The sequence below is a fragment of the Pecten maximus genome, chromosome 12 (assembly GCF_902652985.1).
Source record: "Pecten maximus chromosome 12, xPecMax1.1, whole genome shotgun sequence".
NCBI lineage: Eukaryota > Metazoa > Mollusca > Bivalvia > Pectinida > Pectinidae > Pecten > Pecten maximus.
This window is the reverse complement of record NC_047026.1, coordinates 5,123,511-5,239,150: the sequence shown is the minus strand read 5'-3', so window position 1 is coordinate 5,239,150 and position 115,640 is coordinate 5,123,511. Positions and strand designations below refer to the sequence as shown.

General features: G+C 35.5%; 7 protein-coding genes across 8 annotated transcripts in view; 4 read left to right on the top strand and 3 right to left on the bottom strand.

Annotated features, from left to right (window-relative positions):
• The first annotated feature begins 4,048 nt into the window (after positions 1-4,048).
• On the top strand, positions 4,049-7,466 carry LOC117339917 (solute carrier family 2, facilitated glucose transporter member 8-like). The gene has a single exon (XM_033901628.1). The coding sequence runs from the start codon at positions 4,049-4,051 to the stop codon at positions 5,420-5,422; it is 1,374 nt and encodes a 457-aa protein (XP_033757519.1). The 3' UTR covers positions 5,423-7,466.
• A 6,342-nt stretch (positions 7,467-13,808) lies between these two features.
• On the bottom strand, positions 13,809-17,554 carry LOC117339916. The gene is made up of 5 exons (XM_033901627.1): positions 17,360-17,554; positions 15,936-15,998; positions 15,110-15,153; positions 14,772-14,792; positions 13,809-13,881 (listed from the first exon to the last, which is right to left on the bottom strand). Exons 1-5 carry the CDS (start codon positions 17,483-17,485, stop codon positions 13,830-13,832), a joined length of 306 nt encoding a protein of 101 aa, XP_033757518.1. The 5' UTR covers positions 17,486-17,554; the 3' UTR covers positions 13,809-13,829.
• Positions 17,555-17,946: 392 nt separating this feature from the next.
• Positions 17,947-59,258, top strand: LOC117339915 (coiled-coil domain-containing protein 186-like). 2 transcript variants are annotated; one of them, XM_033901625.1, is made up of 19 exons: positions 17,947-18,101; positions 26,995-28,894; positions 33,035-33,167; positions 33,935-34,063; positions 36,299-36,511; positions 36,882-37,001; positions 37,392-37,496; positions 38,031-38,129; positions 38,932-39,161; positions 39,817-39,997; positions 40,647-40,721; positions 40,856-40,940; positions 41,192-41,271; positions 41,592-41,789; positions 42,647-42,804; positions 44,051-44,120; positions 46,454-46,480; positions 48,873-49,022; positions 51,042-59,258. In XM_033901625.1, exons 2-19 carry the CDS (start codon positions 27,006-27,008, stop codon positions 51,138-51,140), a joined length of 4,041 nt encoding a protein of 1,346 aa, XP_033757516.1. In that variant the 5' UTR covers positions 17,947-18,101; positions 26,995-27,005; the 3' UTR covers positions 51,141-59,258. The 2 variants fall into 2 exon arrangements, with proteins under 2 accessions (XP_033757516.1, XP_033757517.1); XM_033901626.1 differs by lacking the exon at positions 46,454-46,480.
• On the bottom strand, positions 18,184-26,219 carry LOC117339737. The gene is made up of 3 exons (XM_033901451.1): positions 26,013-26,219; positions 18,823-25,463; positions 18,184-18,273 (listed from the first exon to the last, which is right to left on the bottom strand). The coding sequence occupies exon 2, from the start codon at positions 25,302-25,304 to the stop codon at positions 19,185-19,187; it is 6,120 nt and encodes a 2,039-aa protein (XP_033757342.1). The 5' UTR covers positions 25,305-25,463; positions 26,013-26,219; the 3' UTR covers positions 18,184-18,273; positions 18,823-19,184.
• Positions 59,259-62,629: 3,371 nt separating the features above from the next.
• On the top strand, positions 62,630-68,604 carry LOC117339736 (DEAD-box ATP-dependent RNA helicase 42-like). The gene is made up of 7 exons (XM_033901450.1): positions 62,630-62,755; positions 62,981-64,258; positions 64,349-64,517; positions 66,899-66,909; positions 67,644-67,772; positions 68,138-68,276; positions 68,555-68,604. Exons 1-7 carry the CDS (start codon positions 62,630-62,632, stop codon positions 68,602-68,604), a joined length of 1,902 nt encoding a protein of 633 aa, XP_033757341.1.
• A 6,508-nt stretch (positions 68,605-75,112) lies between these two features.
• Positions 75,113-79,956, bottom strand: LOC117339735 (ficolin-1-like). Its single transcript, XM_033901449.1, has 4 exons — positions 79,825-79,956; positions 78,721-78,817; positions 75,946-76,110; positions 75,113-75,366 (listed from the first exon to the last, which is right to left on the bottom strand). The coding sequence occupies exons 1-4, from the start codon at positions 79,954-79,956 to the stop codon at positions 75,113-75,115; spliced, it is 648 nt and encodes a 215-aa protein (XP_033757340.1).
• A 34,074-nt stretch (positions 79,957-114,030) lies between these two features.
• Positions 114,031-115,640, top strand: part of LOC117339730 (ficolin-2-like) — a 7,371-nt gene continuing 5,761 nt past the window's right edge. Inside the window, exon 1 of the mRNA XM_033901445.1 lies at positions 114,031-114,147. Coding sequence (XP_033757336.1) covers positions 114,031-114,147 — 117 coding nt within the window. The remainder of the gene's footprint in view (positions 114,148-115,640) is intronic.

Here is a 115,640-nt window from a genome sequence, read left to right as displayed (position 1 = left end):
TATCAGTCTTTCATTTGACTGATATACATCATTCAATGCTGGGCGCCAAGATCCCGCTTGGATCTCTTATTCACTTAAAAATATTGATGTATATCTTCAGTCAACTTTGTGAATGTGTATTGTAGCCAACAGCTGGAGGTTCCGTCAGCTCGTAACACACATACGTGGTACACCATTATTGTGCGAATATCCTAAGGAATATCATTGTCATAAAAAAAAACCACTTTGCGTAATTTAGAACCTGTTATATAGAGGTAATTTTCTTATTGAAACTTACTGCACTAATGACCGTAGAAATGTGATTTAATGCAACGGTTAGCAAATTGGGGATTGTCGACTAAAATATTGCACAAGTCTCTCGGTAGAAAAAATAGGAAATTAATCAGATCTAGTCGTCCTCGATACTGCTGGGGCATAAATTTTGTGTACAGTATATTTCAAGGTCTTCCTCGATTGCCTTGACCTTTCAATGTTTAAAATCGAATTCCATTGTCTGCTTTAAAAAAAGAACAGAAACACTTACACACATAATTTATATATAATGTCACATAAATCTATGATTCGCTCTCTCCCCCAACCGCCAACGGGAGCCATTATTTCTTTCTTTCGTGTATCCCGTTTGCACTGGCATTTAATTTCTAGAAAAACACAAATTAGCCTGCTATTTAAGCTGTGGGTCAAAAGTACCCAAACGGTCCAGGATACTAATTTCAAGTTGGTCAGACGTTTAGAATTTTTTTTTTTTTTATATTAGACATAAAACGTGCACTTTCACGTGATGAGGAAGACACAAAATCAGTACGCTACTGAGCGATGGATCAAAATGACCAAAACGGTCCTGAATACTCTGCTTTTGCAAGTGAAAATCGGCCACCTCCAAGCTAGGGCTAGGTGTCAACCTAATAAACCTAAACCATGCATATACTGTACACGTATAACAAACAACGAGAATCATGACCAGTGCTTAACTCTCAGAGCCGATACATCTTTGTTGAAAGATTTATGGTTAACACCACAACTGATCTGATAAGACAATTATTTGAGAAAACTACGGTGTTCCGTTAGGGCCAATTGCAAAGTTCCAATATCGCTCCTTCGACCTAAACGCGAAGGAGCGAAAACACGATGGCGAAGGAGCGAATACACGATGGCGAAGGAGCAAAGGAGCGAAAATACGATGGCGAAGGAGCGAAAACACGATGGCGAAGGAGCGAAGTTCGCTCCTTCGCCATCGTGTTTTCGCTCCTTTGCTCCTTCGCCATCGTGTTTTCGCTCCTTCGCCATCGTGTTTTCGCTCCTTCGCGTTTGGAGGTATACGTAGTTTCGAAAAGTGTCCGTTTTTTCCATTCCCTGATTTATGTTCAGTGGTTTCAGAAATTAGAAAAATGTCTCTAGTACACTATATATTGATATACGACATTATTTTAATGAATTAAGTTGCACAAAATTCACCTACAAGAACTACCAATTCATGTGCATACATGTATATTTGAATGTACACAACTTTAAGGTTCAAAATTAATTTTGTGCTCGACTCTTTGATTCTGAATGAGAATAGTATTGCAAAGAACAGGAACAAAATGTAATCGTTCATCACAATGAAATACATATACATTTGTAGCTTTCAAACATTCAGAAATATTACTTTTCTATCTATGATTTGATCCTTAATTAAATATGTTAATCTACTTCCATGTATAGTAATAACGACCATATATTATATTTAGAAACGCTGACTTAATCACGTGACGGCACCAGAGATTTGGAAAACAATCATTTCAGAATAACACCACCTATATAAGTATATATATCCCCTGCAACTATAACGAATTATTGATTATGTAGTGTAAGGTACCTTCCAGCAGCTATGCCATGCTCCGGCATCCCAAAACCTGTCCACTCCCTTCGATTTCCTTCTTTTGATATGAAGATTTAATAGTGTTTATAAATGAAGCCTTAAATACCTTATCAGGCAACCAAATCGTTAGAGTTTTACATAAAAAAAACCCCCAAAAAAAAACCGCAAACACTAAATTTTAAATATTGTTGTTTTATCATATAGACTCTACAATTTTCATAAATGGTTAATCAACACTTTCAATTCAGTTAGCTTTAGTCCTATTTTTCTGTCGACTTTCAGTACAGTTTCCCCTAGACAAAAAAAGGTGTTTTCCAAAGATTTCAGTGGTACATGTATTTTCCCAAATGGAAAACAGCAATAAGATAACTATATTTTAAACTGAAAGTTAAATAAAGTGTGGGCGGAGAGAAGTTTTCATAAATAGTTCGGTTCATTGAGCCAATTTTTCAACTTTAAGATGGATAAGATACATATATACATAAAATAGGATCAGTCGAAATACTATAAGACGTGGAACATACTATTGAATAGATTGTATATTAACCTTAATAGCGGTGACAATTTCACTTAAACTCCAATGTTCCCGTTTCTTGAGACCAAGATTCTTTAAACGTCTCTTCAAGGTAGGGTAGCTGCAAAATCATTTGGAATACTTATTCACATAAACATAAAATAAAATAGATAAATAAATTACTCTCCATCGAACTTCCGAACATCTTGAATAGGTCGAATCACAGACTGAGATGGACGGCATGGTCGAATACAATACATGTATGTTACGTTTGAATTCCATTGGTTGAATTACGTTACACATATTTCCAGAGATTTTACGCTTGATTTAAACATATTTATATGCAAATATACAAATCGGTCAGGTACTCTCCCGTAAAGCATAAATGATGTACTATATATAGATCACTTACGCGAATTTCGAGGATGGGAAAATGCATGTATATTGCACAACCTTTCTCAGTATATCGAAGTCCGTGGTAATAAAAAAAAGTGTAAAATCTTGTCTGAAATGATTTGCTCATGCGAAAATGAGGGTTCCAAAGCAGGCGGTCATTTTTCACAGGATGCACGTGGGGTAAATCGCAATTTTACTGTAGGTGTACCACCACGGACCTAAAAATTAGTATACACATACAATGATACTATATGGATTCAAATTTATAATGATATACATGTATATAGAGTACTTTCCTAGACATACTGAGCACATGTATAGACACATTATATTCAGCATGCTCAAGGTTTACAGAAACACGTGAAAATATATGTCATTTTGCCAAAAGATGTTTCTTTCAGAGGCGGACATTACGTTTCTTCTCGGAGCCATGCCCCAACAATTTGATTCGTCACAAACAAGCCACGATGCTTCACCCAAAACACGGGAATCCAACATGATTGTATTTTTTAAATTTAAGTACCCATCTTTCCATTGACTGGTGTTTTGTTGAAAAATGTTTTGCGGAACTATTTTTCGGCATAGCCGTATAATTTTCTTTTGGCCCGGATATGACGCGACAGGTGGCGTTAGTTGTCAAATTGAAGTTTGTGATTGGTCAATGTAGCGGTAAATGCAAAATGCAGATATGCAGTTTAAGACGAAACAAAATTAAGATTGAATGCAAGCTGAATAAGTGGATGTATCTATTTAAATGACACATTAATAGAATTATATTCCTGATTCAAATGCAGTCTTTTTATCACCAAAAATGATTCAAACTGATATAATTGTGTAATCCGTGCTGAGACACATTATTTCGTTAATGTATTTCACCAGCAGTTTTATATTCATAACCACCAGCATTAAAACTATGCAATTTATCTTTTTTTTAAAGATATTTCTTGTTAATATATATATATTTTTTTTGAAATAAATCACGATAATGGGTACAGTACAGTACACGAACGCCTATTTTCAAGGCATATTCCAACGCCGTATTTTCCATGTATAGCTTGAAAACTGTTGAAAATATGGTTTAATCGAAGGGATGTTCGGTAAAGATTATTTTCATCCAAAAAAGACTGGATGTTTAATGCACCACTTTGAAAAAAATCAACAAAAACATCATATTCTAATTATTTGCATAGAAATATTTCCGGATGATTAATGGTGCGCGACCCATTTTGTTATTACCTTTTTCAAGCGTCTGAGTGATGCCTACGTGTATCTAGTAAAAAATGGAGTCCCTGGAAAGTGGTTCGCCACGATTGACAAACTCGAAATTTGAAAGTTCTCCGACACGCCTGTATTTGGCAGTTGCATGTGCTTGTTTATGTACACTTTCCTTTGGCTTTACTATTGGGTACAGTTCTCCAGCCATCCCAGACCTTGAGAAGGCAGGTTTACTAGATGGGAAATCGCAAGCCTGGTTCGGTTCTCTGTTGACAGTTGGTGCAATATTTGGAGGTCCATTTGCGGGGTATTGCATTGAGAGATTTGGACGGAAGTTCACAATAACCCTTTCCTCGATTATTTTCGCAACTGGTGGCATGATTATTGCAAATGCTAATTATGTATCATCCTTGTATATCGGCCGTTTCCTAGTAGGGTGGGCCAGTGGACAGACAACTGTGTGTGTCCCTGTTTATATTGCAGAGATCGCCACCAAGTCACTTCGAGGCTTCTTAGGTTCGTGCGTTCAGCTTTCCGTCACCATAGGAATACTGATGGCGTACATGGGTGGCATGACACTTGGATGGAGCAGATTAGCAGTCGTTGGATCTGTACCTGCACTTGCGACAATAATTGCCATGTATTTCCTGCCCGAAACACCGAGATGGCTTCTGATGAAAAATCGTCGACAGGCTGCATTGAGTGCATTGAGTAACATCAGGGGACCACATGCTGCTGTCGAAGAGGAGTGTCGTGATATTGAAGAAGGACTAGACAATCAAGAATCATTTTCTTTCGCAGAATTTCAGAAGCCAGAACTATTGCGTCCACTCTGCATTTCCCTTGCCATAATGGCATTCCAACAATTCAGTGGTATCAACGCTGTAATGTTTTATACTGTGTCAATATTCAACAGCGCTGGCTTCAAGAAGAGTGCAGAAGCCACTGTAATAATTGGTGCTGTTCAAGTCGTTGCCACAGCAGTGGCCTGCGTCCTGATGGACAGAGCTGGACGTCGTAAACTTCTCATTATTGCTGGGTCAGTCATGGTTTTTGCCTGTGGCTTATTTGGCCTATACTTCATGATAAATTCTCAAAACGTGAGTTGGCTTGCAATAACAAGTCTAGTGATATACATTATTGGATTTTCACTGGGTTGGGGACCCATACCAATGTTAGTGATGTCTGAAATATTCCCGGCCAGAGCTCGTGGTACCGCAAGTGGGCTTGCAGCCTTCACCAGTTGGTTCACTGCCTTCATTATCACAAAGGAATTCGCTTTCCTAAACGACGTTTTCGGACAAGCAGGAACGTTCTGGTTGTTTGGTGCCTGTTGCTTGTTTGCTGTGATGTTTGTGAATAAACATCTGCCAGAAACTAAAGGAAAGTCCTTAGAAGACATTGAGCTGTACTTCCTTGGGCGAAGTATGATGCATTAACTTTGCTAAGACTCACAAGATTTCATTAAGTAATGTTTAAAGATAAATAATACTTATAGAAGCCACACTAGTCAAAATTTAAATGAAATGATAAAGAAATCCAGACAATTTTTGACTAATTTCAACTTTAGTTACTCTTTCAACATGATTTGGGGAAAAAAAAACATGTATCAAAACATTTCTACAAATATTTGACCAATTAACAATTATTGCATAGTTCTCAGTCTGGTTTCCGATCTCGACACTCCTGTCAGAATTAGGCTCTTTATAATTATAAATATGATAATTATTATATAGATACCTGGATTAAAGGGGTAGACAACAGAGAAATCTTCATAGATTTGAAAAAGAACATTTGACCACAAAGTACTTCTTCCCAAACTAAAACTCTTAATATCTATGTCAAGTCTGCAATAGTATACATCTTATTTGAGATAGATTCCAGTCTATTAGATAACATGATATCCCCTCCAGAAATTATAAAAACTGGCTTGGGTACCACATGTACATGGATATATTTTGTATGTCCTGATATCTGCTGCATGTATAGGAATATACATCACAGTTGATGTGTACAATTTATTGTATTATATATATATTGATTACCATTTTATTTCTCTTAAGATCGATCACAAATCCACAATGTGCATTTTACATTTTTTTAGCGTACCATCATCAGTTGGTGGGCTTTTATATTTAATCGTTCTTTATGCGTCTATGGTTCGTCATCTATCTGTCTGTAAATAAAACTTGCTATCGCTCTTTCTTAAGAGATATGGAGTGATTTTTCTCAAACTTCAAATGTAGGTTCCTCTTGGTCCCTAGTTGTGCCAATTTTATTTGAAGTTTGATCCAGAAAACAAAATGGCTGCTAACCAGCCATCTTTGATCTAGACAATTGAAAGTTTGTTATCTTTATTTCTTGAGAAGTATACTGGAATAATTTTTTGCAAACTTCACAGGTAGATTTCCCATGGTCCATTTGGTTCCAAAGGTCAAGGACAAAGTTGATCTCTGACTATGACCCACCCTGGTTCTTAGTAGGGGAGGTATTTAGGATTTGAAAATTAAACAAATCAAATCATGCAAAAGGGTTTTATCCCAGTATTTTCATTTCCATTAGACCAGCAAATATGGAGGTGAATGTGTATAATAATAATCATATATATATATATATATACAGTATATGTATCATTGGCCATGTGTAGTAATAACCAGTAGAAAAAAGCTAATAGTCAAATTTTCGAGGCAATCTGTCCCTTTTTCAAGACAAGTAAATTACAAATGTTCGCATATAGACATAGAACATGGAACAGTTACACAAGTTCAGTAGATAAACAACAAATATCATATATATATATATTGTCTTATTCTGTCATGAGATCAGTGTTCACAAAAAGTTCAATATCTCTTAGATTTCATATGATGGTTTCCCTTGGACCTTAGTTTTACCCATTTGATTTTGAGTCCGATCTTATAAGCAAAATGGCTGACTGTTGAAATTTATATTGCTTCATTATTTCTAATTCCCAGAAAATTGTCCTCTGATATATCTCTTAGATTTTATGTGTATGTTCTCCTTGTTATAAAATCATTAAAATAGAGAAAAGATCATAAATAGAACAAGTGAAGATAAATCAATGGTGAGCGCCAAGATCCCTCTTGTATCTCTGGTTAATTTCAACATCTTTGTTATTGTTTATGAGTTCAAAAAAAATTCCAAAATACCTGGGTAGTCTTTGTTACTTCAATAAATATGGAGTTGAACTGTTGATATGTTGAGACTGGAATTTTGAGGATAAAAACAAAAGTTTAAACCAAGTTTTGAAATGTGATTGTCGGAAATCTTTTATCATTAATGAGTGACATTGAATCTCACTTGAAAAGTTGAAATATGCAAGAAGTCAAGACTGGACACCAAAAGCTTGCAATAAATTAAGGAGTCAATTTGTTTAAATTTAACACTTTATCACTAGCCCTCCACCTCTGGGTTGCGAGTTCGAAACCTATGTGGGGCAATTGCCAGGTACTGACCGTAGGCCGGTGGATTTCTGGCTTTCCTCCACCTCCAAAATATGGCACGTCCTTAAGTGACCCTGGCTGTTAATAGGACGTTAAACTAATTAACCAAACCAAAGTTTAAATTTACAATCTGTTATTCCTGTCTTCCACCAGCTGTAAGCAAGGCTTAATTACCTAGATATGAATCGATTTTGGTCACATGTGGGTGAACATTTTACTTCCTTATAAGGAAGTCAGAAAACTACACTAACGATGAATTCAAACTGCTGGAAAAACTAAATATTCACAGGGGTCTGTTATTTCTGTAAAATTACATTTGCGAAATCCTAATGGGAAAGATTTTCATGTTGTTCTTTTGAGTTGAAATATATTCACTGTGCTGTTGACATTTTGAGATAGTGCTGATTGTACCCAGAGACTTATATAATATAGTTATTTTATGGAACCATGTTCTTTATGATATACATACATTTCGGGAGATCTGAATATTGCCATATGAAGCTTTACTTCACATTGTCTTGTGTATATATTTATGTCGCAGATTTTTTTAAAAAGATATTTTTGCTGAAATGTTAATTCTTGTTCTATGAACTCCACATCATTGCAATCTCTCAATTTGGTGGTGTGTGTATGACTGCGAGGGAAAAAATCTTTATACAAAAGATCTTATATTATTCCACTCATTGCAATTTATATTATTCCACTCATTGCAATTTATATTATTCCACTCATTGCAATTTACCATATAATTTATATTTTCCTCTGTATAAAGGACACCTGTCTATAAAGGAAACTTTTTATCTGTCCTTTATAGACAGGTTTGACTATGATTTCTGATCCCCATATGTCTTTTGTAACTTTTTTGGCTGTCCAGCTTCTTATATTGATTATTTTTGGTTTAGTCCAGACATTTGATCAGTATGTAAAATCATATATGCTAATATATAACTTATTACATTCAGAGAATATTGATTGGACAAAGGGCGATAACTCTGATAAAAATCAATACAACAAGGAAGTTTTACAAATCTATACTATGTATATGTATTACACAAATTTGTTATCCACCAAATCTTCAAAAAATATGGGTGCAAACTGGTGGACAAGTTGCAGTCAAAAAACTGTAAAGGGGTTACGAAACAATGCTATGGCATAATATACTTATTTTTGTTGGTGTGTTCATAGAGATTTGGTTACATTTTGTACAATCACGACAGATGTAGGGTTTGTAGGGTTTGAATTCTATTGACTTTGGTACATGTACAATGTAGAGGTAAACATATCCGTATTGATGTCAATGGTTGTCTTTAGAAGTATTTAGAGATATTGAAGTCTTTCTTTACTTCATATATTCAGCAACAGTTTCATATCATAAAATGTTAATGCTTGCTTAACATGAATATGTACAGTCTTTAGAAGTATACAAAAGGTATATAAATTCTAGTGTTAGTAATGTTTTTAGCTGACCATATGAGGATGTGACTATTCAAATCGACCTATGTCCCTGGTCCATCCATAAACAATCATTGTTATCACTATTTCTTGAGGAGTATTGAAGGGATATATTTCTCAAACTTCAAATGTATAAATATAAACTTTATCTTTTTTTACAGCAATTGCGAAACAAGTTATATCTTATGTTAATCACGCTTGTTGCCCAGATTGAAGCGTACCAAGGGGCCTTACTGTAGGAGGAAACCAGACCAGTACCCAGGGGAAACCCACATGGTTGGGAAGGTGACCCCATACCTTTTCACGTGCATTCTGGGTATTGAACCCTGGACACCTAGGTGAAAGGCAAGTGTGTTGATACCACTGTGCCACCCATGTACTTCACATGTAGGTTCCCACTTGGCCCTAGTTGTGCCCTTGTCATTTTGAGACCAATGTAAATTATGCTTTACTTTGTATTTAAGTTTTTACTATATGATAAAGATTCCATCTGCTGAGCAGCTTGGTCTTGTTGCTGCAGATCACCATTTCCTGAATGGTACTGGAGGGATATTTCTCATAATTGACACATAGGTTTCCCTTTGTGTCTTGTTATGCCCATTTTACCTCAAGTCTGATTGGGAAAACAAAATGGCCTATAGACCACCATCTTGGATTTTGACAGATGTAGTTTGTTAAAGCTATTTTTTAAGTAGGCTACTTGAGGGATTTTTTAAACTTCACTTGTAGGTTTCTCTGGGTCCTTTTTTTGTGCCCATTAATTTTTTGGGTCAGATTGCAAAAACAAAATGGCCAACAGGCGGCCATCTTTGATTTGACAGTTAAAATTTGTTACCGATACATTTTACTTGGATCTTTCTTATACACTGTATTTCCTATGTATAGGTTCCCCATGTTATCTAATGATTAATAGGAAGAATTGAAAGAAGAACATGCTGGCATTATAAGCTCACATTGGTCCTTCGGACCAGGTGAGCTAAAGTCTTTGTTTAAATCATTCCATGTCCTTAAAACTTGATACATTATGTATACATGTTTTGGATATTATTAAGGACATTGATTGTTACCTTGTTAAATTTTGTTATTAAATTATAATTATGATCTAGAATATTCATTTTCATCATATGAAGCAAAGGAGAGAAATACTGTTTTTTTGTTGTACAGATGTGGAGTCGAACCCCATTTATCCATCATCTCTGATCGTAGTTAAAAGCATTTCCTAGCAAGACTTTGTTTCAGAGGATGAATCGTCATTTTAACATTTATTTGTCTCTGTAAAAAAAATTTATAATCCAATCTCTGTTAGTACAGTAGCAGTATCATCCAGGCTACATTATGTCCGAGAGGTTCTCACTATCAGCGTAAACCATGACCAGCAGATACTCTTAGGACTATGCTCCACTATACATTTCCAAAGACTTTTGATTATTTATTATTATTTAAATGTTCCAAATTTACTTTAAATGCGTAAAGCTATGATATTCACAAATAAAGATATCAAGATTTATTCTGATAAAAATCTGCTCTTACATGGCTTTGTTTACTGTCTGTATCACGTGTAAACATCAAGAAATTTTGTTTAAAGTCACATTTTGGATATCATAGTAACATGAGCACTGTATATTAAATATGAATATAATTGTAACAAGTCACAGACGTGCAATTATAACTAAATAATTAAAATTGTGGTTACCTTGGAGTTATACAAGTAAATAGTATTTAATAACGAACACAGGTATATCACACAGGTGTTACTAAAGACAGGCGTGAAAACACTATCAGAGTGTAATTTACATATATGCTAATATAGCAAATAATACATATATGCTAATATAGCAAATTGTAAAAATTGACAGATATATACACTAACATAGTGTGTATCAAAAATTGACAAAATCCTTGTTACATGTATCAGATATCAACAGAGCCATGTCACAGCTGAATTTTAACCCTATTGCATATTGAGGTGTATTTATTGAAATAATTCTGGTATTAAAAATGTTTTAAAAAAATTGTTGGCAATGTTACAAGATGTGAAAATTTGTGAACTCTTGGTATCAAGTTTCTTCAGGTTTTGTCTGGTAAACACTGATTTTTGTTGTTGTAACTTATAATTTTTCCAAGCAAATTTTTACAAGACATAGTAATACTAGTCCTCCATACCAACATCTGTCTTTTCATAGCAAACCTCTTAACTACATACATACATTAACAAGTCTCGCAATATAGTTCATTTCATTCATACAAATTACTAATGCAAATTACAAAGTATATTACATGTAGAAACCTTAAACACATTTCATCCAGACTGATTTGTAGATATTTAGATGTTTTCTAAAACAGAAATGTCATTTTAAGCTCACCTGCCCGAAGGGCAAGTGAGCTTATGCCGTGGTGCGGCGTCCGTCCGTCTGTCAGGCGTCAACTTTTCATTTAAACAACTTCTTCTCAATAACCAAGAGGCCAAGGGACTTGATATTGGACCTGTAGCATGCTGGGGTGAAGGGCTACCAAATTTGTTCAAAATAAATGACCTTGACCTCCATTCAAGGTCACATGGGTCAAATAGGCTATAATCTTCAAACAACTTCTTCTCCATAACCAAGAGGTCCAGGGACTTGATATTGGGCCTGTAGCATGCTGGGTAGAAGGACTACTAAGTTGTTCAAATGAATGACCCTGACCTTCATTCAAGGTCACACGGGTCAAATAGGCTATAATCGTCAAACAACTTCTTCTCAATAACCAAGAGGCCCAGGGACTTGATATTGGGCCTGTAGCATGCTGGATGAAGGGCTACCAAGTTTGTTCAAATAAATGATCTCGACCTTCATTCAAGGTCATTTGGGTCAAATAGGCTAAAATCAAACAACTTCTCAATAACCAAGAGGTCCAGGGACTTGATATTGGGCCTGTAGCATGCTGGGATGAAGGGCTATCAAGTTTGTTCAAATGAATGACATTGACCTTCATTCAAGGTCACATGGCTCAAAATGGCTAAAATCTTTAAACAACTTCTTACCAATTACCAAGAGGCCAAGGGACTTAATATTAGGCATGTAGCTTGCCTTGGTGGAGGGCTACAAAGTTTGTTCAAATGAATGACCTTGACCTTCATTCAAGGTCACATGGGTCAAATAGGCTAAAATCTGCAAACGACTTCTCAATAACCAAGAAGCCCACAGACTTAATATTAGGCCTGTAGCATGCTAGGGCAAAGGGCTACCGAGTTTATTCAAATGAATGACCTTGACCTTCATTCAAGGTCACATGTGTCAAATAGGCTAATATAGGCTTAAATATTCAAACAACTTCTTCTCAATAACCAAGAAGCCCACAGACTTAATGTTAGGCCTGTAGCATGCTTAGGTGAAGGGCTACCAAGTTTATTCAAATGAATGATCTTGACCTTCATTCAAGGTCACATCGGTCAAATAGGCTAAAATCTTCTAACGACTTCTCAATAACTAAGAAGCCCAGGGACTTAATATTAGGCCTGTAGCATGTGTGGTGAAGGGCTACCAAGTTTTTTCAAATGAATGACCTTGACCTACATTCAAGGTCAAATAGGCTGAATTCTTTAAACAATGATTTCTTGTTAGCAAAGAGACCAGATATTAGGCCAGTTGTGTACTGGAATGAAGAAGTAGAATATATATTCACAGGAGGAAACTTAGCCTCACTGATATTTGAATTAAGTGGTTATCAGCATAGTATCTGCAGAAATAACCTAAATCCACTTCAAAGTTGCTGTAGTGTCAGGTGAGCGATACAGGCCCATTGGGCCTCTTGTTTACATAGTATAAGATCCAGACAGGAAGAAAAACCAACTTTTTAATTAATTGAAAAGGAAAGGGGATTATTATAGGTAAAGCCGAGAAAAAACAAGTGTACACGGAGGGCACAGACAGACAAAGTTAAGAAGGATAGACAGACACAGAGACAGACAGACACAGAGACAGACAAGTCTAATGACACCGAAACTTGATTAGTTCTATAAACATTCCTTTTTAACATTTCTTGTTTTCGTATGTATTGTTTGGATGCCAATATATTTGTTTTATACTTACTGTTTATGGTGTTATGGCATCAACTACACATGTACATGGCTTGTTTATGTTTGTAATCTTTTGGTGTCCTTAATTTAAACTGCTTTACTCGTAATATATTAATTTAACCAACAGAAATGACATATATGAATACTTCTTGATTTTATGGAAGTATTTCTCAGGGCTGTTCCAGAAAAAATGACCTCCCCCCCCCCCCCCCCCCCACCAAGAAGGCACTTTTTTTTTACCACCACCACCTACATATTCTGAATTATTGCTTGGAATGGCCACCTACAGAATTTAAATTGTTTGGAACAGCCCTCATTCATTGTCACAATGATTTAATTATGTAATGTTCAGTTGGGTTTTCTCTGTAACAGCCCTCATTCATTGTCACAATAATTTATGTAGGTACTGTTGGGTTTTATGCAAAATAAAAGGTAAAATTTTTATTGAATGTTTTATTATTTTTTCATTATGAAATACTATAACAAACACATTTCTACAAGAGAAATTAAGACATACATTGTAAAATAAATTAACAATAAATAACTTTAAATATCATTAAAGGAAAAAAAATCCCTTCTTTGACAACAATTCAGATTTAAGATATTATCTTGTCTTAATATGATCACACCATAAATAAAATGAGGGACAGGCGACAAATCAATCCGGGTTTGAAAAAGACAATGTTGTTAAATCTGAAAATCCATTGTATTTTCATCACAACAAATTTCTTTGGAGAATGACAAGAAACTCGGTAAATATGGTCGACTTGTCATGCACACATTTGCATTGTTTGGTTCTGTCCACGGTATTAGTGAGACATTTTTCAGTAATTCATTAACACGAGGGTCTTTTTATCAGCTCAGGTGATTCCTGCATCAACGTTGTATAGTCTTGAGGATATCCTGAATGTCATCAATTGTACTCATGCTGAAACACAAGGATGACACTTTGAAAGAATGAATATGGTATATATATATATACATGTATAAAATTTGTCAAGTAGTAATAATGACAGTACAGACAGTTATCAAATTTTTTAGACAATCTGTCCCTTTATCAAGGCACAAGTAAATTCAAAATGATCACATATAGACATAGAACATGGAACAGTTACACAAATGTAGTAGCTAGGTAAACAGCGAAAAATATTGTTATGTTTCTGAAAACGATCCCCTCGGTCGATAATTAATTTGTAGAGGGCCTATTTTAATTAATGAGAAATCATCTTTTATATATATATATATATATAATAATTAGAGTCATTATCAATATATTCAATTTAATTGTTTACTTCAGTAAGAGAATGCAGGGCTTTTCCTCACTGATTTGGGAAGGAGTATTTTTGTCTCATTTTGGTAAGAAAATTGATGAATTGGGAAAGATTTTTTCAGGAGTAAACTGCAAATTTTGGGAATTTGGCTAAATATGAAATAATTTCAATAGGGAATGGGGCCTATTCAAGGCCCCAAAAAAGCCCTCAGAAAAAGCCCTAGAATGTCAAAAAACCCTTTTCTTTCAAATGTATTCCTTCATTTTCAAGACTGAATTAACTCGTACAGAAACAGAGATTTATATTCTAGATACAAACCTTGAAACTAATGATCTAGCTTTCATGCCTCTTACCACAAGCCAACAAAATCACCTTTGATTTGGTAAACAACTGTTATAATATATTGGTGTAAGGGCATTCACCTCTTTGGCAGGAATTACGGTATCATTTCATTTACGTAATTGATGAACACTTGGATATATATTCTTTACTTAAAGGACATTGTACATAATTTTATGTAGGTCATGATATAGACACTTGTACCTACCTTCGAACCATGGCTGCTTGTCTGAAACATGAATAAAACAATAATATAATACAGTTTATATACTTTTCGCCAAAAAACCCCTAAAACTCACAGTTGTAGAACGGAGTCTTACCTAGTATAGAAATAAAAGTAGAGAACTAAAACATACAAATATAAAAAAGAGTCTTATCTAGTATAATAATAATAAAAGTAGAGAACTATCATGATATTTTTTCCTAACATCTGACTGACAGAAATGACATCGACACAAAGCTTATATTAACTGACTTCATACTAGTATGCTGAACTGAATTTAATGGCCTTTTCTTGTGCAAATCTGAGTTTAGAGATCGACTTACTGGAATTCAAGCTGATTTTTGATGTTCATCATTTTCTTCAATGACTGTAAATACAAATAAACATTAATCTATAAATCAATATCAATAGTGATGCCTACTAATGATGCTATTACCCTGTTTTACCATATATGTGGGAAACATTACCATTATGAAGTTATATTTTGAACACTTCCTTACTGGCTTAAATTGTGCAAACTATTCTCGGGTCAATAAAACTATTATTAGTCCCTACTGGAGAAATGGGAGAGGAGAGAGGTCTATAGTTTTCCTCTCAGTACATCTTGGCATGTATAAAATACGTAACACCAATGATTTTCATTCCTTCAGGGACTTTAGTGAAACTTCACACAAATACAAAGAACAATAATATCTCAATCAAGTTCAAGTTTCAAGGTTGTCAAGTTCAAGTTTCAAGGTCGTGTGGTCAAGGTCATCATTGCTATTTAAAAAAAAAAATCCCTTTCAGTACTCTAGTGACTTCATTCCTTCAGGTATTTTAATCAAACTACCCACAATTACAATGGACAAAAATATATTAAATAAGATGGAGTTTTAAGGTTGTTGGGTCAAGGTCCAGGTCAATGTTCCGGTACATCTATATGACACAGAAAAGCTGAGAGGTTTCCTATAAATCTAAGTAACAAGAGAAATTGATCTTAAACAGTTTTGTTCTGAAAGTAATGATTAATCATGTAATTTAGAAACATTATTTTGCAGCAGTTTTCATCCAATTACATAATCTGACCTCTAAACTATAACAAGAGTTAAAATATCAACAGTAAATTTAATAATTTAGCGATGGAAGTGTCTTCAGAATAAAACTTACCTCTGATGAATTTTGAATGATGTTTTCTTGGTAGGTAAAATTCTTTTCAGCCTGTGCTAAAAGCTGAAAGGAAATTGAGGATGAGAAAATGTAAATCATGTATAAATCAACAAATTGTTTAACACACAAGGGATGATTTGACAGAATTTAAAGTGCAAAGAGCACTGAGTTAGGAAGCATCACAAGTGAAAGATTCTATTGATATCTACAAATGTATTACAGGTAAACATGTTCATACCCGACACCTGCTAGATCACATAAGACAATTAACTTTCATATGCAAACCATCATATCATAGAGTTACAATATCTTAAAGGTAGTCATCATGATCACTGGCCTAATAAAATATGGGGAAGATATGAAATTTCACACATAATATATGATTTTGCCTCCAGATGTTCATTCCTTCGAATTATATTCTTTCATTGCAATTGACTTTATTGGACAATCTATATACAGTGTATATATTGTCCACATTGACCAAGAAAATACTTTCTTATATAAAAAGCTCTGTTTAAAGACTATTTAAGTAATTGACACAATGATAGTTTGATTTCATTCATTAAGCCCTTGGCTATATTGAGATAATAAATAACCATTAATCAATTATAAGTTCATACATTTTGAAAAAGAATAAGAGGCATTAGAAATTTAAAGCTATACATGACAGGGTTTACATGTAGCGTACAACAAAGTGGACTTTCACCCATCTGTTCCAGAATGAATCAAGTTGGAGAAAACGCCAACTTTCATATAATACGCAAATATGCATATCATACGTACGCTAGTTGGAGTATGAATTGATCACTAAAAATAGCCAAAGTCGCTAAACAATCAATTTTGCAATACATTATTAAGACAATGATATTTTACTAACAGCTGTTTACTGAAAGTGTTGCCTGCTAAGAAACTTAATTGTCTCACTGTGCCATATTCTTTTTCTCTGTTTGTGGCAGACTCTGATAATTTAATGTTTTCTTTTAAGCATCATAAACTTTCACTCTGCGCATTATATGATTGCTACATGAAATTTAATCAGGGATATAGACTTAATGTTCCATCTAATCAGAAAATTGTTATTTGCTTTTGCCACCATTAAGCAGGTCACATGGACCTTTTGATTTTAAAAGCTTATCAACTAGGTCTGTGTTACTGTTAATGTTAAACGATGTGAACAGAATTAGCATTCGATATATTCACTTTTAAATGGCTTTTTTTAAATTGATATCTTTGCTTTTGGATCCTTAAAGCAATAAACATCTTAAAACCATTCAGGTCCTTTCATGTTCATTCATGACATTAGGGGGGCCTTTGCTTTTCCTAGGAACGGGTCACGAAATTACAGAAAAAATATTTATTTCGTGAATCCGTCAAAACGGGAGACGCTTTACAGCACATGAAGCAGTAGTTAACGGACAACATACCTCGCTGGATTTCGACGACCTGACCACATATCTGGTCAAAGACCCAAGATCTCCAATGTTCTGTGCGACCTTCTCATTAAGTCGCGTTTTCGTCTCAGCATTCCATTGGATCGAATTAGAACTCATTCTCCCCTACCTCCTCTCACTCCATCAAACGATTATAGGAAGTGAGCGTGTAATTGATTCAGACTATATGTAGACTGCACTAAAGGAACCGAAACACGGATACAGCAATACGGATACGTTGTTTATATTAAGTAGCATTAAGTCATAATAAAAAGCTGTCATGATGAAAGACTATACTAGTATTTTTGAAGATTATTTTTTAATAGTTCATTTTGATCAGTCAATTGATGGACACTTGACGCGATTTTTACCATGTCATGGTAAATTTGACGTTAAAACACATCGTGCTTTTATACATTATGTTGCATTTTCTTTTATGACAAATTGGTTTGAAATAAATAAAAATATAAAGTACGTAAGTAGCAATTTTAATTCTTTGGGGCAGGCCTCCTTAATATGTTGACCAGCAAGCGCTCAAGTGCCAAGATCAAAACATGATCATGTGACCAACATGTATTTATCGCCATTTTGTATTGTGTTGGCAGTGTTTCCGCTGATTGACAACAAATGACAGGCGTTGCGTTTTCCCTGTTTGGAATATACATCTCTCGTATCTTCACCACCATCAACGCAAAGTCCTGCAATTTCCGTGAAACCGGATATTTATGATTTGTTGGTAAGGTAATGAATTGCCTGAGGAAATCGAATAGTCAGGCGTGTTGTCATTCTGTCATTTAAAAGCCTCAAGCCAAGGGGGCCTGTACTTGCACGAGATCAGGGCGATAACAAAATACCCGAGACAGCTGCTTTAAGTGCGTAGTAATTTATTCCATAGTAGTAGTAAAGGACTGTAACAAACAGAAATAAAGCTGTTTTAGAATAATGAATAGACTTACAAAGCATCTTGACTGATATTTCACAATACAGCTCAACTTGAAATGTACTTGAACAAACTTGAAATGTACTTGAACAAACTTGAAATGTACTTGAAAAGTACTTAACTACAAGTAGATCGACTATCAATGTGACTTGATCATTAATGACAATGTGCCTTTGTATTCATCACATATTCTATACTATAAACTGATTAATTCCAAACCAAACCTAATTTACTTCATCTGAATATTATTCGAGACGAAAACATACAATTCTCATACATTGGTAAAGCTTACACAGTACTCCATATCATATCACTTCCATATGACTAGGTCAACTCGACCCAAAATCTACACAAATTATGACAGGAAATATATGGGCGAAATGACTCCACCACATGGCATTGTTTATCGCGACAAATGCCAGGGCTTATTATGACTGATTTCTGACAGTAACATTACAACATTCTCTATTGCAGCATATTGCAACATGTTCATAATAACAATACCTATAAAACTTACATTATGGTCTCCCAAACTTCCGAAAACTTTCCCAATCGCTCGCCGCACAGCTTATCACATCATGGTTTAGTTTACTATCACTTTTTCTCACCTTCTTCACTAAAGAGTTCTCGGTGGCGCGAAAATACCAAAAACGCATTTTACAGTCAAAGGGAAACAACTCTTATAACAGGTTAACTAAAATTGAGTTTTCTTAACAAATGTAACAGCACACTCCCCGTCTGGTATACAACTACCACTCTCTTACATATTGATCAACAAAAAAATCACAGAGTTCTAGTATACGAATACCACTCATGTTGACAAATTACACAACAGTTCTCACTATTAAAGTTTTGCCATCTAATTAGACAATAAAGTGTCTACTCCAATCCTTTGGGCACAAGAACTACCACCTCAGTGACAGGTCGGAGGTAAAATTTATCTCTCCCAACACGCACTTCCACCTTGCGGACACGACCATCTTCACTAGGAATGGCTTTACTAATGACAGCCATTGGCCACTCGTTACGATGTAGCGTTTTGTCTCGGACGAGGACAACGTCCCCTTCAGTAACATTTTTGCTTTCGCTCTGCCACTTCCGTCTTGCCTGTAGAGATGAAAGAAATTCATTCTTCCACCTTTTCCAGAAGCAGTTCGCGAGTTGTTGAACGCACCTCCACTGACTTTTGTAAAGATCCATCGGAGAGAATTCCTCAATACAGAAGGACTCCACTGTATGATTCGTCTTCAATGTCAACAAGGTTGATGGTGTCAGTGGCATAGGAGACTCCGGGTCCGATGGAACACCTGTAAGGGGCCTCGCGTTTATAATGGAACAAACCTCTGCCATGAATGTAGAGAGGACTTCATGTGTAAGGTTTTTGTGCGGAACATCCAAAAGGAGTGAATCAAGAATTCTCCGCGAAATGCCAATCAGACGCTCCCAGACCCCACCCATGTGGGATGAATGAGGCGGGTTGAACCTCCAAGAGATGCCTTTCTGTGCTAAGAAGGCTTTAAGATTGGGTTCTTCGATATCAATAATGTTTGCACCAATATCTTTTGCTGCTCCAACAAAGTTGGTTCCACAATCCGATCGAATGAGTTTGATCTCTCCTCTTAATGAAATGAAACGACGAAGTGCGTTTATGAAACTGGATGATGTCATTTCTTGAATCACCTCTATATGAATAGCACGGATGACTAAACATGTAAAAATCACAGCCCATCTCTTCGAATGAGCCTGCCCACCACGCGTTTTCCTACTGAGGACAGTCCATGGTCCGAAAACGTCTATTCCAATGAAACTGAATGGGGGAGCTGGATCCAACCGATCGCATGGAAGATCGGCCATCTTAGGAAAGTGTTGCTTTCCTCGTAATTTCAAACACCGGACACACTTACGAAGATACGAGTTTATCATGCGTCGACATCCAACGATCCAAAACCCAGCGTTTCGTATTGCTCCTTCAGTCAGAAGGCGGCCTTGGTGTCTGACTTTGTCGTGATAGTGACGAATTAATAATGTTGCTACATGATGACGTCTAGGGATCAAAACAGGATTTTTCTCCATTTTGCTGAGGTCAGCATTGTTCAAGCGTCCTCCAACCCTAACAATACCATCATTGTCAATGAAAGGATTCAAACTCCGGATACTACTGTCCTTCTGGAGCTCCTTGCCATTCAGTAAACAATTTATTTCCCTACTGAATGCCTCTCTCTGTATTTCTATTATAATGAGTCTCTCGACGGAAGCTCTCAAATCCTGTGCAATCGGCTTCTCTCCCAGTGTAGATCTCATGCTGCATTTCTGAACTGATAGTCTCTGGGCAAAACTCTTCAGGAACATGATAGCATGTACCAAATTTTCCCAATGCGAAAATTTCTCAAAACGTTTGGTGCCAAGATCATACTCATGGTGTCCACGAACTGAGAGTTTTAAACAATGCACTTCATCTTCAGGACGAATTTCTGAGTCCTTTTCAGGGTATTGGAGCTGAAATGTTTCATCAGAGGTCAATTCGCAGGTATGAATACATTCTGGGCCTCGAATCCAATCACTACAATCTAGCAGATGAGATGAGACTGGTCGTGTTCCTAAGTCTGCCGGGTTGTCATTGGTTGACACGTAACTCCACTGTTTAGGTAGAGTCGTCCTCAGAATCCTGTTGACACGATTCTCAACATAAACATAGAAACGCCTGACGCGGTTATTGATGTACCCTAACACGACTTTACTATCGGTATAGAACTTCATCTGCTCCACAGGAAAGCACAAATGTTCCGACACAGTCTCTGAAAGCTCTACCGCAATGACTGCTGCGCATAATTCTAGCCTAGGTATCGTGTGACCGTGCTTAGGTGATACTTTGGATTTTCCAATAATGAATCCAACATGTGTATCTCCATTTATGTCTGTTGCTTTCATATATGCCACTGCGCAAATTGCCTTCTCTGAAGCATCCGAAAATATGTGGACTTCCTGTTCTGAAGTGCTAGACAGGGAAATTGGGAGGTATGTTCGAGAAATTGACAAGTCCTCCAAATCCTTCAATGATTGACACCATTTAACCCAACCTTCTTTGTATTTTATGTCCAATGGTTCATCCCAGTCTGTCTGTTCTGTTATCATATCCCTCATTAAGATCCTTCCATGAACCACTACTGGCGAGATGAAACCCAGAGGATCGTAAATGCTGTTGAGTGTGGATAAAACTCCTCTCCTGGTGTACTTCCTGTTAGCTACCTCTTCCGGTATAATGAACTTAAAGTTATCAGAGTTCAAATCCCATGTCAACCCTAAGCTCCTTTGTAGGGGTAAGCCTTGTTGACATATGTCCAAGTTTTTTAGATCCCCAGCTAAATCTTCCTTTGGAAATGCACTCATGACATCCATACTATTTGATGCTATCTTATGTAGGCGCAAGTTTCCTCCGAAAGCCAATGCATTCTGTGTACGTTGCATCACATCTATAGCAGTTTCAACATTTGAAAACGAAGCCAGACCGTCATCGACATAAAAGTCCTTATGTACAAACGCTGTCACATCCTCACCGTAGATCTCCTCAACCGCTTCCGCACTTTTGTGGAGGCCATATGTAGCTATCGCGGGAGACGGACTATTTCCAAAGACATGTACACACATGCGATATTCTACAAGTTCTAGGTCGGGATTGTTGTCTTTAAACCAGAAGAATCGCAGGAAGTTACGATGTTCTTCTTCTACCCTAAACTGATAAAACATCTGTTGAATATCTGCTGTCACACCAATAGGTTCTCGTCTAAACCTCATGAGAACTCCTAATAAGTTGTTGGTGAGATCTGGCCCGGACATCAAAACGTTGTTCAATGATAGACCGTTGTATTTTGCTGATGAATCAAATACAACACGTATTTGGTCTCTTTTCTTTGGGTGGTACACCCCAAAGATAGGCAGATACCAACCTTCCTCATCTGAAGTCATAAGGGGAGCTAACTCTGCGTGGTTGTTGTCAAACATTCGTTTCATAAATGTTACGAAATGTTCCATTTTTGCAGGATCCCTCCTTAAGCTAGCTGACAAGTTGCGCGCCCTGTTCAATGCCATGTTCCTATTGTTTGGCAATCTGGGCCTCATTGTGCGAAACGGAAGTGGAGCACTCCAATTACCGTTGTGTTCTTTCCTGAAATCTTTGTCCATAGTTTCCAGGAATTGTTTGTCGTCCACCGACAATCCCACCTTGTTGTCGTGCTTTGTTATCTTAAACACGTCATCACTGTTTTTGTTTTCCTTAAGTTCAAAGCGGTTTTCACAGGGTGAAAACACAGAATGTCTTCCATCTTTAAGCACATATGTTTTCTTAACATTGAAAACATCTGATCCAGATCTATGAACTTGGCCCAGGCAAGTCTCGCCAACGACAACCCAGCCAAGATGCAATCTATGTGCGTATGGTGATCCTCTGCAACCAGTCTTCTGTTCTAGAACGTGGTGGGCTTCAGGTAGATCTCTCCCTAAAAGTAATAGTATTTGAGATTTGTCATCGAGCTCTGGGATTTTCGATGCAATTTCCTGAAGGTGTGAATGATTTCTGGCAGCATTTGGTGTTGGTATTTCTTCTCTGACATCTGGAATTTCACTACACTCTGTTAGGCTGGGTAGCTCAATAGATGATTTGCCCTCAAGGTCTTGGATAATGAATCCTGCAGTTTCCGTCCTACGGCCTGATGTTTCAATCACTCCTGCACAGGACGACAAGGAATAGCGTACCTCGCTATAATTCTCATCGTGAAACATAGAGAAGAATTCTGGTTTGGCAAGAGATCTGTTACTTTGATCATCGATCAAGGCATACATTTGGAAAGTTCTCTCTGGAGAATCCTTTGGGTGAACTTTGACTAGTACTACTTTAGCACAGGATTTCCCAGATGAGTTGACCTCACCACAAACTCTGGAGCATGCCGTCTTAATATCCTCAACTCGTTGACCGTATGTACTGCTGGTCTCTGTATTTTCTTTTCTCTCCCCGCCATGAACGTGTAAGGCTGTCGGATGACTGTTGCTGTCACAAACACTACATGTTACATTCACTCCACACATTTTGGCAATATGGTCTGATTTCTCACAGCATTTGAAACATAAACCCTTGTCTCTGATAAACCTTTTCCTCACATTCAATGGTTTTGATTTAAAGGTACGACAATAATTTAGTGAATGCCCCTCAGTGTTGTGAAATGGACACGTAGGTTTATTCTTGCCCTTCGCATGAACATCTTTAACGGTTTCAACTTCTGTTTTATAGGACTTGACCTTTGATGGTCTGGTACTATTGACATTGTTCTTGTTTGTGCTGTCTCTGGTGACAGATGTGTCATCATACATGAAGCTTGGATTATTAAGCATAGAACTCATCTCGTTCACAAAGTCACAAAATACTGAGAATGGTGGATAGTTGACACCATATGCCTTCATGTATTTCGTTGCTTTCTGAGTCCATTTTCCTTGGAGGTGATAAGGAAGCTTTTGTACAATTGGGTTGACCCCAGTCGATGAGTTGAAGTAGCTAAGGAGTTCAGTGTACTTCTCATTTTCCATGGCCGATGAAACTTCCATAAGTGTATCATGAAGTACATAAAGTTTTGCACAATCTTTGTTAGTTATCTTTGGCAGTGCAGTTATTTTCTTTTTTAACGTCGACTCTATCAATGCTGGAGAACCATAACGCTCCTCTAGTCTCTCCCAAGTTCTCTGTAATCCTCTCTCTGGATTGCTTATATTGGACGACCTAATGCTGATTGCGTGTTTTGATGATTCTGGACCTAACCACTTAACTAATAGATCTAATTCCTCTGTGGGGGAAACACCAAGTTCTTTAACAACATTTAAGAATCCAGCTTTCCAGGGGAGAAAATTTTCTGGAGAGTCATTAAAAGATGTGAGTCTTGAAAACAACAAGTCCTTTCTCAGCATAAATCTTGAAATTTCTGTTGTTATAGTTGCAGGAACAAAGTTTTCTACCATGGGGTTTAAAGCTCTATGAGACGACCGATAACCCAAATCTGTAGATGGTTGTTGTTGACCCTCGACTGCTGACTCTGTGGGCAATTGAGGACTAATAAATCTAGTTGGTTGTCGAGACATGTTATTCAAATGTGTATTTGGCTGGTCATGAGTTATGGGACTGTTTGACTCATAAGTTGTTGAATGTTCATTTATATACTGTTGAACACGTTCCCTAGGATTCACATCTGACGGAACAACATTTTTCCTTTCCAGACCCGACGTCTGTCCGTCGTCGTCCCACCCATCAACTGTCTCCAATGCTTCCAGCTCGGCTTCTGCCTCTGCACACATCTTTTGATCCTGCAACAGTTGTAGATCAGCCTCAATTTCTTGGCATTTTCTTTCTGCCTGTGCTACTGATAGGGCTTCTTGTTCCTTTAAAATAGCCTGCTGCTTGAGAAGCAAAGCCCTTTTCTCAGTAAATGCAACCCCTGCTCTAGCAGCTTCAGCCTTTGCTTTTGCTTTAATAAATGAGTTTGTACTTGAGCCCTGTGACCTTGCTGATGTCCTTGAACCTCGTGACCTTCTTGATGTTGACCTAGTTTCATCAATGTCCATTTGTGTCCTTTTTGTCTCAATTCCCTGCAGAAATTTACTGACAAGATCATCATTGAGTTTGTCATCAACATCATGTCGTTGTAAAAGTTCTTCGCCCTTCTTTGACCTTGCGCCGCCAAGGAAGGAAACATACTCACGAGATACTAAGCGATAACTTGCGTATGCTAAGCATATTGAAGAGTGAGCTTTCTTTAAGAGTTCTGCGTTACCCTCACATTTTGATCCTAGTTCCAATTCATTTTGGACTGCGACCCATGCTGTGTGTAATTTATCTTGAAATGTTCTGACTCTTTCTGAGAACAATTCTGCAGCCTTTTCAGTCATGGTTATGAGTCGTCGTTCACTAGTAGCCGACTGATGTTGAGCAAAGTCAGTTTCTTTTCCTGAATTGCTGGCCATGACATCTGTGTTCCATTTACTCGAGAGAGTTCCGGACAGCAAAAGGGGAGGTAATTGGTAATTCCTTTACTGTACTTGCACGAGATCAGGGCGATAACAAAATACCCGAGACAGCTGCTTTAAGTGCGTAGTAATTTATTCCATAGTAGTAGTAAAGGACTGTAACAAACAGAAATAAAGCTGTTTTAGAATAATGAATAGACTTACAAAGCATCTTGACTGATATTTCACAATACAGCTCAACTTGAAATGTACTTGAACAAACTTGAAATGTACTTGAACAAACTTGAAATGTACTTGAAAAGTACTTAACTACAAGTAGATCGACTATCAATGTGACTTGATCATTAATGACAATGTGCCTTTGTATTCATCACATATTCTATACTATAAACTGATTAATTCCAAACCAAACCTAATTTACTTCATCTGAATATTATTCGAGACGAAAACATACAATTCTCATACATTGGTAAAGCTTACACAGTACTCCATATCATATCACTTCCATATGACTAGGTCAACTCGACCCAAAATCTACACAAATTATGACAGGAAATATATGGGCGAAATGACTCCACCACATGGCATTGTTTATCGCGACAAATGCCAGGGCTTATTATGACTGATTTCTGACAGTAACATTACAACATTCTCTATTGCAGCATATTGCAACATGTTCATAATAACAATACCTATAAAACTTACATTATGGTCTCCCAAACTTCCGAAAACTTTCCCAATCGCTCGCCGCACAGCTTATCACATCATGGTTTAGTTTACTATCACTTTTTCTCACCTTCTTCACTAAAGAGTTCTCGGTGGCGCGAAAATACCAAAAACGCATTTTACAGTCAAAGGGAAACAACTCTTATAACAGGTTAACTAAAATTGAGTTTTCTTAACAAATGTAACAGCACAGGGCCCCTCATGTGTATATGACATGGTCTTGATCATTGCTGCTGTTATATATTGAAATGAAAAATCAAGAGTAAGGCCTCTTACCTGAGCGAACGAGATTTTATCGTTTGCTTATAAACTTGACTAAAAAGCTGGATGAAAGTAGTTTCGGCATAAAAAATTGTGTTAAATATAATTTGCTGTAAAATGTTTTAACAACACACTGACATATAAGTATATGTATAAAATGGGGATCCTTAAATGTTACTATGGCTTGTGTGTAATTAAAAGAAATGACAGAAATTCATATAACTATATTCAATGCTTGTCCACAACTGCTTTTCTATGAAGAGTGACACAAGGCCTAAAAATAGTACATGCGTTTCTACTATACTATATATACATGCCAGAAAAAACAGAGTAGGTATACATGTATATATATACTGTATATAGCATAAAGGTGGGAAAATCTTTTGATTTTTCAGATAGTTTTTTTCATAGGTTATATAGGCGAAGAATCTTGACTTTAGTAGCTATATAGTCCTTTCGTGAAAATTGCACAAAAATATAGGATATTAAATTAAAACAGACCTAGTGTTAGTGAAAACACAGGTATTTTTAGGCCTAAATTCGATTTCTTTTCTTTTCAAAATTCCATAACTACATTGTTTAAAATAAGAATATTCTGCCATGACACAGTTCCTAAACTATCCATTCATAGATCATTAGGCCATTGGTTATTTTTGCAGGAAATTAAAATGTTTTGATTTAAAATTTTCTTGTTTGTCAGGTTCACTGATCATGTCCGGCGTTGACAAGGAGAATGAAGATGTAACAGAAAACCCACACCCTGAAGATGAAGCAGAAGTTTACCTTCCAGAGGGAGCTGAAGGTGAAGATGGTGCAGAAGGACAGGACAGGAATGAGGCTGAGAGTGAGGATAGCATAGAGGAGGGTACAGAGGCTGAGCTGGAGGCAGAGGATGAGGCAGGAGCTCATCAGGTTGTTGCCGAGTCAGTGGCTGACAATCAAGATGAGAAGAGCCAAACTGAAACAGGGGAGGAAGCAGATTCTGACTCTGAAACAGAGGATTTTGTTATGCCAACAGCTGAAGGGGCATCCCTTGTAGAAGGACAGCAAAATAGGAACTATGAAGAAAGGGGAGATAATCGTAATGAAGGAGTAGACCCAAGCTATTCTACTGGGGGAGATGATAATGTGGAATCTATAGCAAACAATGAACAATCCCCATTGGCATGTGATTTAGCTGAGGCGGATGTTGGTGTGATAAAGGTTAAAGGTAACCTTGGAGACAGAGAAATGGAAACAGAATCGGACAGACATCTGGTTGAAAATGATTTGTCCTGCAGAACAAGGGGAGATAATTATGCAGAGGAAAATATCCCTATGGTTGAATCAGCTAGAGATTTGGTTGAGGCAGATTCTGATGTGGTAAGTGAGTCTGTCGAAGCAGATTCCGATATGGTCAGTGGAAATCAGGCCATAACTGACCAGGACTTGCCAGAGAGCAGTCTAGAGAGGTCAAGTCTCCCAGCAGGGGCATGCAAGGAAGCAAATAATGAAGAGGTAGAGGAAGCGGTCAGTGTACAGGGAGATGTGACTAAAGGTGCCAGTAATGTTCTTTTGGAGGATGAATTGGGTAGTGTCCATGACAAACAATTACTCAATGTTAAAAAGAAGCTTGAGCGTGGTGAAAGCGGAGAGTCTTGGGAGCCAGAATGTGATCAAGACTCCGATGAAGTGCGCGGGTCTACAGAACCATCTGATTCTCATAGTCAGCCAAATGATTGTGAAAGTGTGAGCCAAGGAACTAGTAATATAAATCAGGGACCATCAAATAATTGTGTGATATCTAAATCTCTTGTGACTGTGGATAGTATAGAATCGGATGGGACTGTAGAAACTTCAAATCACCAATCTGTGTCTGTGTGTCCACAAAATCAATATTCTAGTCAAAATGAAATCGGGTCAACAAGTTTCAACAGCACTGTGTCAAACTTTTCTGAGACTCCTGGCAATGGAGACTGTACAGCTAGTCAGGGATTAGAAAATGGTAGTACCCAATGCTCTACAAATAGGGGAAGTAACTCTGTGTCTGAAGGTACTGTAGATACAGACACCGATAATTCCATATGTATTATAGCTGACATCAATGAAAAACATTCCGGTAAGGATTCTCAGGCCTTGAACAGTGATAAAGACTCAAATACAGACTCAGCTTGTAGAATTGTTGACAAACATGAGGAGGATGACTCGAACAATAAAGTCAAGGGAGATAATTCAAATACATGTGGTAAGGATGCTAATTCGAACCTTAGTCCAAATAAAAACAAACAGTTTAATAAAGCGCCACAACAAAACTGTGATATAGTTCAACCACATTTGCATGGCCAGCTAGGTTCAGTAGATGATGATCTTTTAGATGAGCTGGAATCAGAATTGACCAATCAGAATCCAGAAGGGTCGACCGTTAGAGACCCAGATTTGACATTAACTGTAGACAGTGAAAGTGGAGATGCCACCCCAACGGGTCGAAGAAGTCCGGTGCCTCCTAACGGTTTTGTCCATATGGACGTCCACTCGAAGCTGGTACAGAAGTTACAGGCCTTACAGCTAGAAATAAAGCGATCGAAAGCAGACCTACAGAAAGAACAACAGGAAAGCTACAGGTAAAACCATAGCCAATACAATAGATCTAGATCATGTACATGTCATGGGGCAGTATATATAGGTATATATATAGGTATGTTGCTTGGGTATTATAAAACAATTGGATTTAGGTAAATAACCCCTCCCATCTCCTACCCCACTGCTTTAACTACAAATAATTATATAAGAACACACAATATCCTATTCTAATGATTTATTGTCATTATATTGCTAAAACAAATCAATTTGCTACAGCTGCAGCGAGTTTATAGGAGTAGATATATATATATACTATATATAGCTAGCTTATAGGAGTAGATATGTACTATATATAGCTAGCTCAAACCGAATTGCTCTGCCAGTCTGCTCTGCTCTGAGTTTGTGTATTACTGCATACATTATATATTACTACAAATTTAAAGAAGAAAGTGAAAAGATTTTGATATATTTTGTATTTGAGCCTCAATATTTTGATATAAAGTTACCTGTGCTTTCTGATTTTAGAAGCTTTAATCATATTATTTCAGGTAATTATATATAAGCTCAATTCATGAAAAAAAAAAACAATTTTTTGGCAATCTGGACTGAAAATTATAAAAAATAACCCAAATGCACATCAAGCCATGCAGAGATTGTTCTCCACTATTATGGGCATGGTGCGTATCAAATGTAAATTAAACAAGCCAACGTTAACGGACCAGCCCAGTGTAAGATCTACTGGCCCTTCATAAAACTAAATGGCCGTGGGCCTAATTCAAAAGTTTGCGGTTATATTTTTGCTCCTGTGGGTTGTACATGTGCACAAATGTTTAGCCATTTCAGAGAAATTTTATAAAATTAAAACAAATTGGATCTTGCTTAGTGCATCAAACATGTATAGATTGTCCTAAACCAATCAGTGTAATATGAAAAAAAAGTTAAACGAGTGGAATCAAAAACAAATGCACATGTAGGTACAATGGAGAATGGATGTTTTCTCGAGGATCAAAACCTGTACGTGTGCAGAATGAACATTTTGTTACTTAATCAATTCTCCACTGGAGTGAACCTGGCCGATCTGTAATTTTCACCCTTTCTGCTTCATTGACATTCAGGCATACATGTTGGATTATATATATACTGGCCAGAAAATATCCAGAAAATATTGAATCCATATTTTTAGAGTACAGCTATATATGTATTTGAAAAAACTCTGGTCTACAATGAAATGATTAAACACTGGTATTGATTAATGGTACTCAGGCCCAGGGTTAGCATGTATATAAATACTTATACACAACAGGATATTTAATGAAACATGGGTCCTTTTCACATTAAACAGGGTTCATCTGTTTAGTTTAATTTGATCTAAGTTTCTGAATATAACTACATGTATATATGACCCTTTTTACTTTCTATGCATCATCAAAAGCTAAGGCTATAGGCCTTGGGATGTTAATATCTTCAACACAAAGTATACATGTAACATTGTATAAATTAATTGATTAAATAAAGTATATTATTAAACTACGTGATTAAGGCTGAAAACATTAAGATTACATATAATACAAAATACATGTAATTACAGTATATATAGATAGACAATCTAAATGAGAGTTATTTATATTTTGAACAAGATTATTAAAAATTTCAATATGACTCTTATTGAAACAAAAAATCAAACCTTTTGTGAGTTTTGTAGATATTTAAAAAACAAGTCAAATGAACATGATCATGAGTGTACATTTTTTGTGAGAGTAGATTTTTATATAACACAATGTACATTTCACTATCAAGGCATGGCATCATGTAACTTTGCATGACATATATAGCATATATATACGTATGATCATATATATGGCATTGCAATGGTGATGACGAATCGAAGTAAATATAACATCATGGCTTGTTTACAGGTTTATTGTGTAAATGCGTTGTCATCTTTATTGTACAGCAATATTACGCTACAGATTAATTGCCTCTAGATATATATAATACATGTATACATGTATATATATATAATTAAACAACGTTTACCATCTTTATTGTATGGCAATATTACACTACAGATTAATTGCCTCTAGATATATATAATACATGTATACATGCATATATATATAATTAAACAACATTTACCATCTTTATTGTGTGGCAATATTACACTATGGCTGGCCTCCACTGTTATAACATGGATAGTTTAGACAAAATGTAGATCCATGTCTTACATATATATGCATGTGTGTATAAGTATATAACATGCTGGTATGTATATAAACCTGTAAATTAAACCAGATTGGCTGGACATGTCAATACCATGCTGTCTCCAGCTGTGCCGGAGTTAGTCCTTACAAATACTCTACCTACAAATGGGCATTGATTTCTGTTGGCTTACTCAAGTCGAAAAACCTATGTGAATTATTGATGGACGAGGGCACTTCTCGTTCTGCTAAAATGTAAATAGATAAAAATTGACTTCTAGATATATATAAGCTTAGAGAATGTATAATTGTCTGGAACAACAAAAGCTGCCACTGCAGTTTATTAATTTATTCATTTATTTTTACCATTTGTACGTATATATACACCATCTAAGGTGTTTTCTAATTAATCATAATGGGCCCTCTGCGAATTAATTATCGGCCGAGGGGATCGTTTTCACAACATAACAATATTTATTGTTGTTTATACGAATACCCACTATAGTTGTGTAATTATAACTGTTCCATGTTCTATATATGTGATTGTATATATGTAATTTACCTGTGTCTTGATCATGATCATGATAAAGGGACAGATTGCCTCGGAAATTTGACAATTTACTTGTCTGTACTAGTACGTACTGTCGTTATTACTACTTGTGTGACATTGTTTTAACAATCATTATCATCATCTTAGTTTGGGTATCAACTCTTTGTGGCCCTATATTTGTAATGTCATAGATTTCCTTCACCTTATATATGGTTAAAGGTGATGTGGCTTATTTTAACTCTCACCTTTTTTACTTCAAAGTCAAAATTTTGCAACAGTCTTATAGGAATACCAGTAAATAGGAGTTAGCAAAATAGTGTCCGTAATTATAACTAACTCATTAATACAATTTCATATCTTGGTTATTAAGCTTATATAATTACCAAGTTTTAAAGAAATCTTTCGGAAAAAAATGTAGGAAAAAATCAAACAATGAAAAAAAATTGGAAAAAAATTTTGCAAAAATAGTTGATGGATGAAATTAATATATTCCTTTCAGGGAATGTACAGCTACGTATATCATGATTATAATATAATGCATAAATAAAGGAGGAGATCTCCAGACAACAATATCAAATAGCAAAATATAAAGGGCAAACACTTTGGCAAAAATAGTCAAATGAAAATTCCTTTCAGGGGATACCATATAAAATACTGTGATACTCCTGTCAGGTTTGACGGGCATAAATTTATAAAAACCAACACATGTACTATACTGCATGTGTACACATCTATTAGATGTGTACATATGCAGTATAGTACATGTGTTGGTTTGCATTGCAAGGATAACATATACAGATAGCTTAAGGCATTTTCAGATGCTAAATTAAATCATATGTTATATATATATATCCTGCAGGGTATATTCTGAATATCATGGTATAGCTATATAGCTATAGCTTAATGAAAGTAAACAAATATGTAAGTGTAGATCTTTAACCCTTATATATACAAGGTTACCATGCTAAATTTTTATCAAAAAAACATTTTCAGAAGCGATGTCTCCAAATTATCTTCTTGTGATCATTTAGCAGTTCATTGGAATCGTACATTCTAGCATATTGTGCATTACATGTACATATGCATGAACCTGGTACAACCAAAGTTTGAAAATACTTGAATTGCTAACTTTTCATGATCAACAGAGTTCAATTTAAAGAACAGAATGATTGTGGTTGTATTATAGTTATCAGAGGGGAAAACTTCAAATGTTTCTTTTTATGGATGGAAGAGCCATGCGAAGAATTGAAACTACAAAAATTGTTGTGTTTTATAGCTGTAAGAGCCATGCGGAGGATTGAAACTACAAAAATTGTTGTGTTTTATAGATAGAAGAGCCATGCGGAGATTGAAACTACAAAAATTGTTGTGTTTTATAGATAGAAGAGCCATGCGGAGGATAAAAAAAATACAAAAATTGTTATGTTTTATAGATGGAAGAGCCATGCGGAGGATTGCGAGGACCAGATGGGAACAGCTATAAAAGAGAGGGACTCCTACCTCCGTGAACTCAAAACTGCTAAGGAACACAATGCTGATGAACTTTATATCCCTCAGATCAAAGAGGTGAGAGGGCTGTGTAATAGACCAGGGTTTTATTCTGACTGGTTTAAATTTGGAATGGGGCATTTTTTTTTCTCATTTTGGGATGCAAATTGCTTAATTGAGAAAGATATTTTTTTTTTTGAGTAAACTGCAATTTTGGGATTTTGACTTCAATTTGAAATAATTTCAATTGAGAATTAATGGGGCTCATTAACAAACCTAAAAAGACATCAGAAAAAAACCCTGTAGACCAAATGTCACATGGATGTAATTACATGGTCCTGTCATTGATCAAAGGTCACTCGCAAGGAGATGACAATGGCATGTTATAGAACAAATTCACAAGATGAGAAAGTTTTGTAATGTCATATATATATAGGCTAAAGGTCACAAGGGATTGAAAAAGTCATGTCATAGACCAAAGGTCACCAATTCAAGAGATGAGAAATTAAATAAATGTGAAAGTTCAAAAGTCATGAGGTTAGAAAATTGTAGATCATATATTGATATATATGCCAAAGGCCATTGTAGGTAATTTTCCTAGCTATACAATATAGCACTACCAGCTATTCAGGGTACATTTTAAATGTGAGACCAGAGACATCACTACTAGTGTTGTAACATAAGAAAATATTTGATGACTTAAACTTGTAGAATATTTTAATTCCTGTGTGATTCTTTGGTATATGTTATGTTAGGTAAAATCAAAATATCTGAATGAATATCAAATTTTTATGATTTTCTGTACAGAGTTCAGTTTCTGTATTGTGTGTCATATCTTTCTTTAGCTGGAGTTTACAATAGCACAACAGCAGAACGATGTACGTGGTCTGAGAGACAAACTTGCTAGTCACGATGCAGCAGCCAAGAAGTGTATAGCTGGTCTTCAGACGGAGATGAAGCACCGAGTGGACCAGGTAATTAATCATGATAAAGATGGCTTCAACATGTCATAAACTAGTGGACCAGGTAATGAATCATGATAAAGATGGCTTCAACACGTCATAAACTAGTGGACCAGGTAATGAATCATGATAAAGATAGCTTCAACATGTCATAAACTAGTGGACCAGGTAATGAATCATGATAAAGATGGCTTCAACACGTCATAAACTAGTGGACCAGGTAATGAATCATGATAAAGATGGCTTCAACACGTCATAAACTAGTGGACCAGGTAATGAATCATGATAAAGATGGCTTCAACACGTCATAAACTAGTGGACCAGGTAATGAATCATGATAAAGATGGCTTCAACACGTCATAAACTAGTGGACCAGGTAATAAATCATGATAAAGATGGCTTCAACACGTCATAAACTAGTGGACCAGGTAATGAATCATGATAAAGATGGCTTCAACACGTCATAAACTAGTGGACCAGGTAATGAATCATGATAAAGATGGCTTCAACACGTCATAAACTAGTGGACCAGGTAATGAATCATGATAAAGATAGCTTCAACACATCATAAACTAGTGGACCAGGTAATGAATCATGATAAAGATGGCTTTAACATGTCATAAACTAGTGGACCAGGTAATGAATCATGATAAAGATAGCTTCAACACGTCATAAACTAGTGGACCAGGCAATGAATCATGATAAAGATGGCTTCAACATGTCATAAACTAGTGGACCAGGTAATGAATCATGATAAAGATGGCTTCAACATGTCATAAACTAGTGGACCAGGTAATGAATCATGATAAAGATGGCTTCAACATGTCATAAACTAGTGGACCAGGCAATGAATCATGATAAAGATGGCTTCAACACGTCATAAACTAGTGGACCAGGTAATGAATCATGATAAAGATGGCTTCAACAAGTCATAGACGAGTGGACCAGGTAATGAATCATGATAAAGATGGCTTCAACACGTCATAAACTAGTGAACAAGGTAATTAATCATGATAAAGATGGCTTCAACATGTCATAAACTAGTGGACCAGGTAATTAATCATGATAAAGATAGCTTCAACACGTCATAAACTAGTGGACCAGGTAATGAATCATGATAAAGATGGCTTCAACACGTCATAAACTAGTGGACCAGGTAATGAATCATGATAAAGATGGCTTCAACATGTCATAAACTAGTGGACCAGGTAATGAATCATGATAAAGATGGCTTCAACACGTCATAAACTAGTTGACCAGGTAATGAATCATGATAAAGATAGCTTCAACATGTCATAAACTAGTGGACCAGGTAATGAATCATGATAAAGATGGCTTCAACATGTCATAAACTAGTGGACCAGGTAATGAATCATGATAAAGATGGCTTCAACATGTCATAAACTAGTGGACCAGGTAATGAATCATGATAAAGATGGCTTCAACATGTCATAAACTAGTGGACCAGGTTATGAATCATGATAAAGATGGCTTCAACATGTCATAAACTAGTGGACCAGGTAATGAATCATGATAAAGATAGCTTCAACATGTCATAAACTAGTGGACCAGGTAATGAATCATGATAAAGATGGCTTCAACATGTCATAAACTAGTGGACCAGGTAATGAATCATGATAAAGATGGCTGCAACATGTCATAAACTAGTGGACCAGGTAATGAATCATGATAAAGATGGCTTCAACACGTCATAAACTAGTGGACCAGGTAATTAATCATGATAAAGATGGCTTCAACAAGTCATAGACGAGTGGACCAGGTAATGAATCATGATAAAGATGGCTTCAACAAGTCATAGACGAGTGGACCAGGTAATGATAAAAATAGCTTCAACACGTCATAATGCTTTACACGCTTCTGTTTCACAGCTCAATAGTGATAGGATACCAATATTTTGTAAAAAAGTTTTTTCCTGGAATCAAACTTCATTACCATGTATAATATTGGATTATTGATTTTTCCCTAATTGTTAGCATGATATGTAAAAGTTTTGAAATGAAATGTGGTTACATTTTGCATTTAACTCAAAACATATTTCCATCTAAATGAGTCGGGCTATATTTGTCACAAACAATGAACTTTTCACCCTTGTGATTCCAGGTGACAAAGTGTGATAGGCTATATTTGTCACAAGCAATTAACTTTTCACCCTTGTGATTCCAGGTGACTAAGTCAGACAGGCTATATTTGTCACAAACAATGAACTTTTCACCCTTGTGATTCCAGGTGACTAAGATGTATGAAGAGGCAAACAGAGACAAGGCCGACATGGTAGTTAAGTATGCCCAGGCGGAGAAAAACTTCATGGGGGCCCACAAGGCCGTAGAGAGACTAGAGGTCAAGGTCAGAGAGATTACGCGGGAGAGGGATGGTCTCAACAACAAAGTCAAAGAAGCGAAAACGGAGAGAAAACGTCTGCAGACCGAGATTGATGGCAAAGTGCGATTCTCTCAATACTACTTAATATAAATGCTATACTCCCAACAGTATATACATTGTTTGTCACAAAAATCCCCAAAATTACACCCATGGGATAGAAATATATAAACACCAACAAATGAAAAAATTAAGGATGTTAAAAAAAATGGTAAAACAGAACTCTGTCAATCCCACCAAAATCATTACATTGAATAATCTGTGATAAGTTAATTCAGGAAAATTCATTATTTTGATCAATTTGTGTAGCACTGTTAAAACATTTATTTTGAAAATAGGTATATTTAATTTATTAATAAGTAAAAATTTGAAGAGGAAAAATAATCTGTAGCATGAAGTGTCACTCATAATATTAATATCGTCCATATTTTAGACATCCGAGGTGCACAGTATGACAAAGGAGTTGGAGAAAGAGAAAGAAATGTTGGTGTCAGCAGACGTCCGGATTAAGTGGGCCCAGAATAAACTGAAGGCAGAGCTTGAAGCCCACAAGGTCAGTTTTTGTATGTGGGGGACTGATGTGGTTATCCAGGATGAGTTCATGACATGTTTTAAGCGTTTATTTCAAGGAAATTAAAGTTGATTTTGACTTTTTTTCATAGGAGTTGCTCCCCCTTTTCTGATTTCGCATTTCGTCCAAAATATTTCTACTTTTATCAACGAAATGTTGCACAAATTATATAAATAACCTAGTTGGTTTATGTGTTTTTGGTATCATTATATAACTGCAACGAAGTTTGGAGAGAATTCTGGAACCAGCTTGTATGTCTTTCCTATCTCTCTCTGGGTGAGGGTTAGATGTGGATGGAGGTTTTGTGTATTAGTTAGCCTGTGGCTTTCGGTTCTATTGAATAAGAGAACTGACTTGATTGTGTTTCTTCAGGACACCAAGGTTGTGCTGGACAAAACTCACCAGAAACTAAAGGAAGCCAAGGAGGAAACTGAACAAATCCGCCGAAACTGTCAGGAGATTGTCAAAACATATCAGGTATGTTTTCTCAAACTATATTTATGATCTAGAGGTACATTTTAACTTAAAATTGTGATGAATATTTCCCTTACAAAGTTACAGCATACTGTATCCTGTATTACAGGTTGATGAACATTTCCTGTACACAGTTACAGCATACTGTATCCTATAAAACAAGTTGAACATTTCCTGTTCATAGTTACAGCATACTGTATCCTATATAACAAGTTGATGAACATTTCCCGTTCATAGTTACAGCATACTGTATCCTATAAAACAAGTTGATGAACATTTCCTGTTCATAGTTACAGCATACTGTATCCTATATAACAAGTTGATGAACATTTCCTGTACACAGTTACAGCATACTGTTTCCTATAAAACAAGTTGATGAACATTTCCCGTTCATAGTTACAGCATACTGTTTCCTATAAAACAAGTTGATGAACATTTCCCGTTCATAGTTACAGCATACTGTATTCTATAAAATAAGTTGATGAACATTTCCCGTTCATAGTTACAGCATACTATATTCTGTGTAACTACTTACAGGAATCTGAGGAGATCAAGTCCAATAATCTGGACAACAAACTGAAGATTAAGGAGAGTGAGTTATTACACCAACAGCAGCAGAAATCAAGCCAAGAGGAGGTAACTAGAGAATTTTGGAAGGAATGGCAGTTGATATGTTCAAAAATAAATGTGGTGATATTTTATATTGATGAAACACCATAATAAAAGCATAAACATAGACTGTGGATGATAATGAAACTTCCAAGCAATGAGAGTATTGAAACCAGGACTTTAACCACTTAAATGTACACATTTTTTGAGCTGTGGAATAACATTAATATTGTGTTTTCTTTTGTTCATTTGTCATCGATGGAAGCCGCAAGTGACAGTGAACTCATAAAATCAGTTCACAATGACAAGAATTTGATGCTATTTTGTGTGCATCATTTTAAAAACTGATTGGATTTTAAAAGTTACTTAGCATTTATAGCTTTTTTAAAAATCAAATATACTAAACCTAGTATGCTGTCTTAGCCCATATTCTCAATTTAACTCCACGTCATATTGCAAATTTACTAGCCCTAGATTTAGATCTAGATTTTAATTCACATGCATAGATTGGAATAAAACAATAGATTATTTTATAAATTTAGTGTAAATATATAACATGTGTTGCTTGTAATTGTATAGGATAAAGCACACTTGAAAAGTACGAGGGTATGTTTTGGATCAGACTACAAATAGCCTATGTACGATAACTTGTAAATCCTGCAATTGAGCTTGTCATTTTCGCCGTCATCTTAAATTCGCCCTATCATCAAAGGGCGAAAATTAAACGGGGGCGAAAATTACCAGGTATACAGTATATATTGGATTTTGCTTGATATTCAGAATCATTTGGCATAATGCCCTGGTGTAAGTTTTTAATTCTCTTATCAAGGCATACCAAGCCGCATGCCAGGAGATCGAACAGTTGAAGCGGAAACAGTCTGAGCTTATAGCAGAGCTTGGGACATTCCACGACAAAAGTACCCGTATGGAGACTGAGCTCCATCAGAACGAGGATACTATGAACAAGTACACAGCCATGCTACAGAGACAGAAGAAGGAAAACAAAGAACTGCAAACACGGATAGAACAGCTGGTACCACTACAGAGTGACTTAAAGAGGTATGGTACATTTCTGTATAAAATAGGACATATTGTGTTACAACACAGGTAAGCTGCGCTCATAGTGACTTAAAGGAGTATGGTACATTTCCTCACAGAATAGGGCATGTTTGATTACAACACAGATAAGCTGGGACATTTTTAGGTCAAAATAGAAATCTGGGTTTGCATTTCACAAAATTGAAACTTCTATGAAATGAAAAAGTTGAATATGCTGCTGTTTTTAAATCTTCCTTTACTGCCTATGAAAAGCATTGTAAAACGATATATGTTTTAAGATAATCTGATCAAATGACAATTTTTGATGAGGTTTCAGGATGTCAAGTGGCAGCGGGGTCATTTATGTCTTAAAATTTTACATACATTTTCTAATTTATGTTTATATTACCAAGACAGATGTGTGATATCACATGTAAATTCCTTGTCTTTGTTTGGTTGAGTTTGAAAACAGGGTTCTGATGTTTAATTCCTTGATTTGACTTCTAGAAAAATGTTGATTTAGACCTGCAAACAAGGGTTACTAATTAAAATGAATGTGGAAAAATATATCGTAAAATAAGAAATTAAAACAAGCACTGCAATAAATGAAAAATAGTTTGTATATTAAATTGATATTCTAACATTTTATTTTAAATTATGACTTGATTTTCTCCAGGGCCCAGACCACAATAAAGTCCTTAGATGCTGAGATTGCTGAACTGAAAATCAGTAACAAAGATCTGAAGATTGAAAGTGAGGCTTGCTACAAACGGGAGACGGAGAAACTTGAACTTACTGAGAAACTTAGTGCCAAAAATGCTGAATTACAATCGGAGAACACTCTACTTCAGAATAAGGTAAACGATGGGTCGCTAGTTTGAGTCCCAGTATGGGCATTTCGGTCTAGTGATAAGACACAGAGCTACAGAAGCAAAGATTGCTACTTTGAGTCCCAGGGCTATGGGACCGAAGGGTCGTTACTTTGAATCCCTGTACAGGCACTGTGGTCTGTTGGTAGGGAACAGGGCTACAGGACCTTGAGTCTCTACCTTGAGTCCCAACATGGGCGCTGTGCTGTGTACTTGAACAATTTACTTCAATTTGTTGGTTCTAGTCGACTTAACTGTATAGAGTATGTGATAGTCTTAGAAATATCAGGTGTAGGCTGTTACACAGAATGACAGTTCAATGTCAATACAAGCTGATGTTTACCTGAAATTCATCATTAAACCAATTTGATTTGGTATCTATAATTCAATCTTAAAAAGTTGTAAATTAATTTTGAGAGACTTCTATAAGCATACTGTTAGCTTGGGCATTTAAACAAGGGGAAAATTTATGCGAAATAGGCAAAGGCAATTTTGCCGCAATAAGTTCCCCCACATTATTTTTTGATGTATGAAGTATTTATGGAGCAGGTTGAAAAATTTGCAGAAATAGTCCCAAACCCCTGTGGACATATCCACATTTAAAGTATTGTATGATTATTATATTGTTTTATTACAGTGTCTTAATCTGTCAAGTGAAGTACAAAGTCTGAGAGTGGAAGTTCAGTCTCTCGAGTCAAAGGTCAAGGAATTGGTAAGCATGTTGTAATTCAGGAAATAAAATTATGGAACGTTATCAAGCATTTAAGGGCTATTCCATTAAAACGTCTACCTGACCCTTAACTATTAACAGTCTTTTATCTACTACTAAATTTTATTTATCTCTAGACAACTGACCTGGAGGAAGAGCGACGCCTTAGGCAAGTGGAGGTAACTCATCTTACAACAAGCCTCGCAGAAAAGACAAAAGCTGGTGAGCTATAAATAGACTATCTTATCTGTGATAAATATTTCCGCAACATGTTCACATTGTGAAATTTCTAGATTTGATGAGACAAACGTAAAATGATTTAAAGTGGTAGATGCCAATGTTACACCTTGGTAAGTTTCGTTGTGTAATGAAGAGTGAATTCTAGGTTTGGTTTCATATTAACAGATTCTAGGTACCATGGTGATGTCAAAGTTTTTTTAAAGTGTCTCATGATGCAGACTTTTCTTTTACAGCCGATGAAATGTCGCAGAGGATTGAAGATGAAAAAGACGAAATCAAAACTTTAAAGAGGAAACATACTAATAATGTGAAGGTATGATATCTGGGACATTTTGAAAAAAAAAATTCCTCAACTTTTAAAATAATATTTAACTAGAATCAAATAATACAAAATTAGAAGACAGATCATTGTTTATTCTTTTACCAATGATAGATATGCTACAGTATTGTACAAAGTATAAATGAATTTAAGGGTGTAAGACAGTTTATGTTGTGTTAACTTCAGAAAGATTTAGTGTTGGTTTGTAACAGACTTGTCGATTGGCTGAAGATGAATTATAACTAGAGTCATGATTGGCTATATGACAATTGAGGGTACTGATTGTATGTATGTGGCGTGTTATTTTTGTTCAGGACCTGACTCGGCAGCTTCAACAGGCTAAGAAGCGGTTGGAGGCAGTAGAGATGAATGGAGAACGAGATACAACCAGTATGGGGTCACGGACTAGTTCTAATGGCTCCCTCAACACCATGGCAGACACCCAGAACGGGGCCATGACACCTAATATACAGGGAGTCCCAGCTGTGCGACACTACAGCCCTCAGGAACAGGTACCCAGAACAGACTGAGTGACATGTTTGACTGAGTGACGTGTTGGACTGAGTGACGTGTTCGACTGTGTGACGTGTTCGACTGAGTGACATATTCACTTTAAAACAGAGCCACATAATTATACTCCCTACATGTTTAAAAGAATCCCAACCTTAAAAATTCTTAAAAGAAATTATTTTTTTGTCTGTTGATGCCTCATCACTGACAGTATATAAGGTCATCTCACAGAAATGCAAACAATGATAATTACAGTATAGAAATATATCTAATTTACACCAAACACTGAAAAAGATTATAACATCATCTAAATAATAAAAGCTTGTCAGACCAAACGTTACCTAAAAAATATAGAGACAGAGCATTATAGAACGTCTTTGGGATGCAATTAATTCCACTTTTAAGTTAAAAGACACTATTAACTTTAGGTAGTGTATATAAATCTGTAACAGTTTTTTTGTTTTCAGTCAATCATGATTACTCGTTGTCTTTAATGTAGCAGCTTTAAGAATACCTATAGTATCAGTATATTTCTTTAACTTTATCCTTTTTTCCATGAAGAGAAGATCTGATATTAACAGATTAAATAAACTTAATCCTATTAGGCCAACATAATTAAGAAGTTTACCTATTTATTGGCTGGAGGGGGTGGCAATGGGGGTGGGGGAGACAAAAGATTCTTGATTCTGACTGGAGGGGATGACAATTTGGGGGGGGGGGGGGGGGGGGGAGGTACAAATCATACTTGATTCTGACTGGAGGGGATGGCGACGGGGGAGACAAAACATACTTGATTTTGACTGAGCCATTTGGAAAACTAATGTTTCATAATGTTTGTTTATTGTTCGGTTTGTTGTAGGAATATCCAGTAATTACTGAGCAGGTGGAGCCAGACCGACAACTCCTTATTGAAAGAATCGTCAAATTACAGCGATCTCATGCTCGTAAAAATGAAAAGATAGAGTTCATGGACGATCACATCTCGCAGCTTATTGACGAAATACACAGGAAGAATAAGTAAGATACATTCAATAGAAATCTTTGTTAGTATGATCTAGATGTCGAAAAATATAGGTAAATTTTTTTGATCGCCATCGCTAGATGGGCTTTTCAAATTGCCTTTCGTTTGTGGCCCATCGTCTGTCATCCATCCCTCCTTCCGTTCTTCTGTCCATTCGTAGGAAAAAAATCTTGTTACAGCTATTTCTCAGAAAGTACTGAATAGATCCATGATTTCCCCTGGTCCCCAGTGAAACAGAGTGCATGATTATTATATGCCTGTGTTGAATTTCTTAATATATTACACAGCTATTTCAGTACCGTAATTACCAAAATTTGGTATTTATGTTTTTAATTCTGCAGATAGCCCGCTCAGTTTACATGTTTTACGATTGATATACATTTTATATAGCTACCCGGTATATATAAGTAAAATATATAGTATGTCCTTGTAATTGGTTGAAAATATTAAAAATAAAAACAGTAAAACATTTCTGCTTTGTCCCGAGCGCTTTCGCAGCTCTTGTTGTTTATTTGTATATACATATATATATATATAGCAGATAACCCGCGGGCAATGCGACGGGACAGGGATCAGTTAGGATTATTTGTGAGTGATTCAGAGTCATCTGGTTTCGATGGGTGGGAGTAGATTTGATCAGCAGTAAACGTGATTTGATATTCCGGTGGATGTACTGTGATGACGGACAATTACAATGTATGTTCATTTTTTTTATTAAATTTTGTGAAAATCTGTATGTATTCATATCATGCTTTTAATATATGTCATATAGCCTGCAGTTTTCAATGGTTTTTGAAAACATTTCGTCTGATAGCCCGCTTCATCAGATAGCCCGCAGAAGGCAATTTTCAATGTTTAAAATCGTATAGCCCGCGGGCAATACGCAAGAAATTACAGTATTCAGTCTGAATTCAGCAAATATGTCTCTGTTAAATCGCCTAAAACAGGTTTCAATATTCAGTTTGAATTCTGCCATATTTGCCTGGTTAAATATCCTAAAACAGCTTTTTCAGAATTCAGTTTGAATTCTGCCATATTTACCAGGTTAAATATCCTAAAAGAGCTATTTCAGAATTCAGTTTGAATTCTGCCTTATTTGCCTGGTTAAATATCCTAAAACAGCTGTTTCAGAATTCAGTGACACTTTCTCCCATGGTCATGAATTATCTGGAATATAAGAGATTTTAGACAAGATTATATAGTAAATATAGCACTAGCAGTGATATGTTCTGTTTTTTGTAGGATAATTCAGAGTTATGCCCTACGAGAGGAATCGGGGACATTGACGCCGGAAGCTGTGGATGTTCACAAGGTAAAGGACATAAATGGCTTCCCTATCACGTATATACAACATAACAAACAGCCTAACCTCCCTCCTGTACATCTATACATCAAATCTATAACAAGTATCATACTCCAATTATGAACATTTAAACCCTCTTTATGTACTTAAGAAATCATCCGCTGACTTTTTCAAGCTGCAGTCTTCTCATAGAAAATCATTGATATATTGCCTTCATTCATTGAATAGGACCATCTCCGATGAAAACTGACCATTTCTTCCATTGATCTTGCGAAACCTTCTAGAACAGAACTTTTTTGATCATAACGGCCATCTTTTTGAATAACTAGAAAAAATCTAGGTGTAGCCTGATTTACTTTAATGGTAGACATTGTAGCGAGTCATGATTGTTGTAGAATTAGGTTAGCGCACATGATATTTACAGTATCCAAAAGTCAAGTCATTTACATACATGCCATACTTTCAGGAGACCAAAAAGGGAGATTGATGATTATTTAAAGGGAGTTTTACCTAAAATAAGGGAGATTTGTGCGCAACATGAATATCAACATTTTTACTCAATTTTAAAATGATTTAATACATAGCTATGAATTTAGATTTAATCTTAACATACTGTTACAGTAATAGTGATATACTTTTAATACACTAGCTACTAGTTTGACTGTGACTCCCAAAGGGGTTTTCTTCAAACAACTAGGGATCACGTTAGTTTATGCTAGTTTATAGTATGATACGCATTGTAGTTCAGTTTTGTTCAGTATGTTTGATGTTGTTGCATTGGAATTCTCTATCTGAGTTGGTAACAATTAATTGTGATGTTTGCCTAATGCTTGTGTGAATTGTGATATATTTATTGCCTTCGACAAAACGTCTGCATAAAACTTCCTCAAAATAACAGTATTAACAGTATTTTAAATTTAAAACACCATTTTGGTCTGCTACAAGTGAATTAGGCTTAAACTTGAGATGTATTGGAAAAAACATTTATCACATCATCAGTATATCATATACTCCGCCTGTTATCCACTGAATTCGTCCATGTAATATTTTCACATACGTCAGTAGTGTCATATACAAGGAGGGTTTTTCGTTGCCTGTGGCAGTCAGGAATTTGTTGTGATGTCATAATACTTCATCACAATAAACCCAGTATGAGAGTCTATCAACCCTCGTCTTTATTGAAAATTTGCCTGCTATGACTCTTACACTCTTGTAAATGAATCGGATTGTTGATTCATGTTTCATTTGTGGTAATTGTACAGTATTAATAGTTGAGTGTTTAAAGTGTAACTAAATTGACTTTTTTTTGCTACAACTCCACTGTTAATTCATACATTATATCAATATTAGACTCCAAAAGAACCTCTGTGTAAAACAACAGTATTATTGATGGAAAAATAGAATTACGTGGTATTATTGATGTAAAAATAGAATTACCTGATATTATTGGTGGAAAAAAAGAATTACTGGATATTTTTGGTGGAAGAATAGAATTACCTAGTGTTATTGATGGAAAATACTTCTAAATGTAAAGTTGAAAGCAAAGTTGGATCGACAAGGTAAATGCTGTGTACACTTGACAAGTTATAATTAATGAGGGATAATTAATGAGGGTGGAAACCTAGCCTGCAGTGTTTTTTCTTGATAAATCTGAAGAATTTCAATAATAGTCGTGTTGTTTAAACTATTAAGTTTAAGTTAACGTTGATTTAGCATGCAGCCTCACAAGTATTTGTAAATGTTGACTATTTGGCATGGTCCCAGCACTATATACAGATGTGTAAATTAGTAATCTCTAAAATTGGCTAAAATTATAGTGGTATACACAAGAGGTTGAGGCCAAAGTTAGTCTGTATTATATACATGTATCTATACTGGTATACTTATATGAATTAGTTCAACTTTGTCTCTTACAAGCCAAGGTTATCTTATAATGACAGAGTAGGGTTCAGTGGTATTATAAAATGATAGGGTAGAGTCAAGACTCTAGAGTATATAGCTTATACTGACAGGACAGAGGATCATGGAATCTTTGTACATGTATATTAAAGGCTAAAAATAAATCCTGCATGAAAACTAGATGATTTTTTGTTAAAGTTCGGTTAAATAATATTTTCGAATATCATGCAACTTTTTAAAACTCATTTCACTACACATGCATACACAGTCCCAAATTTTGTTTAGTCCTTATCAAACATAATTTAACTTTAAATGTATCAGTTTTCGTCCAATATTCATTTAAATTCTATGAACCCTGCTTTGATTTTTGCTGAAATATCTGCCTATACATCATCAAACGCCTCTTCTACCTTGTATGTTCACATGTACTGTGTATTCTATAGATCGACAGCAGACGCCAGTCAATCCAGGTACAGTAGCCTCCCTTTTCCAGAACTCTCCAGTTCAGTGTTGCAGCATGGATTCCTTGACCCTTGCACATTTGTGTCTGCCTTTCAGTTGTATTGATTTTGTATAGAACTCTTTGTAGAGCTTGATATACACTTCTGTATTCATCAGACAAGACACATGTATTTCAACACTGTATTACATAAATGGCATATTTTTATTTGATTCTATTAACTTGGAGCTTTTGTTGATAAGATTTTGTTCAAGCTTTGTTATTTTCATTATGAAAATTGATATTTAGAAAGCACAACATTAAAATGTAGAATTTTTTGAGTCAGATGTAATTAAGAAAACTAAATATTGAAGTTTCAATAATTTTTGTTTAAAATTAAAACCTTTTTAGGAGGAAACTTATAGTCTATAGATAATGAAAATAATATCGATAATAATATGATTGACTCAACTCAATGAAACTGTCATGATATAAGTAAGAACATGATATGGTACTGATATCATGTCTGTAGAAAGTAGTCTCTACTTCTGTATATAGCGCCAATGTCATTGTTCTTAGTTTGGTAACCTTGAATGACCTTGAGTTGACCTTGATTTGACCTTGTGATTTTATGTTGGTTCCACTTGACGACTTTCATTTGTATTTGGTTAGATTATTTCTGTTGTAGCTTTCCTCCGGAAACATTATACAAATGTATCTTAGATAACTTAGAGATTGTCCGACGAAAAATTTTGATTATGAAGTGTTTCCTATGCAAGGATATTCATTTTCTCCTTGATGTTCACAATCCTATAAAATGTTGTGTGTCTGTGTCGTCATTGGATTGTGTCATAATTAGGGTAGTTGGATTGTCGGGATACATGTTACATATAACCCATTAAACCTGGCTACACTAGCCGTTGTGTCATAATTAGGGTATTTGGGTTGTCGCCTTGTCGGGTTAATTGTTACATATATCCCGGTTTGGGTTGTCGCCTTTCGGGTTAATTGTTACATATATCCCGGTAAACCCGGCTACACTAGCCATAGTGTCATAATTAGGGTACTTACGATGTGATATATTGGATATGACATAAAATCTAATTAATATGAATCCTTGAACTAACTACACTGTACATATACGTAGCAGCTAATTAGTTGTAACTAACCTCATCACTGGCATTGTAGGTAGGGGTGGTGGTAGAGAGTTACATATACAAATGGGTGAAGGAAATACATTGTAACCGGAAAATATCTATTGTATTTCTTCCAGAGTTTTAATTAAATAAATATAACGCTGTACAAGTATATGTCCACAAATAATACATATATATGTGCTCTTACAGATGAAAAAATACTTTTTTGTACACAAAAATCATTCTAGAAACAAATTGAAGCTGTGAAAGATCTTGTTGTTATATACTTGTACTTTTTACATATGTATGTATACCTTATAATTACCAGGTATATAACAATGTATGATTGTCAATAAGTGAGCTATGTTGTCCGACACCTCTATATTTGAACAAGTGAGCTAGGTTGTCGGACACCTCTATATTTGAACAAGTGAGCTATGTTGTCGGACACCTCTATATTTGAACAAGTGAGCTATGTTCTCTGACACCTCTATATTTGAACAAGTGAGCTATGTTCTCTGACACCTCTATATTTGAACTAGTGAGCTGTGTTGTCCTATATCTCTACCATAAGTTCTTCTTGATCCCAAATAGCATGGCTTCACTATAGATTTCTTTATCGAATATCCATTATGATAGTCTTCTTATAATTTCGCACTTCCACTATATAACCCAATCAGGTAAGAAATTTAAATAGAAGATAATTACACCATTAAAAGGATTTGGGTGTGTTAATGAGATACTTCTTGAAATAAAATACAGTGTTTCGTTTGGATACATGATTGGATGTCACAGTCACATAATATTGTCTTTGTGTTGGTGACATCACAATAACTTATCAGGTGTGTGATAGTACAATTTGGCTTTGTCAGACTGAGTCCAATTGAGATTTCCCAAATGTGTATCCAGTTTTTTTTTTTACTTTAAATATAAAAGTGTGCAGATCTGATGTATTATTGAAGACAAAAGCAAAGTAGATTTTATATCTACAAAAATCACTTGTTCATTAGTATATATAAAAAAACACTTCTTTCTACATTTACTTTCAAAAATTCAATATTTAAGCGAGAAATAGAAAACCATCATTAACACCAGGGCAATACATTTAAAATAAAAACATTGAAAAATTAAGATTCCATTTGACCCAACAGTATGTTTATCAATTTTCTAACGTGAGGCGCTGTATAACCTTTCTATGTCTATTTGCAGTTGAAATTCAACAAGAAAAGGAACAATTTTTGTTTTTTGATGAATTAACCTTTAATTACATATTTTCTCTATTTTCAGGCAAAGATATCAAAGAAACACAGCATCATGGGATCCCTGTACAGCTCGCACCAAAACGACGGGACCATGACACTGGACCTGTCACTCGAGATCAACAAAAAACTGCAGGCTGTCTTAGAAGACACCTTACTGAAGAACATTACGCTTAAGGTAAAACTGCTTCCTTCCCTAGCTAGGGCAGAGTCATGTAGGTGGTAAAAAGGGACAACAATTCCTTCCCTAGCTATGGGCAGGGTCATGTAGGTGGTAAACCAGTAACTAAATAAAATTCTCCCCAACAATTGGCAGAGTCATGTAGGTGGTAAACCAGTAACTAAATAAAATTCCTCTCCTAGCTATGGGCAGAGTCATGAAGGTGGTAAACCAGTAACTAAATGAATTTCTCTCCTAGCTATAGGCAGTCATGTAGGTGGTAAACCAGTAACTAAATGAATTTCTCTCCTAGCTATAGGCAGAGTCATGTAGGTGGTAAACCAGTAACTAAATGAATTTCTCTCCTAGCTATAGGCAGAGTCATGTAGGTGGTAAACCAGTAACTAAATTAATTTCTCTCCTAGCTATGGGCAGAGTCATGAAGGTGGTAAACCAGTAACTAAATGAATTTCTCTCCTAGCTATAGGCAGAGTCATGTAAGTGGTAAACCAGTAACTAAATAAAATTCCTTCCCTAGCTATGGGCAGAGTCATGTAGGTGGTAAACCAGTAACTAAATAAAATTCCTCCCCTAGCTATGGGCAGAGTCATGTAGGTGGTAAACCAGTAACTAAATAAAATTCCTCCCCTAGCTATGGGCAGTGTCATGTAGGTGGTAAAAAGGGACAACAATTCCTCCCCTAGCTATGGGCAGGGTCATGAAGGTGGTAAACCAGTAACTAAATACAATTCCTTCCCTAGCTATGGGCAGAGTCATGAAGGTGGTAAACCAGTAACTAAATAAAATCTCTCCCCTAGCTATGGGCAGAGTCATGTAGGTGGTTAAAAGGGACAACAATTCCTTCCCTAGCATTGGGCAGGGTCATGAAGGTGGTAAACCAGTAACTAAATAAAATTCCTCCCCTAGCTATGGGCAGAGTCATATAGGTGGTAAACCAGTGATCATGACCAAAACAACTCCTCCCCTAACAATAGGCAGAGTCATGAAGGTGGTAAACAAGGGACTAAAATTCCTCCCCTAGCAATGGGCAGAGTCATGTAAGTGGTAAACCAGTAACTATCTAAAATTCCTTTCCTAGCTATGGGCAGAGTCATGTAGGTGGTAAACCAATAACCATCTAAAATTCCTCCCCTAGCTATGGGCAGAGTCATGTAGGTGGTAAAAAGGGACAACAATTCCTCCCCTAGCTATGGGCAGGGTCATGAAGGTGGTAAACCAGTACCTAAATGAATTCCTCCCCTAGCTATGGGCAGAGTCATGTAGGTGGTTAAAAGGGACAACAATTCCTTCCCTAGCATTGGGCAGGGTCATGAAGGTGGTAAACCAGTAACTAAATAAAACTCCTCCCCTAACAATAGGCAGAGTCATGAAGGTGGTAAACAAGGGACTAAAATTCCTCCCCTAGCAATGGGCAGAGTCATGTAAGTGGTAAACCAGTAACTATCTAAAATTCCTTCCCTAGCTATGGGCAGAGTCATGTAGGTGGTAAAAAGGGACAACAATTCCTCCCCTAGCTATGGGCAGGGTCATGAAGGTGGTAAACCAGTAACTAAATGAATTCCTCTCCTAGCTATGGGCAGAGTCATGTAGGTGGTAAACCAGTAACCATCTAAAAGCCTCCCCTAGGAATGGGCAGAGTCATTAGGTGGTAAGCCAGAAACTAAATAAAATTCCTTCCCTAGCAATGGGCAGAGTCATATAGGTGGTAAACCAGTAACTAAATAAAATTCCTTCCCTAGCTATGGGTAGTCATATCCATAAATTTCCTCTCCATCTATATGTAATGCCAAAGATTGTGACTTCATTCCTTGGGGGATTTTGATCAAACTTCACACAATAATAAAGGGCCATAATATCTCAAATTTGAGTTTCAGGGTTTTTGGGTCATCCAAACCAACAAGAATGAAATATCTTGTTTTTCCATTTTATGCATAAGATAATTGAAATAATATCATGATGAGAGTTTGAGGTTATATCTGCCACTGTCACAGTTCTGACAAATCATGTTTCTTGCAGGAAAGCCTTGATACACTTGGAGAAGAAATTTCCAGACTCTCACAGGAAAATAGACAATTGCAACTCTCAACACAGTCAAGGAAAAAACCAGCCCGGTGACGGATCGACAGAGGTTGTGTGAGTTGTGATCTGTTTACCTTGAGATCAAGTTGAAGGGTCAAGGTCACCATCGTATGTCCTTCACTGACGCAGGCCTTCTGTGCTATATGTAGTTTCAACTACAGAAATGGTTGTGCTATCATTGTTTGACCATAACTGTGAACAACAAAGAGGAAAGGAACGTTTCTCTGCTTTGTATGGACTTGCCCAACTGACTTTATGGCAAGAGTGGCTCTGTATCCTCCGGCTACTTAGGAAATGTCAGCTCAAGGTCAAATGTGATGATCGTTCGGAACTGAACGTAGGTCAGTGTCGACCAGTCATGGTCAAAAGACTGCCAACTGCTGGTCAATTTGGGTAAAATGCTGGACAGCAATAAAATTAACATGACAAGCAGAAGTCTAACTGATGTACGACTGTGCACAATTCAGGGCAAGAAAAAACCCAGGTCTGATGGATTTAGACCAGTAGATTTGGTCGGAGGGGGGGGGGTGTGTGTTGTTAAGTAAGTATTAGTGACTACTTGCCCGATAGACAGGTGTAAATTTGCTTGTAATTTGACCTTTTCCTTTGAATACATTAACTTTGACACGCTTGCCCAATGTACCAGAGATGTTGAAATTTTGTTTCTTGTTCTGCATATGTAGCGGATGTAAGCACTGTGATTGGTTGTTGACAGAATCCATGTTTAAAGTTGAACTTTAACCTCTGTAATAGAAACAGTAGTTATGTATGTTTGTCAGTAAACATATAATGTATATTATTATATTGTAATTATTGACATAAAATATTCAATGGTTGATGATCAACAATACTTAAGTCAGACTTATAAGATGGTCAGTAGATATTTTGTGATAGACTATCAGGATGCTCATCTTGCAGCTGAATGGCTGTAAGGCCATAATAGCGCACGTAAAACCTGTTGAATAAATAAAAATATCAGGATGGTCATCAGATTTTATAAACATTATGAAGTGTTACATGGTCAATATAACACAGGACAGTCTGTTCAGACTCTGAACTGACCGCTGTCTCAACGCTATTGGTGTCTTAACTAAACAAGAGGATTTGTAAAAATGTTATGAAAATCTGACCAGGTGTTCCAAAAGCATAAGTGTCTCCTACTCCGTTGATGACACATCCATGTTTATATCAAGGTCAAGTTCAGACAATTTAATGAGTTGGTTCAAGCAAAGACAAAAAGAAAAAACAAAAATTTGACTATAGTCTAGCTGTGATAGAGGTGTCTTGTTGAGGCAGTACACTGTGTTGATGAATGTTCTGTATATCATCAGGAAAAGTCACCCATGTTATATATTAAAGCTCACTATTATATAATAAGATTCAGTCTGACTTACTCAATGTTTTATAGTTAGAGTGTATACTTTTGGGAAATCAGTAGTCTAGTGCTGTAACAAGTGCAAACTGTAGACAAGTAGATAATTAGTGAATGTAAGCTAAAAAATCACAAACAATTCAAAGATAAAAAGACCAGCTGTCCTAGAAATGTCTGGTTGAGACAGATTATACTGTGTTGATGAATGTTCTATACCATCAGGAAAAGACACTTATGTTAGACTTATATTACAGGTCATTATAAGATTCAGTCTGATTTGATGTTTACGATATGTATACTTTTGGGAATTCAGTATTCTAGTGCTGTAACAAGCCAACTGCACATTAGTAGATTGAATTGTAGATCTATATAAGTGAATGTAAACTAAAAAAATAATTTATACTGGAATTTTTCACTTATTCTCAGAAATAGTGAATTCTAGTCCAGCATCACATAGATACTATGTATGTACGGTGGCCATGGGTGTGTTGATTACATTAAAAATATACAGAGAAAAACAATCTTCAAAAATTTGATCTGAGCTATAAGGGAGTTCAGAATCATATATTATTGATCATATATATATCTACAAGATTAGCTATGTATATATTTCTTGCTTTAGGGAAAATGTGCACATTGGATGTTGTCAAAAATATGAAGAAAAAAAATCATATTAACCTATATAGCTATTTATATACAAAATCATATTGCTAAATTTCATTTATTATTATCATAGTAAAGATGGCTGTGAACACTATTTATTTTTATTTGCACATTGTTGATTACCAGGTATTAATTATAGATCATTTACCAATTCATGCATACTGGAAGCTGTTTAGAAGATTTAAATAATCTGAATGATTAAGTTTGTATTTATTTACAAAATCTCAAGGAATTTTGACAGTTTTACACATTTAAACCACCACATAGCATTCACTGCAGCATGAGTTTAAAAAAACAGATTTATCACATTTTAAAGATCACTGATGAACATGGTAAAAATCTGTCAGTCTTCTAGAGATTGTTGTTTAATTCCAAAAAATACATTGATTCATGAACATATCTGAGATTATTACTGTGGGAGTTGTTATTATTGTTGATATACTGAGTATAGAAATACTAGAGTTTATGTAACATTTGACAATCAGATATAAAAAATGTGATTTTTTAAAAAATTTTATTTGTAGTGTTAGGCACAAAAGTATGTGAATTTTCTCTCTATCCAGTCTTAGTGTTAGACACACAAGTAAGTGAATTTTCTCTATATCCACTCTAAGTGTTAGACACACAATTATGTGAATTTTCTCTATATCCACTCTAAGTGTTAGACACACAATTATGTGAATTTTCTCTATATCCACTCTAAGTGTTAGACACACAATTATGTGAATTTTCTCTCTATCCAGTCTTAGTGTTAGACACACAAGTAAGTGAATTTTCTCTATATCCACTTTTAACGTTAGACACATAAATATGTGAATTTCTCCCTCCTCTATCCACTCTAGTGTTAGACAGATAAATATGTGAATTTTCTCTCTATTCACTCTTAGTGTTAGACACACAAGTTTGTGAATTTTCTCTCTACCCACTCTAAGTGTTAGACACACATGTTTGTGAATTTTTTCTCTAAGTGTTAGACACACAATTATGTGAATTTTCTCCCTCCTCTGTCCACTCTGAGTGTTAGACTCACAAGTATGTGAATTTTCTCTCTATCCACATATTGTTATTTGTAGTGGGCTCATTTGAGGATAAATACGGTACATGTTCTAAAATTTTAACACTAGGAAAGGGGGCATATCTGAGGATAAATATTGTATTTAACATAAATGTTAAGGGAGAAATGGGATTTATTTCCACAATTGTAACAAGAATCTCATTTGATAACTAATATGATATAAAGGTGTTAGATATGTACATTATAAAAGATGGAGATGTACATTATAAAAGATGGAGATGTACATTATAAAAGATGTACATTATAAAAGAGGGAGATGTACATTATAAAAGATGTACATTATAAAAGATGGAGATGTACATTATAAAAGATGTACATTATAAAAGATGTACATTATACAAAGCTGTACATTTGTAAGTGAAGTGGGACCATCCAATAGTATGTTTACTTAATTATTGTTTATAAAATTTCAATAATTTCAACTTAAGAATGATATTCAATGAATAACTAGTTTTCTGATAATTTAAAAATTTAGAAGAAAGTTCTATTCCGATTGGTGACCTATTAAAAAGTATTATGGGTTAAATGTGTTTGAATATGTAATTTATAAACTTGTTGTAAATGTTTGTTTAAAATCTGTTATTCAATAAGGTTTTCAGCTCCCCGGAGATAAAGTCCAGTGGAGTTATAGGCTTATAGCTATATACCCTAGTTGGTGTCTGCCATGGACAGCGAGGTTAAAGTTTTATAAAACAGTGTTGTGTCAGCCACGGACAGCGAGGTTAAAGTTTTATAAAACAGTGTTGTGTCAGCCATGGACAGCAAGGTTAAAGTTTTATAAAACAGTGTCGTGTCAATACTAATGAGGATACCGCTTAAGTATTTGACGTGTTTTTCCCTTTTGACAAGACCTTTGATTTTCCATTGGTACAATTGCGGATATGCTGACCTTGACCATGACCTTTGACCTACTTCAAAAAAATTTTAAGCTGGCCACAGTATGTTTACTATGTACAAGATAGGGGTTTCATATTTGATAGGTGTGTTCCTTGTGACAAGACCTTTCAATTGGTACTACATTTTCAACCTGCTGACCTTGACTGTGGCCTTTGACCTACTTTTAAAAAACTAATTCAGGATTTCAACCCACTCGGCAAGTTATGTCGTCTTCTGACAACTCTTATTTAAGAAATATTATCAGAATCACATTTCAGAAAAATGAGTTTACTTTTTAATAGTATTGAGTTGACTAATTTTCTGTGCATGTCTGCATCCATAGAGCAATAATAGATAATACAAAATTATTTTCTTAATAAAAGTTTGATAATATTAATTCATGTGGTGTAGTTTGGCCAGTTGATATCTCCATTCCCTTCAGAACTTTCTTTGTTACGCTTCAAATGGTATAGAGATCTTTGCTTTTAGAAAACTTCTGCAGAAATATGAAATGTTTAATTTCATCATACATTCATTTTTGTTGTAAGTGGATAATTCCAGCGGCCTCTTTTTCTGACTTAAGTTGTGAGCTTTGACTGGGTCAGGAAAAGGAAAGTAAAATGTGATGCAGAAATTGCATTCCTCTGTCAAATGGTGATATAGTTTGATGTGATCTAACTGTTCCATGTATATACAAGTATATTGTTGATATTGCTACGAAGGAGATGTATATATATATATAATATATATATGTGTGTGTGTATCACTATTGTCAAACTTTGACCTTTGTTATCTTCATACTCTCTGTAATCAAATATGATTTGATTTTGATGTCTAAATGTGGGTTTCGACTTTTGATATTGTTAGGTATTTTTTTGTTTTGTTCTGGAACGTACTGAATGTTACAACTGTGGACAAGGTTGTGGACGAGGACCCTGGAATTCTTTCTGTAAATATTCACCTTAGGTTTTTTAATCTTTTGAAAAGTGGCCTTTTTGTCTCAATTTTGGGAGAAAATTGGTAAATTAAGAATTGCAGCTAATTTTCAGGAGTAAACAGAAAAGAAAAAAAGAATTAACTTTAAACCACTTTAGTTTAGAATGGACTAATTATCAGCCCCAATTAAAATGCTCCCATGAAAAGCTCCCCATCACTGTAACCTGCAGTATACAACGTTGTAGTGCTAATTTTTACGCCGTAACTATTAGTTATTATATGTTTTGTATAAGGTAATAATCATTGTAATATACCAACACATGTGTAATGACAATGTTGTATAGGTTCTTATTGTTTCATATACATGAATTATAATTTCATGTCATCACACGCATTGTGACCTCACCAAAAACAATGAATAAAAATGTCACCGTTTTAGATCTAATATCAGGTTGATAAAATAAGGCTTTCATGAAAGTTAAGAATTTAATAAAGTCATTTAATTTGATAAACAGAATCTTGCATTTGTTTTCATGTCATTCAAGAATTATGAAACACAAATTTTTTTTCAATAAATTTTACCACAGGAACTCTGCATATATAAATCGTATTTGAAATAAAGGTTCACTTGAGATTCTAGATGTATAAGAATGAAATGCTTGAATGTGATATTTTGTCAAAATAGATGTAATAATATATAATAGATATTACACTGTACATGTTAGAAGTTGTCATACTGGTTACAGAAGTAACCAAATAAAAGGTCAAAGTGCAGGACCCATGTGACTTACTGCATGACCTGTGTTGCCATGGCAATGTAAACATACATGACTTAGCTGTGTTGCCATGGTGATAAACAGATCCTAAACGTCGGGTCCTGACACATTTCTTCATTTTATATTTTGTTTTACCCCGATTGTAATTTGTATCAGAGTTAAGGCATATCTGTCAGAGAACTTTATGAAATTGATCATTTTGTAATATTTTGTTTGCTTCTTGCAAGCTAATTTTTTTTCGCCCAGAAAGTTTTGTTCCCTGACAAACTTACGTTATCGACAATTTTTTTGTTCCCGGACAAAATATAGTGTGTAATGTTCAACATCATTCATTGACAAACTAATGTTCATGGACAAACTAATGTTCATATAAAATTGGCTGTACGTTCAAAGATATTCACCAACATATGTTCATGTGATTTAGTCAGCTTCCTATGTAGTGTTCACATATCAAAAACCTCAAGTGTGGGTACACACTCTATTAGCCTGAGTTTCCTCTGACCCTCACACCCAGTCTGGCGTTAGTTAGAACTAGAGGAAACTCAGGCTAACAACTAGTCTTAATTGTCTGCCCAGTCATGGTACATGTAGATTGGTTGTAAGTGAATTGTTTTGATTTTGATAAAATTGCGTCAATTGAAACAAAGATGATTTTGAAAAAATCGTATTAATAAAACAGTATGCCCTGTCTGTATAGGCCTTGTAAGGGTAAAGTACTCGGGTCCCTGATTCATCGAGGTTCATGAAATTAAGAAAATTTCTTCACTTCAAATTTTCTATTGGAGAGCTTTGTAGGAGTTAAGAAAAACAATTTTACTTTAGAAAGACCTTCCTATGGGAAATGTTAATTTTCTTAGTTTAGAAATGCTTTCCTATGGGAAATGTTAATTTTCTTAGTAAGGAATGCTTTCCTATGGGAAATGTTAATTTTCTTAGTTTAGAAATGCTTTCCTATGGGAAATTTTAAGTTAAGGAACTTCCTTCAGTAAAGAATGTTGCTGAACCTTGAATTAAAGATAGTTAAAACTTGGTATGACTGTATGACTGTACCTGATGGAGTTTATTCTACAGACTATAAATTTCATCCTCTAACCATCTGTCTTATTAAGGACACATCTTCATGTTGGAATTCCCATCAGGTTTACTTTGGAGAATTCTCGAGTATTGTCTGGATGATAAAAACTTTTGAATACTGAACTTTTGTTTTACATGTAACATTAATTGAATTTTAAAGCTAAAATTACATGTACATTTTTTTTTTGTATATCAATTCAAAAGATCATCTGATTTAGAATATAAAATCATTAGATGTTATTAACCATCATTTTGAAAAATATTTGGGATGTAACTAACAGCTTGGCCACATTTATACTTCTTGTTGTAGTGATGAAGAAAACAGCTATGATATTAGATAATAGAAATGGTAATAGATATTCTATGATTTTAAAAAAGATTGATTCACCCTAGAAATCCATACAAGTCGTCGGGAACATAACAAAAAGAAAAATAGATATGTGATTGTGACACCTCATTGTTTTAAAAATATATATTGATATCAATTTTTAGTATATAACGATATTACCACTAGCTATAGAGGGAAATACATATGATTTATTGATAACGGTCTAATGTATGGTGTCATCAGATGCATGGAAAGAAAGGCTGTATCATACAGTCGATATATAAATTATTGATACATTTTTTTTTTTTTTTTGTTGTAAATTTCTATTTTTAACAAAATGCTTACGTATATGCATTATAATCTGTTGAATTCCAGTCACAAAAATAAAGAAACTGCCAATTGGCAGGTATATCTCGTTGACACATGCGTTATTCATTTATTGTCAGAGGTATGAATAATACATATCGCTGCTGGTGATTATGGAACAGATAAGCTTAATAATTGTTTAAAAATAATTTGAAATTTATTTATGATAATAATTTTATTACATCATGATATGTTTGTCTATGCAATTAATGATGATTTTTATGCTTTGACAAACCTGTCTTCTGCTCTTTCCTACCATAACAGTTGTGAGTATTGTTATTTATTGTGGAGTTGTGGCCCCTTGTTTTCTCTCACAAGAGGGATAAGTGTTGGACTGGATTATCTGTTTTTGTACCATTTTCTCTGTTAGGCTGCATTGTTTTTTCGAATCAAAGCCAAATGGAAAGTAGACTAGCGCAGATGATTATAATGAAGTCTACATAAATGTATTAGTAACGCCCTCTAGTGGTTAGTTTATGTAAAGAAGGGAGATAACTCTAGTAAACCGGCGTAGTGTAATTGAAATAGGATATTGTAATGTGGGATTCCATTGTTGTTATTATCATACACAGCTGTTACTAATGACAGCTGATCAGTGCAATTATTTTATTTATGAGTTAGGGTGTGACTGTTCACATCAGTCGTGGAACATGTGGTTACATGTAATAAACAGGAATTACAAAACGTATATGTATGTTTGTCTTTTTTAGCTCACCTGCCCGAAGGGCAAGTGAGCTTATGCCGTGGTGCGGCGTCCGTCGTCCGTCCGTCCGTCCGGCCGTCCGGCGTCAACTTTTTCATTTAAACAACATCTTCTCAATAACCAAGAGGCCCAGGGACTTGATATTGGGCCTGTAGCATGCTGGGGTAAAGGGCTACAAAGTTTGTTCAAATAAATGACCTTGACCTTCATTCAAGGTCACAGGGGTCAAATAGGCTAAAATCTTCAAACGACTTCTTCTCAATAACCAAGAGGCCCAGGGACTTGATATTGGGCATGTAGCATGCTGGAGTGAAAGGCTGCAAAGTTTGTTCAAATAAATGACCTTGACCTTCATTCAAGGTCACATGGATCAAATAGGCTATAATCTTCAAACGACTTCTTCTCAATAACCAAGAGGCCCAGGGACTTGATATTGGGCCTGTAGCATGCTGGGGTGAAGGGCTACAAAGTTTGTTCAAATAAATGACCTTGACCTTTATTCAAGGTCACATGGATCAAATAGGCTATAATCTTCAAACGACTTCTTCTCAATAACCAAGAGGCCCAGGGACTTGATATTGGGCATGTAGCATGCTGGAATTAAGGGCTACAAAGTTTGTTCAAATAAATGACCTTGACCTTCATTCAAGGTCACATGGGTCAAATAGGCTATAATCTTCAAACGACTTCTTCTCAATAACCAAGAGGCCCAGCGACTTGATATTGGGCCTATAGCTTGCTGGGGTGAAGGGCTACAAAGTTTGTTCAAATAAATGACCTTGACCTTCATTCAAGGTCACATGGATCAAATAGGCTATAATCTTCAAATGACTTCTTCTCAATAACCAAGAGGCACAGGGACCTGATATTGGGCCTGTAGCATGCTGGGGTGAAGGGCTACAAAGTTTGTTCAAATAAATGACCTTGACCTTCATTCAAGGTCACATGGTTCAAATAGGCTATAATCTTCAAACGACTTCTTCTCAATAACCAAGAGGCCCAGCGACTTGATATTGGGCCTATAGCATGCTGGGATGAAGGGCTACAAAGTTTGTTCAAATAAATGACCTTGACCTTCATTCAAGGTCACATGGGTCAAATAGGCTATAATCTTCAAACGACTTCTTCTCAATAACCAAGAGGCCCAGCAACTTGATATTGGGCCTATAGCTTGCTGGGGTGAAGGGCTACAAAGTTTGTTCAAATAAATGACCTTGACCTTCATTCAAGGTCACATGGATCAAATAGGCTATAATCTTCAAATGACTTCTCAATAACCAAGAGGCCCAGGGACTTGGTATTGGGTCTGTAGCTTGCTGGGGTGAAGGGCTACAAAGTTTGTTTAAATAAATGACCCTGACCTTCATTCAAGGTCACATGGGTCAAATAGGCTATAATCTTCAAACGACTTCTTCTCAATAACCAAGAGGCCCAGGGACTTGATATTGGGCCTGTAGCATGCTGGGGTGAAGGGCTACCAATTTTGTTCAAATAAATGACCTTGACCTACATTCAAGGTCACAGGGGTGAAATTTGCGATAGCCAAGAGCCTCCAAGACCTGATATTTGGCCAATAGAATGCTGGAATGAAGGACTAGAAAATTTTTAATATGAATAAAACTAGCTTACAATGATATTTGAATAAAGAGGTAATCAACATAGTATCTTTAGAAATGACCTCATCAACTTCAAAGTTGCTGAAGAGCCAGGTGAGCGATACAGGCCCATTGGGCCTCTTGTTTTGATGTAATTATTTTGCTTTTAATCAGAATATCTTCTTTATTTTGTTCAGATATGTGGGTGTTTATTAGTAATTTTCTCTACTTTTGAAGAAGATATTCTGTTTATCTGCAAAAGAAGAAAAAATGACTACGAAATTCCCACGTATCTGAATAAGATGCAATAAGTTATTCTGTTGAACTGCAACAGTAGACAAAACTATTACTTGACTCCCACGTATCTGAATAAGATGCAAGAAGTTTATTTAAAAGTCGGTTTTATGAAAACAAAGATCGTTATCTTACTGAGCTATTTTCCGACAAAGTATATTTAACAGTAACTATATAAAAGCTGATGGATTAAGAAGCATATTAAGATAACATAGAAAATAAGGAAAGGTTATAGACATGCCAAAATGAAAAAAAAAATAAACCAACAAACAAAAAACCGTAGAAATTTCTAACGCAGGAGATAATGAACATTTCAGCATAGAATATGATAAAGGAAACGAAAGAAGGCCTGTCATAGGTAAAATATTTATTCAGAGAATACCGCCATAATATCACAGCCATGATTTAAAGAATAAAGATAAGCGTCTTCTATTACTGTACATCGATGACACCCGTCATGCAAATCCGCGTTGCATCACATTATCAAAACGAGTGGCAACGGATATCCACGACTGATTGCATTACGCCTCGCTACACATATCAGTATAGCGTAGCGTAGTGCAGTCAACCGTGGGTATGCGACGATGCGGAACCACTAGGTACATCAACAAGCACCAAACACATCTGACTTTATATCACACAATGAGAAAGAGATCGTGGTAATGACTATACAACTTCCCTATGGATTGAAAACTTGTAAATGATAAGCCTATCGAAGGAAAAATACATTTTTGGTGAGAAAATGAAAGTTTCATTGATTATGTTTCAATAGTTGGTTTCTGCGTCGAGTCATGTTGAATACTAAAAGTAATTAGAAACCACTTAACTTTTATTTTCTTGCTATTCATTGTTGTACTATTATGGTCATGCTCACTTTGGTTAAAGGTTATCAAAAACAACTGATCACAGTGTTTGAGACGAACACCAGGAAAAAAACAACCTGAAATTCATGTTGAAAATTGATGTAACAAGTGAACAATATCAGTAAAGGAAGACTTCCGCCTATACCTTGGATAATCTGAAAGGGTAAACGTTTGGTTTTGTGTCCATGGTAAAACACACGAAAATTTAAGTAAAACCCAAGTAATGCCATCTCCTCAAAGTGAAAACCGGAGTAGTATTAATGAACTACCCTAAAAGGTACAGTTATTAGTATGAAACAAAAGCCTGCCTTCATATCACGCATTAAAAAGGAAATAATAGATCACGGTGGCGAAAGTGTGACTTGACCCTTTCACTATACCGTTCTGATACTGGACACCGAAAAAAGATTCGACTGTCCAAAAATATTTTCACGATTTACCTTCAATGCCTCGTCCAAGAATATTTGATTTATAAAATATATCGATAACATACCTAACATAGCACGCCCGCTTGATCTGTTGTAATCCCAACTAGTCGTGAATGGCTAAATGAATTTTGAAATCTTGGTATTGAGATTATCTTGGCCGGTGTAAAGTTTTAAGCATGAAACGGGTAGACCTTCATCCCCTGGTGGACAGGAACGGGGATCAGAGAGACAGTGTCAACGACAGAAACAGGGGGACATTGTCAACGACAGAAACAGAGAGACAGTGTCAACGACAGAAACAGGTCAGAGAGACATTGTCAACGACAGAAACAGGTCAGAGAGACATTGTCAACGACAGAAACAGGTCAGAGAGACATTGTCAACGACAGAAATAGGGGGAAGAGAAACATTGTCAACGACAGAAACAGGGGACAGAGAGACATTGTCAACGACAAAAACAGGGGGAAGAGAGATATTGTCAACGACAGAAATAGGGGGAAGAGATACATTGTCAACGACAAAAACAGGGGGCAGAGAGACATTGTCAACGAGAGAAACAGGGCAGAGAGACATCGTCAACGACAGAAACAGGGGACAGAGAGACATTGTCAACGCAGAAACAGGGGACAGAGACATTGTCAACAACAGAAACAGGTCAGAGAGACATTGTCAACGACAGAAATAGGGGGAAGAGATACATTGTCAACGACAAAAACAGGGGGCAGAGAGACATTGTCAACGAAAGAAACAGGGCAGAGAGACATCGTCAACGACAGAAACAGGGGGCAGAGAGACATTGTCAACGACAGAAACAGTTCAGAGAGACATTTTCAACGACAGAAATAGGGGGAAGAGATACATTGTCAACGACAAAAACAGGGGGCAGAGAGACATTGTCAACGAGAGAAACAGGGCAGAGAGACATCGTCAACGACAGAAACAGGGGACAGAGAGACGTTGTCAACGAGAGAAACAGGGGGCAGAGAGACATTGTCAACGAGAGAAACAGGTCAGAGAGACATTGTCAACGAGAGAAACAGGGCAGAGAGACATCGTCAACGACAGAAACAGGGGACAGAGAGACATTGTCAACGAGAGAAACAGGGGGCAGAGAGACATTGTCAACGAGAGAAACAGGGCAGAGAGACATTGTCAACGACAGAAACAGGGGACAGAGAGACGTTGTCAACGAGAGAAACAGGGGGCAGAGAGACATTGTCAACGAGAGAAACAGGTCAGAGAGACATTGTCAACGACAGAAACAGCAGAGAGACATTGTCGACAACAGAAACAGGTCAGAGAGACATTGTCAACGACAGAAACAGGGGGCAGAGAGACATTGTCAACGACAGAAACAGGTCAGAGAGACATTGTCAACGACAGAAACAGGACAGAGAGACATTGTCAACGACAGAAACAGGGGGCAGAGAGACATTGTCAGCGACAGAAACAGGGGGCTGAGAGACATTGTCAACGAGAGAAACAGGGCAGAGAGACATTGTCAACGACAAAAACAGGGGGCAGAGAGACATTGTCAACGACAAAAACAGGGGGCAGAGAGACATTGTCAACGACAGAAACAGGACAGAGAGACATTGTCAACGACAGAAACAGGACAGAGAGACATTGTCAACGACAGAAACAGGACAGAGAGACATTATCAACGACAGAAACAGGGCAGAGAGACATTGTCAGCGACAGAAACAGGGGGCAGAGAGACATTGTCAACGGCAGAAACAGGACAGAGAGACATTGTCAACGGCAGAAACAGGACAGAGAGACATTGTCAACGACAGAAACAGGGGGCAGAGAGACATTGTCAACTATAGAAAAAGGGGGAAGAGAGACATTGTCAACTATAGAAACAGGGTGCAGAGAGACATTGTCAACGGCAGAAGCAGGGGGCAGAGAGATATTGTGAACGACAGAAACAGGGGGCAGAGAGACAGTGTCAACGACAGAAACAAGGGGCAGAGAGACATTGTCAACGACAGAAACAGGGGGCAGAGAGACATTGTCAACGACAGAAACAGGACAGAGATACATTGTCAACGACAGAAACAGGTCAGAGAGACATAGTCAACGACAAAAAAAGGACAGAGAGACATTGTCAACGACAGAAACAGGACAGAGATACATTGTCAACGACAGAAACGGGACAGAGATACATTGTCAACGGCAGAAACAGGAGGCAGAGAGACATTGAAAAAGAACGCACAGTTGTATGGTAAATATTATATACATTATTCAAGATAAACGGAAATTTATTACTGATTTGATTTTAAACGTTGCTTTTCCTTTTTATATATTTTGTTGAATCCTTTGATCCTAGAGTGAGGCTATTTTATTACACAATAATTTGAATACATTAAAGATATATTCACATGGACTGAAAGGTAAACACTTTCACCTTATGATACTTATTGAACTGGGCGAGGTTAGTTTATACAAAATGATATCAAAAATTACCTGTATGTAAACTCTTTAGATTTAACTTACCATGTAGTCTACGATACTACCTACAACAATAAAAACAAAAATATCGACATGATTACGAAACCCTTAATCCAAATTCAAATCGCTAAAACGATGACATTATATGGAACACAAAATTGGAGATTTACATCGAGACCATTGAGAAAGTAAAAGGAGGCTAGGAATATGTGACCGACAGGGAAAGCGTCTTCTGCTCCATCGACAACACGATGTCGACCACCCTGATATAACACTTGTAACTTAATTAACTATTATATATTATACTACATATTTGTATTTCTATTATTTTAGTGATGAAAAGGGAGCAATATCAGTGGCTTAGGGGAAACCCTCAAAATATATGATAGTTATAAAAAAAAACAAATCAATTAATTTTGTATGAATTATTTGTTGAATAAGAGTAACAAAACATGGCCAATTTTTAAACGTTAACGATAGAGAAAAATGAAAAATCCATCCTATTATTAAGTAGTCGAATAAAAGTCAACAAACTTCTCGACTCTTCTGAGCATTCTGTATCAACACCTAGACTTCAACTGTAAACAAAATGATGGGCTCTGATACCGTGATGTATGAAATGCAAAATGGTGACCGAGAATTGTAATACTTAGGGTCAAAGATACACCTATACTACTTAAAGCAAGATAAGCTATCAAGTACCGACAGCGCGATCATTTTGATGGTGAAATATTACTGTCTCTTTAGATACAATTATGACGTCATAACAGCCATGCAATGGATGGTATTGATATGGCTCATTTATATCATGTCATGAGAATGTAAATCTGCTATCCTATAAAAACAGATGACACGTGTTTTACTTACCGTATCATGTGTCTGATAGAAGAAAATACATTCCCAACACTGGTCCTACAAAGAGTATTATCTCTGGTTGGTTGTATGATACAATTTATCCTGCTTTCGTCAACGGAAAGTACTAGTTTCAAATGAAATACGTTATCGACAAAATCTGTAGTGATATCAAAGGGATAGTTCTCCGTTTTATTACTACAAATGTTTTACGATCGTTTGAAACTGAGAAATATTATACAAAATGTTGCCACTGTATTCTTGTTTAATTCACTAGTGAAGTGACACTATGTTAAAGAGACTGTGTAAGGAGGTTTAAGGTTTTTCCCCCACATTTGTGCAGTTTGTGCATTTCAGACAATTTTCTGCGCGTGATCATGGATGTTTGCAAAGTAGACCAGTCGACATGCAAATCTGCACTATACTATCATGGGAAAGCTTGCAACTATGACGAGGTAACATGACATTTATATTGGGATTTATCTGAAAATGTCCTTCTGCAAGATTGATTGAACAATATAATTTGGTGAAATATCTAGTATATCATTCCACAAACATGACCGTCTTACTAATACATAATCTAATGTTTCCCCTTTTCTTTCATTTGTTACTAAATGCTTCATCAGAAAACGTCGTCTAATGTCAATATTATCGTTTGGTATAGTTTACGAACAAAACAGCCATTTTGTTTTAACATTGCACAATGTCTGACATTTAAATTTGTTACAATATTTACTGATAATTGTACATTACATTTTATGTAATTAACAAATTATTATCATACTTACATCCCCTTGCAAATGGGGTTGTCGCAGATCAAATAACCTGGTAAATGTACCATACAAGCCGGTTATCAAATCCTGGATTCTCCTACATTTATACATATCTTATACTTTCATTTATTTTTATGTAAATTATATATTGCCGCATTCCGTCGTGTTATTCCAAACCAGTTCATATACTGCAAAGGTTGAAATTTCCATGCCATGCAAAGTTTAACAAAATTACCAAACTTGATGTATATTTCACCTTAATTGAGAAACGGACTATAACCAACTAGGTAATTAGCACATTAAATGTATTGATTTTCTTGGTTTTATTGCATTATCTAAAAATGAATACCTTAATGTCTATTACAGCAATTGCTCAGGTAAGATGCATGTATCTGAATTTGCAGCAATGAATGGTCATTGATGTTATTTCTTGTCTAAAGTAAACCATATTTTGTCAAGCATATGGTGGCAGAACAGCTACATTTAGTAACTTTAACTATTTATTGTTTTTTTCTGACATTATTTATATGAACAAGAAGAAATAACACAATGTCAACATCGTGCTGTAAGACTCAAATATTAAGATGCTTTGAGGTAGTTAACATAAAGTCGATACTAATAAAGATATTGAAAAATATGTATAATAAATATTGGCTTTTCCAAACTTTCATATTGTAGTGATTATTTTAACCCTTTAATACCCTGATAAAGAATACCATATATATCATGTTAGGACAGCGCACATAATTAGCGTGAGTTGCATGGTGTTGTTTAACTATCTACATAATTCGGTTATTCTCAATCATCGAAATATGTCAAACCTTGTTTTATTTCATACTCTAAATTTCCCATTAATTGATCTTGGAACGACAAGAATTCCAAACTTGTCCCGTTTCTTATTTCTATATGATGAAATATTACATGAATTATTAAAACTGTATTTTAATCGAAACATGATGATAAGGCGCTGAAGTATGGCATGGTAGCTATAATTTAAACGCATTTTCAAATATCCAAACTTTAACCAAGTATATTTGTAAGAAATATCCCAAGAAGAAATCATATACCAATGGAAGGTTATCCACACGATCTTGTAATTGTTTTCCCGCAGGAATCGAGGGCTTTGGGCTATCAGGGACCATCTGTTGCTGCGAAGACTCTGGCCAAGATTTTTCAAGATAACATGAAGGAGAAAATCATTTTAGATATTGGGGGAGGCACTGGGTTAGTTGGAGAAGAGGTAATTTTTATATGTCTTGGCATCATTCAGCTGTTAATTATCATTGCATCTGATTTTTCCTCTAATGAACAAAATCGTTTACAGATATACACACATTAAATCTTTGAGTGAGGCTTCTTTGGGCATTCAACGTAAATATATCACAAGCTAAAAGTATTTTGTCAAATATCTTTTAATATTAATCTTTGACTGCCAAGACACTTCAATTAAATAATTATATACGTTTATATACTATAATAGAATCAGAACAAATTGCCGAATATGATTATTATCTCCCTTTGTCTTTCTTAGTGTATTAGTCTATATATAGAACACAAGCCTCATTAATTGTGTCTCTTAAATATCGGTCTGATGATTTTTCACAGTTGAAGAAGGAAGGATTTGAGATAATCGACATTCTTGATTCATCTGAAAAGATGCTAGACATCGCACGAGAAAAACGTGTTTACCGGAATGTAGTTACAGCGGAAGTAAAGGGACTTAACTCTATACCACTAACAGGAGGTAGGAACCACCTTTGCTGATTTACTATTTAGGGGATGCTTATCACCACTTCAGTGCAACAAACACCGCAATATCATTTAATAGATATTCATTAAACTCTTCCCCTGCAACTTTCCTTTTGAATCTATCTGACATTTGCATTTAGCCAATCAAATCGGTGCCTGCAAATCTTCATGTTGTAGACTATCCATACAGATTAATGGCGCATTTTAACAACGACATAGTACACAGAATAATAAAAATATTGTTAGATCATACAGCTGTTTTGTGTTTCTTAGACTTGGTGATCCAAGGAACCAAAATGTTGGATAAGTCAGAAAAGGCATAATGGGCCATAACATATGCTACAATAGATAGCAAGGTGCAATAAACCATTAATTTAATATATATGTTAAATCTTTGATTTTGGGTCATTAAAAAAAGTGTGTGTGATAAGACTCAGTTTTAAGTTGTTTTTCTCCTGTCATTTTATTTAATCACCTTCTCGAACTGAAATCGTTAGATGAAATAACAATGTAGAAATATTCTAACATCAAACATTACAATTCTCCATGTTGGCAGCGCTATTTAGTAACGGTGACTGAATACTGACAGTTTTAGAAATAGGAGGTTGAATATGGACCATCTGTCGACCCATAAAACGGCTTACACATGTGTTCTCGTCTTCCTGCGTGTGTGGATTAAGCTTAGTTATATTACATACTGCATGTAGATAGTCGAACAGATTCAATTCTATTAGCAGCCATATTTGCCAATGTATCACTTGGGTCGTCTTATACTGGTGTCTACTTGGCGGCTAGACCATTACAGACATAAAAAATGAGTTTTTATCACAATTTTGTGTTTTGGGAAATGAAACAACAAATATTTCAACAGTTAGAAATGTAAATAAATATCAGTTGTTTTAAGACTTTGTCGTTATTGGTGATATCCCTATCACTTTATTGTATTACAGATAGTTATGATGCTGTTCTGGGGATCAGTATTCTATGTTCCGTACAACCAGGCATATTGTGTTCAGATATTAAAGAGATGATACGACTCACTAAATCAGGTACGTGTTCAATTTAGATGCAAAATAATGGTGACTGTATAACAAGTGTTTGGGCGCAGATATTCTTAAACCTGAAATGCATAGAAAGTTTCTTTATTAATGTTTGATATGAACCTTTGTGGCAACAATAAATAGAATAATATTAATGATAATATTTTTACAGGTTGAATATCTAGTTTTTGTGCCGTATTTATGAGTTAAGTTATTTCTTACTGGTTAAATTATCTTGTTTTTGTGACATATTTATGAATTAAGTTACCTTTTTTGACATGTGGAATTAAATTTTTGTGACGTATTCATGAATTAAGTTACCTTTTTTACATGTTGAATTCTATTTTCGTGACGTATTTATGAATCTAGTTATTTTTTCACAGGTGGAATTACAATGTATATAGTTTTTGTGACGTATTGATGAATTAAGTTTTTTTTACAGGCGGAATTATCCTGATGATAATTCGTACTGAAACACTGTACTACGGACTGTACGCGGACAAACTAATCCCGGTTTTTGACGATCTGCAATCCAAAGGAGCTTGGAAACAGATAGAGCGGTTACGGTTCCAATACATGTATGGTGTGGAGGGACAACTATTTATCTATCAAAAGCTGTAAAATAATTCAAATCTGCTAACTCGGAAATATTTTTATTCACTATAAAGTGTACATTTTATTTATTTTCACACTAATTTCGAAACTGGTTATTTAACCTTTACTAATTCATATTGTTGGCCCGGATGGAATCGCGCGGGTTGTCTTACCGTGGGAGGATACTGGAATAACTTGAGGCGACCCACGTGATCGGACAGGTTATCCTATACTTTTTCACGTCTGACACTCGCATACTCATGATCAATATATAGATCCGATCGGTAAATCGAATCTTGGTTATCTAAGTGAACGACGAGTGTGTTACCATTGGACATCCGTTCGTTTCTCAACATTTTTTTATCATTTCATTTAAATGCAACGTGAGGGAATTTAGTGTTGTTTTTCTTTGAACGTATAACAGATATATATGTATATAAATATTTTATTTTTATTTTTTAAGCAGTGAAAATTAACACGTTTCTGTATAGCAATGAGAAATGAATCACTGTAAGGCATTGAATGATGATTTTTTTTGATAAATATATGTAATAGAGCGTTTGATTTATTAAATTGAAATCACTGCCTCCGTTAGGGATCAAATCCGAGACCTCTGACTTACTAGTCTTACACTCGACCAATCGAGCTAAAGAGAGAGAATGACCATCTATATTTAAATTAGATTGCCTCAGTAAGCACAGTAAGTACACGCCAACAAACTTGTAATTCGGCATTTCGACAAGCATATATTGACATTATTGAAAATTATGAAAACAATGAACGTGACAAGCATTCCTGTCCAATCATCTTGTGTTCCAATTAGGGTAATTTAGAAGGTGTGAAATAAGTTTGGTAGATATTACAATTGAGCAATTTAAAAACAGACATGTTGATGTATTGACCTTATTTATACAAACTTCGTCCAGTTAAGTTGACTGAGGAACTTTGTTAAAGGAACACAATATTGAGTTCGTTATGAACACAAATTCCTAACGTCAAATTAATTGTAGAAGTGGTTATATTGCTAATATTATATAGTGTTGCAGTCGGGGGTTGCTTTTTATTTCATTACACGTGAAAGTTCGTCTTAACCGAGTTGGTTGTATACAAAGTTGATTGTAATCAACATTAATATTGGTAGATAATTTCGTTTTTTATTCTGTAATGACCGTATGCCAATGTTTCACCACCTTGTTTTATAAAGCGTCCATCGTCAAAACCGCAGACCAGCATTTCTGATGTTGTCAACATACAAGTCGTTTCTATCATTGATTGAGTGTATATCACATATGCTTGTAGATACATGACGTGACGTAAGTCGCAAGTATAGGAAAATATTTTTTTTTATAATTTTAACCTTATAAAAGAACGTGACTTAAAATATTAAAATATGTACAATTACAAGAAGAGTCACCAATACTATACTACGCGATACATTTGAGTCACCAATACTACACTAATCAATACATTGGAGTCATTTGTACTTAACAACTCGATATATTTAAGTCGCAAATACTATACAACTCGATACATTGAGTCGCCTATACTAAAATACTCGATACATTTGAGTCGTCATTACTGTACTGCTCAACACCTTGGAGTCATCATATTACTTGTGATTAGGCCTTGTCTGTACTAATTTATATATACATATTCTAGCAATACATTGATTAGACGTCAAACGGCGAGGGATCAAGGGATTCCTAGATAATGGAGATCATGAATTTTAAAATGCCGACAAGCTTTCCTATCACAGAAAACTAGCCTATGCAATGTTTTATAAGTCCATTTCATAACTGGTAAAAGATAAGTTTGCCATTCAGTCTTTTATCTGAGATTACGTAGACATCAATTGTCAAGCGGCAAAAAGCTCTATGTATTCCACGGATCTGATTCAAAGTTTTTATCAAAACAATAGCAGTTTCTGTGGTATTCAAAACACTATTTGTTTAACAGTATCAGACCTGTGTATTGGACAATTATTTATTTCACAAAGCCTTGTGTTCATAGTTCGCTATCGAATAGATACCACCCTATCTCTCAGAGACTTTAAATGATCGTCTGATTAATGATAAAGTCTAAAGATTGATTCAAACACAGAAAATTAGGTATTTCCTTAAATTGAAAAATGATGTTCATCATTGTAAAAGCTACAACACATTGGAAACATATCTAAATACTTTTTTACTATCCTGACTGTAGGTGTGTTATTACTGATATAAATGAATTCTCATGACGCAACTACACAAATAATTCACAACAGAATATGTGTCGAAAGGACAACGGTAACACATTCGCTAAAATATCTAGGATTTCTTATGAATAAACATTTGTGAATAAAGTGTATCATTTGCGCAATACATAACCATCAAGTTACACATGACATAAACATACACATGTTCCCTGAATATAAACAATGATATAAGTACTTAGAAAGAAAAAAAGAAGAAAAAAAAAGAAATTTTTTTAATAAAGGAACGATTAATCTAAGGCTAACATTGATTCACCAACTACATTCTCGTACAGTATATTGTGCATATCGATTTATCGTTGAACTGTTCGTTAGACTGTAATAAGATATGTCAAAACAAAGAAACAACGTTAGGTAGGAATGTATCATGATGTAAGTAGTTCATTGAAATTGACAATTATTTGTACCACAGTCAGGATCCTATGACTGGTAGTTCCAATGTCACCACTCTTTTTCCGGAACAATGATACATCAAGTGTCTTTGATTAAGTCGCTCAACCTTGCGGAACACCAATCATTGTACTTTTCCTGTGTCCGTATATAAATATCTATCCTTTGTTCAATTTTGCTACAATTTTATAGATTTCGAATTAGAACTTCAGCTTTATCAACTATATACAACAAAATAACAGCTACTGAATACGGTATTATATTTGTGTGTGTATGATGTATGGTAATAACAGTATTATATTTATGTATATATGGTGTATGGTAATAACAGTATTATATTTGTGTATATATGGTGTATGGTAATAACAGTATTATATTTATGTACGATGTATGGTAATAACAGTATTATATTTATGTATGTATGATGTATGGTAATAACAGTATTATATTTGTGTATGTATGATGTATGGTAATAACAGTATTATATTTGTGTATATATGATGTATGGTAATAACAGTATTATATTTGTGTATATATGATGTATGGTAATAACAGTATTATATTTGTGTATATATGGTGTATGGTAATAACAGTATTATATTTGTGTATATATGATGTATGGTAATAACAGTATTATATTTGTGTATATATGATGTATGGTAATAACAGTATTATTTTTGTGTATGTATGATGTATGGTAATAACAGTATTATATTTGTGTATATATGGTGTATGGTAATAACAGTATTATATTTGTGTATATATGGTGTATGGTAATAACAGTATTATATTTGTGTATGATGTATAGTAATAAGAACGTTATATTTGCGTATGATGTATGGTAATAACAGTATTATATTTGTGTATATATAATGTATGGTAATAACAGTATTATTTTTGTGTATGTATGATGTATGGTAATAACAGTATTATATTTGTGTATATATGGTGTATGGTAATAAGAGTATTATATTTGTGTATGTATGATGTATGGTAATAACAGTATTATATTTGTGTATGTATGATGTATGGTAATAACAGTATTATATTTGTGTATATGTGGTGTATGGTAATAAGACTATTATATTTGTGTATATATGGTGTATGGTAATAACAGTATTATATTTGTGTATGTATGGTGTATGGTAATAACGGTATTATATTTTTGTATGTGTTATATATGGTAATAACAGTAACATATTTGTGTATGTATGATATACGGTAATAACAGCATTATATTTTTGTATGTATGATAATGTCACGTGACTCCGGGGATTTTTTTCACTCACGACAAAGTCTTGAATACATTTCATTATACATTTATTTATGCCTTCCTCTCGACAACCTATAACAATAATACAAATAATAAGACAATGACAAACTCTAAATACAGAAATACATACGAAGACTAACACTAGGTATATCGCGGTACATGTACAAAATCACGCCGACAAAGTATTAACAACTTACAGCACGACAACGAAACTTATTAACCTTACATTTACACCAATTGAATTAAGATATACATAGCAGTCTACTTAGCTTATATTCTGAATATATTTGTAAAGACTATCACTTACCCCAGCACAGCTGGATAATCCCATCTTGCGCGAGCATAGAGATGAGTTGACTGTATTTGTATCTACAGTGTATCAACGTCCGTACAGGTCATTCCCAGGCTTCAAAGTGACAGGGAAAGGACAGGTAACATGCACGCACGCACACTTACATTAACAACCAATCAAAACTCATTCCCAATATGAACAAATATTCAACCATACCCAATCATCATCCCTACATGGACACACGTCCAACTTAAGACTGGACACTGCGACAAGATTGCGACAGGACACTGTACACGTACATAACAAACAATATATATAGACACGGGTCACTACACACGATACGAACTCTATACCCACATTCATTATGCCGCACAGTGTTTATAATGATAAACAACCTGGTGACAATAATAACAGTGTTACATTTGGGTATGTATGATGTATGTTAATAAAAGTTTATATTTGTGTATGATGAATGATAATAACAGTATCAGATTTGTGTATGTATGATGTATGATAATAACAGTATTGTATTTGTGTATGTATGAGGTATGATAATAACAGTATTACATTTGTATATGTATGATGTACGGTAGTAACAGTATTATATTTGTGTATGTATGATGTATAGAAATAACAGTGTTATTTTTGTGTATGTATGATGTATGATAACGGATATTTGTGTATGGTGTATGACAGTAACATTATCATACTAGTATTGGTTAAACAAGGTATGTTACACGGTATACACAAGTTCATGTCTCATATGGTAGTATCTATTAGTAAATCGCGATGCATTCATTTCGGTCAGTACATGGGATTATTATTTTGCGATGTTTTTCTCAGGTTAAACAAAACCATATCCCGACCTTATAAAAAGGCTATACTTGAATAATGTATAGCAGATTACAGCTTTTAACTGATAGCAAAACACATCTAGTTGTATTCAACAAACTCAAATTCAAAAGATCGTAAATCCGACTCGGATGAGTATCTATCGAATTATCATTTTGGTTGCCTTCAGTGGTGTAACTATCGACATCGCATCAGGGAAGTACCCCCAGCTCATTGCCTTGATATCCCCACCTACACTATATGTCATATAGAGTCCGTTGGGATTACACTGAAAGCAGTTGTAGTACCACCAACCGCCACGATATTGCAGGGCACAATTTTCATCTTCTTTGATATCGTTGTCTCTGTTAAAGGTGGTGAATGCGTAACCATTATGGCTGCCAAAGACATCATCTAAGGAATGAAAACAAATAATTACCAAACAATAACTTATAGATGTATCAATCCGTTTTGATATACTATAGGAAAACGGATTGGTTGTAGTCATGTCAATAGGACCAATCGAAAATTGTCCTAAACAAGCAATGAACTTGTCAGTGTAACAGAGTCTTGGCTGTATTATTCTTGTTTTGTTTAATATGACTTCTGTTAAGTAATGACATGAAATAATGCATATCGATTGGTGGATATGTTCAGAAACCAGACACGTGATAGTAAGGAAAGGGAAATGCACGTGTATTTTTATTTGCAGTTTTCTGACAGTGTAGCAGTAGTAATGATAATCTTTTAATCAGTTATACATGTATATTTGACTTTTTTCATTTTTAACCGTATTTCAATTTGGTCTGGATGTCATCGTAAACAGCATTAATTTGGTCTGCAACTTCCTGTCAAGTGGCGCGAATTTCTAATGTATTACATCATGCTCAATAGGGACATAAATAGGCCAACTATACCTTCAATGAAGTTGGTATCTATGATTTCAAATATTGCAACGTTTTAGATAATCCGTATTATATTCAGATGACTTACAGGAAACGTTGCCGGAGAATCCCTGCACTGAAAGTCTATAATTCAAAGCTTCATTGGCCACCTGGAATTCCGAGTACTGGGCATAACCTTTTGTCCCATCCCAAGCCTCTAGTTCAACACGAAGTATCCTTGGGCTGTTTGTCAGGATATGAAGGATGTCATTGCCTTTAATATAAAGAAGTAGAATGTAAGCCTTTCTCAAATACATACATTATAATATAATTACATTATTTTCCATATTCATAGGCACCAGACCTATAAACCTAAGCGGAACATTACTGGGGAAAAGGAAATAAAATATTGAAGCTCCGTTAATGTATCGGCGCACATATTAGTCCAGTTCAACATTTTTCAGTTCCATGTCACAATATCTCGACTTAAATCATCAGGATATAACAGTTTAATTACAATATGACAATGACACATTCAATGAATATTTTTAAAAAGGTATATTATGATATATTTTAATACTTCGTTTATAAACTGAACAGCATTAATACATTCTGTATATTATATTTTAACGATAGTAACATTTTCAATAAATCAGTGAGTGTCTTTGTTGTAATCATGAAACAGTGGTAAATCTGTTTGGAGGCTCCTGAAAGAGTACGAGTAAAATAAGGCCAAATGTACAGGAAAAATTGACGTCTTCAGCTAGTTAACAGTGACTGCCATACAAATCTTTGTCAAATCTGGTTTAATTAAAATGTACCCAGAAAGATGTGAAAATACACCATTTCATCAAAGGAAAGTGAAGACAGTGGAAATTCTATATAGCCATTTTTCTTTCAGAGATATCATGATTTTTTTTGAAAATATCGCCTGTGAGCTGACATTGTCAAATATGTGACATCATAAATTTAACGAGGCCAACGTCGCCCTATTAGACTTTTGCATTGCTCTGCAGATAGGGCGTAAGAATTGTATCTGCTGCTCCCATTGCATGATCGTAAAAGCCGACTAAATTTGGATATTATCTCTTCTCTTTTTTCTTAAAACTTTCTTATTTCTAATGTCTCCCTTGACAATGCCTCACTTTTGGATTCAAGTTGAGCGTTCGCTCCTATCAGGAAGGCTTTTGGTTTGACCCCTGGCCGAGACATACCAGAGTCTTTAAAAATGGCAGTTGCTACTCCTGCTTAGCGCTCAGCATTTGAGAGTGAGACGACTGGCTTTCCTGTTGTCAGTATAAAGTGACCAGGTGGTGTGTTCTGCTTGGTGTCTTCGGCAGTATGCTTCAGTGAGGTAGTACTATAAATCGTAACAGTTCCGGACTTTCACAAGGAAACTTAACCAAAACATACCACAGTCTCCCCAAACACGCATATGCACCCACCACATCATGCATGTCGCACGCACGGGAGGCCGTCCTTAAATGACATTGGCTGATGGTAGGACGAAAAACAAATAAAACCAATAGACTTTATTTAGCAAAACCGAGACGTGCTGTGATGTGAACGGTCTGTTAATTGATTTAATTTGTTTTCGTATCTCTGCCATTGCGACAATAATGCATGTATAGATGTTCATAAACGACAAGTTTACACGCCTAAAGACTTTTTGTAACGCTGACATATTGTTGCAGGTTTGGTTTCGTTTATTTTATTTAACGTCCTATCAACACTTAAGGTCATTTAAGGACGGCACAACATTAGTCTCCTTGTGATAGGCCGGAACTTTTGCCGATTTATAGTGCTACCTCACTGAAGCATACTGCCGAAAACAACCAGCAGGACACCCCACCCGGTCACATTATACTGACAACGGTCGAACCAGTCGTCCCACTCATTGTTTGCTGTGCGCTAAGCAGGAGCAGTAACTACCATTTTTAAAGACTTCGGTATGTCTTGGCCAGGGGACAGAACCCAAAGCCTTACTCACAGGGGCGAACGCTAAACTTAAGGCTAAAAGTGAGGCAGTGTCAAGGGGGACGTTAAGAAGAAGAAAGTTGTTAAGAAGGAAGAGAAAAGATAAGATCCCAAATTTAGTCGAAGGAGTTGAAGTAGTTTGTATCAAGGAGATAAATAAATCGTTTAATGCATTCCCTTTAAACATGTCAGCATTTGGAAAGAATGAGTACATCATTTGGAAACAAATGTTAAATTTGTGGAAAGTGGAAAATACCTACAAAATGTTCCTATTTTGTTCAAAACACTATTTGAGGACAGTTCGTGCCTCTCCCTCTGTAACTAACTTTCACCACGGACTTTATCTCGTATGCAATTTCTGTTCTAACTGTTAAAATGTCTCTAACAACTTTTGTACCGTTTGATCATATGCTTGCAATGGAAAACGGTTGTGTAAAAGAGTGTAAAAGTTAGACTTATTTGTTGGAAGAAATGTTCTTTAAAAGCGGATATTATAAATCAAAAGATCTTTGAAGTATTTTTCAAATGCGCATTGCATTAATTCTTCGACTGAGTTGAACTAAGAATGAAGGTTAAGTAACGGCTGACTAGGTTGAAATTGAGTTACATTCAAAACGAATGAAATGCTACAATATGGCGATTAAGAAAGTATGTTGATTGGAGAGGTGATTCCGCGGATTTGAATGGATTACACTCCAAACAAAATAATCTCCATAGTCTGATACGGTCTGATCAATCACCATTTCGTGTTGTTGTCTAATCTGAACTTACAAAATAAATTTCTGAAATGAACCTATCAATGAATAAAACTACAGCCACACATGTACCTACCTTTCCGGAAATGTCCCTGTAGTCCGATAAATACTTACCAATCTAGAAATGTCCCCGTAGTCCAATATACACTTACCAATCCAGAAATTCCCCATTAGATTCCCGAAACCGCTCTTGTAGTCTGCCCAGTTACGATAGAAATCAACATCTTCACTTGTTCGTCTCTGTATCACCTGTAAGGATTTTAATCAGCATAGTTGTGGTGAGCATGTGCTTAATAAGCTCAACCATAAATATATCTGGTAGACCATTTCTTGTTTGTTACTGTATTACTTAAATAACATCCCCGAAAATATGACAGGTTATTGTAGATTGGAAATTGGCATTTTCGGGTATAAACGCATATCACACGAAAATTACTTCATTATTATTGTGCGTGGTGAGTGGTGAGCAAATTGTAATAATGACAAATATGGATAGTGGGAACTTAAACAATTGGCGAAGGTAAAAAAAACACTGAATTTGCGAGTTTGCTTATACAATTTCTTCAGATCATTCAGTCGTTTGTCATTCGTTTCCTCAGTAACTGGTTCAGGAGATTGTGACAAAATGTCACCTCTGCACTCTCTACACACTGTTGTACATTGTATATCATGTTTTCTACATGTGTATCATTTCATTAGCTGCGAAGGACCAAGATGAGTTGATGCCATACGGAGTTTGAAAATGGGAATTATTCAACAAAAGTTATGGTGTTATTGCACTTTGTGATGATATCATTTGTGGGTCCTATGAACACCATGATTGGAGTGAATATCAACCAAGTACGATGAAGCTTTCTATGCAGCCACAAATCGACAAGATCTCTGACGAGTTCTCGAAAATGGGAATTATTCGACAGCAACTTAAAGAGATATTGCACTTTGTTATAATATTATCATAACAATTTGTATACGAGGATAATTAAAATATCAATTTATATACAGTGTATGTTTAAATATACAGTTCTTTCTAGATATGAAAATTCCATACCATCCGATTAGCTTGTGAGCGATAAATAATGAAAATTTTCATGTATATTCATATGTGTTTGTTCTTTAATTTCATAAGTCACAATTTGAATACCAATTGAATAGATTAGTTTCTACTGAAATAAACACTACCATTTATAATGGCCTTCAGATTTTCGTGATATAAAAAAAACTAGTGATGATAAAGAATGGTTTTATTTTACATATACCATTCTGCTGTTATTGATTTCTATGTCGTAAAACCATTTTTTGTCGAGAAAGTTCCTACGTATGTCTATGCTGAATTCTCTGTCATCGGGCGGTATAACCACCTTACAAATCCAAAGAGGTGGTGTTACCATAGTAACAAGGTTTTTTTTTATGAAATTATCACATTTTTAAGGAATCTTTATTTGTGGGTACATGCATGAAAGGTGATGTGCTGTATTCCATATGAAAGTCACTTTGACCTTTGATATATATGTTGTCAGAAAGGTTTCAATCTATGGTCTAGAGTCCTGATACTTATATTAAAATCTGACTATCAATTTTTACATCTTCTCATTGGTGTTTGCCGAAATGTTTGCTATGATATGAAAAACGTGGGCGGAAATTACACCGGAAGTCAACTCACAAAAGGTCAAGGTCACTCGGTAAAATATCGGTTATGATTTTGCGTTTCTTCACTAAAGATTGGCAATTGTAATGTTTTATATTAAGGACTAAGTACTGCATAGAGGTATACACATAATATGAATATGGTTGGCGTAAATCCACATGCCTCCGCCATAAAATTGGAGGCACGATGACTGGCGCATTCAATCCTGATTCAATGTAACCAACTACTCTAAGTAGCTACTCGTATAATACCCCCAAACTTTGTATGCATAATCAGTATGATGTCTATAGTTGTAAACCGTTCTCTGACAGCCACAGCTTCTGACTGGCTGAAAATATATCTAGTAAAACACGTATTTGAAATGATGGTATATGATGAAACTTTGTAAGGGTAAGGGTGACAATGCAAATATTAAACATCAAAATACTGGTTTAGGATACAGGATCACCATTAAACAGAGGTTCCTGATTGGTCAAAATTCAGATCTTTCCCAATATTTCCAATATTTCGGTGAAATTTGGTTTGTAAATGTTGTTTATTAATATGAAGACAAGGAGATAAGGGCAGTGTTAATTTTGTGGAAAACGAGGTCTAGGTACCATTTCCACGTCACTGATTGGTAGAAATATATATATTCTTTGCGATTGAATGATCATACACAACTATGATGTATTCATCCATGGGGAGTTTTCACAAGAACATATCGACAGCATAAATAATCCAATATCTCACCATTATCACCCAGAGGTAATGGTTAAGCCCATCGAAAGGTTAATCTATCCTTCAGGTATTGTTTTACTTTATAATTTATAAGTACAATCGCTTAAATAAAACAATGACATAACTAATTCATTGTTGTGATATCTCTTATTCAGTTGCGTTTTCACCAACTCCATCGGGGAATGTAAATCCGTTTCATGTCAAGAATGGGTTGCTGGATGGTCTCTATTGCTGCCTAGACCTGTTTTATCTTGAGTCATACTTACAATCCACGGTCCATCGTCACTGTCCATGTCATAGTACACCTGGAAATGTCTCCCTTCTGCTGTAGTAAAATCGTAGACACCGGAGGCTAAAAACAAAAAGAAAGAGCTTTTGTATAACTGTCATGCAATTAATTAGCTTAATTAGCCTCAAATTAATGTTGACTTTTACAGTAGTGAATTCAAGATATGTCATTGTAGATATAAGTCATATCAATACTCTATTAACCTATGATATTCGCTTTGAAATTTTCGTTGCCTATTTATCATACAGATATCTGAATGCGATTTACATCAGTGTCTCTATTATAAAATTAGCCCCCTCAGGAATCGGTGATCTATGTCTTCTATTGATACAAACACAATTAAACGCTATACCTTCAAGACAACACAGCTGACCCTTCATTCAATACAGGACAAATGCTGTTCCTTAAAGACATGTCAACAGGCTGTCCCTTCATGACATGCCAGCTATCTATTCCTTCAATCGATGCCAACGAGTTTTTCTTTCATAAAAACATACAAACACCCTAACTACTGAATCTATCAAAGATGCATGATTTGTGGAATAGGTAAACTGGTTAAATAACCCAAAATCGACGTTTTTTATTAACGGATATGTAAATCGTGTGAATGAGCCAACATTTGTTCACCAAATATTAAACATTTCGGTAAGTTTTGTTAAATTTAACCGGGCAGACAAATAAGAAAAAGAAATGATTCCATATAGGCGCAGTAAATATTCGTCGGTTGCACATGGCAGACGAGTGAGTCATTCCTTATTGTCTGTCTGCCTTTAACTTTTTAATCAGAAAATTTTCCACAATATTCTGCTTTGTTCTGAGCCAACCTTATCATTAAAGATCACATGAACTAATTCCATTATTAAATATATTATAGATCTTTGTATATAAACATATTTTAGAATAACGCGCATTGGACAAATATTGTGCACCATTCAATTGATCATAAGTGAAATCGTGTAAAAGTTTGTTTTGTTTTTCGGGGTTTAACGTCTTTGCAATGGACAAAGTTATATCATTGTCAAGGACACATGCAGATTAAGAGAACAGAGTACAGAATAATAGAATCTAACATGGGTCTGTTCCGATGGTATATCAACCCTAGTGTAAAAGTTTTGTCATGTCAGCAAGAGGCTTGCCGAGTACCGGCCAGCCAAACTCTTCAACAAGGGTTGACTAGTTGCATCGAAGGCGTCATCATTTACGACTTGGTTACTCAACGTATAATGATGACGTTACGTTATTGTGATCAGCATCATTAGCGCGTACCGGCTGTCTACACCCCCTGAGCGAGATCAATTTAGGAAATGATCTGCAAAAGCTAATTGATTTAATCAAATACAACCCATTTCATACATTTTGTTGGTGTTTATGCCACCTTCGATACTAGAAACACTTAAGAGATCAAATATCGAAACAGGAACAAGAACACTTGCTCTATAGATCGTTCCAATGTACCCCATTACTCACAAAATGTAATAAAGAAGATTTTTAGACGATAGCATTAGAAAGAAAAAAGAAAAAAAAGAACATGCGAATTAAGCGCCGATTTGACAATACGATCCTCTTTGTGCGCTACATAGTTTCAAATAAATATTTGAAAGATTAGACGGCAATTCTCTTTCTTTAATAAGTACGCTAAAGCAGTACGTCATGGTTGTTTACACAATAGGATATTGTAAATGGGTGCACCATGTGTTAACGTTGACCCCCTTGCCGGTCACGTGACCACGTAAGTAAGTACAAACTAGTGCAAGTACGTATAAAACATTCAGAACTAGCGGGGGCTTATATTCAAATATCAAAATATTAGCCGCACGAGTGAAACATTTGGTATTACTGAAGATACTTTTTGATATTTTGTTTATCACATTGTATGGCAAAATATACCGAGGCAGCTCAACCTCTCCCAGAATTCATTGTGGTACGCCAAAGCGTGACGTTATGTTTTCTATCTTGCATTATGACGTCATATTAACTATGAAAAATTTCACTTTTAATGAATGAATAATTTTCGATATTAGACTAATAAATTGTAATAAATAGATAATATTGAATGATTTATTTGGATATAATTCAATATCCCATTAATGGTTTAATGGGATATTGAATTCTGTCACTCGTATGACAAAATATTTCGATAGATTTCACGCGTGCTTCGCACTCCTGAAAAGATCGATATTATGTCATACTCGTGAAATATATGTTATATTAATTGGGAAACCATTCAATTCTGTTTTTAATGTATTTTATATACTTCGAAACACAATTAAAAACATCGAAAAATTAATAGTGTCAAAAAGTGCGGGAATCAGTAATGACGTCATCTCTTTGTGACGTTACTCCACGTCAACTTGACTGCGGCATTTCGATATAGGTTTTGCCTGCGTCCGTCCGTCCGTCAGTCCGTCCGTCCGGTTAAAGTTTTGGTTAAAGTTTTATAATGGCACACCATTCACTTAATAATGGTATAAGGATGCTGATTCTTTGCATAGAGGTTCTTTGGGTGTGTGGCATTACTTGTACGGTTAAAACTGAAAAAAATATTTTCATTTTTTGAAAATTTTGGCATATTATGAACTTAACTTTTTTCTCTATATTCTTCGGGTTAAAGTTTTTGTTTAGAGTTTTATAATGGCACACCATTCACTTAATAATGGTATTAGGATGCTGATTCTTTGCATAGAGGTTCTTTGGGTGAGTGGCATTACTTTTGTTCAGTTAAAAATGAAAAAAATATTTTCATTTTTTTTCCATATTATGGACTTAACTGTTTTCTCTCTGTATTCTTGAGGTTAAAGTTTTTTAATGGCTCTCCATTCACTTAATAATGATATTTCTACTATGCTGTGCTATGCAGAATCATGTTTATATTTCAATCCAAGGCTATTATTACACATTTCACTTTAAATCCACTTTATATTCTTTTACTCCTTACAGTAGACATACCAAAAGATTACCTGAATATCTTTTAGAGGCAGGAAACATTGTTTATTCAACCCAAAAGAGTTGAATTTACACATTGTTTGGAATGAACTTATTTTCATAAAATGATCATGTTCCAGTTTTGGCTAAACTTTTTTACTCAAATGTGGCTAAAGTTTTAACTTGAGGGCACAGGTAGGGGACATGTATTGGTTTAGCAATACTCACAGAATGCTTGTTCATTTGATAATTTTCTATATTTCAATGGCAAAAATGAAATAAATTATAATTTTGGTAATATTTTTCTACAGCAATAAGTAATGTTTGGTGTTAAATTCATTCTGATTTTCTTTCACTTTGTTTGATTCGTAACTGTTACAGCTTAACATGCTTAAATCAAGGAATTTCTTTATAATAAAAAATCTGTAGATAATAAACCACATTCTCACCAAACATATAAATATGTGTAACAAATAAAGACGCTTACCCACAGTCCTTGAGAAGTACATAGTTGAATTGGATGTGTCAGCTTGATTTTCTTCGAAAACTAATCGGGAGTACGTGACACACGTTTTGTTCTCTGCTGTGTACGAAAAAGATAAACATCCTTCATTAATGCAGTGAGTGGCACACATTACACGGTTTCCAACTCCGGTATTTGAACTGATTGTTTCCGAACTAAGACCCGATTGCACAACACGATATACTCTTCTAAACCGGTCACTCTTACAGAGGGAATCTATGATTAAAGCATCTATGGATGTAAAAAACAAAATAAAACACAGAAGTTCCATTTCTATTTTCGATGATATATCCTGTTATGTTCGGCTGAAATCACTCAATGCGTCCAACATCAACTATCAACTGTTAGCATGCTTCAATAATTCGAGTGAAAGTAATCTGAAGTATCCATCACTAAACCTTATATGGACTCACAATTCACATGGATATATTTCTTTCTTTCATTTGGTGGCTGATCAACGGCCATTGGTTAGGAAGACAAATTATGGCTCATACTGTGTTGTAATAAAAATGCCTTCTCCCGGCACATCAATTGAAGGTTTTCTTGTTCTACCACGAAAGTTCGATTTCTATTTCGATGTCCACTATGTTTAGTCAGATTCATACCATCCACCCATCACCACCATACTCTGTTCCATGCATTAATAAATCGGCTGAAAGTAGTCTGAAGAGCTCGTCACCCCGACCCTCTATGAATTCACACATAAGGCCACATCTGAAGAGATGCCTTTTCTTTATACGGCTTCTGGTTGGCATCCATTGGTTGTGAAGACAAATGTTTGTACTAATTTTGTTGTCATAAATAATGCAACCCTACATAGTATATTGATCTCGTTGTACTAGTTCACCAGTGATATTATACTTATGAGGAAATATCTCAATAGGTTCCCAGATAGAATGCGAGAAAACGAGACTTCCCACAGTATACACAATATTTGCATTATATACAGTAAATGAAAGCATTATAGGAACTTCCATTAACATATATTTACACTTGCAAAGTTTTTTTCACTATATAACAATACCAGACCGATTTGTTTACCATTCTTGCATGGAAACATTGACCTTTGAACTTGCGTATGAAAATATGACAGGGTACGGGAACTACTTTCGCCAAGCACATGGCTTTGTTTACATTTACAATTTAAGTTACAAAGGGCTATTTTTTTATTTGAAATCTAACATGTTTGACAATATTAAATATGATAATCTATCAAAATGTTTTTATTATTTATGTTAATATCATAATAAAAAACAGAACTATTTTTTACCGCGGAAAAAAAAGTCTTAATTTGTTGTGAAGCGTTACCATTGGCTGTTCTAATAATTGACTCCTCCCACTGTGTCCGACTTTTATATGATTTTTTTTATTTACAAAGAAAAATATTGTTATCACAAAGACTTATAGAAACAACATCCGTAAGTGTAAATATAGGGATTGGATTTCACTTTTATGTTAACCATGCTTTTATGGAGCAATTCCTCTAAGAATATATTCTAAATGGGGCGCTAGCGCGCCCCATAGAATATATTCTTAGAGGAATTGCTCCATAAAAGCATGGTTAACATAAAAGTGAAATCCAATCCCTATAAAGCCTGTAATAGGAATGAAGTGTCATATTTCGCGACAACCTCGGATTCTATAAAAACCCTTGGGTTCCGCCTCTCTAGTCAACCATATATAAAATAATAAACAAAGTACGTTATACGACGGGCAAACGTTTATTAAAATAACATGAGGAGTTTTTACCACACAATACGCGACATAGCGTGACAAACACGCGTACATTAACATATGTACACTTGTACATCCTAATGATTGTACATTCCATACATGCTTAGCCCATCTTAGATATGAGACTAATATTTAGCTAATTATGCACCAACCGTGCCATTTGAATATCACCAACCTGAAATATACTGTAAGTTGTAATATGCCGGCCGCCACCCAAAAGACCCCGGGAATATCGAACAAACACACCACAAGCCTGTTATTTTCGTTTGCCCCGCGTTCGGATATGCAGTGAATTTTACAACCAGGCTCGTGCAAATAACTTACCTCAACACAAATGTATTTAAGGTGGAAGATCGGGTTCAACGAGAACTTAACTCGAGTTATAAAACCAAGCTACAAGAGGAAGCTAATCGAAAGTGTCTATTATATGATGAAGCGGAGCTACATTGTATCTCTACAAATGCTATGGAAATTTTCCCATTAAAACCTAGAGAGGACTTTTCCATACAACCGATCATTTATTTAATGTACAGGCACCCTAGCCAGGACTCGCACTATTTCTATTCTGTCACACTTTGTTAGAAGTATCGTTAAACCGGACTTTAGTTTTAATGTTTAATGTTGATCCCCTGTTCCGTTCACTGTTCATATTTTAGTGGAGTTTTGTTTGGTCTTGATCTCTGATCAATGTTACCTATTAGCTACTTTTTACAAGACATGTAGCCTGTTGTATCTAAGCTTATATGAGAGGATTCTTCCATACAACCGATCATTTATTTAATTCATACGCACCCTAGCCTTGACTCGCACTATTTCTATTCTGTCACACTTTGTTTGAAGTATCGTTACAACCGCGCTTTAGTTTTATTGTTTAATGTTGATCATCTGTACCGTCCACTGTTCATATTATAGTGGAGTTCGTTTTGTCTTGATCTCTGATCAATGTTACTTATGAGCTACTTTTTACCAGACATGTAGCATGTTGTATCTAAGCTTATATCGTATTGATTTCTAACGTTATCTAACTAATATAGAAAGAACATAACGTTCATAATCAATATAGTTAATATTTCATCAGAATCGTGTCACACTTAAAATAGTATTTTGATGATAAAAATGATAGTCTTTTAATTTCGATCAATACATTGTTTTATCATCTGTTATATTATCATTTTATAAATATGAGACGTCCAAGAACATATCATTGTAATAACAGCATTATATTTTCTGTATGTATGATGTTTGGTAATAACAGCATTATATTTTCTGTATGTATGATGTTAGGTAATAACAGCACTTTATTTTCTGTATGTATGATGTTTGGTAATAACAGCACTTTATTTTCTGTATGTATGATGTTTGGTAATAACAGCACTTTATTTTCTGTATGTATGATGTTAGGTAATAACAGCACTTTATTTTCTGTATGTATGATGTTAGGTAGCAATCATCTTGAGATTCATGGAATAAATGACATAATGGTAAAACTCAAATATGAAATGTGTGTAGCGTGTCGGCAAGTAACCCCCCCCCCTCCTTTTCGATATGCATGAAATGTATGACGCGATAGAATGAAGAAAAACCCGAGGGAGGACATAGGGTACCTCTCTTTAAGTTATGCATGAAATGGGTAGAGGCATATTGTAGGGTACACCCCCCCCCCCACACACACACACGCACACTTCATGTATACATCATGTAACGTGATAATGATAGAAAGTTCATTCCAAGCATTTACTTGTCTTATAATAGCTGTTCTTGAGCGTTCAATTCCTTTTCGTTTTACCACAATTACGAATATTTTTTTAATCCAACAATTCACAGTTCCGGGCAATCAATAATCAGAATTCATCAGTTCTGAATAACTATCTTGTGGTATTAATACTTTATTACCAAATGTTGAATGTAAAATCTCCAAGTGTCATTTTTTTCTGAAATTCTCTTACACAATCTTTGTTAAAAACAACTTGTCAATAAACACTTGTAAACAAAACATATCTTCCTGAAGGTTCAAAATATGTCTTGACCATTCAGTATACATATAAGGTCCAATCTAAAATAAAATCTAGATAGTCATTCTCTCTACGTTTCATGTAACGCAGTGAGAATAACCATCTAGATTTTAATAACATTGATATAAGGTCGCAACAGTTCTTTTCCTTTAGTAAACTATATACATTGTACATACATCTTCCATTTCTTTAAGGATTGTCTCCCTTTTATGGTTAATATATATAACAATGGAATGTTAGAAGGGATGTCGTAAGACATCCTCTTAGATTTGCAGGGCGTTTATTATTCCATAGGAGGAGCTGTAAACCTAGACATTCATTGAAAGTGTAGCGTAACAGAAAAAGAATGTCGTAGGGTACTTCCCCTTTTCGGAATGATTTTACATTGATTCTTAAAATAAACTAAGTATTAATAATGGTTTTTTGTTCTCCGTTTGTCAAGTTGCAAAATGCCATATCTCAGATTGAAAATTCGCATGGCGAGTTCCAAAGTGCGAGCTGCGAACTGAAAAATGCGAGTTACTTCGCAAAATAGTCTTGGTGGGCACGAATCAAAAGTATCAAATCTTAAAGTTAACTTTAGTTCTCAAATGTTAAATGATATTCAATATATTATTCCAGTTCAAAATTAAATTTTCAGGAAAATGTCTACAACAGTGTGGTCCAGTAAACGGTAGCCACGACACTTCACATTGCGCAATACCGGGGATTGGTGATTGCAATAAATAATTGATATTTGTTGTATATGTTATCTTTACACTATATGAGATATCTTATATGATATTTGATATATAATGTAACAGGAATACCGTTTCTATCCATCGCCACTTCTCAAAAATAACACGAATTATATCAGTTCATTACGGAGGAACATATTCAATATTTACAAAATTACATATGGCCTTTCTCTTAGTGACTCTTTCTGTCAAAGTGGCTTTTGCAGTGGGAGATAGCTCGCATTGCTCTACAACATTGTAAATATAAATACACCATAAACCATATCAATACATATTGCTAGTAACGCATGTGGGTTAATGGTGCATTTATAATTCAAAAGAAAAAAAATAGTTGTTTTTAAATAAATTCATTATTTAATAATTTTCCCGTCAGTTCTGTTTGTTTTCTTGGTCGGATTTTAATGTCAGGTGTCCAACGTCCCTATCGGGATGTTTTTTTGGTCGGTCGTCGTGTTCTTGCGCGGTCACGTGACCGGCACGAAGAACTATATTAACACTTGCTCGGTAAATATGGCCAGAGCACCCGGCTAACGTATTTTGCCGTACAAACAAACGTGATACACTTGTTCATCGTACTAATAAACCGAAGAAAAGTGTTGTACATTCATCTATTTATTCACATACAGTTACATAACGGCGTTATAAACTGGTATTAATTGACGAAGTGCCGATTAATTGACTACTTTTAAAAAATAATATCACGACAAACACATCACTACTTGAGGTTTGTGTTTGGATACACATATATATATATCAAGAAAAACAGAGAAATAATGAATCCAGTGAATGTCATTTTATTCAACGATGAATAGTATATCATACATGGTCACCACAATGTCAGCCATGTTGCATAAGCATATTTACAACATACACCTGTTTTGAATATATATATTTATATATTGCCAATAAGATGGAACACAACGATATCTATTTCAGTATCATTCTTTGATTACAATTTTCTCGTATCGTAATGACTGTTGGAAACTGACATGTGTTGTAAAATCAAGGCTGAAACAAACTCATGGCATTTTTCATGTAAAACATATTACAACGAACCGTCAAACTGAATACATGTAACTTATCAAAAGTAGCATGTATGTATGTTTATGCTTCACGGGTAAAGGAACATGTAAGAGAAAGGCTAAAGAATGTAGACAAAAATACCACGCATGCGTATGGTCACTAACACCACGAGCAAACGAAACACAAGTGAAAATGAGATTAAGTTAAAACATATAAATTGTATTTAATGATTACAGTCTTGTCGTTTCATCAATGAGATTAGATGAATCTAGCTCCACCTGAAATCAATGATAAATATGGTTTTATATAACCAACAACTAGACATTTGAGATAATTCTAAGGCATTCTGAGTACTTAAAATAATTCCAAACGATTAAAGTAAATTTTGATTTATTTACTACCTTATTATAAGAAAACAAGTGGGAAAACAAAATAAGATACAAAGGTTTAACTTTTAAAAGAATTCGCATTGTATGTGTAAATCAATAACATAAAAAGGGGGTTAAAATAAAGATAACAAATAGATGATGTGGACTATGTGAAATATGAGGTCAGCTTACTTTAAGAAACTATCACTGACTCGAGCAAATGGTATAGATATAATAAAATGTACCATGTTCATAAGTACATGATGACGTATAGTCAGGTATGACAGAGACTATATACTGCATGGTTTGGTTTGGGTTATTTTGTTTAACGTCTTATTAACAGCTGAGGTCATTTAAGGACGGCCTCCCGTGCGTGCGACATGCATGCGAATGTGTGGTGTTTTGGGAGGCTGCGTTATGTTTATTTTAAGTCTCCTTGTGATAGGCCGGAACTTTTGCCGATATACTGCATGGTTATGTTATATTTGGGTATCAATATGTATATATGCATAACGTTTCTCATGTGATAATTAGAGCTAAAAAGGTATATCTAGAATTGAGAAACTATCATATATACAGTATTAAGGCTGAAATAGAGCACATTTAGGGAGAGTTGAACTGTCTCATTCGTAGGAAATTTCTGAAAGTCTTTGGCGGGTTAAGCTTTTGTGTATACACAGGAAAATTTTGAATACATTCATTCATTATTATATTATTAAATCTTTATAAGCCGATTAGGAACATTCCTATTATTCTTTTGTTAAGAATGAATCAAAATATTATCAATATGCTACATTATTCACAAATATATTCATGCATAACATTTGTAAACCGTTGTATATATTTAGACTCCACCGTTTAAAATACAAACAAGACCATTGTAGATAAAATGACAAATGTGATACAAGACGATATATGATATAAGGGAAGTAACTCTTATAAATAATACAAACATGTATCCCTAAGTAAGATGTACTTATGTGTTGAAATTGTGCCAGCTTAAATGTAAGGAAAGTAACTCCTCGGATTAAAAGTTTGTATTTCGGTATTTCGACAAGATTGAAACTGGTGTATCATATCATATAAACTCTAACAAATGTGTATTTCGATATTTCGACAAGTTGTAACTGTGTTAACGTATTATATATAAACTCAAACAAACTTGTATTTCGGCATTTGGACGAGCATATCATTTCGTTTTTATTCTGTAGTGACCGTGTGCCAATACCACCATGTTTTACAAAGCGTCTATCGTCGAAACTTCTGACAATTTTTCTGATGTTATAATGTTATATACATACAATTCAAAAGAATTTGTGTCTCACATAATTGTTTTAGTTCCAAACATACAATGAAGACAAGTGTCGGGACATAAGTCGTAAGTGGTAAGCATAGGAGTTGTTTTTACAAATTTAGCAGTGTAAATGATAAATGAAAGAACGTGTCTTCAAATATTTCCCTCTCATTCCATATGTTTCAATATAAAATTACAACAAGACTAAGAAACATCCCATAGAGTCACACATAGGGTCAGATAGGTATATTATAGATTTACTTGTATCAAATGAGCTAGTTTTAAGGATTTGCTATCAAATGCATGATACCCTATCTATCACCACTGTGACTTTAGATGGTGGTCTGGTTAATGATCAAGCCTTGTTCTCACAGAGATAAATAGCTTTTTTTGAAATGTATACCCTGCTTTGCAAGCAACGAGGTAATGTGGTGTACTGCAAAATATGGTAGGATTCACTTTCGCAGAACTTTTGTTTGTTTGTTTATGTTTTACGGCCCATCGACAACTAGGGTCATTTAGGGCCAAACAATATACTAACATGTTTTATTTTTAATGTTAAAATCAGATTAAATTTGTCATTTTTAAAAGCATACGTATTGTATATTTAGATCATTATGATAAAAAAGTTGGTTAAAAATGGTAAAATATGTATATGTACGAATAGATTATGTGAACTTTGTTATATAAATAGAACGTAAAAGACAGTAACGTAAAAGACATCAAAGTCTATATATAAAATAGATCGATTTCTTTCAAGTAGCTAAATATTGTTTTCGAATCCACGGAACTGAAAAGGGTTTTCATATCCGGGACTCGAAAGTATTTATCACGAATGTGTTTGAAATCGGAACATTCTATTAAAAAATGCTCCACTGTGAACTAAACTGATTCTTTGGTTGATTGACAATTCTATTAGCTGCAACACAAATGGAACGTGTATATGTTTAAAAGTTATTTTACTATCGTGTTTTTTTTTTTTTTATATAATTACCGATTTAAATAAATTCTCATGACGCAAACATTCAAATCAGAATAGTTGTCAAAGGAACACAGGTAAAATAATCGTTAAATGCGTTAGATTTCTTATCCGTAATATTTATGTTCAAAGCTGATCAGTTGCGCATGACATATTCATATATTTGTAAGAATTTTCTAATGTAAAACATAATATTGAAAACAACAATTAATCTAAACGCTAAAATCCATTAGTCATATACATTAATGTACATTAATATCGCTAATGTGTTAATATACTTTGTTAAAAAAAAAGCATTTAGTAAAAATGCATTAAATCAAAATTCCATGTGTTCCGGAACACCCAGCCTTATTATCTTGGTATTTTTCCCGTTTCTCCAAGCAAATGCAACCTTCATTCGATTTTGTCTTACTTTTAGTGATAACAGTATTATATTTGTGTATGTATGATGTATGGTAGTAACAGTATTTTACTTGTGTATGTAGGATGTATTGTAATAACAGTATTATATTTGTGTGTATATATGATGTATGATAATAACAGTATTATTTTTGTGTATGTATGTTGTATGTTAATAACAGTATTATATTTGTGTATGTATGTAAAACAGTATTATATTTGTGTATGTATGATGTATGGTAATAACAGTATTATATTTGTGTATATATGATGTATGGTAATAACAGTATTATATTTGTGTATGTATGATGTATGGTAATAACAGTATTATATTTGTGTATATATGATGTATGGTAATAACAGTATTATATTTGTGTATATATGGTGTATGGTAATAACAGTATTATATTTGTGTATATATGATGTATGGTAATAACAGTATTATATTTGTGTATGTATGATGTATGGTAATAACAGTATTATATTTGTGTATGTATGATGTATGGTAATAACAGTATTATATTTGTGTATATATGGTGTATGGTAATAACAGTATTATATTGTGTATATATGATGTATGGTAATAACAGTATTATATTTGTCTATGTATGGTGTATGGTAATAACAGTATTATATTTGTCTATGTATGGTGTATGGTAATAACAGTATTATATTTGTGTATGTATGATGTATGGTAATAACAGTATTATATTGTGTGTATGGTGTATGGTAATAACAGTATTATATTTGTGTATGTATGGTGTATGGTAATAACAGTATTATATATGTGTGTATATATGGTGTATGGTAATAACAGTATTATATTTGTGTATATATGATGTATGGTAATAACAGTATTATATTTGTGTATGTATGGTGTATGGTAATAACAGTATTATATTTGTGTGTGTATGATGTATGGTAATAACAGTATTATATTTGTGTATGTATGGTGTATGGTAATAACAGTATTATATTTATGTATGTATGATGTATGGTAATAACAGTATTATATTTGTGTATGTATGGTGTATGGTAATAACAGTATTATATTTGTGTATGTATGATGTATGGTAATAACAGTATTATATTTATGTATGTATGATGTATGGTAATAACAGTATTATATTTGTGTATGTATGATGTATGGTAATAACAGTATTATATTTGTGTATGTATGATGTATGGTAATAACAGTATTATATTTGTGTATGTATGATGTATGGTAATAACAGTATTATATTTGTGTATGTATGATGTATGGTAATAACAGTATTATATTTGTGTATGTATGGTGTATGGTAATGACAGTATTATATTTGTGTATGTATGATGTATGGTAATAACAGTATTATATTTGTGTATATATGATGTATGGTAATAACGGTATTATATTTGTGTATGTATGATGTATGGTAATAACAGTATTATATTTGTGTATGTATGATGTATGGTAATAACAGTATTATATTTTTGTATATATGATGTATGGTAATAACAGTATTATATTTTTGTATGTACAAGTAATAACAGTATTATATTTGTGTATGTATGATGTATGGTAATAACAGTATTATATTTGTGTATGATGTATGGTAATAACAGTATTATATTTGTGTATGTATGGTAATAACAGTATTATATTTGTGTATGTATGGTGTATGGTAATAACAGTATTATATTTGTGTATATATGGTGTATGGTAATAACAGTATTATATTTGTGTATGTATGATGTATGGTAATAACAGTATTATATTTGTGTATATATGGTGTATGGTAATAACAGTATTATATTTGTGTATATATGGTGTATGGTAATAACAGTATTATATTTGTGTATATATGGTGTATGGTAATAACAGTATTATATTTGTGTACGATGTATGGTAATAACAGTATTATATTTGTGTATGTATGATGTATGGTAATAACAGTATTATATTTGTGTATGATGTATGGTAATAACAGTATTATATTTGTGTATGTATGATGTATGGTAATAACAGTATTATATTTGTGTATGATGTATGGTAATAACAGTATTATATTTGTGTATATATGGTGTATGGTAATAACAGTGTTATATTTGTGTATGTATGATGTATGGTAATAACAGTATTATATTTGTGTATGTATGGTGTATGGTAATAACGGTATTATATTTGTGTATGTATGATGTATGGTAATAACAGTGTTATATTTGTGTATGTATGATGTATGGTAATAACAGTATTATTTTTGTGTATATATGATGTATGGTAATAACAGTATTATATTTGTGTACGATGTATGATAATAACAGTATTATATTTGTGTATGTATGATGTATGATAATAACAGTATTATATTTGTGTGTGTATGATGTATGGTAATAACAGTATTATATTTGTGTATATATGGTGTATGGTAATAACAGTATTATATTTGTGTACGATGTATGATAATAACAGTATTATATTTGTGTATGTATGATGTATGATAATAACAGTATTATATTTGTGTGTGTATGGTGTATGGTAATAACAGTATTATATTTGTGTATATATGGTGTATGGTAATAACAGTATTATATTTGTGTATGTATGATATATGGTAATAACAGTATTATATTTGTGTGTGTACGATGTATGGTAATAACAGTATTATATTTGTGTATGTATGGTGTATGGTAATAACAGTATCATATTTGTGTATGTATGGTGTATGGTAATAACAGTATTATATTTGTGTATATATGGTGTATGGTAATAACAGTATTATATTTGTGTATGTATGGTGTATGGTAATAACAGTATCATATTTGTGTATGTATGGTGTATGGTAATAACAGTATTATATTTGTGTATATATGGTGTATGGTAATAACAGTATTATATTTGTGTATGTATGATGTATGGTAATAACAGTATTATATTTGTGTATGTATGATGTATGGTAATAACAGTATTATATTTGTGTATGTATGATGTATGGTAATAACAGTATTATATTTGTGTATGTATGATGTATGGTAATAACAGTATTATATTTGTGTATGTATGATGTATGGTAATAACAGTATTATATTTGTGTATGATGTATGGTAATAACAGTATTATATTTGTGTATGTATGATGTATGGTAATAACAGTATTATATTTGTGTATATATGATGTATGGTAATAACAGTATTATATTTGTGTATATATGATGTATGGTAATAACAGTATTATATTTGTGTATGTATGATGTATGGTAATAACAGTATTATATTTGTGTATATATGATGTATGGTAATAACAGTATTATATTTGTGTATATATGATGTATGGTAATAACAGTATTATATTTGTGTATGTATGATGTATGGTAATAACAGTATTATATTTGTGTATATATGATGTATGGTAATAACAGTATTATATTTGTGTATATATGATGTATGGTAATAACAGTATCATATTTGTGTATGTATGATGTATGGTAATAACAAAGTTTATTATTTTAGTTAGTTTTTGCGCCAATATCATTGGACGTTGAGACCCCACGTGACCATCCTTAAAACAGTGATCGACCGATAAAAGTTGATTGAAAAAGTTGATTGACCGATCCATCTATAAATAGATCGGGAAAAAACCGCGGCAGAGCATCAGAGCATGTTAGTCATTTGAGCGTTTGATTCAGAAGGGCACTGAAATAAACAGCCTCTATCAGATTCACAGTCTGATGTACTAATGAAAGATCTATTATCAGATGATGATGGTGTAGATGAAATGATCAGACTACTAGATATCCCCAATTCTCAGCAATCAACTTCCTTTTCCATCAATACAAAGCCAGTTGCAAATTTGCCCCAGATTCCTGTACCAGTATTCAACAGTTGTCAAAACATAACCATCAATTATAACATTTTTCAGAAATGAAAATTCTTTTGTTGTGACAGAAATAAATGTTCAAATTTGAAGAAATGTTTTATTGTTTATTTGATGAACACAAAACCAAGAAAAATAATAAAACAGTTATAGCCTTTAGATTTCGGTCGATGCATGGTTTTATTGACCGAAGAAAAATTATCAACCTCGGACTTCGTCCTCGGTCGATAATTTTTCTTCGGTCAATAAAACCATGCATCGACCTCATCAAAAGACTATAATTGTATAGTATCATCAGACAAGTTCAACAAGACCATTACCGTGCCATCTAAATCTCAATTGTCTGGTTCATAAATACAGTTGAGGCTATACTTTGATATTGTTCATTGAACTAACAAACACCTCGAACCTGAAACAAAAGCAGTGATCAGTTCCCATCAAAATTTCTAGAAAATCCTAACAAATCTGTTAATGCTTAAACAATAATGGCCGGTCAATAATTTGACTGATTACCTGGGAAGACATCCGCACGCACCCAAACACCAACTTTGGAATTCGACCATGTTCCAAACCAGAACCAAAGTATGCTGTTTTTTTTTTTTACATGGACCTCAAGACAAAAGCGTGAAATGCACATCAAGAAATCAATGCTGTCTATCGAATGTGAAAAATAAGGAAAACAATTGTTTTCATTATTTTTTGTTTTGTTTTTGTTTTTGTTTTTACATCATTTGGTTTCGTGAATGATGTGGTGTTTGGTGAAGCAAACAAGATATTTTATGCAATTCTAGTGCGAGTAAAACAGGAAGGGCAAGGATCAAGCAGGCACATAGTTCTGTTGAGTCAAGAAGTCTTATTGAAGTTGTATCAATGATTTGAAAATGAATAATCCAGTGCGACTTCAGAATGAGGTTTCCTGTGATTACATGTTTTATTTCTTGTAATCGTGCCTACATACCGAACACCGACATCAATTTTTTTGTATTCAGGTACCGAAACAGTTTCATGCCCGTCAAGACATCAGTCAAACCAGTTTATTTTAAAAACAAATTGCTGCATTTAAGTAAAGATTGATAAAATGATTATGGAAAAGAAGGATCTTTATGATTGCAGATTTGTAACGCCATATGTATATGGGATCCTCATGGTTCATTTACTTCTTGTTTTAATTATTCTAACATAAGGTATTATCAGAGACCTATATACTAGTATATAGGTCTCTGGTATTATTAAAGGACTAACGATTTCTCTTGCTTGTCCTGAAAAGGTTCTTCAATGAAATCAGTCGGGCTTTGGTTTGGTTTATTTTGTTTAACGTCCTATTAACATCTAAGGTCATTTAAGGACGGCCTCCCATGCGTGCGACATGTATGCGTGTGGTGAGCGAGTATGTGTGTTTTGGGAGGCTGCGGTATGTTCGTGTTAAGTCTCCTTGTGATAGGCCGGAACTTTTGCCGATTTAAAGTGCTATCTCATTTTACTGACAACGGGCCAACCAGTCGTCCCACTCCGTGTATGCTGAGCGCTAAGCAGGAGTAGCAACTACCATTTTTAAAGACTCTGGAATGTCTCGGCTAGGGGACAAAACCCAAAACCTTCCTCACAGCGGCGAACGCTCAACTAAAGGCCAAAAGTGAAGCATTGTCAAGGGAGACATTAGGAAGTTGTTCAGAAAGAAGAGAAAATATGAGATCCAAAATTTAGACGCCTCTTACGATAATGCAAGGGGGCAGCAGGTACAATTCTTACGCCCTACCTGCAGGGCAGTCTCTTGACGAAGAATATAGGTATCTACAAAACTAATATTGCCCTAAATGAACTTATATATGTTTTAAATAATATACTACGAACTACGATGTTGAAGGTTAAAGGTTATCTAGGAGAGATGTTGAGATAACACAGATGTCATCACAGAGTACATCTAAATAATAAATGTCCATTACTTCTCTTCTCGACGGTATAAGTATACAACATTTACGAAGTTGACACTTTTGTCATTCCTGTACATTTCTGAAAGCCTTTTTAACAAATGCACGTAGTGACACGCATGTTTTGTTCCTACTACTTATGAAAACTATTACTGCATACCTCAAAGGAAAGATGTAAATATATATGTTTGTGTTTGGTTGTTCAACCGTGACCTTGGATAGATATGTACCACACGAGGAACTTTATAACAGCTAATTGTGGTAATAATAACAGCAATAAGATGTTCTTTTACCTGTTAATTTTTTATGTTTACTCAGCTTAACACATGCATCTTCTTTCAAATGAATGATATACATACAATAATAATAAACTATTTGGGAATGCTGATTAACCCATCCCTTCACAAAACACATTTCATGAGTGTAATTTTTCATATTGATCAATATTATTCGGTCAAACGTTTTAGAGGTAAGTTCACATGAACATCACCGGGGTCGTTGAATTTCATTGGAGTAATGTAAGCTACATGTAGCAGTTAGCGAAAAGGCATTATATACATTCATATGCTTCCAAGAGACTTGAATATTTGTTCACCAATGCGTTTTATGCGTTCCGGGGCGAATATTGATTCACGTGAGGTGTGTACTGTCGAGTGTGAACAAATAATCATGTAACCAAATAACCACTTTCCTTAGAGAATTTTTGAAAATATAGTTGACCGCACCCGCCATATAACCTAGGACAAATCGATGACATTTGCTAAAATAAATCTAGTTTTAATCGACAACTACCAAATAAACTTTAATAGTTTAAACGACAACATCGCAACACAAACCTAGGTCAAATCGACGACAGCCGCCACACAAACCTAGGTCAAATCGACGACAGCCGCCACAAACCTAGGTCAAATCTACGACGCCCCCCGCCATACAAACCTTGGTCAAATCTATTTCATGAGTGTAATTTTTCATATTGATCAATATTATTCGGTCAAACGTTTTAGAGGTAAGTTCACATGAACATCACCGGGGTCGTTGAATTTCATTGGAGTAATGTAAGCTACATGTAGCAGTTAGCGAAAAGGCATTATATACATTCATATGCTTCCAAGAGACTTGAATATTTGTTCACCAATGCGTTTTATGCGTTCCGGGGCGAATATTGATTCACGTGAGGTGTGTACTGTCGAGTGTGAACAAATAATCATGTAACCAAATAACCACTTTCCTTAGAGAATTTTTGAAAATATAGTTGACCGCACCCGCCATATAACCTAGGACAAATCGATGACATTTGCTAAAATAAATCTAGTTTTAATCGACAACTACCAAATAAACTTTAATAGTTTAAACGACAACATCGCAACACAAACCTACGTCAAATCGACGACAGCCGCCACACAAACCTAGGTCAAATCGACGACAGCCGCCACAAACCTAGGTCAAATCTACGACGCCCCCCGCCATACAAACCTTGGTCAAATCTACGACCCCCCCTCCCCCCCCCCCCCCCCCCCCCCCCCCCCCCCCCCGTCATACGAATCTTGGTCAAATCTACGACGCCCTGCCATACAAACTTTTGTCAAATCTACGACGCCCCACCATACAAACCTTGGTCAAACGACGACGCCCCGCCATACAAACCTTGATTAAATCGACATCAGCCATATAAACCTTGTTAAATTGACCACACATGTCATACAAACACAGTTTGTATTGACTTCAAACGCCATCAAACTTAAAATTAAGGTTAAAAAACATCCTCAAAATGAGAATAATTTTTATGGGGAGAACGGAAAAAAACGAAACCTCTGCCCAATACTGAACGATATTAATTGAACAGACGGAAGATTACTACATATTGTAAACTGCAAATGCATATCGTGTTTGAGATAAATATTTACTGATATACGCAAATACCGGTTTTCTATAACTGATTTTAATTGACTTATTCCGACCCCCATTTTAATCCTACCTGCTCTCGAACTTGAACATATCTAGTATTATATTGCACGAAACCACGGATAAAGATATCATGGCCGTGTTTCTTTTTGTTTGTTTTATAAATCAAATGATTGAAAGATGATTAGATTGTTAGAACAGCTCAAAGTTTATAGTGTGGGTTGTATTAAACATTGTGATTTTATTGTTTAGTTGATGATATGGCCTTTCAAAACGGAAACAACTTTAGGACGTACGACAGGATTTTGGTTTATCTTTGTTTAACGTCCTATTAACATCTAAGGTCATTTAAGGACGGCCTCCCGTGCGTGCGACATGTATGAGTATGGTGAGTGCGTATGTGTATTTTGGGGAGGCTGCGGTTTGGTTTGGTTTGGTTTATTTTGTTTAACGTCCTATTAACAGCTAAGGTCATTTAAGGACGGCCTCCCGTGCGTGCGAAATGTTTGCGTGTGATGAGTGCGTATGTTTGGTTTGGTTTGGTTTATTTAGTTTAACGTCCTATTAACATCTAAGGTCATTTAAGGACGGCCTCCCGTGCGTGCGACAGGCATGTCTGTGGTGAGTGCGTATGTGTGTTTTGGGAGGCTGCGTATGTGTTTTGGGAGGCTGTGGTATGTTTGTGTTAAGTCTCCTTGTGATAGGCCGGATCTTTTGCCGATTTAGAGTGCTACCTCACTGAAGCATACTGCCGAAGACACCCAGCAGTACACCCCACCCGGTCACATTATACTGACAACGGGCGAACCAGTCGTCCCACTCCTAATTTGCTGAGCGCTAAGCAGGAGCAGCAACTACCATTTTTAAAGACTCTGGTATGTCTCGGCCAGGGGACAGAACCCAAAGCCTTCCTCACAGGGGCGAGCGCTCAACTAAAGGCCAAAAGTGAGGCATTGTCAAGGGAGACATTAGGAAGAAAGTTAAGAAAGAAGAGAAAAGATAAGATCCCAAGTTTAGTCGCCTCTTACGATCATGCAATGGGGGCAGCAGGTACAATTCCTACGCCCTACTTGCAGGGCAGACGTACGACAGGGAAAACGATTACAATCCCAACTTTGAATATGCTGAATAATACCGTGAAGGGTGGTGGTGCAACTATTGCTATCATGCCAACCCCAACGGCCCACATTAGATCAGCAAATGAGTGGAGGATCTATAAGGATGGTATGGTGGTACCTCTCTGATGTTGATAAGATTTTCCGTCTGTTTCAGAAATCGAAAATAATGATTCGATGAACAAGATGGAGATTGATAATCAGTTTACCAATTATGAACATCTATAGTTATAACTATAATCTATCATAACCCGTGAAGGGTAAAGCATATACCTGCTGTATCTCACTGGATATCGTTAGAGGCTACTAATTTTCCGTTCTATCGTTTCCAGTCAACCCTTTTCCCGAACTTTATTTTTCCGCTGGTGACTGTCAATTTATTGATTTTAGCTGTAAATTCCCAGAAGGAAAACATCAAAGAACTGAATAATTGTTACAATATCATACTTTTTCTCGAGCCATTTCCTTCATAACTGACTGCACACGGCATACAAACGTAAATAAAATCGGTAACATCCGCAATACAAATCTAGATTAAATCGACAAAACCGGTTTTACAAACCTAGAGTTAATCGACACAATCAGTCATGCAAACCTACGTTAAATCGACGACATCCGTCATTCAAACCTTGGTCAAATCGAAACCTACCGTCTTGCAGACATAGGTTAAATTGACGACATTCGCCATCAACCCTAAGTTAACAAGCCGACACCCACCATAAAAACATTTGTTAAATTAAGGTTAAATAAAATCTTAAAAATGAGAATTATTCTGATGCTGAGAACGGAAGAAAACAAGCCTTCTGCCAAATACTGAATGATACTTATTCAAATGTCGGGAAGATTGCTATATATTGTAAACCTATAACCATCCGAGATATTTAAATTAATCTTTTCAATATTCAAGTATTTGCAGATGTAGATTGACGGTGACTATATTATATTTGATTGTTTACCCCTGGAGACATTTGGAAACACTTTGTATCCTTATGCGAGTTGAAACTCCAGCTTTGACCGGCTAGAATCGGTTGCATATCAATTGTTTGAAGGAGCTGGTATTTGCGTATAGGTGTGTCTACCTGCAGCTCTTCACATTCTGCGATAAAAGTGTGATATATATTACTGTAACCGTATTAACTTGTTAAACACCGTAACCACTGCGCACGTAATCTGCACGTGCTTTGAACGATAGTTGTGTAGTAAGTGAGCGAGTGGCGTATGCGGTGTACTGTCTACTTACCACGCGTATCCTTGCAGTCTCTCACCCAACACACTCTTGGTTCCCTGGAAAGTGTTCTATATGACGGTATGTACCATCACAAGCAATGCGTTTGTATCGGAGGTTGCTGTCTCTATATTTAAATAAAAGTGCGGACGACCCAACATCTCACGTCTATGACAGACAGGTTAAATTACCAACAACACCAGAAAACACTTATGTTTCTTTTTAAAACTAACATATTGTCACAGCGTTGATGTAGGGTATAGTCATCTAAGCAGATGAATGTGACTATATTTGTCATATTGGTAGGCCTCTCTGTTCATTAATATACATTTCCAATGCTCCTGAGTGATGATGATAATTAAATGTATCTATACAGCTGCTTTTTCCAGCATAATATAGATCTAAACAGGATGACTCAATGCATTATTTTTGGTCGTTCTTCCGTATTGCTAGATATAAAGGGTTTGCACGAGAGCCATTCCAATGGATTATGAGACACATTTTCTCAGGGCGCTTAACCAGTAGCAAATAGTTATTAATGCAAAAGATAGAAAACCTTAAAGTTACGAAAAATATCAGATATAATCATAATCGGCCTTATACATTCCACTGTAATTATATATGAAAAAAAAATCAATAATTGATATTTTTCCCAATACATCATCATAACACACCTACATGGCTCCATATACTTTAAAACATAAGTGACCGTCTCAATATATGGGTTAAAATACATACATACATGCTTAAGATTTTACCTTTGGCGATCTATCGGTTTTGACTGAGAATTTCTGTATTAGTACAGTCGGGTTTGAGTGCATTTCGACACTAGATATGAGCTCTGGATTCTTTCAAATGAGTATTGAGGCGGAATCATCAAAGTACACTGCGTTTAACACCTGCTTTGTTGGCTCATATAAATTCCTCCGACTTCCAATGGGCCTTAGTACAGCACCTAATAGCTTTCAGCTACTGATGGACAAAATACTACACGGTTTGACTTTTAGGTCAGTTTTATGTTACCTGGATGATGTTTTCATTTGTTCAAACACTTTTGAACTTTGAACAGCATGTGAAAGACCTGGAGGAAGTAGTTCAACGTCTATGAGTTGCAGGACTAAAATTAGGCCCAAAGAAGTGTGCATTTGCTAAAGAAAAATGCGTTTTTCTCGGTCACGAGATATCACGTGAGGGCATCCGTCCACCTCAGGATCGTATTACTGCGTCTCAAAAAACTGCCAGTGCCTAAAAACCGAAAAGAACTGCGTCGGACAATGGGATTATTTATTGGTTCCGCAAATTCATTCCACGGTTAAGTGAGATCGCTTTTCCTATGAACCAGTTACTGAAGAAAGGTGTCAAATTTGTGTGGAATTCTAAACATGATGATGCATTCGCTCAGCTGAAACAATTGTTGTCTACATCTGATGCTTTGGCCTTTCCGCGATATGATCTAGACTTTCGCTTGGCTGTTGATACCTCTAGTCATGGATTTGGATATATGCTCTACCAGAATCACCCAGATGGGATCAACCGCATAGTTAGATTTGGTTCAAAAGGATTAAATACCTACCAACAGACATACGGACCTACCAAGCTAGAATTACTGGGTATGGTATACATCGTTCTTGACTGTGCACATTATCTTCGTGGACGCAGGTTTGTTGTCGAGTGTGACCATCAGGCCCTGCAGCCATTGTTTCCAAAACAACTTAGAGGTGCCATTTAAGAGCGTTGGCTTGCTATTTTACAGCAGTTTGACATCAAACTTGAATACAAACCAGCTAGTCAGATGACAGTACCTGATACTCTATCGCGCTGCCACCCCAATCCAGACATGGACATTTTGGACGCTAGTCCTGTGGAGGAAGACCTTAATTTTCCTTTTGTGCCTGATACTCATGCTGTGGGAGTAACGCTTCCTTCTGCCCTGCAGGTAGGGCGTAAGAATTGTACCTGCTGCCCCCATTGCATGATCGTAAGAGGCGACTAAACTTGGGATCTTATCTTTTCTCTTCTCTCTTAACAACTTTCTTCTTCCTAATGTCTCCCTTGACAATGCCTCACTTTTGGCCTTTAGTTGAGCGTTCGCCCCTGTGAGGAAGGCTCTGGGTTCTGTCCCCTGGCCGAGACATACCAGAGTCTTTAAAAATGGTAGTTGCTGCTCCTGCTTAGCGCTCAGCAAATAAGGAGTGGGACGACTGGTTCGCCCGTTGTCAGTATAATGTGACCGGGTGGGGTGTGCTGCTGGGTGTCTTCGGCAGTATGCTTCAGTGAGGTAGCACTCTAAATCGGCAAAAGATCCGGCCTATTACAAGGAGACTTTACACAAACATACCGCAGCCTCCCAAAACACACATACGCACTCATCACACGCATGCATGTCGCACGCACGGGAGGCCGTCCTTAAATGACCTTAGCTGTTAATAGGACGTTAAACAAAATAAACCAAACCAAACCAAAGTAACGCTTCCTGACAGACGGAAGTTAAGTTCTGTATTACATTCTGACAGCAGTGACAACGATGCTGTGGTCAATAACATTTGTACTGTACCGTCATCAGTTTTACAATCTGATACTGTCTGCAAGGGAGCTTATGATGCTGATACTGAAGATACTGATACAGAACCTGCTGCTGCCAATGCTACCATTTCGAGAAAGCGCTTTCGTGTTCGAAGAAAGGTTACGAATGTTGCGTTTGAACCTGCCCGTAAGCATGCGATTAACATCAATAGTGCATTTACTAAAGACAATGTGAAACCTAGGGACACAAGGGTCGTTGCTGATTCAAATGGTTCTGATACAGGTGATATTCCATTGCTACCGTCAGTTTTAGAGATAAATGAAGATGAACAAACTGTCAAGCCATATGAGGATATCTTTGAGGCTACTACAGAGGAGGACCAGTATCAGCATAATTGTATCTACAGTGGGGATACTACTGTTTCTGATGTTAGTCCTATGGTTAACCCGTTAACACTGCCTACAGACATTGATTCAGGTCAGGATAACCAGTCATTACTAGATTCCCCTATCCCATCGGATGGAACATTGCAATTGTCAGAGATTTTACAACCCATTCAGTCCAGTTCTTTGTCTACTGACTGTCATGTTATTACAGACTCGGATACTCTGGAGCTCGAGGAGGACATCGCTAGTCAACATGTCATTTTTCAAGGAACTGATCATATGTTCACAAAGGAAAACATTAGGGATCTTCAGAGGAAGGATGAGAAGTTCAAAATGATAATTTCCTATTTGAAAGAGGAGATACTTCCGGATACTCAGAAAGCCACAAGACGGGTCATACTTGAGAGCTCGGACTATGCTTTACTTGATGATATGTTATTCCACTCGCAAGTTGCCAAATCCAAGCGTTTACAGACTATGAAACATTATCAATTGGCATTGCCTGCAGACATGGTACCAACAATCCTGACAATATATCATGATTCCCCCGTCGGTGGACACTCTGGCATACAAGAAACACTTGATCGCATTCGAGAACATTATTTCTTTCCCCGCTTATCTGCCATTGTCTCGGATTATGTGCGTTCCTGTCCTGATTGCCAACAATGCAAGGTACCATCAGTACCCCAGCGACATGCCATCACTGCTCTACCAATCCCACATAAACCATTTGAAGTATGGGAGATTGATCTTTACGGACCATTACCAATTACCCCGTCAGCAAAATAATGTTTTTACTGCCGTTGACATGTTTTCCAAGTACATATACGCTATTCCTATTGCCAGTAGTGACGCGCTTTCTGTTGGTGAGGCTTTATTTCACCTTGTTATACCTTCGGTGTATGTGACACATTGATTTCAGATTAGGGGTCGGAGTTCATTGCGAAAGTTACCCAGGAAACCTGTCGTTTGTTACAAGTGAAGCAAAACGTCACCCCCGGCCACTCTCACCACTGTCTTGGGGCATGTGAACGAACTCATAGAGTGCTTGCCACTAAACTGACGCCGTACATGACTGATCGCAAGGACAACTGGGAGGCAATCCTTCCTGCGGTAGTATTTTCCATGAATGCATCAATTAACCATACCACGGGCTTCTCACCTTTTGAGGTTATTTTTGGAACCAGACCTTCCTTCCCGTTAATACCAGTTCTTCCTAACTTGACAAGTGTACCCAAAGATGTTCACACTTACATTGATGACGTTCATCGGCGACTCGAATGCATTCGCACAGACATGAAAGAACACGTAACAAAGGCTCAGTGCAAAATGGTTGCTGCTGCAAATGCGAGACCTAGTGGTTTAACATTCCAGAAAGGAGATTATGTCTACTTGCGCCATGAGCCTGGTGGCCAAGGTCACAAGCTTCAGAACCTTTATAAAGGTCCTTATATAGTACAGATCGTCCACTCTGATCATTTGGTGGTTTTGTCCGACCCATCTTCAGGGAAAATTTCTGAACGCCCTGTGCATATCAACCGTTTAAAGATTGCTCATGTACGAGCACCCACTCCTACAGACTTATTTCGAAGCGTTACTACATGTAGAGTTGATACTGGCATACAGACTGATAATATTGGGGACTTTGTTGAGCCTGTGTCTGCGTCCGCTTCAAGCAGCATGTCAGAAAGTGAATCCCTCTCTGCAGATCATATTTCACGGGAGAATGTATCGGGAAAGTGGATGCATCCTACAGAAAGTTCTTCGGATACCAATGTTAAAGACAAACAAGCGCGGCCAAGCCGTTGCATTCGGAAACCGGCTCGATATCGATCTGAAGACAATATTGACCCAGAATTGTTATCTTGCTCCGAAAGCTCATCAGATAATAAACATTACAAAGTCCGAAGAGTGCTTGCTCAAAGGAGAAGGGGCTCAACCATTGAATATCTTGTCCAGTTTGTGGGTGAGCCCTCAGGCAAAGCAATGTGGGTTCCTTTTGACTCCTTGAATGGTTCTGCACAACGTGTCGTCCTTGCCAAGAAACCAAAACAAATAATTGCATAGACAATGATTATTGCATAGACAGTGATTTAGAGCTTAATACTATGATTCAGCATTCCTTGATTCGTCAATTTCCTAGATTTCATGGTATTTTTTGTTTCTACGTTCATGAAGAGTGTGGTTCTGTGTACCAGTTTACTTAACGCATTTCTGATGTCTAAGTACATGCCTTGTATTTTCATGGAAAGGTTGCTACCATTGTTCTTTACTTTGCCATATGTATGATATACAATATAAACTAATACATTGTTTAATTGCTGTATCAATCAATTAAATGATTTCCATTGATTTTTGTAAAATTTCTCTCCTTAGGATTTACTGAGAGGGGACAGATATGATGATTTTCTGCCTGTTGTTTATTGATTTGCATATATTTTGAATGATATTTAGCATGATGAGTTTGATTTTGGAAAATACATGTATATTACTCCTGTAATAATTACTTATTCTTCTATTTCCCTTTGACAAGAATGGTATTTTGTGAGTTATTATGATGATGTTAGTTTTTCATCATTTCACTAAATGTCAACCTGCTAGTCTCAAGTTATTTTGTTTTTCAATTCATTAGTAATTCTAAGCTGTATGTATGTTCCAGTTCATGCCTTCATGCCATTTGAGTTTATTCTTATATCAATCCTAGTCGCATACACTTATAAAGTGATTGTTTGTCTTCGATGGGATGATATGTTCAATACAATTAGCTATAGAAACTGTATGAAAATTTAGCTGTCTATACTTGATACCCGGTTGTGGGGATTTTGCAATTTTTCACAGTATTGATTCATGATCTATGATTACTTCTGTAGTGATTTTGTAGAAATGATCTTGTATGGAATGACTTAGATTGCCAGCAATAGAATGTAATGGTTTCATTCATCAATATATCAAAAATTCTGATCAATTTGATACATTATGTGTTACGGGCGAATGTGTGATTGTAACTACCTAGTGCACAGCTGATTGTTAGTGATGTATGTGGTAACATATATACTTTTTCTTTTGTCAGTATTTTGTAACTTTACATTACATATATCTATTATAACCTGGTTTGTCCGTTGTGGAACATAATCTGTCATTTACATTGCATCGATCGTGTGTATACAACCCACTACCAATGTATCATACTCATGTGAATTAATTGGTCTCTTAGAATTAAGATTTATTGTAACTGCTGATCTTCATGAGGCATGTATTTTCTAAGAAAATTATCTCATTCTGATGAATTGTAATATTCTGATTTGTTTTAACTTTTTTCAAATTAATCATACACTCACTGACCAGTATATAAAAATATATATCTATATTTATTTCCCCTGGGGGCGGGGATGTTGTATACACCCATATGACTGGTCAGGTAGTGTCTGATTAATTTAATCAAATTCCGGATATTTGACCCAGCGCCCGGGTCCTTTTGTTTGTATGTTTAGAGTTGGCTTGTTGGTTTCCGGAGAATAAATGGCGGTACACGTAGTGCAGCGTGGATTTGTTTTATGAACTTAACTCCTCAAGCAGCCAAGAACACGAGTAACCCCACACCCCCACAACACCACATCCATTACCCCTCCCATGAATATTTTGTTACTTCCTAAATTGTTACACTTTTAATCCGTCAGAACGCATGCAATTGCATGTACAAAGATTTAATATACATGTACTAATAGTATTCATCTATTTGATCTTGGACCAAAGGACAGGCTGGAGAAAATGCGGAATATTGTTTTCGTTTTCTTTAAAGTAGTAAAGACCGACATTGATGTATAATAAAAGGCTCGTTCACTCATTCACCGATTACACTGCCGAATATATTCAGGGCCTTGATGGGAACATTTCCTAATCCTCTACGTGTATTTTCATTCTCTTAATTTCAAAAATGACAAATAAATACTTCATTGTTTTCAATTTTTGCCCTATGTGTCTACAACCTTACCACAGCAGAAGGGACAAAGCTACAGGTGTTATATGACATGGAAACTAAAGACAGACCGTGGATTGTAAGTATGACTAAAGATGATCATTTTCAAGTTTACATTAAATGTTCACCTTGACAGCATCGGTTTTATAGACATACAATTCAACACTCCTTTCTTGATGTGAGACGGTTTTACATTCCCCGCATGAATTGGTGAAACACAAGTTCAACAGGGAAAATATCTCCAAGATGAATAAGATATATCACTGGTTTATTTGTCAAAGTAAAACAGTGCCAAAAGGACACATCATTCATTTATGGGTTTTGTAAGTGCTTCTGGATGATGATGTTGAGATATTGCATTATTCAGTTGACATGTCATCCGTAAAGCTCCCAAGGATGGAAGCGTTATATTGGTCTATCGATATTCAAACGCGAAAACAAAGGTTTCGCCTGATAGAGCAACACTAACTTCAATATTTGATTTTGTAGAATGACAATGGTGGCAATAGGATATTGTTTTATCTGATTGTACTTAATTAACATTGTTATCCTTTAGGCCATACCAATTTGATTATTTGATTTATTGTTCTTCGGATATTGAAATTTTAAAATTGGAGGTAGCGAGCAATATTTTTTTTTTTTTTTTTTTTAAATGAAATCGTTAATCTTTGGAGCGAGCGAGTAATTTTTTACAGACGCAATATCAGGACAATGTCTTTTTCTCTTTGAATAATGCAACAACACGTGTTTCAGTCATTCAAACTAGTTAAGTGATGTTGCTGAATGATTATCACAATATACAGTAAAATCATGTATATAGGTAGCCCCGCTTCATCATATAATAGACATTTACGAGTTGTTATTATGGAAACTTGGTTTTATAACGTGAGTTAAGTTCTCGTTGCTGCCCTTCAGGTAGGGCGTAAGAATTGTACCTGCTGCCCCCATTGCATGATCGTAAGAGGCGACTAAACTTGGAATCTTATCTTTTCTCTTCTTTCTGAACAACTTTCTTCTTCCTAATGTCTTCCTTGACAATGCCTCACTTTTGGCCTTTAGTTGAGCGTTCGCCGCTGTGAGGAAGGCTTTGGGTTCTGTCCCCCTGGCCGGGACATACCAGAGTCTTTAAAAATGGTAGTTGCTGCTCCTGCTTAGCGCTCAGCATATTAGGAGTGGGACGACTGGTTCGCCCGTTGTCAGTATAATGTGACCGGGTGGGGTGTGCTGCTGGGTGTCTTCGGCAGTATGCTTTAGTGAGGTAGCACTGTAAATCGGCAAAAGTTTCGGCCTATCACAAGGAGACATAACACGAACATACCGCAGCCTCCCAAAACACACATACGCACTCACCACACGCATGCATGTCGCACACACGGGAGGCCGTCCTTAAATGACCTTAGATGTTAATAAGACGTTAAACAAAATAAACCAAACCAAACCTTGACAATGCCTCACTTTTGGCCTTTAGTTGAGCGTTCGCCCTTGTGAGGAAGGCTTTGGATTCTGTCCCCCTGGCCGGGACATACCAGAGTCTTTAAAAATGGTAGTTGCTGCTCCTGCTTAGCGCTCAGCAAATAAGGAGTGGGACGACTGGTTCGCCCGTTGTCAGTATAATGTGACCGGGTGGGGTGTGCTGCTGGGTGTCTTCGACAGTATGCTTGAGTGACTTAGCACTTTAAATCGGCAAAAGTTCCGGCCTTTCACAAGGAGACTTAACACTAACATACGCAGCCTCCCAAAACACGCATACGCACTCACCGCTTGCATGCATGTCGCACGCACGGGAAGCCGTCTTTAAATGACCTTAGCTGTTAATAGGACGTTAAACCAGATAAACAAACCAAACCAAAGTTCTCGTTGAACCCGATTCCACCTTAAATAAATTTGTGTTGAGGTAAGTTATTTGCACGAGCATAGGTGTAAAATGCACTGCATATCCGAACGCGGGGCAAACGAAAATGACAGGTTTGTATTGCGTTTGTTGTATATTTCCGAGTCTTTGGGGATGGCGGCCGGCCTATTACAATTACCTGGAGAGGCGGAACTCCAGTGTTTATATAGAACCCGAGTTTGTCGCGAAAGTGTACTCTTCATTACCATCACAAACGTTATGTAAATGAAAGTTCTTACAATGTTTACTGTGTAAAATGCATAACCTGTGCATGCTTTGGTAATTCTTACCAGTAGGATTGCATTATCTATGATAATAAAGTACCATTTTTTTTTACAATGGATTTATATCAGAAGTCATGAAATGAAAAAGCATCAGATATTGTTGTGATGAGCGCAATGCGTGAATTTATCCAAACATGAGGGCGAATCGAAAATAGAAATAGAATGTCTTCTCACACTAACGAGAAGCAGAACATTTTCATTCTTTGTCCCGGATGTGGAATACATATTCATGACTACACAGAGACATCATATGCCTCAACAACCAATGGCTGCTGATCAGAAGCCGAATGAAATATATATTCATGTGATGTGAGAGTTCATACAAGGTTTGGAGACGGACATTTCACATTACTCTCTGTCGATTTATTGAACAGGCATTGTTGTAATTGACGCATTGAGTGATTTTAGCCAATCATAAGAGGACATCGAAACAATGGAAATGGAACTTCTCTGTTTTATTTTGTTGTTTACTTACATAGATGCTTCTCTCATAGACGCCCTCTGGAAAAGTGACCAGTTCAGTGGAGTATACAGCGTTGAGCAATCAGGTCTTAGTTTCGAAATAATCAGTTCCAATACCGGAGTTCAAAGCTGTGTAATGTGTGCCATGCACTGCATAAATGAAGGATGTTTATCGTTTTCGTACACAGCAGGCAACAAAACGTGTGTCACGTACTCCCGATTAGTTGTCGAAGAAAATCAAGCTGAAACATCCAATTCAACTTTGTACTTCTCAAGGACTTTAGGTAAGCGTCTATATTTGTTACATATAAATATATTTTTACAAGATGTATTATCGATTAAGGTTTTATTATCAAAATATTATATAAAATCCTAATTCTTAGCATACTTAAGCTGTTGTGGTAACTTCGCAAACAAAATCAAAGAAAATCTGACTGAATTCAAAGCCATCACCTAACATGTCTTTCAACTATAGACAAAATATTGGTTTAGTTTTATTTTTTTAGTCCTATCAATAGCTAAGGGCATATAAGGACGGCATCCCGTGTGCGTGCGACATGCATGCGTGTGGTGAGTGCGAACACGTGTATGTGTGTTTTTGGGAGGCTGCGGTATGTTCGTGTTAAGTCATCATATTATGTATAGCTCCCTGTAAAAATGTTCATGCTAAAATTTCACTGCCAAAAGATAAACCTTTTAAATTAAACATTTGCCATTTCTTAACTTGAGCGAGCAAATGAAATACCTCCTGTCCCATCGGCCATCAAAAAAGAAAATAATAAAAAGAAATAAAACTACTCCAAAACACAAAATGCAGACTTCGTGACAAATAGTTCAGACACAACGCAAGACCTGTAAACAATGTATCTATTACATTATTGAACCCCCGAAGACTCGGGTATTTTCTTCTGTGTTTCTATTTAGAGGACATTTAGGAGACCAAAATAGAACGTGTGTCCCCATTTCATCTCTTATTTTTTTCCTCCCTCTACTGTCATTTGTTTTCTTACTCTTACTTGTTTCTGCGAACGACAACAACCGTAGCCTAAACGGAGGACAACCACCAACCATTGATGATAACCACACTTATACAAGCTGTTGTCACAACAACATGATTTGGTTTTGTAGGAAGGTTTTGATTATACATGTTTGAAAATGAATGGATGATTAGTTTGCCTTATAAAACCAAGTTAAGAAAGTTAAATTTGTACGTAACAAACTACTAAAATCAAAGTGTATTCGGTTTCTTTCACTCAGTAACAGTTTCCGAAATGCCAAATGCCATACCATTTTCGGGTTTAGCCTCCGGTGTCCATGATTTTACTACAACAGATGGGAAAAACATCGAGGTATTCTATGACATGGACACTAAAGACGGACCGTGGATTGTAAGTATGACTATAGATAAAACCTAAATATGTATCCCTTTGCAGCACCAGCTTAGTGCAGAGACTATCAAGCTATCCATTACTGTCATGAAACGGTTTTACATTCCCAAACTGAGTTAGTGAAAACAGTTTAACTGAATAAGAAATAACACCAGAATGAGTTAGTAATATCATTGTTTTATTTCAGCGATTTTACTTTAAAAATCTATCAAGTGAAACAATGCCTGAAAGATGCTCCAACTATTCAAGGACTTTGTTATTATCTCTGGATGAGTTGGTGAGATATTGCATTATTCATGCTGTCGATGTGTCCTTCTGAAAGGTCCCGACGGGTGAATACATTGTATTTTTCTATGATCATTCAATCGCGAAGAAATGTTTTGTTCGAGATATAATTTAAAACAATATATTGTTTATTCAACGACCGTTGCCATGGAGCAGAAGACACTGACCCTGCCGGAAGACCTTATTCTTATTCTCCTCTCCTTTTATGTTGTTTCAATATTCTCCTAACAAAAATATAATCCCCTGCCAATGTAAAATACTATAAAAAAAGTTATACCCGAAGAAAGCATGATATGAAATGTACCACAGTGTATGGAGTGTGAAAAGGATCAGCTTGTTACATTCTCCTACATCAGTTACCGAAGAAACTGAGAACTTACTGAATAATCTTATTTAGTAGATTTAGTTAAGACACGGAATATTCAATGTCAGTCAACCCTTGCAAATTTATTATGTACAAACTTTGTATTGCTGTCATTGTGGCAATTTGCCAGTCACTCCCAAGTAAAATAAATTATTAACTTAAATATTATCCTGGAAATACTTCCAATGATTTTTAGCTCACCTGGCCCGAAGGACCGGTGAGCTTATGGCATGGCGCGGCGTCCGTCGTCCTTCCGTCAACTTTTCCTTTAAATCGCTACTAGTCCTCAACTGCTTAGTGGATTTTGACCAAATTTGGTCTGAAGCATCCTTGGGTGAAGGGGAACCAATTTTGTATAAACGATGGATCTGACCCCCCAGGGGCCTGGGGGGTGGGGCCCAATAGGGGAAAATAGCATATTCTTTAAAATCCTTCTTCTTCAGCAGGAATAAAGGGATTTGATCCATGTTTGGTCTGAAGCATCCTTGGGTGAAGGGAAACAAATCTTGTATAAATGGTGGGTCTGACCCCCAAGGGGCCTTAGGGGCGGGGCCCAATAGGGGAAATGGAGGCAATTAATTTAAATCGCTACTAGTCATAAAGTTATTAATGGATTTGAACCCAATTTGGTCAGAAACATCATTGGGGAAGGGGAACAGGCATAAATGGTGACTCTAACCTCCGAGGGGTCAAAAGGGCAGGGCTCCATAGGGGAAATAGAATTAATTCATTTAAATCGCTACTTGTCAAAGTTATGAATGGATTTGAACCCAATTTGGTCAGAAACATTATTAGGGGAAGATGAACAGGATTTGCATACATGGTGACTCCGACCCCCGAGGGG

What these genes read in the sequence shown, in the direction of transcription:
- LOC117339735 (XM_033901449.1), bottom strand. Translation starts at nt 79,956, where the DNA reads ATGGTAACACCACCTCTTTGGATTTGTAAGGTGGTTATACCGCCCGAT. An exon ending in AAATCAATAACAGCAGAATG is followed by an intron (nt 78,818 to 79,824) that starts GTATATGTAAAA and finishes AAATCCTTACAG; the next exon opens with GTGATACAGAGACGAACAAG. An exon ending in AATGGGGAATTTCTGGATTG is followed by an intron (nt 76,111 to 78,720) that starts GTAAGTGTATAT and finishes TTTATATTAAAG; the next exon opens with GCAATGACATCCTTCATATC.
- LOC117339737 (XM_033901451.1), bottom strand. Translation starts at nt 25,304, where the DNA reads ATGGCCAGCAATTCAGGAAAAGAAACTGACTTTGCTCAACATCAGTCG.
- LOC117339915 (XM_033901625.1), top strand. Translation starts at nt 27,006, where the DNA reads ATGTCCGGCGTTGACAAGGAGAATGAAGATGTAACAGAAAACCCACAC. An exon ending in CTACAGAGTGACTTAAAGAG is followed by an intron (nt 39,162 to 39,816) that starts GTATGGTACATT and finishes GATTTTCTCCAG; the next exon opens with GGCCCAGACCACAATAAAGT. An exon ending in CGCAGAAAAGACAAAAGCTG is followed by an intron (nt 40,941 to 41,191) that starts GTGAGCTATAAA and finishes TTTCTTTTACAG; the next exon opens with CCGATGAAATGTCGCAGAGG.
- LOC117339916 (XM_033901627.1), bottom strand. Translation starts at nt 17,485, where the DNA reads ATGAGTTCTAATTCGATCCAATGGAATGCTGAGACGAAAACGCGACTT. An exon ending in TCATTCAAAATTCATCAGAG is followed by an intron (nt 15,154 to 15,935) that starts GTAAGTTTTATT and finishes TTGTATTTACAG; the next exon opens with TCATTGAAGAAAATGATGAA. An exon ending in CAAGCAGCCATGGTTCGAAG is followed by an intron (nt 13,882 to 14,771) that starts GTAGGTACAAGT and finishes CTTGTGTTTCAG; the next exon opens with CATGAGTACAATTGATGACA.
- LOC117339917 (XM_033901628.1), top strand. Translation starts at nt 4,049, where the DNA reads ATGGAGTCCCTGGAAAGTGGTTCGCCACGATTGACAAACTCGAAATTT.
- LOC117339736 (XM_033901450.1), top strand. Translation starts at nt 62,630, where the DNA reads ATGAAACGGGTAGACCTTCATCCCCTGGTGGACAGGAACGGGGATCAG. An exon ending in AGTGTCAACGACAGAAACAG is followed by an intron (nt 62,756 to 62,980) that starts GTCAGAGAGACA and finishes CGACAAAAACAG; the next exon opens with GGGGCAGAGAGACATTGTCA. An exon ending in GTCAACGACAGAAACAGGGG is followed by an intron (nt 64,259 to 64,348) that starts GCAGAGAGACAT and finishes TGTCAACGGCAG; the next exon opens with AAGCAGGGGGCAGAGAGATA.